Raw genomic sequence first — 142,293 nt, forward strand, 5'->3', positions numbered from 1 at the left:
TTCATCAGTCCACAGCACCTTATTCCAGAATGAAGCTGGCTTGTCCAAATGTGCTTTAGCATACCTCAAGTGGCTCTGTTTGTGCTGTGGGCAGAGAAAAAGCTTCCTCTGCATCACTCTCGCATACAGCATCTCCTTGTGTAAAGTGCGCCGAATGGTTGAACGATGCACAGTGACTCCATCTGCTGGAAGATGATGTTGTAGGTCTTTGGTGCTGGTCTGTGGGTTGACTCTGACTATTCTCACTATTTGTCGCTTCTGTCTGTCCGAGATTTTTCTTGGTCTGCCACTTCGAGCCTTAACTTGAACTGAGCCTGTGGTCTTCCATTTTCTCAATATGTTCCTAACTGTGGAAACAGACAGCTTAAATCTCTGAGACATCTTTCTGTATCCTTCCCCTAAACCATGATGGTGAACAATCTTTGTCTTCAGGTCATTTGAGAGTTGTTTTGAGACCCCCATGTTGCTACTCTTCAGAGAAAATAAAAAGAGGAGGGAAACTTACAATTGACCCCCTTAAATACTCTTTCTTATTATTGGATTCACCTGTGTATGTAGGTCAGGGGTCACTGAGTTTACCAAGCCAATTTGAGTTCCAATAATTAGTTCTAAAGGTTTTGGAATCAATAAAATGACAACAGTGCCCAAATCTATACACCTGCCTGATTTTGTTTAAACAATTATTGCACACTTTCTGTAAATCCAATAAACTTCATTTCACTTCTCAAATATCACTGTGTGTGTCTCCTATATGATATATTTAACTGACATTTTTTATTCTAACAACCAATGATTTATACAGGAAAATAATGACTATTAACAAGGTTGCCCAAACTTTTGCATCCCACTATATTAGACCATGCAACCATCCCAAGCACTGCAGCATGGTGGACTACTGGTGCCTGCACTGATTCATCTCCATGTTTGTTGTGGAAGTTGCACTGGTTTGGGAGTGGTTTTGTGTGTCACATTTGCTATGAGCCAACGGCTGTGATGGGGTTGGATTAATTGAAGGTGTGTGTATTTGATTGCACTGATAGCCAGCTCTAAGGTGACTTGATTTAAATTGGTATATGATGGATAGTTAGCTGCTCTGTGAGTTGTAAAATGAAGATGCGGTGAAACTTAGTCTCTCTGTGCAGGCCAGGGCCTACTATATGCCGCAGCCTAAAGACAGAGTTGGGTTTCTGAGCCTTGAGTTATTACCAGCCTTCTACTTACAGGGTGGTGGGTCTTGGAAGACAACTGCTGTAAAGTGTAACTGACTTTTGGAATATCTGGCTCTGGCCTCGGACCGTGTGTTTTATCCCTTCATTTTCTGATCATTGTAGTAATAAGTCATTACTTCAGGTTATGGCTCCCAATGGTGGTTCTACAAGCTACTGAATCATGGGATGTACTTTGGTTTTCACACTGCCTGAGCATTTTGGTTTAGTGTTTGTTTAATAAATAAAGAAAGTTAATTATGTAATGTGTTGTTTTTTACCTAAGGTTGTATTTTCTGAGTGAAAACGTCATCTGGTCCATCACAAAGATGTATGTGTTCATCCACCGTTTAACATTTAGAGAGTCAAATTTGTGTTGGTTCTTTTTATTAGTGTATTATTTATTTCTGGATTGTTTCGTTTAACCAGCAATGACTAAAAATTTACCCAAACATCATCTTTTATTATCCCAAGCTTTAGGAATTTCATATCCTAGGATTTTTATTCCTGAAATTTCCTAAAACTTGATGACTTTTTTCCCCACTTTGGATCGACCTTTCTCTTTCTGGAGACCCTGGTATGATTTAGAGGTACGTTGATCTGCTTGTGTGCTTCAATCAAGATATTTATTTCTGCCTTTTCCTCTTGAGATATTTCTAGTTTTTATCTAATTTGATCAAACCTGAAGTCTTTAAAAGTCTTTACTTTTTCATTTAAACTCCCTCTTGAGTTCATCAAAGCCTTTGTCAGTGTTTCCTGGGGTTAATCTGTACAATGCTGTAACACATTTATTCCACTGCTGTTTAAACTGGACATGACTAATTCTAAATTTGGGATCCAGTGTTTGTTTTTAAATCCATATTTGTCCGAAATCTGGGATCATTCATGTGTTTTGATCACATTACTTCAATAACTGTTCAACAACTGATCATTTTTCATTTCTCGCTCCATCTACCTACTTATTACACATTCAATCTGCATTTAAATTCTCTCAGTTCCCAAAGACAACCAGACGTGTAAGGGAACATTTGGCATGAAATGATGCTGTTGCACAAGTTTTAGAATGTGGCTTTTCAAATGCAGAACAGATAAGACACTGTATGAGCATGAATTCAACGTTGCTGTGCTCACCAATGGTTAAATGTCTCATCTAATTTGGAGCAGCAGGAACATGTGCTGCTAATTTCACTCTGAATGCAGGATTATGTGCCTTCAGTTACTGGTTGGGTGCAGCAGTCCTCTCAGAAATGTCTCTCCCATATCTTTTTGCATCGTTTAGCGCTGGCTGCATACTTTTGCAGCTCGCAGCAGATATGATACACTACAGATATACTACAACACTACACCAAGTTATTGGTGTAGCAGCAGAACTGCATGTACACAGGAATAAGACTACACTGATGGTAGTCAGAAAAAGGGTATAAAATTACTTGGGTTTGGGATGGGTCAGTGAGGATCACACCGAGAGTCCCAGGATCTCATGACTTATTAAGTAAAGGAGGCTGACAGTGAAGGTGTAGCTCTTTCAGCTCTGCCCTGAAACCTCTTCTCTCTGTGGTCACAGCCTGTCCCCCAAAACTGTAAGTACTCTGCTTTAACTCAATGATCAAGTTTAACACTGAATATCTTTTTGTTATTCAGACTTTTGTTTTTTTAATTTAGGACAGCTTTTCTTAAGTGTTTATGTTGAAATGCACATTTTTTAATGTGTGTACACAGGAAAAATGGCAAATGCGCAAGTTCCTGTTGGTGAGTTTGTGCCATACAATCTGTATTTATGTTGTTACTCTTAAAGCTGAGCTCTAATTTCGTGTGATTTTATTTAAAAACCTGATTTGTTTTTGCATTTGCTCTTTTGGTGCTCTCTATCTTTGTTTTTCTGCAGCTACGGTCGGTCCACTGGGAGACAGCCCAGTTCAGATCGCCTGCCCTAACTGCCATCAGATAGTCCTCTCCAAGGTGGACTACGCTGCTGGATTGCTCACTTACCTTTTCTGCGGAGGGCTCTTCTTCTGTGGGTAAGAAGAGTTCAAGCATCGTTTGCTTCACCATGCCAATAAAAGAATTTTACAGATTTCATACAGCTCCTCACAGTGTGGCTGGAAAACCACATGGAAACTGTTTGGAAGTGAAAACATGCAAAAGCTGGACTAAAGATTAATGTCACTGCAGTGAGTTTTTAGCAAGAGATGGTATTAATCTGTCAAGCTGTTGAGCTCTCACAGATACAGTGTTTTTAGATCAGTGTTGGTGCTAGAATCTGGTGTTAGTCTGATCCTATTCATAAAGGACTCTTTCCTGTATTTCCTCTAGTTGTTTAGTGTATGAATGCATAGGGAGAGCAAGCATTAGTGTTAGCTGTTTAAGCTAAGCTAACAGCCTCCAGCTCCAGAGATATGCAAGTTGGATCAATCCTTCAGTTTACTTTTACTTAAATAATTGAGTAATATAGAATTACTCTCCCACTATGTGCATATTGAAATTTATGCCAACATGCACAATACTGAAATAACATTAAGATTTAAAAACATTGCTAAAGCACTACAGTAACACAGCTGGTGGTGCAGTGATAGAAAGAAGGAGATGTTTGGTTTTAGTTGTTAAACTCCTGTTGGTGTGCCAATAATTTTTTAAAGTGATGACTACACACTCAAAACCCAAGCTTCCTCTTCTGTGCATGTTTACTGGTCTCCCTATCTTTTTCTAAAAAACTCATGTCACAGCTGTGGCTTCATGAAATCATGAGAATTATGAGAAACTGACTGAAAAATACACAAAGGCTGGATGCACATGTGGAGATACTTTCTTTTAAACTAAGGTCCAAGCTCTTGTTTGGGGTACATTTCTAATTGATCCTAGCTGTTTTGGATGGCCTGGCTTGTATTTGTATAGCGCTTTACTTAGTCCCTATGGACACCAAAGCGCTTCACACTACATTCAGTCATCCACCCATTCACACACTGGTGATGGCAAGCTGCATTGTAGCCACAGCTGCCCTGGGGCGCACTGACAGAGGCGAGGCTGCCGGACACTGGCGCCACCGGGCTGTCAGATCAATCTTTGAACAATTTCATTTTTTAAAAGTATGTCCAAAAATGGAAATATGATATCAACTGCCACATCATATCCCTTACATGAGATAGTCCTGAAAATGAATAAATGGATCTTTGAAGGTTAAAAAACATGAAAATAAAAAGGATATAAGTAAATAAATCTGATCATCACTGCTGTCATTTCCAGCTTTGTTTTAGGCTGCTGCCTCATCCCATTCTGTGTGGACCGTCTGAAGGATGCCAAGCACACCTGTCCTGTCTGCAAGACTGTACTTGGGGTGTATAAACGCTTATAACTCAAAGACCTGCATCAATTTATACATGGCATTTTGCAAACAAAAGACACTTACAAAAGGTCACACTCATAACGGAATAACTGATAATCTTTTGACTAATTTGCTGTTGGTGTACATATGAAACCTTTGAATATTAAAACACTGACACCAAGCAAATAACGAGCTCTGATGACTGTTTTAAGGCTGTTTAATATGTGTTTATTATTAATCTCTCAAATACATTTTCATAGTAAGACTGAATAAAGAAAGTACTATCATGAAAATCATTTACAATCTCTCTTACTGTACCTGAACTATTTTGTTCATAGCGAGCATTACAAGGAAGGAAGCAAATGCCCTTCTGTTTAACATTATTTCCTTCTATTAGTGATAAATTAAAACAAAAAGATTAATTCAAGCCTTTATCCAGTTATCTACAATTTTATACTTCATATTCCAATAATCTTCCATGAGACAAGTTGTCTTTACATTACAACATACTGAGAAGTGATGAGGAGCACAAGAAGAGCGAAGAAAGAGAAGCCAGCGCCTCGGACTGGAGGAGCATTGCCTGGAAAGAAACATAGAGTCACATTAGAGACCAATTATTTCTAGAACATTAGCATATCGACAGCCAGGGTGCCCATGTTTGACTTGGACCGCACACAAACCTCAACAAGTGGGCTTTTTAGAAAACTCTGAAACTGCTCGATTAGTCAGCCAGTTCTTTGTAAGCATCTTTTATCAACCTTTAATTATCAAATTCTGTCTGAAGGTAGAACACTAAAAGGTTAAATGTGTGGGTGTATGCAAAACAACTGTCCATCATAAAAAATATATAAAGAAAATTTTACTATAATACACTAAATCTCAGTCTGTCTGCAAACTCCTACATGATCGGGAGTTGAGCAACTGTAATGTCCACACAGGCACAGCTCAGACCCTTAAGGGTTCTTATCTACATCAGGTCTTTTGTTGTCATCATATTGCCTAGCAGCCACATACCGATGGTTCCAAAGTAACCAGTTTTTAGTGTTTATGCACCTCTAACATCATATAAAAACATTGTATCATTTTCATTTCACAACAAAAGGATCTAGTCAGCCACATACTTAAAATATTCATTTTTCATATCAAGTTGTGATGTTTACACGATCAATATGTCAAGTTTCCTGTATTCATGGTGTAGTGCGTGCATGTACTAGTTTTTCTGAATTGGGATTCTCTTGTAATATGAAAATATTGATATGAAAATAATAAGTATTTACTGTATTTCAGGCTGGCATCATTAATCACGCAGATTAATGATGCAAAACCGAGTTCCCTTTCACCACCAATGTGTTTTTTTTTCTTGTCGGTGCTTCTAATGTGCGGAGGTCTCTACATATTTGTAACAAAACAGCAGGATATGACACAAAAATGTTTAAAAATGAGAAACTGAAAGATTGAATCTGCAGCTTAACATTTCATGTTTTCCTGCTTTATTTTGGCCATCTTTGCTTTATGTGCTCCTGATCAACACTTGGGCCCGATTTCCTTCCTGCTACACCCTCTTCCTGCATAAGTCTGTTCTATGTGCAGACAGTGTGCCATATTAAGTTTGAAATGTGGTACTGCTGCTTTATCTGAGGTGTTGTTCTTTGAATATTTTACCCCATGCTACCTTTTGTAATACTTACCCGTGGTGGTGCTGGATCCAGTTGTTGATTTTGTTGTTGAAGTTGTCCCCGATGTTGTCGTTGAAGCTGTCCCCGATGTTGTCGTTGAAGCTGTCCCCGATGTCGTTGATGAAGTTGTTGATGATGAGCCCGATGTAGTGGTACTGGAGTTGGTGACCGTCGGGGTGATGGTGGTGTTGGTGGGACTAGCCTTGCCTCCTGTAAGCCCCACTCCCAGAGTATTAAGATCGGACTGCAACTGTGATCTGATCCAGGTTTGCACCACTGTCACATTTTCATACAACTTCAGAACTGGGAGGTTGGTGCCAAGAAGACCTTTAATGTCACTAACAGTCAGGTTCTATGGAGAACAGAGCAGACACATTTTGTTTTCATGAGCAAATAAACACACTTACTTTATTCTTCACCAGAACAAAAACAAAAACCCCACTTATTTTTACAACTTATCAGGCCTGTCCAATGGTTTGAGTGAAGTAAATAAATTGAGCTATAATGCAAGACCCCGTCCAAATAAATAAATAAATAAACTGACCTGTATAACACTCTGAAGCAGCCCAGTGAAGGTCGGGAGGTCCATGCTGATATTGGAAGACACTAAATTTTGGATAAACGCAAGATCTGCACCCGCTGCAAGATGGGAAAAAATGAAAAGTACATTAACTTTCAGCTGTTTAAATGTAGTTTTTCTTTTGTGAATGTGGGTCTGTTTGCTTACGTAGGTAAGATTGTAAGAGCTGGTAAGTGGAAGCGGAGATAGAGATTGAGCGGGTCACTGGGATAAATGCTTTATAGGCGAGGGCGAACAGTTCTTGCTTTTTCTCAGTGGTGCAGCTGGATATGTCCAGGGCATCGGCGTTTCTGCAGGAGATAAAAACACAGGGATGGTGTGTTGAGTTTATGGAAATCATATAATTAGGGATGGGTACCGGTATGGCACTGGTTCTGACATAAACGGTAGTTACCAGACCGAAAAGCAGTGCACATTTCGGTGCTTTTTTTCCTGAGATGTCATACACTTTGGATTCTAGCCAATCATTTTAACTTTGCAAGCGTAGTAGGCGGGCCCAGGTACGTACGTTCTTTTAGAGCAGAGCTACAGATTAAAAATGCCCAAGGCGAAGCGGTCAAAAGTCTGGCTGTACTTCACAGCAAAAGATGCAAACTCAGCAGCCTGCAACAAGTGCTTTAAGCTGATACTGTGCAAAACACCTCGAGTCTGATCAAACACCTGGCGACGCATAGCGTTTTTTTAAAAGCCGAGAAATGCACCGTATTTGATAGCTTGCTGCAAGACCTCACACCGTGCACATCTACTGCGGGTGTGGTGCCTGTTATCGGACCCGGAGTTAGCAACATCCCCCAAGCAAGTAGAGTCCTGACCCCTAGCCCTGCCAGTGTAGCAGAAATGATGAGGATGATGATGGCAGCAGCAGCCGTTCTTCTCTGCGTGAGTAGCTTAATGTTGTTCGTGTGTAATTTATGTTGAGTAGGCTAACCACGTTATTAAATTGATGCATGTAAGGTGAACTAACAAACACCGTCGTAGTTACATGCGGCTGTCTTCTTGTTTGATGGCAGATACTCCCTTCACCCTGGCCAAAAAGGTAGCCCAAAGAAAAAGTGGAAAACAGTTAAACATGAGAGGTTTTTGGACAAAGTTTGTGTTTTTTCCATTGTTTAAGCACTGCTTCCAGCCAAGAGTGATGCCATATATGCCCAATAGCTGCAGAAAAGGCTAACATTGTTATCTTTTTACAAAAACAAACAGCTGAACATGAGAGGTTTTTGGACAAAGTTTGTGTTTTTTCCATTGTTTAAGCACTGCTTCCAGCCAAGAGTGATACCATATATGCCCAATAGCTGCAGAAAAGGCTAACATTGTTATCTTTTTACAAAAAAACAGCTAAACATGAGGTTTTTGGACAAAGTTTGTGTTCTTCATTCTTTAAGCACCGGTTCGAGCACCGTTTAAGCACCGGCACCGTTTCAAAAGTACCGGTTTGGCACCGGTATCGGATGAAACCTAAACAATACCCATCCCTACATATAATGTTATTTACCATTAAATCAGACTTTTTTCTACTTATCTAAATAATTTAAAGATTTATGTGGGTTCACCTGCCTTTGTAAGTGCAGGATCCCTGACAACATGTTCTAGTACCTTTCAGATATTACCTGCTGCTAATGTCATGTAAAAATAACCTCCAAACACACACACACTCATGCACAGTCACAGCTCTGATGCCTTACTTGATGCTTCCAACCGAAATGTTCCTGATAACAACAACATCCAGGGCACACAGGTTTGGTCCTCCAATGGCGTTGAGCGCCACACTGCCGAGACTGTTCCCCTTTACACTCAGATACTTGGAGATGATGGCTTTGGCCTTGATGAGGAGAACCAAGCATTGGTGAGAAGACACAAGCATGTAAAGTAAGCTCACATTCAGATTTTTTCTTCTGTTTGCTCACCAGAACCGGGTCCCACGGTCCGTTTGAAGGATCCATCAAAGAAGAGAGTGTGTCGATCTGAATAATACTCCACATGTTGATGTCTGCCATAGTGGCACTACGGGACATTGCTCCTAAGATCTGAACCTGATCTTCTGGGATGATGCCGCTGGCATTGTAAGCCTATAAATTTGGGAAAGTCAGAAGATATTTAGACTCAAATTTAGATAGCAAACTGTTCAAAGAGAAAAACTGCTGAGAACAAACAAAACAATGCAAGAACACCTCAAAAACAAAAAACAAGGATTTAGGGTTTGAAAGAGAAGTATAGACCCACGCTTAACCGTCTATAAGATCATCAGCAAAAACTGTAAACTAATCATTTAACTTCCTCACGTGTTTCTGTGGAATTTTAAAAATAAATAGTCACAAAAATTAAGAGACCAAGAGAGAAGAAACCTCAGTCAGATGCTGATAATGTCACTTAACCTTGTAAAGCCTGAATCATGAGGTAAATGCCAGGAAATTATGTATATATATATATTTTTAAAGTGGAGTGTTTATTGAACCTTCCGTTTGGATCATCTTTGCTAATCTGACATTTCTCTACAATTTATTTAGGTTTATCAGCAGAAACAAAACTGACCTGGTGATGTTGAGGTCTTAAAGACTCACAAAAGCCATGTATTAAATATGACACATGGTGTCACAGAGTTAAAATCTTTAGGCTTAAAAAATGGAAGTGGTTAGCGCTGTGGACTTTGCATGCCCTCCCTGTGTCTGTGCTGGTTCTCTGGCTTCTTTCCACAGCCTAAAAACATGCATGGGGTTTGCTTGAATGGTGATTTTAAACTGACCATAGGTCTGAATATGTGTTATGTGTTTCTGAATGGTTCTCTGTGTTAATCCTGCCCTTCAGGAGGGGCCTAACCTGCCTCTCTATCTATGCCAGCTGGGATAGGCTCCAGGAGTTTTTTGCCACTTACCTGTCGCAACTTGCTGAGAACAATCGTTGTGTAGTTCTGTTCCTGCACCTGGCTAACAAGGGCATCCAAGTTGTCTTTCACAATGGTGGAATTGAGGCAGCTGGTGAACTGACTTATATCATAGTTTAAGGGGAATGTTAGATTAACGATAGTCACACGGGTTATGAAACCCAAAGTGCAGTCAGTGGCTGAAACACAGAAAGAGAAACAATTTTCGGTTAAACAGTGAATTCTCTCTAGATTCTAATACATGGACCAAGCAGTTGACAGAAGGAAACCAACCTGTAGATCGCTTTGACTCATCCGGAATGGACATCCTTATTGCACTCTTCAGCTCCCCGATCTTCTGGCTGTCCACGTTGTTTTCCTTGAGAACACCCAGGAAGTACCTCAAGTAGTTGTTCTTTGTTTTCTGCTCACAGGAACAAAGGGAAAGAAAGAAAGGCGCATAAAGAACAAGGTTAAGAGCAACAAACAGAAAACAAAATAAAAAAATATAAATGTTTGCGGTCATGTATTACTCACAGTGTTGAAGTAATCATAGAAGGTTGAAGACATATACAGAGACAGCATCCCGAGGTCTTTCAGAGTTTGCTCAGTCCACACTGAAGGAGCTCTGGTTATCACGAAAACAGGACGGTGGTTATTTGGGGGGACACAACGGGCCAAAAGTAAAAATGTAAATCTGCTGACAAGGAAACAAACGAACAGGAATGAAAATCTGCCACAGCGGTGAAGCGTTTTACGTACCCAGATCTTGTGTTGCCATTAGTCATTCGAGCCTGAACAGCAGCTGCTTGAGCAGAAGTGAGGCTGGGGCAGGCTTTGAGTTTTTCCAAGATGGATGAATCTGAGTTTAGGATGTAGGATGCATCCAGGATGCAGCACATGTTTCCCAATACTGATATTTCATCTTCAGTTAAGCTTGTGTTTGTTATGCCCTTTGAAAATAAAAGAAACAGAAATTCATTTCAGCTCAAAACATTAAAGAAAACCTTAGTGTGATGACAGTTATTTCCAGTGATTTTTGCTATATTTCATGCAATTATTAATAAATCTAATCTTTACAGCTCAAGAAGTGATGTGTGGTTCGAAGACTCACCAGGCAGCTCTTTGCATTTTCAAACAGGGCAGTGCGCTTGTAGCTGAGCGCTGCAGAGAAGACAGAGAAGTCTGCATTTCCCAGCTCTGTGAAATAGGCCCTGCAGCTGCCCTGCGGCACCAGTGAGTAACTGCAAGAGGAAACACAAGTGTGACAAGCTGTAGCATCCACCATTCAGCTTTAATTCAGAACAAACAAACAGGGTTCTTACTCATAATACAGCAGAACATCTGGAGGGTAGAGGTTGAAGCTGGCAGCATCGTCTTTAATGTAAGTGTACATGCAGGTCAGCTGTTGATAAAAAAAGGCGAAATAATTAGCACCTTGTATCGTCCTTGTTTATGACGGAGAACGTGTAAGAAAGCTCCATGATTTGTTGGATGGTGACGGATTATTGTAATTTTGCCTTCTTCACCAAAGATAGAAGTCTGCAGTTTAATCACATCTTGGTTGCTTGATGTAAAATCCACTGTGGTGGCGTGCAGAGGCAACGCTGCAAAAATTGCACCTTTGTCCAAAATTGTAGTACCCTGTTATATACGGTGTAATCTACATAACGCTGGGCATGTATATATTGTTTTAAGTGTGTTTTAAACAAATGTTAGTTACTCATTTGATGTCTGATATGTTCACTTTTTAACATTTGAGCAGATATGAAGGAATCTTGGGAGATTTTAAATATCCCATAAATGCCTTGAATACTGTACCTGAGACTCCACTAGATTAACCTTCCTGCTGCCTGACCTCCGACAGGCTTTGATCAGGTTCTTGACTTGCCCATTGCCAATCTTCCTCACTCCAGTGCATGTGAACCCTTGAAGCACAGAGGATGACAAACTACACACACACACACACACACACACACACACACACACACACACACACACACACACACACACACACATGCACACTGTTAGCTCTACTCAAACCCATTTGCAGGTTGTTTTGATTGATCTCCCAGACTGATTGGAACTCACTTGTTTGGACCTCCCAGCTGTGCGGAGGCGCTCTCTGTAGCTAACGACTCAAAGAACAATTCAGCCTAACAAAACAATTTAAAAAAAAGAGTCTGTAATAACAGGCATGTAGCACAACACGTCAATAAAAACTAAGCTGAGGGTTTCATCTTCTACCTGCTGCCGTTTCCATTTCTTTTTGTTGAGTTTGGTGATAACGTCGTTGCTACTGGAGAAGTCCACCAGCAGGGATCGAGGGATCTCAGTGGCCAGGTCATCGGGAACGTTCTGGATCACTTGCACGTTGCTGGTGTTCACTGATATGATCTGAGAGAAGATGGGAAGCGTTGTGAGTTAACTCTCTGTGGAGAGCTTTCTATCTTCACCCGAAGCAGCTGATGGAAGTGTGCAGTTCAAATCATGCTCAAGTTATAGATTTGCATGAAATCTGTCTGACTGACTGATAGAGTGAAAGGGTAAACAGGACAGTGAAACCAGCGTTTGTAATAGTGGGTTGTGGTTAGGTGTACAACTACCCAGAAAAACGGTAAACCTTTAGTTGTCTGAGCTGTCCCCTTCCCATGTGTTTTTTCTTTCTATTTTTGTGGCGTTTGTGGGCTACTTAAACCAAACCAGCTTCACTGATTCATCGTTGAATGAAGGCTGTAACAGAAAACCTGTCATACCTGACTGACAAAGACCTGCTGGATGATCTGAGGACCAGAAAGGAGGTTTGCCACCAGTGAAGGAGTTTGGGAGGCACTTATCAGCTGATTACCGGAGATGCTCGAGAACACTCTGGAAGGTACACCAATGATGAGAGTGCCCAGACTTATCAGCGATGATGAGCTGTTGATCTGGTGGAATGGAAAAGGATGGAAGCAGCACATGCATAAGAGAGCATGACCACAAAGATGACTTTGATTTTTCTAAAGTCAGGATTCAGTCTAAAATCTGCTACCTGTATCACGCCTGAAGACAGCAGAGACTGGATGATGGCCTTGGCCTGACCTTCGCTCCAGCCCGTCACAGTGGAGAGAGTGCTGATGGAGTTTATTAAGTCCTGGGGTTTGATTGAGTTGATCTGATTCAGCGACATGCCGGTGCTTTGGCTGCCGAGGGCAGAAATGACTGTGGAGTCAATGTTCTGACCAAAGGTACCTGCCAAAGCAGCAGTGACCTTCACACATGAGAGAAAAACTTTGTCAGTAGAGTCAAATTTATGTCTACAGTGTAAATATTCTGGGGAACAAAACTTTATTTTGTTAATAAAAGGAGAGCTTAGTGCTCTTTTATTCATCTTTCCATTTCACCCTTCTTAAAATCACATACCCCAGAACAAAGAGCTCTACACCACTCTAAATAATAAACACCAGATTCAAAACAGGAGCCTGCAAGTGAAACTAAACCCACTTTTATGTGGGTGACAAATTTAAGGAAATAATAAACAACTTTTTACCAGGATACCAGGCAACATGCTGAATCTCTAAAAGACTGAAATCTTATAACATTCATGTCTATTTGACCATACAAAGACACCTATACTGTATTCAGTGTAGGTATGTGCATTTCTTAAGTTAGGTTTTAGCAGCAGATTGCACACATAGCTGTTTTTCTTTTCTTTAAATGTTAGTGTCTTACTTGTGGGTCCAGGTTCGTACAGAGAACTGTGAGATTCTGCAGAACTATCAAACTGTCGCTTGGACTCAGTTGGGTAAATGCTGGACCAGGAGCGACACACCGAAACAAGATAGGAAGGCTGCAAAGAAGGTTAAACAACACTTACAGAAAAATGCAGGATTTGTGACTGGAGAACGCAACATATCGTATAGATTTAAACTCACAGTAAGGGGTTGAAGTTGCTGTCCTGTTGATATAGAAGGGTGGTGTAGTAGTTTGTGAGGTTTGCAGGTAAGACAGAGGTGTTGAAAAGAGCGATGTTCTGAAGGTTCACTGTGAAGACCTGAATGACCTGCAGGGAGGGGAGAAAAGCATGTCTGTAGGTCATGAAATTGTCAACTGTTTTTTTGCTGCATTTAAATCCAAGTAGAAAAAAAAATGAGCGTCAGTTCAAAATTTCCGCCAATGTTGATTCTTTACCGACTCAGATCCAAATGTTGAAAGATCGTCCCGAGTGAGGAAAGAGACAAAAGACCCGATGTACTGAGCAAACCAAGCTGTGGAATTCAGTTGTGGGTTGCTGGGGAAGTAACACTTTGGGTTTGAGGCTAGAAAAAAAAGATGTTAACAATAAACAATAATGATAAAGATCAGAATAAATAAAAATAAAATCTACAGTAATTTTACTCCAGCGTAGCCTTTTTTTAATTGCTGTGAATTCTTGAAGTCAAATCTAGAAATTAAGCAAAAAAAATGCTGCCCATAACAAACTGTTACTACAGTAGCTGGCAGAGTTTACTGGAATTAACATTGTTATCCAACAGTCTTGGTCTATGAAATACAAGCAAATATAAATTCCTTAAAGTTAAGGTTATCATTAACTGTCCTTTTTTTTAGTTATTTAAAATCCCAAAATATTAAAGCAAGACAAAGTTAAAAAACATAAAATCTTTGAACCTTATTAAGAACGATGACGGGGACAAACATCAGTGAAAGATTGCTGCTATCTTGCTTTGAATGTATTTATACTGTATGTGTACTATACTATGTGTATGTGAATAATATAATAAAATAATATAAAATCATATTTTTAAAGAAAATGACTGTAAAGTAAAAGTAAAAGGTAAGTAACTGCCAAAGAAAAAGGGTTTTATCTTCATAAAGATTACATTGTGCTTAAAATGTACATGTTTAGTAATAAATAATTATTTAATACATTTAATAGATGCTTGCTCAGCTTTTCCTTGGCAAGTGAACATCTACCAGTGACAGCAAAGGAGCTAATTACTTTATATGTGCATGGTTGTCTGAGCTCTATGTTATCATGTTAATGCTTCGCTTCTTTCTCGGGCATGAGCACGTTGGCTAATATCAGCAAACATATACTGTATCCTCATAATTCACATTACTGAGTGTACTGACTTTGTTCTACTGTTACACACAGTTAAGTATTAGGTATATACACATATATCCAAAGCACAGCAATCTGTGGTGCTGCAAAATGAAGGGAAACTGAAAAACTGCAATTCCCTGAATTTTGTATACAACTCAGTTTCCCTTTTAATTTAAATTGTACTCAGGCAGTTGTGTTTTTAGCTGACATGTGGTTGCTGTTCAGTTTCATGTAGAATATCTTTTGATCAATGTCTTTTTTTTTTCTACTTGAACTAGCATCCCACTTGATCCTTGACCTGGGCATGCTTGAAAGACTTACTTGAGCCGACGTAAAGGTAAGTCCTGATGGCGTTGTACACGTCTCCCCTCACAAAGTCAGCAGTAGTGTAGTTGTATACCCCAAGGACTGAGACACTGAAACACAACAAATCTAAATCAGAACCCAAAACAAAAAAACATATAAAGCAGGATTTAGTGCTGTAGTAAAACACACAGTTTTTGGAAGGCCAGGCAGGAGGTGCTGTTTATGACACTGGGACTGATCAGGCTCTTTGTGAGGAAGGGCAAGTAGTTCTTGAGGCGACGGTCAAACCAAGCGTCGACCTCCGACGTTTGGGTGCTGTTGAGGGCCACGGGCCAGACGCAGGGCAGGATGGAGCGCCTCACCGCATCCGGCAGAGACTCCTGGAGGCAATGCACAGATTAATGTGTTTAATCATTACATTGTGTTTGCATTTCTGCGTGTGCATGTGCCTTGGGCTACGTACAGTTTCTAGAAACTGTGGTGTCTGGCTGTAGCTGTTTAAGAGCATGCAGAGCTGTGCGTTGTTGTCGACAACATTAGGACGTCGCAGGTAATCCCCAAGCTCTGATGGAGGGATGGAATTTATGATCTAGAAGATTAGAAGACATAAATTAAGACATTCTCCTCTTGTTTCATCATATTTACTCCTGATATCTTTCAAGTCAACACACCAGATGCATTCTGTCAGGAGGCATGAGCGACAGGAAGGCGGTGAGGTTGGGAAACTGGAAACCCATGAAAGATTGCTCCAGGAAACCATAGAAACTGGTGTTGTAGCTGTCACCGTAGCAGCGGAGAGGTGTTGGACCTAGAGGAAAAGGTGGAGACACAAACTAGGTTATAATATTGGAACTTTGCCTCATGCTTTGTTAGGCCATGTGGAATAAAATAAATAAATAAAGCTTCACTTGTTGCTGTATTCACATAAAAAGTCACAAACATACATGTTTAATTAATAAATGACAAGAGCGAGCTTAGGAGGAAATACATTGCCTGACTCCTCCCTCTTTTTCACAAGGCTGGCAGCCATTATGTTAAGAAATGTGAATGGGCTAGTTGCTTACTGGAATCTTACAGCATTCCTTCATCCAACAAAAAAATTTAAAGCCGAGTTTACTGGTTTCCTGTGTTAGCTTTACCTCTGAGGGTCTGGAGGATTTGATCATAGACTTTCTGCTGTGTGTCTGTGCTGAGTGTTGAGATAGTCATGTTCAGGTTCAGTACACTGAAACATAAAAAAATGCAAAGGTTTTCGTCAAAAATTTATTTGATTTTCAGTCAAATTGCTTAAATCCGTCCATAGTTTGTTGCTTGAAGCTTTATGCTCACCCCTGCTTCTCAATATTGCAGCTCCTTCCCGCCAGTATTCCAAAGTAAGATGCAACTTGTCCTGGTGAAAGTTGTACCAGCAGAGGTGGCAGCCGGGAGGTAAGCCACACATATACCTCTGCATCACTCACCGAAGGAAGGGAGAGGTTTGCACGATCAAACACAACCTGCAACATGGCTGACCTCACGACTGAAGGGAACGCGTCTTCATGAGCCTGCAGAAAAAAAACAAAAGCAGCTCATGTTTGTTAGATGTAACAGGTGTAACAGGACCCTCTTCAGCCTCTGTGTGAGAAGACTAACCAGAAAAATGTTAGAGTTTACCATCATTGCTAACATAAACACAAAACGTATGAATGATTTACATTTGATGAACAGATAAACTTAGCTTGACTTTAATTCTAGTATCATCAAAACACACCAGGTGACTTTATAACATGATGTATGCTCACCAGGATAACAGGTGAGAAATTATCAAAGAAGGCAGCCAGAAACTGGTCAGGCACATATTTCATCACCATGTTGACTTGCTCAGAAGTTGTGAGCTGGCCAGGTGTTGCGGACACCTCGGCTAGCTGTCTGACCGTGAGCTGTGACAAGGCATCCAACTGCATATGCAAACACACATGTTGTCAGTGACAGTTGTTGTTATGACAGAGGAACCCCCACAAGAAAACAGATGTATAAAGACAGAAAATGCAGTGCATCATAACGCACCACAGAGAAGTTGGAGTAGATCGTCTGAATGTCCTGGACGTCGCGTCGCAAGATAGGCAAAACCTCCCAGGTTCACCTGCAGCCATTGTGCACTGGTGGCAATGCCTGAGCTGCAGGCGGGGTCTGAACCACAAACACACACAGAGGAAATTCAGCTTTACTGTGCTGAAGGAAAAGCATCTATCATACATTGTTATGATGTCACTTTGCAATACATGTGACCACCCTGGATTATTCCTGAATCCCATTAATTCTATCAACATGTGTGAATGTTGGATTAATTCAGATGTGACGTGAACAATACATAGACTGTAACTGTTAATAGTCTGCCATTGATTGTTACTGGGCTGTAATACAGCAGTGTACCTGTGCTGTTGTTCCTGGTCAGGAAAACCTTAATGAAGTGCGTGTAGACAGACACCTGCCTGGCAAATGTCAGTTGTGGTTGGAGTTGACTCAAAATCTGCAGACTGAGTTGAAATTGGGATTAGATTAATTAAAAAATGGCAGGATTTTGGTATACCAAGAAAGGCAGTCACATTTAATGTAATTTCAAGTGATAAATGTGGGAATTCTTACATGGCCTGGTAGGAGCTGCAGGTCAGGTTTGTGGTGATACATGAAAGGAAGTCAGGTGAAACAGCCGGCAGAAATGGACGAAGGCGGCCGCCAAACCACGTCTGGATGAAGGTTAGATTATTGAGGGTGGCCATGCTGACGGTATCTATTCGGAGTTCTTGTATGGTGTCCAGAATCACGGACACTGCTGGGCTGTTGGCGTCCAGAGTCTATAACAAAGATCAAAATGTGATGTAACTACTGACTTTCTGTATCTTTCAACAACAGACGTTTGCAGAAGGTTCTTCTCGACTTACAAAATATTGTGTAATGCTTTCCTACCGTGTTGACGAGCAGATCCAGAGCCTGGTCCAGGACCTGAGAGGTTTTGGAGAGGACAAGTTTCCAGATAGATCTGGACCCACTCGAGCTGGAGGAGCGGTTGCACTTCAGTATCGTTGCCAGCTGCTCTGCTGTTATTGTTGACAGCTGCGTGACGACAGAGAGCAGTTTAGACTCTACAGTGAAAGTGAAAACGAGCTGAATCACAGACGTCTGTTGATTTATGTGACGCTCTTACCGAAGCACAAGCCAGTTTCTCAACGGCCAAGTCACAGAGGTTTCCGCTCGTCTGTGCACTGGTGAGTTGGAGCTGAACTGCTGTTCTGTGGTTTCAAAATAAAACATGTGATTGGTACTTTGTTGACATCTGGGACAATGTTGCATAAAAAGTAAACTCTCCAGAAGGTTCATGTAAATCCTACCTGTTCAGTCCGATACAGATTTCTGTTGCTGTACCAAAAAAAGGAGAAAAAAGTTATAAATTGACAATAAAAATTTGCATTTTCATGCATAAAGCAGTGAAGAACTTACCATTTGCCACGCTGACATTACACTTGCAAGAGAAACAAAAACAGAGCGCGTTACAAATCTACTATATTAAGACTAATGTAAGACAAAACAAATAATCTAAAACATACAATTACCTGTCCACTGTAAATGATGCAGTCTGACAGAAAAACACAGGAAATGCAAATCAGTCAGATTTTAAAAAAATCAGTTCAGTGATAAGCTGCAGCTAGACTGGATGTTATTCCTGACGCTTGCTAAATATTGACAATTTACATTTAGTGTGTCTATAGAGTAGGTAGTGTGTGGAATAAGGTGAAACAGTGAAGAGACAAAGCTGGATATAAGACATTGAGTTATTGTTCTAACACTCACCAGGTGGTAGTTGGTGGGATAGAGCCTCTTTAGTCTGTGTGATAGTTGTAGCGATGCCAAGAGAAACCACAGGTAGGGCCAAGTCCAGTCTGGCAAACCTGTAACACGTAAACAAACAAATTTTAATCATAGTGCCAGATTATATAAAATTGTTTAACCCCTTCGAAATGCCGAGTATACGTAGATGTGAAACTCACAGCGTTTTGTATGAAGAGCAAGTGAAGTTTTCCTTGGAGGAGAAAGAAAGCAAACATTACTTTAACAAGCACAGGCAAGTGAACATGATGACTTAACAGGAAGGCAGTTGCTCTTTTTACCGGGTGAATGAACACGGTAAGGTTGGTCAGGAACTCTGTGAATTTATTCTGCTCAGGAGACACGGTCAGGTAATCAAAGAGCGCGTTGATAATGACGGCTTTGTCCGGCAGATTTGGAAGCGACAGCAGCTCTGCGCTCTGTTGTGCAGTCAGGAGTGTCAAGACTTCAATCTAATAGGAAATAAGGAACAATTGAGAGTTATTTCTATTAGTTCACAGCTTTGTTTGTTTGTATTTTTTAATCTCGTCATTAACCGAAGTCCCATCTCACAGGGTTGAATTGTGGGTTGAGATGGATCAGCTGAGTGAGGGACAAAAGTGCTGAAAATGGACCCAAATTCTGCTGTATCCACACTGCAGTGCTGTTGGAGGTAGACACACAGCTGGAATCTAGAGCAAGTTTTAAAAAAGGAGAAATATCTGTAAACGATTGAAATGTATTTATTAATTTTTTTAGCTGTTGAATGGTAATACGAAGCATGTGCGTACCTGAGCGTGGCTGCGTCAGGAACTGCAGTATGAAATCCTGCAAGACCAACTGCTGCTGGTTTGAGGTCATCTGGTTAAACTGGCCGATAAACGTCTGCAGTCTGAAAATGAAATCATGGGCAAAAAAAAAAAAAGAAAAAAAGAAGAGAACTAACTAACCAATAACAATTTGTAATTGAAAAAACAAATTTATATTTGTACTGCGTGGAAATAACAGAGAACCCTTTGGAGGATTTTTGACTTAACCAACAGTTACAGTGAGCTGAACACAGAGTAACCACGAGCGGCGCAGGCTGGGATTTTTTTTTTAACAGTTTCTAGAGATTATTTTTTGTGCTTAGACTTACTCAGCCTCTCAGCTTCAGGCCCTGATAGTTTCACTGTTGAATTCATTGTCCCATTCATGACTGGAGAGCCTGAGTGAGCCGTAATCCATGATGCTCCCTCCACCGTGCTTCATAGTCATGATGAGGTTTTGTTGTTTGTTTGTTTTTTGTTATTGCGTAAATTTGTGGGGTTTTTGCCAAAAAAGCTTAACTTTTATCTCATCTGTGGTCGTTGTCTGTGTGTGTGAGTGTTGTGTAAACTTGAGCTGCGCTCTATGTCTTTGCTCCTGTGTTTAGTGTTGCTTTTGATTCTTGGAAGTTATTCATTTACTTGTTCATTTTTTATGCTGTATTTTGATGCTGTTTGGATTTTGTTGCTGCTTTGGTGCTGTTGAAGTAATTTTTGTGCTTGAGTTTTTTGGCTTTCTGTTTAATATATTTCAGTTTTTACTATATTGTTGTATTTCGACTCTTGATTTTATTATTTCTCTGTTCGCCCGAGTGTCTCCTAGCCCGTGTCTCGTCTGTGTGCTTTCTACACTTCCTGTCCTACTTGTCTTCTGGTTCTTGTTGTTACTGCGAAGGTTGGTTTTCTTTCATGCCATGTGACAGCTTTACTGATTTGTTTGTGATTTTCTGGACTGTTTTCATCTCACTCCCATCAGCTTTCCTTCATGTCCATACCTGCATGGGTATTTTATTAACCACATCTTTTCTGATGGGTTTTGGCCACATCTAACTGGATTTTTAGGTCATTGAAATGTAGCTTTCCAAACACTCCTTGACTGTGCATCATATTTTTGTCTGGAATTTTAGATATTGTCTATATAGTAATTGTAATATATCCCATTTAGAGTCTTTTCAGCCTCGTCTTCAATCAATGATTCACATAATCTTCAAGGTCTCAACTGTGACATTATTCCATCATTGTGACTGCTTTTAATGGGACAAACGGTTGATCGTCGATCGGTCTGTTATGTGTCTAAAGCATGCCAGATGAATGTTATTTAAACAGTGATTGCTATAGTAATGTACAGTGAATGTTTTGGTGCGGTGAAATCTGTCCACAGAGTTAGAAAGATGGAGACCATACCACTATATAAATGTATTCTGATCTGATAATGAATCATTGTTGTCACTTCCGTACATTTCCCACTGGTTTCTTATGTAATTACTCATCTTAAATATGAAAAAATAGCAAACTAACACCTAACTGGGATTTCACAGTAAGTAAAACTGTGAACGTTCGCAGATTAATTCTCTCTGCCATGCCCTGTGATATAGCTTTTATGAATCAGGAAATGAAAATGAGTGTTGGGCTGGTTCAGCAGCAATTCTGACAAATACTCACATTTCCTGGTATGACTGACAGGTGAGGTTTCTGCTGCTCAGACAGCGCAGAAACATTCCTGATGCATATGGCAAGAAGCTCCTCAGGCGGTCTGAGAACCACAAGTTGATAACTTCGCTGTTCTGCAGCTGCTCATCTGTCAGCAGCAACACTCTGATCTCTCCGATCACATCCAAAACCTGTGACGCTGATGGAATCACGGGCATCGGCTAAACAAGAGATCATTCAGTTATTTTAAAGGCAGATTAACTTTTCCCATAGTCACAGTTCGTCTCGGTGTTTGAATGATTCTTATTTGTTTGTTAAAGCTTATTAAAGTCATTAACCATGTTAGCCAGGATGTCCAGGGCTGGGTTTAAAACGTCGGAGACTTTCGTGAGCAGGATTTTCCACAGAGTTTTGGAGTGGGCGCTGTTCCCAGGAAGATTACACATCAGAAGAGACGCCAGGTGATTGGCTGTGAAGTTGTCCAGCTGGATGTGTGAAAGAGACAGAGGAGATGTAGTTATTCTCTGCAATAAACAGTAATGAGTCCTCACCGGCTCTGTTAGAGTAAATCATTACCTGTGCACAGGCATATTCCTCCAAGGGGAAGTTGCAGGAAACTTGATTAAAGGTGTCCAAGTAAGACAGCAGATCAGAGCTGTGGGTCACACAAGACAGGAAATACATGTCAGAATAACAACAACTGCAATAGCATTACTTACTATGTAAATCCTATACGAAGGGTTACCTGTTGACTCCTGCACAGCTGTGAGTTTCTGTCAAAAAACAGAAAAGATTTTTTTTTCAGAAAGAAATCATACAAACAGAATGTATTAAGAAAAGTGTTTATGCTGGCAGCAGTCGAAAAACAGTCTTACCATTGAGCGGGATTACCAGGCACTGTAAATGACGGGATTAACAAATTAAAACAATGATTGAAATATTATTCACCACGTTGTGACAATCACAGCTTAAAAGCATTCAAATTAAGATATGAGATGAGCAGAAAAAGACAACCGTTGTTATGATTTGCTGGGATTTAAATTCAAATTAAATTGAATAGAAAAAAAAAATCTCACCCTGAGGTTCGCCGGCACGCACTCTGTCCAAATCCAAAAAATAAATAATATTCAATCAGCAAAAAGCAAAAGCACAGGTGTAGATCTAGTTATATGGACTAGCTTAAGCCATTACGTTGTGTACCCAGTTGTTTTGACTTTGTGTTTGTGAGGCAATGAAACGTACCGACAGGTGCAATGTTTATCAGGGCTTCTATAGTGGCCCAGGTGACTGGTTCCATTTCTGGAGGCAGAGATGGTATGGCTGTATAGAGCTGTGTGAAGCTGGAATACACAAGAACACAAAACAAAAAACATATGTAAATAAAGAGTATATAGAGAGCTACCAACAGAGCCAATCAGACCTTCAGCTGTCTGCCTACAACACCTTTTCACCTGTTTAAATTACAAACGTCTTATAAAGTTATGAGGTAAGTTGCAAGGTGCTAACTAATTGGGTCACCTTGTAAAGTTGGGTGCAGTTTTTTTTCCTCTGTTTTTGTGATGTTCACTATTGAAAGCTGAAATTAAATCTGCATTAAAAATGACTGCCTGTCATGTAATTAATTTTTCTACATTATCCTGTATTAATCCAGTTAATAAGCTATATTAATGCCGTGATTTATAGTGTAATCTAATTTCTTTCTCTTTCTGTTTTTCTCAGGGTGAATTTAGTAATAGCAATAGCAATGGTTCAGCTTTAGCCATTAATGCATTGCAGTGAAGCCTTAGCTTGAACATGGTCTGCTGTGAGAGAGTTTTCCTGATTCATACAAAGAACAAAACAGTTTGGAAAGAATCATGAGTCATATTGTGTCAGAAAACCATTTGAAGGTACTCACATTTGTTTGTAGATGTCGCAGGAAGGATTGATCTGAAAAATTGCATATTTTATGATTAATATTTGAGAAAGGCTAAAGCATGCTCAACACCTACACATCTCAGCCAAAGCTATTACCTTTCCAGCGAGCCTGACCAAAGCGCTGAGGACCTCTGGGTACTTCCTGGCTGCAGGTGACTCCGTCAGGAAGTTAAACACTTGACTGATGACAATGTCTTTCTCTGGTGGAGTTGGGAGAGTCAACAGCAGCAACTCTACCGTCTGATTTGGAGTCAGGAGGTCAAGAGCCTCCAGCTGAGCGGGACACAAAGCAGAAGAGGAGAGAACAATTACTATATAGTCAAATTTCTGCTTCTGTTAAGTCTGTTTGAGCACATCTGTGTTTTGCAAACTTACTCCAGAGAAATAAGGGTTGAGTGTGTAGAAGTCGATGATAGAGGCAAAGCTTGAGAAGAAACCAAAGTTGAGTTGCAGCCATTCTGCGCTGTTATTAGCTGCAGAGACACACTGGGGGTCTGAAGCATTTGTACAAACATTAACATAAATGCCATAAGAACTGGTTTTGTAGTATCTGTGCGTTAATATGTGTTGTCTGTGTCCTCTTTTTACCCGAGGTGTTGTGATTTAGCAGGAAGGGGTAGATGAAGTACTCGTAGATGTTGCTGCTGTACATCGGATCAGCATCCAAAAAGTTCATTCGTTCACTGAGCGCCGCCACACTGCACACAGCAGGGCAAAGACAAAATGAGAACGACTGCACCAAACCACGTTCCGGTTAAAAGAAAGGGAAATGAAGACGGTTGACTTACAGGGTTTGGTAAACGGGGCAGGAGAAGTTCTTGGTGCTGAGGCAGGAGAGGAGCTCTGGCTGTACGTTGGGCAGGAGGGGCAGCAGCTTGACCTTGAACCAGAGCTGGATGAAGGCTGGGTCTGTCAGGTGCTCCTGGGTCAGAGTTGCGGAGTTTGACTCGCTGAAGATCTGCTTAAACTCGGATTCCAACTGCGTGAAGTTCTACAGGGGATGAAGAACGAGGAAGCATTGATTTGCTGAAGCTGCAATGTGTGTGGTGAAAACACAAGCCTGGCTATGAAAGCAATGTTGTGAAGCTATAAGTCACCGTGGAGCTGTTAGACAGTACTCACTGCTGTGGAGAGCTCCTTGATCAGCAAGTTCAGACGTTGAGTCAGCTCTAGAACCAGCTTCAAGACGACGGCTTCTGTCATGGTCAGGTTGTTACGAGCAGCGCAATGCAAGACATGAGCCACGTTTGCCACCGCATCGGTCAGCTGACGGCACGGAAAGAAAATCATCGGCACAGAAGTTAGAAAAAGTTCTTCAACTCCCTAGCTAAGATGAATTTGGAGTCAACTTTTGACATGTCAGGAATTTAAGTTAAGAATTTACAACATTCGAGTGTTAATAATCAAAGATAAATAAAAGAAAATTGGACCTTACCCCGCAAGGGCTCTTATCAAGGGTGATGCTACAGACATCCTGGATTTCATTCACCGTCATGTTGTCCATACCGTTGTCCAGACGGCTGTGCAAAGGTAAAGAAAACGTTTAAACACAAAAGACATAGTAATGCATCATCTTACAGCACAGCAACGTTCACACTGACCATGCTGGCAGAACAGACACATTTAAAAAACTGTTCTAGAACATGTGAAATTAATAAAAGTTCCTCAAAGAGTGAAACCCAAATTCCACAAGCAACATACAACGGAAAATTGTGCAACCTGTAACACTGCCTTAGTGAATTTCTTCTGACCTTGAGTGACTATGAGATGCTCTTTTATATGCATGTAGATAGGTAGGTAGGTAGGTAGATAGATAGATAGATAGATAGATAGATAGATAGATAGATAGATAGATAGATAGATAGATAGATAGATAGATAGATAGATAGATACTAAGCAAGTAACCCTGGCAGAAGGGGTTACATGAATAGAATGAGGGAACTGTGGATTCTTCGATACCCAACATCCACAATGACGGCGAAACAACTAGTAGCTCAGTGTTCCAACATTCGAAAGAAGGGACTGCTATCACAACTAGAGATTGACGAGGTACAACATAAATGCTACGGCAAGGGGAGCCAGGACGCCAGGTCAGGGGGAAGATATCATCACCCCCACCCGAGATTGGGTACCAAGCCCCAAGTGCGATAGGAGAAGGATCATTGAGTGCGAGAGGAACTGACCTGAAAGATAGGATCATGGCCAAGCTTGAAACCTGGGCCCCCCGTAGCCGGTTACCAAGATTACATGAAGTACCCTCAGAAAGTCTGCTAGATGATGTTAATGCAGCACTACGGACGATACCTACAACCACGATTAGTGAGACTAACAAGCTGATCTACTCGAGTTGATCTACAATACGGCAGCAGTGATCAGTGAGATGCTTGGCTACAAGTTGAACAGCCACAAGGGGCAGTGCCCTCCATGGAGAAGGAGGCTAGAGGCTAAAATCAAGGTAGCACGGAGGGAGGTCAGCCAACTATCGGAGTTGCAGAAAGGCACAATGAAGAAGGTGCCTAAGAAGTACAGCAAGCTGTCCATACCTGAGGCCTTGGAAACTGCCAAGCAAAGACTCACAGCCTTGGCCAGCCGCTTGAGGAGGTACACCATTGAGACAGAAGGCAGGAGAATAAACCAGCTGTTCTCCACAAAACCAGCAAAGGTGTACTCTCAGTGGCAAGGGAACAATAAGAGAACAGCACCACCAAGGCTGGAGACGGAGCAATACTGGAAGAGCATATGGGAGAAGGACGCAACCCATAACGGCAATGCTCAGTGGCTAGTGGATCTGAGGCTGTACGCTAAGCGGAAGGAAGGGGGCCGGGGACTGGTGAGTGTCAGCACCACAGTCTAGGATGAGACAACGAACATCCAAGAATATATTGGGAAGATGGCCCCAACTGACCGAGTGCTCAGTGAATACCTCAGGCAGCAGAAACCCAAGAAAGAGGAGGGAGACGAGGAACCATCATGGAAGGACAGGCCCCTGCACGGTATGTACCACCGGCAGAAAGAGGAGGTGGCTGATATCCAGAAATCCTACCAGTGGCTGGACAAAGCTGGACTGAAAGACAGCACAGAGGCACTAATCATGGCAGCACAGGAACAAGCTCTGAGTACAAGATCCATAGAGGCTGGGGTCTATCACACCAGGCAAGACCCCAGGTGCAGGCTGCGTAAAGATGCCCCAGAGACAATCCAGCACATAACAGCAGGGTGCAAGATGCTAGCAGGCAAGGCATACATGGAGCGCCATAACCAAGTGGCCGGCATAGTATACAGAAACATCTGTGCCGAATATGGCCTGGAAGTTCCGAGGTCAAAATGGGAGACGCCCCCAAGGGTGGTAGAGAATGACTGAGCTAAGATCCTGTGGGACTTCCAGATACAGACGGACAAAATGGTGGTGGCTAACCAACCGGACATAGTGGTGGTAGACAAACAGAAGAATGTAGCGGTTCCGAATGACAGCAATATCAGAAAGAAGGAACGCGAGAAGCTGGAGAAATACCAAGGGCTCAGAGAAGAGCTCGAGAGGATGTGGAGGGTGAAGGTAACGGTGGTCCCCGTGGTAATCGGAGCACTAGGTGCGGTGACTCCTAAGCTAGGCGAGTGGCTCCAGCAGATCCTGGGAACAACATCGGAGATCTCTGTCCAGAAGAGCACAGTCCTGGGAACAGCTAAGATACTGCGCAGGACCCTCAAGCTCCCAGGCCTCTGGTAGAGGACCCGAGCTTGAAGGATAAACCGCCCGCAGGGGCAAGATGGGTGTTATACATATTCTCACATTTTGTAACAAGATAATTACTTAATTACTAAATGGTGTTAAAACCTCTGATTGCTAATTACTGTGGTATTTATTTAAGTTTTTTTGTGTCAGACTGGCTTTCCAATAGCATTTTCTCCACTTTTAGTTTAATTTCAGTCTGCACTAATGCGTAAGAAGAAATTGAGCTTTTAAAAACATAGCAAAGAGAATGGTGTCAATACACAGTGTAACAAAAACAAGCTAAAACAGGCTTAACAGAGCTTTGCTGGATATAATAGAGCTATAGAGCTGCTGATGCATTATTGATTTATTGCTTGTGCTATTTTTAAACCCTTGTCCTGTCTTCATTGGAAGCCATTAATGTAAATGAGGAATGCCTGACTTACAACACTTCGTGGAAAGCGAGCGTGATGTTTTCATGCATCAGGAGTTCTTCATCGGGCAAAAACCTCCGTAACAGCGGCTTCACAACATAATCATACCAGTCTGCCACATTTGTCACATCAAACTGAGGTCCCTCTGGGACCACAGATGCATTTGGCTGCCGGTATGTGCCAGCCAGCTCAGACAGAGTCCAGTTGAGCAGGAACTGGGTCAAAGTGGTGCTTTTTATATTTGACGCATCTCTCTGGAAAAACAGGTCAGAGGTCATTTTTTTTACTTGCTGTAGAGCTATTTAGACAGGTTAGAGAGAGGCAACACATGAGTGTGTGTGTTTGTGTACCTCACGTGTGAAAGACACAAAATTATGAACAAAGCTCCCGATGGGTTTGAAGGCTGACATGAATCCATTCACGACCTGAATGTGAAATGAAGCAGAGGTTGTTAGATTTTACACAATTGAACTTTTTTATTAATATTTTTTCTAGAGATGAAAACATATTTAATTATTTTTGCAGGTGGATGCACATCCTGTTACTGTACCTGTTGGAGGCCTGGCTGATGGTTATGTGACAGCTGTACTGGATAGGAGGGTGGGTACCCAGGGGTTGTCCAGTTGGGACCCCATCCCGGGCCATCAGTGGGTGATGGGCCAGATTCCCCTGTTAGCAGACTGTGGAAGACCAGAGCTAATGTGCCATTGTCTAAATTGGCAACCTCAGGGCTCATGAGCAGCTCGGCCTTTTGTGCTGGAGACAACAAGTTAAGAACCTCCAGCTGTAGTTGAAAGAAAAAAAAAGGAGTAAGAGAAGAAGAACAGGAAGTGGAGCAGTGATACTCAGTGTGGTGGAGTTCTCTGTAGTGTCTAGATCACCATAAAAACAGGAGTTTAAAATGTCTAAAATCTTAAATAAGGCTCAGTTTAACTCACTCCACTGAAGACCACGTTGAGCGCTGAAAAGTCCTTCATGCGGGCCATGACACTGAAGGCACCGAAGTTCTTCATCAGCCACTCCGCACTGCTCTCATCTGGCCTCACACAGCCTGCACAGAGATCACACGATGATAAGTTAGCTCCGATATTTGAACATTTGATCAAATTTAGACTTTAATTGTGCTTTAACAAATGTAGTTTGTCTAAAATAAAAACTGCAAATATATTTTAGTAAAATGTAGAGCAGGAACACTCGGATGGTTGTGATGTTTTATTCTCTAATATGAGCCTTTTTATAAAGTCAAACCTCTGCTGGGTTATGGACCACATCTTACATCCTACTAACTTTTTTTGCCTCTAAATGTGGTTTTATCCATTTTTTAAACCTCCAAATAACTTAATTATGGTACAAAACACATTAGTCCTGGCTGCACTTTGACCCTGTACTCTGTTGTTTAACTTCTGGACAATGATTCTCCTCTTTATCACAGAAGAATGCAATCCCCACCCCATTCTCCGCTTATGTGTTCCCTGCTGGGGGGGTCACTGTTCCAAATCTAGTGGTTTTGGTGCCTCCTCTTTTTGTAAAAGCCTTTGTTTCCTTAGGGAACACTTTAAACACTGTTTCTATTTGTTCGTTCTGTCTACAAATGTTGTATAATCACAATGTATTTGTTGTTTTGAACGCATCCACACCCACCTTAGCAAACCGCAGTAAATGGTTAGATGCTAAGCTAATAGACTTTCAGTGTGATGTGCTGTCTCCATGCCTGTACAAGCAATATGCAACTTTGTTGCTTGTGATAGTTGTTGAGGGTTACGTAACTTAAAGGAGACACTTTTAGAAAAAACCTGCATGGCTTTGAGTTGTAAATATGTAAATAGCAAGTAAATCTTAATAAAATGCTAAGGTCTATAGCAGCAGTTATGATAAATTAGGGCTTATATGAACATTAAACTGTTCCTAGTCTAATATTAGCCTCAGAGGACCGTGTGCCATAAGTGGAGATTCTCTACTGAAAGTAAAGTCTAGTTTAAAGAAAGTCACAGTATTAGACACTTTACCATCAACTGTTGCCGAAGACAGGAACGGGTACATAAAGAATGTGTAGATCCACTTTTGCCTGACTGGATCCATCTCAGAATAGTGTTGACTGAGCTCCTCCACTCTGCGAGGAGAGTTGGGATGTTGGGTTATTATATTAAAATCCAAAAATTACAGAAATAAAGACGAGGACAGTAAGAGACATACACAGTCTGGTAGGTGGAGCAGCTAAAGTTCCTGGTGCTGAGACAGGACAAGAACTGCTTGGTGATGGATTTCAGCAGCGGTTTCATGTTGACCTCCATCCACATCTTGACCAGATCTTGATTCTGTAGAGGGTCTGCTGCCAAGTCTAATTCCAGAGCGCCCTCCACGCTCAAAATTGGTCCGCTTGCCATGCTTGACTTCTGTGGCAACAGTGATGGAGAGGCTTTATACTCACGTTTCACCAATAAGCTAATCAGCATTCACCTGGTTACATATAACCTATTGTTAACAGGATTTATAAGTTAGTGCCCAACAAATAATGTCAGTGTTGTGACATGGCAAAATACAAAAAACAAACTTATTCCATCCCTGACTGGTCATAATGGAATGTGTAGCAACTGTTGAATGCTTGTTGACGTCATACCATAAACGTGTACACATCCATTGTGGCTTCAAGAATTCCTTTCAGCTTTCGCATTTCATCTGCCCCCGTGTCTGTTGGAGGCAGGCCCACACACTGTAAGAAGTTCGAGGTGGCATCTGGGCCCTTGAAATTTATGACAAGTGGAAAAATTAGTAAGACGGGAACAAAAACCTGATTTCAATAACTACAAAGCAAAAGCAATGAGATTAATTGTGCTTGTCTGATTGTCTGATTGTGATTAATTACATTGATAGCTTGGCTGGGTGATTAATAATGCCTCTCCAATATTTGTACATATCAATACTTTACTCAAGGGAAACTGCAAGGACAATTGCTGTATTATGGCTGCAGCATAAAGGATAATAATAATATCACAGCGCCACACTGAAGGCCTTATTATGTAAAGTAAGTTTTTTATACAGCACTGATAAAATAAGATAATGTTCAAAATTATTATAGCAAAATATATACAGACTTTGTTTTTAAATGTGGCTATGTCAGAAGTCCTGAAGTTACTGTTGTCTTTAAGTTTTAACAACAGCTTCCCACCATAGATGATGGCAAGGGTATCTGATTTAAGGGTACAGATAGCCTTTCGAGAAAATCTGGAGTATGCTGAATCTATGCTGAGCTGCTATTATATACATATACATATATAAAAATGCTTCATTTGATTAGCTTCCAGTTTACAGTTAGCTTCCAGTTAGCTAGGGCAGATTTTGGCCAAATACATATGTTAGCAAGGTTTGAGCTGAAATTGGCTGCAAATTGGCACAAATAGAATATTATGCTATGCTGTGAGATTTATGCCATCAAATATTTTCTAGCTGTAAACAGTCTCCTGTACTTATAATAGGGTAAGTGTAGTTAGCTTAGCTGCTAGCGAGCAAGGTTAATCTTTTTACAACATTTACTTAATGCTCTAAAAACAGGATATGTCAAAAAATAAAAGTAATTAAAGTAGAAGTTATTCATTTAGAAATAAAACTTATTCACAGATAACACAGAAAAAAAGAAAAACCTAGTTATTTAAAATATTTGTCATGAAACATCGTTTTGATATTACCAGATAAAAATCAGTCTGGTTTTGTTACAATACCTACTCAATGTTTCTACACTCCAGTATTCTCTTACAACCACATGTGTAAATAATCATATTAATTATGTATTTAGTTTTGCATTTTCTTTGTCATACTTTAAAGTGGGACAGAATAGATTCATATTTTTTGACAAATTTTGGGATTCACTTTGTAACTCTGGTTTTAAAAAGGTGCTATAGAAATAAAGTTTATAATGAATATTATTACAACAACAAAAGCGCAACAATCAGACAAGCCCTTATGAGCAAGCGCTTGGTGACAATGGGAAGGAAAAACTCCCTTTGCCACCTCCTGATAAAAAATACTATATTATGTTCTCTGTATGACGACATATGGAAAGAAATGAATAAAAACCTTTGACGAGTTTCTTAATATGACAAAGCATTTCGCCATACTCAGATCAAATATTGGGAAATCTATTGTTTGAGATGTTTAACCACACCAGTGCACTTCCTAATGTTTTCACAGTCACTCTTCAATTTTATTTTTTCAAGCTCAGTGAAAAATGTGCCTAATCACCGATGTGAACAGGTCATGAGCTGATCTTGATCTTTTTGGTATGTGATTTGGGCAGTTTGACAACTGTAGTCATAACAAGAATCTCGTGGCAGTACCCGGGAAGCTGCAGCCACACTAACAACATAATGTTCTAGCCACACTGACCATTTGCATATATTCAAAGTCAGCTTAACATCTGTTGCATGGAAAAATGTTTTAAAGGAATAGACAGCAATAACAATATGATGTCTGTACTTGTAGCTTTGTGTTGTGTTGTGCTACAGTTACACTAACCTGTGCGCAGGTATCTTTTGTGCATACTGCATTACTGCAAGATCCACCAATGCAACAAGACAAGCATTTAAAATAAAGAAAGATTATATAGGTTACTGCATTTAGAAGAGTGTGAAACTTACAAGTGTAAATATTATGTGTGTTTCTATTTCCTGATCTTACCTCTGTGCACTGGATCCTGCTGTTGGGATAAGACAGAGTTGAATGTTAGCATTGCAATTTTACCAAAACTTGTTTAAACAGCAGTGTTTGGAAATTATTTAAGACCTATTTTTAATACAAATTTAGTCAGGAAATAGCATCAAATGTTGAAACTGAGAAATGTTCCTGTTTTTTAAATCTCTGATTAAAAGGTTGTAGTGACATGATTAGGTATGAAGGATTTGGTTTGAATTTTTCAGAAGTACACATGGGAGGGGTTCACCACTCTGTGAGAACAAGTTAAGCATAATGCTCATCAGTGTAACTTCTTCATTTATGGTCCATGTTTAAAAGATTCAATCCAGATGAGTCTCTGTGCACAAGACACTGGGCTGAAAAATAAACGTGCTGCACTGGAATCATTAGTACACATGGCAGGTGGAACTTTCACATCTGCGAAGGCACCACTGACGCCACCATCCAAATGACATCGAAGGCTTATTTTAATAATAATAATAATGGATTGGATTTCATATAGCGCTTTTCAAGGCACCCAAAGCGCTTTACAATGCCACTATTCATTCACTCTCACATTCACACACTGGTGGAGGCAGCTACTGTTGTAGCCACAGCTGCCCTGGGGCAGACTGACAGAGGCGAGGCTGCCATATTGCGCAATCGGCCCCTCTGGCCGATGGCGTGATACCAACAAAGTATCAACCTAAATGCTGCACATATTATAGCAGAAGGGCTCGGCAGTAAACGAGTCCAGGTGCTAAAGGGGAAATACCTGAGCAAGAATGGAGAACCTTTGGCTTCTGTCGTCAGCTCCCAAATACTTACAAAGTCTTATTAAAGGAAGAGGCAGTCCAACAAAGTGGTAAACATGTCCCATAATGGTAAATTAATGATCCCAGGGTTTTCTGAGTTTTTCTGAATTTCTGAGAATTTTCATACTTAGATTTGAGTTTGGGTTTTAGTATTCCAGTGTTTGAAGTTTTGACTTCCTTTTAGCCTTGAGTGCTTAAAAGAAGGCAACTGAGGATTTATTCCAGTTGCCTTCTTTTCTCCGATGAGATTTCTTTAGTTTTCTTATAGTGAGTTTGATTTCTTGTAATCTTATTGAATCTTTTTCTTTCTGAAGCTTCTGCAATCTTGTGTTTCAGTTCATGATCTCATTGATATTCTCGTGTGGTGAGTTTTAATTTTATTGTACTGTTTGAGTTGTTTCTTGTCCAGAGTTGTGGATGCTTGTTCTAGTACTAGTTTTGAATTAGTTTCAGCTCATACCTTGAGTTTCTTATCTGTGTTTTGTTCTATCAGCGTTTCCTTCTTGGTTTTTTCTCTGGATTTTTCTGTTGGATGTTGTTGTATTGGACTTATTTTGGTTAGCCCACTTTGGGTTGAACATTCAGCCCCTTAAACTTTCATATTTGCCATGTAACTTTGCAATCCACAGCCCTCAATTACAATTTTACACAAAGTCCCAGGTTAATGAGGCTGTAGAAGTGCATCAAAAACCACCTAGAGTTGTATATGTTTGTTGATTAAAATAATATAATGTTTATTTTCTCGTAAGATTGTATATTATTAAAATGCTGATGTTAAAAAAAAAAAAGCTCCTATTCTGTTCTAAGAGACTGGCTACAGACAAATATTGAAACTGTTAACAATACGTCACAAAATCAGCAAGAAGGAGCATGTAGCTTTAAAATCATGCTGCTGAAATAATATTTGGGCAAACCGTCTTTGGTTTTGTAATAATAATAATAATAATAATAATGATGATAATGATAATAATAATAATAATAATACATTTGATTTGTGGGCACCTGTCTAAAACCCAAGGTCACCGTACAAAGCATAAAATATAAACAGTAAAACAATTAAAAAAAAAAACATTTTCAGTAAAGCTAATGGAAAGAATTGATTGCTCAATTCCGATTTTTTGATCAAATCCGTTTTTTTTGTCTGCTTGTTTACACTACAAATAAAATGCGACAGCAAACACGCTCTAGTGTGAACGCTCAAAGCAGCCCGCATGCGCAAAAGAAGACGTCACACACCACGCGCTCTGTTTAGACCCAGAGCAAACAACGTTGTTTGACTGATGGCCCTTAATATAAAGACTTCGGACTTTACGTTTCCCAGTTTTTGCTTTAAATTATTCTGTTATTTACATAATAATGTAAATAACCTAATAATGATCCTTATTGCTGTTTTAGAGAGGAGCGGTGCTTCAAAGGATAGTTGCAGATTTCTGTCAAAGGATAGTTGCAGATTTCTGTCAGAATTTGCAGATTATACAGTACAAATAAAATGTTCACGTTGTCTTCCCAACAGTTTCACTGACATCTACACTGGATGGCCAGGAAGCGTTCGCGATGTCTTCTCGGGCGCTTCTCCGGCGCTGATAATTGGCGTCTGTCTTGTGTCAGTGACGTAAAAGACGGATTTAATGCGCTTTCGCATGCAGTGTGAGCGTAGCCTAAGAAATAACCTATTGTTCGTCTTATTTCTCTGCTTATGCCTTTTATTGTTGTCCAGAAACTACCTAAACACACCCATGAACCGCACCGTTGTTGCATCATTTTGACTCATTCTCACATACGTCATTATTCATGGCTTAAATAAATACAGGTGTCATTAAAAAACAAATATGTATAAATCCACAGCTGAAAATAGTCCTCATCAAAAGCACTGTTACTTGTGTTTGAAGTTGACACTTGAAGAAGTTCATGAGCCACTTGAACATGAGTGGGATTTTTTTTTAAAGGAAAAAACTATATTATCTTATAAATATTAATACGTTAATTTTAGATTATAGTGTATAAAGTGTATAATGTGTAGGTTTCTTAATCCAGTGATAAAAAACCCTGTCTGAGGCAAAATGACCATCGGTCTTATGTAAATATTATGTAAAGGGTCAGCTTTGCACATCGGCTGAGTAACCTATAGTAACTTCCTCCCTCTGGCGAGATAGTTTTTAGCCAGCAAACTTGAGCAAATAAAGCTCGTGTGGATCAATGCACATTTATTGTTCTAGTAAATATTTACCACAGCAGGACGTACAGCATGTTTGTGGGTCCACAATAGTCATGTTCCTTATGATTCATAGGTCATGGTGAATAAAGGGACATGAAAATATCTCAGCAACAATTATAATGAGATCATTTATTGTCACTTTGGGAGATTTTTTTTTCCAGTCATGCCAACAGTCTTTCCCTTTAATGAGCTGGCGACTCTCATATATTAAAGACACAAAACTTGCTCTTACCAAAGGAGCTCCCCAGTAGGTAAATCAACAGGAACAGGTAATGTGCTCTCATAATGCAACCAGTCTCATGAGATGTGAGGGCTTTGTGTTGAAAATCACTGGGGAGAGAAGAAGAGAAAGCAAGTGACACAGTAGTCTAGACATTACAGGGATCACAGGGATCACATAACTAGCAGGTGGATTAATGATCGGGATGTTAAAACAACTGACACTCAGTGCCAAAGTGCTGTATATCACAAATGATCTTGGTAAGATCATTTGTAACTTGTGGCTCAAGCCATCTAAAGCTTTAAACGTTATATAACCAATCTTTTTAGGCAAACAATGAAAAGTCAGTCCATTACTGACCTTTCACTCTCATGTCTGTGTGTTTAGTGGCTGAAAGCAATCAGGGAGTGGCTGTTAGAAGTCTTACATGCAGCCACATAAAGTTACCTTTAACATGGCGACATTAAAGCATGATGAGAGAATTGACGTATCAGTGGAAGGAATGCTGAAACCCTACCTCACACAGCTTATAAGAATGAAAACAAAGACAACATTCACATGACCCTCCTCTTAAAACACATTGCAGATTGTCATAACTAGTAGAGTAATTCCTTTAAAAAAAACCTTCTAATTTTGACTTTTGTGGCGATTTCCTTCAGAGATGATGAAACTTTATCTAAATCTGCTGCTCGGTGCTGTTGCAAAAATAAAGAATCTCTTCACAGAACTGTACTTCTGTTTGGGTGCGGTGAAAACAGACAATGCACTGATGACTTCATTGTTACTCATGGTCATGAAAGCCATTGTCGCAATGTTAGGCACTTGCTTCTGTTCCTTGAGAAACACATAAAACAGTGTCAGATTATATCAGTGTTATTAATCTGACACCTGCATGCAATATTTAGAGTCATGCTGGTATCTGTAAATGCTGCTCCTTCACACATTAGCCATGAAGAGAGAAATGTGTTAGTCACTCAGACTAAACATGTGCCTTCATCTACATGTCAACTCTTCTGAAAGGGGTTTGATATAGTGACCAAAAGCTTTATCAACATACATGCGATAACTTTATAAGGAGCAGCTTTGATCTGCATGCGGGAGGTTTGTTTGTTTCCACAAAGTGGCCACACACTCACACAACATGACTTATTTAGCTTTTTAACTGTTATTTTTAATTTTACAAGACTTCTGTAAATTTGAAGTTCCTTGTTCACTTTATTCCACTTTTCCTGTGAGGTGATGATAAAACTTTTGGTTTGATTTGTACACCAGACATCCTTCATGAGACAACACTTCAGTTTTCTCAACTTTTTTCTGTTTTTAAAAAACACTATATTAACCCGGGCGGCACGCTGGCACGGTGGTTAGCACTGTTGCCGCACAGCAAGAAGGTCCTGAGTTCTATTCCACCATCAGGTCTTTCTGTGTGGAGTTTGCATGTTCTCCCCGTGTTTGCGTGGGTTCTCCCCGGGTACACCGGCTTCCTCCCACCATCCAAAGACATGCAGTTTGTGGGGTTAGGTTAATTGACTAATCTAAATTGCCCATAGGTGTGAATGCGGGAGTGAACGTGAGTGCGAATGGTTGTCTGTCTCTGTGTGTTAGCCCTGCGACAGACAGACTGGCGACCTGTCCAGGGTGTACCCCGCCTCTATGACAGCTGACATAGGCTCCAGCGCCCCCCGCGACCCTGAAAAGGATAAGCGGAAGCGAATGGATGGATGGACTATATTAACCCAGTTATGTCATCGTGATTACAGTACTAGAACACTTGTGTGGCTCTGATTCATTACCAGCACGCACAAATATGCTGGGCTGCCTGAAAAATGAATACTCGATTTATTTCATGTGTTTTTGGGGGATTGTTGTTGTTTTTTTGCCTTTATTTATGTATTTATTTTGATAGGAAAGGAAAGCTGGGAGAAAACCCCATGGGTTGATTTGATGCTGGCCTCTGAGTGATTATGTGGTAGAAATTAAATTTTAAAAAAGTAAAAGTAGATTTAGATTTTTACTCATGCCATACACAACGACCTCCTCTAATCCAGCAACAGTCAAAATGCAATTAGTTAATAAAAGAAGAGAAAAACCTATAATGTTATAGATAAATTGCAGTTTACATCCTATGAATTGGTTCCCCCGAAAACTCTCGCCCTGTTGATGCCTCATCATGTGTTGCAACACACATCAGTGTGCGAGAACAAATGATGATTTAAGGTTTAAATGTTTGCTCAGTATCAGTCCTCCTCCTCAGCCCTTTGTACGCCTGCCGACTGAAAGACCAACACCACTGAGACACTTTGTGAATAATTTGCTATTTTCAAAGACACAGATTAATAGAAGAGGTGTGAATGTGTTGGAAAACTTTAGAACTTTAATGCTGGTTACACAATGTTGGCCAAATTCACATATAATTAAAAGCAAACACATTTAATATAAAAAAAATAAATTTCAGAGTTGTTATTCTAAATGTTAGCTTAAGATATAAAAAGCAAATAGTATTGCATTGTTATTGGCACACATCTGAACCGTTAGAGAGAGTAAAACAGAGAATAAGAAAAGTGAAACAATAACACAACCCATCCTCGCTGAAGAATGCTTTTATGTTTGAGTGAAAATAAGTAAAAATAAGTAAGCAATTTGTTTTTTATGCTTTACTTATAGACGTGTAATAATTTGTACCATTTGTTGTATGCACGTTGAATTTAATATTTTCCTGCTTCTGTGTTTAAAGCTTTTTGAATGCAGTATATTTTCTTATGAACAAGAGTAAAATCTTTTGATCTCCTTTAGAAAGTCATATTTTTTTTATTGGTACCACTGTAAAGAGCACAGAGATGCCTCTTCTTCGAGGATAACCCACCGACCTGAAGACTCAGTTTAATAAGGTAGCTGTTATTCCCATGCATGAAATCCCCAAATAGCACATTTTCACTGGAGGTACAGACTCACAGGGCAAGAAGGACCAAATTATTATGAGCTGAAGGGATTTTCTGCTTTATCTGCATCTGTTTGCTACTGAATAACAAGCCTACATACAGCAGTGATTAAACATCTCTTGAATAGAAGTAGATCTATGAGTTAAGTCTGTGATAAGCTTTAAAATGAGCAATATGTCCTTTTGATGGAGTTTCAGGGCTGGCTAGGAACTTAAAATGATATAACAGCAAATCAAATTAAAGCCAGATTTCTTACCTGATCAGGTCTGTAGGTAGAGTTGTTCAGGTCTTGTAAATCACCTCTGTTAAACACTGTCTCCTGACACTTGAGGCACCGGTGCACGAGTGATGGGTGCGTTTCCTTGTGACTGTGACACCGGTGATGATGGCTGAATCCTACCTGTTGCTCAAGAGTCCTGCCCTTTTTCTTTTTCTTTTTTTGTAGGGCGTGTATTATACTGTAATCAGAGCTTTTATGAAGATGACGGCATGTGATCTGCTGCTTTGTGTATGAATGTCTGTATAAAGTGGAGGAAAAAGACAGGGAAAAAAAGGCAAACGGCATAAAGTTATTTCTGAATAGCAGGTTGCACTTTCGCTTTATTTGTTTTTGGATTTCTTGTCAACTTGGTGCAGACACCAAGACACATTTTTCCCAACAATGAAAAAGAGATTTTATCCGTCTTCAGGCTTTCCTCTGTACATTTAGTAACTTTTGCCGTTCACTCTGCCCAGGCACTGTAAAATTAAGATATGTAAAGTTAATGTTGCGTCCAACTATTTTGAAAACAAGTTATTTTGGGCTTTGAGAGGCTTTATTTGCCTGTTGTGATTTATCACAAACACGTACACAGCATAGCACGCACACGCAGATCTAGTTAAACTGGTTTGCTGCTCTTTGGCAGAAAAGAGAAAAGAAGACAGTTTTTACCAGAGAGGATTTATTCAGGAAACATCGTTTCGTCTGACTGGTACAGTGAGAACATTGTTATAGTCCCTTCTGTGGTGTCAGTACACTATTAGGGCTTATACAGAGTCAGACTGAGGCTGTGTCCCAATCCAGCGCAGTGTTGCCAACTCCTCAGTACGGAAAATCGCTATTGGTTGTCCTAAAAGTCGCTATAAGTCGCTAAATGACGTCATCGCCTAATTTGCATAATTGGTCATGCTAATGTAATTGTAACCTACCTACGTTGTTGGAGAGAGAAATAACATCGTGGAAGAGACATAAAGTGAGTAAAAAACGTCCTAAATGCATTTAGAGTTTATTTATAACTACAAATTACATTTCTTTTAGCAATTATCGTTTTTTTTTAATGTCACAATTCCAACCCTGCTCCTTTACCCGGGCTTGGACCGGCAAAAGTGACCCGAAATAGGCACTCTGGTGGAGTTACTTTGTGTGTGTGAGTGTGTGTTTATAAGTAGTTTTAAACCTTGTGATCCACAAAACAGCATAAGAGTAAAAGAAGAACTGACTGCGTTACAGTCAGTGCGGGAGCAGCGGCTTTGCTCATGCGCGATTCATTTGCAGTTTGGACGCATAGGTGTGAACATCTGCCCTGATAGCAGCTGGGGGAGGACTATCCTCTGCCCGCGAGCGCTTTGGAACGGGCGAGGTGCCCACGGCAGCACGCGCTGCTTGTTGAGAGTAAAGCGATACGCGCTTTCACGTCAAAAAGTCGTCATAAATAAGTCTCCAATAACACCAGAAAAAGTCGCCAGATTTGTCGCTAGTCGCTTTTTAGAAAAAAAAGTCGCTAAGGGGGTTTGAAAACTCGCTAAATATAGCGACAAAGTCACTAAGTTGGCAACACTGATCCAGCGACCGCACGCTTCGGAGTACGCGCAGTTCGCGTACTACTAGGAAGTACGAGAAGTGCGGAAGTGAGAGGCTTGTGAAATGGGACATCACTTTGATTAGTTGAGTATCTGAGGCTGAGACCACGGGACTGTAAAAACATGATTGTTGGGCTTCATTTCTATACTGAACAGTCATTTTAAGATTAGTTAGTAAATAACAATTAGCTAATGTTGTTCATGAGACTAAAATCATCTCACTTTGGTAATGTAAATATAATATGGCCAATATTATATTATATTTATTGTCAGATTATTATGATATATTACAGCAGTGAGCTTGAACTCTGTGTCAAAGATTCAAGTTGCAGTTATTTATATTTCCAATCACCTTAAATCTTCACTCAAAGACAAGTCTCTTTGACAGTGTATATATAGATGTATTATATATAAGAGACAAATATTCATTCAATATGTTGGCATTATTACATTTGGCTCAATGCTTACATATATGTGTAAAAAGAAAATGTATGAGCTGTGATAACTGTTTCTGATAGAATGAAGAGTAGACTGATATATTAAATATTCTTTTATTGGGTGAGAAAATCAGAGCATGTCATAACTGCTTTAAGTCATACAGAATAGATATCAGAGCCTTAAACAGGCTGACTTCTGCTAAATGGGTCAAACTGGGCAGAAAGTCTACAAACACATAACATCCTTATAGAATATGATGTAACACTATAGATCAACTTACCTCATAATATATAAAGCATATAAACAATTACAGCAATATGGTGCAACAAACACAGCAGTGCTACTAATCCAAAATACTCAAAGCTTTATAGAACTGAAAAAAAAAACATGAACATTTATTTTTAGCTCCATTCTGCTGTTGATACATACTTTAGGTTTCTGGACATTAAACTTGTTGCTGCCTTTCATAGTGTGTAACTTGAAGGCCCTGAGTACTTTCTCCCACACTGAAAACACTGGAATGATAAAATTATTTGAACATTACCTAATAAGACTGATTCAGGACAGACAGTTAGTTATGTTAAACTTTCCTAGTAGTCCTTCACAAACAGGGAACAGTCTGTCTATTCTCTCCATCTGTCAGCTGCTGCTGGCTCTTCCTCCTCCTCTTCCTCACACACTGCTGAGTTTGTCCTGGTGGATCATCAGGGGTGCAAAGCCTCACAGATGATGTGCAGCAGTGGCTCCCTCAGTCTGTCCTCACTCTGGACACTTGCAGTTGTCACACATGGAAATCAAATGTGTGATAAGCTGCAGGATTCAAACACAAGTGTAACTTATAAATACATGTTCATACTTTTATTCCACAATCAGAGAGAAAGAAACAGAGAGAGAGTGCAGGACAGACAGACAGGTGACAGTCTCAGGTGTATACACTGCTACAAAACAGCACAAGAGAAGGAGGATTTAGTGTTTGTGTTATTACGAGTGCTAAACAAGAAGAGTTCCCAGATGGTACAGTGGACACATGCGTGACTCCTGTGATTAAAGCATCTTTCTTTCAGCTTAACGAGTGAACCGTCAGCTCGTTCAAACACACGTTAAAGTCCGTTTGGCTCGACACCACCGAACAGAGGCAGCAATATAACATAGCTAACATTAACAGTGCAGTGAATCCTGCTTGTGCCGTCATATTCAGGACTGCAAACCGAGCAGCATCACTGACTTTCAGCTTGTTGTGTTTGTGGATATATGACTGACTTTAATTATCCATAAAATCATCACATTCTCTGTAAGACTAAGGTCAACTATATGGGTGACGTATATTTTAAGGCTTTAAAACCAAGTTAACGCTGAAAGTACAAACATCACTAATGTTACATAACTTTGCCGACATGTGGCCAACAGTAATGTTTTAATGTTCTTCATTATTAAACATTCGCACATAAATAAGTGACATAATATTCAGTACTTACTTTTGAGAGTTTACTCTTTGGCCGCTCCCTTCTGCCGTATTTTGCAGCGAAATTATCCACACCCACCGCCGCGCTATGAATTGTGGGATCTATGGGACCACGAAGCGTGCACCGGACCACGCTTGATATTTGGGGGGGCCGAATAAGCGGTTGTACAATCTGCGGGTCTGATTAGGAAACGTGATTTTGATGTCCTGAAAAGTACTTTACCGACAAACAGTTACTCCAAAAGTAAGTAGAAGGCAAGCGAAACCCCCTGGAAGTTACTTTGAAAGACCCTCAGACGGACACAAAGATAAACCTAGAGCGAAAAAAATGGCTAACCCCAAGCTAGCAGGTAGCCTTTCCGATCATGATTACAAACTTGCTGCTATGCAAGAAGCATGTGAGGAGGAAGATATAGAAGAGGTCGCCAGATGTGGGATAATCTGTGCACCCTGAGAGAGGTAATATACTCCAGAAGAGACTCTGAATTTTTTATTCTTGGTTTAGATCAAAAGAAGGCATTTGATTATCTCTCTCATTCGTATATATGGGCAGTTATGAAAGCCTATGGGATACCGGACAGTTTCATTGCAATGGTAAAATTGTTATACAAGAAATCCATCATACAAGTCAAGGTAAATGGAAGTTTGACTGAACAATTCCATGCTTCGTGTGGAGTGAAACAGGGATGCCCGCTAAGCGCTGCTTTGTATGTTTTAGCCATCAATCCTTTATTGAAACTAATTAATAATGACCCTAATATTAAAGGATACTGTTTTAATGACGGCTATAGAGTGACAGCGATGGCTTATGCCGATGATGTTACAGTTATCATTAGGAACCAGGACGAGTTAGACAGGTTACTTTCTCACCTCAAACAATATGAATTGGCATCAGGGGCAAAATTAAACCCAGAAAAAACAGAAGGCGTGTGGTTTGGTTCCTCATTACAAAAGCCAAAAATAAATATACAAGTAAATGACGAAATGAAAGTCTTGGGAATTTGGATCAACAAAGGGGACCCCTGTTTGTTAAATTGGTCTAAGAAGGAATGTGAAATTAAAGAAGAAGTAGCCAAATGGGAAAATAAAAATACTAATTATAAAGCGCGAGTTAATATAGTCAAAACCCATATAGTATCGAAACTTCTTTTTCTTGCCACGGTTTTTCCTCCTCCTCATAAAACACTTTTACTTTTAAACAAATTGTGTGTTAAATTAATATGGGGAACAAACTGAGAGGTAATGAAACGAACCTTGATGTATACAGGCAAAGAGTGTGGTGGATTGGGTGCACCAGATCTCCGCATCACTTTGAGAATTCCGTTTATTAAAAATGTTTTTAGCGCTCTTAATAGGGAAACTCCGTGGATTAGAGGTAATGTAGCACAATGGGAAAAATTAAAAGGTAGGGCTAGATCAAATATACCTTATTATAAGCTTATTTTCGGCGACACTGCAGAACAGTGGAAAGATCTTAACATTAACTGGACACAAGTATGCACTAAACAAGTATATAATATAATTAATAATAAAAATAATGAAGGACAGATAAAATATAAAGACGTGGGCGTAGAAGAATACCCGTTAATAGTTAAAAATATCTCTGACAAATTAATCTCTGAAAATATGAGAGATACGGTGTGGCTGATTTCTGTTGGACGTCTCCCTGTTAGAGCTGTGGTTCAGTGGAGCTGTTATGTTACCACCAAAGAATGCCCAATGTCACGATGTACCGAAGATGAACAGTAGAGATCAGACAGCAAATGATTAAAGTGGGGTTTGAAATTGATAACAACATACAAGCTATAAAATATGGTCTGTTTAAAGAAAAAATGTACGACAGTAAAAGACGCCTCTTTTGGCTTATCATGTGTGTCATTAACACTCACATAGTCTGTAGATAGTGTGGCTGTGTGCAAGAATATCCTTACAGACCTGAGAAGGAGGAAAACCTTAGAATAAAAAAAGAATAGCCCTTTACCTTGGGATCTTTTGAAGATATAATTAATGTTAAAATGTTTGAGTAATTTTTTTTTTCCTTTTTTTGGGGGGGTTAACTTAAATTTTATATTTATGTATCTATTGTAAACTATTATGTGTATTGCCATATAGTTTGATGTAAAGTTTTTTATGTGTTGTTTGCTTGTGAATTTGCCATGAATTTTGAAAATAAAGGCTTTAAAAAAAAAAAAAAGATATAGAAGAGATGGAACTTCAACAAGAAATCGCAAGACCCATGGGTGACCACACTCCGTTACCAAGTCCCAATCCCCCAAAAATGAAAAGCAAAACTACCGGGAAGCAGGTGAGCATTGAGAATATATATGAAGTTTTACTTGGCTTCACAAAAAGATGCGAGGAAAGGTTTGGTTCGCTTGACAAGAAGTTGGAAGCCTTTGAACAACGCATTGAAGTAAACACACAGGCAACCCCCCCAAAAAAACAGAGAGGAAACTGACAAGCTAAAGACAAAGATGGAGTCGCTGGTAAAGGAAAACAAAGAATTGAAGGAGAGCTGTCTGGAGAGTGCACGGTACTGCAGAAGATGAGACCTCAGAATACTCGGTCTGACAGAGAAAGAAAACGAGAATACACGCGAAACAATGATCGGCATTCTAACAAGAGTGGTTCCTGTGTCAGTGGAAAAACTGCAGCTCATGGTTGATACAGTACACCGACTGGGGAAGAAAGACAATGCTGTGAGCAACAAGGTGCCAAGACCAATCATTATACAGTTCAGCATGAGGACGGCTAGGGATGAAGTATGGAGGAAATCCAAAGAGGCCAGGGTCTGCAAAGAACTGAACATAAAATTTAAAGAGGACTTCTCCAAAGAAGACCGTGAAGCTCGGATCAAGCTGTGGCCCAAGGTGCAGTAAGTAAGCTTGAAACAAAGGCAGAAGAGCATTCCTGAAGGAGGGTTATGCAATAATAGACGGTAAAAGAATTGATCCGTGAGATGCACTTCAAAAAGTCACTACAAGTTAACTAAAATATATACATATATATATATGTACATATATATATATATATATATATATATATATATATATATATATATATATATATATATATATATATATATATATATATATATATATATATGTATATATGTATATATTAAAATAAATAAAAAAATATGAGAGGGTCATAAAGCAATGTCTTAGTTAAATGTGAGCTATAGAGAGCTAGAATTGCTTCTTATATAAAGGAGGTAGTACTGTTATGATGACATATGTAGGACACTAGGTTTATTCCTGCTTCAAGCACTCTTTTCTTCTAGTACGGTAAGTGCCAAAGAAGCCGATACTGTTCTTGTTTTGTATTTTGTTTTGGTTTTGGGTTTTTTTCTTCACCTTATATATGGCTGTTCTATTAAGTTCTTTAAATGTTCGAGGCTTAAAAAACAATGTCAAACGTAAGGCCATGTTTCTATTCTGCAAAGAAATTAAGGCAAACATTCTGTTTTTACAAGAAACACATTCTAGTAAGGAAGAGGAAACGTTTTGGAATCGTCAATGGGGAGAAAGTATTCTTTATTCACATGGTACTACTCACTCAGCAGGAGTGATGATTTTATTTAACAAATTTGCAGGGAGGGTTATTGATCATAAAATCGATGGAATGGGACATTGGATCATGGTGTTGGTAGAAGTCTGTGAACAGAAAATTATTCTTATCAACATGTATGGATACAATAACAGGTCTCTAAATAGAAACATGATGTCAAACTTAAGTAAATTAATTGCAAATTGGAGTAATACATATGGTTCTACCCAGGTAATAACTGGAGGCGATTTTAACCTGGCACCTAACTCATGGCTTGACAGGCAACCACAGAGAGGGAAACAACCAGAACACGATAGCATTATTTGTGACTTTTGTACAACATGGATTATTGGAGGATGACAAACCCAAATACGAAGAAATACACTTGGTTTAGTCCAACAAATAAGAACGTATGTTCAAGACTAGATTATTGGCTTGTCTCCCAAACAGTATCATCATATGTTACTAAATGTGAAACCCAATCAACCCCACTTACTGATCATTGTCTGATAAGTCTCTCATTATCTCTACGTAAACAACAAAGATCTGAGAACATATGGAAATTTAACAATAGTTTATTACAAAACAAAGACTTCTGTACACAAGTTAAAAAAATTCAATTAGAAATTAACAATATGAGGATGACTAATGTCAGTAAATGGGAATGGTTTAAATATAGTGTTAAACAACTAGCTATAGAAACGGGAAAGAAAGTGTCTGCCCTACGCATATGTAAACAGAAAAATCTAATTGAACAAATACATTTATTATGTGGTAAGCCTTGTATGACTGCAGAAGAGTCAGAATGCTTACATTCTTTACAAAATCAACTAGATGAGGTGTACTTGATTAAGGCTAAAGGAGCATAAGTAAGGTCTAAAGCCAAGTGGATTGAACAAAAAAATTCATCTTATTTCTATAGTCTAGAGAAGCGTAGACAAACAAAGAAAAAAATAACTAAATTGAGTAAGGATGGCACTATGATAGAAGAACCAAACCAAATTAGTGAGGAAATTAACATATTCTATAGTAATCTGTATAAACCAAGAACTGAAAAAGAGAATGCAGACATCTATTTTGATATGATTTAAGACCAGGTAAAAAAATTGGAAGAGGAAGATAAAATATGGTTAGAAGAAGATTTGAATATATCCGAATTAGAAACAGCTCTAAATGGGAAAATCGCCTGGAATTGACGGCCTAACGATTGAATTTTATAAAACCTTTTGGCAAGACATTAAAGATTTGTTATTTAATGCCTTTTTGGATTGTTTAAAAAATGAAGAACTATCCCCAACAATGAAAACAGGATTAATAACCTTATTGCCCAAACCAAACAAAAATTTACAAGTGCTAGACAATTGGAGACCCATAACACTTTTATGTAACGATTACAAATTATTAGCCTTAGCATATGCAAATAGGATTAAGAGCGTCTTAACCAAACTAATTGATGAGTGTCAATCAGCGTTTATTAAAGGAAGGCAGATTCATAATAACATAATATTAATATTAGATATGATTGACTACTGATCCTTTATTAATTCAGAAAGTTTAATATTATTTATTGACTTTTTTTAAAGCATTTGATTCAATAGACCGTAATTTTTTATTTAGATCTTTAGAACTTTTTGGATTTGGAAACAAATTTTGCAAAGTGATCAAACTGTTCTACAAGCAGATTTATAGTTATGTTTCGTTCAATCCAGGCATAACACCTAGGATAGACGTATTCCGTGGAATTCGACAGGGTTGCCCAATTTCTCCAAAATTATTTATTCTTTGCACTCAATTAATGGCCTACCTCATTGTGAACCATTCAGACATCAAAGGAATAAATATTTTTGATACTGAACTGAAAATAAGTCAGTTTGCAGATGACACACTAATATTTTTAAAGGATAAATTAATAATTGAGAAAGCATTGAATGTAATTTCAATTTTTTCTAAAGCTTCAGGCTTGTGTCTGAATCTAAAGAGGTGTGAACTTTTGCCACTTTATGATTGTTTGGAAAATAACATGAGGACGATTCCAGTGAAAAATGAAGTCAAATATCAAGGCATTTATTTAAATAAAGACATCAAAAATAGAGAGTCAAAAAACCTAAAAGACAAAATTGATGGTATGTCCAAAACACTAAATCATTGGTTAACGAGAGGACGCAATCTATTATCCAAATCAGAGGGGGCCTCAAAGATGGTTTATCCAGCTTACTCATTATACATTACCCCAAAAAGTATTAAAAAGATTAACTCCATAATCTATCAATTCATTTGGCGCAATATAACACATTACATTAAAAAATCACAACTTGTCAAAGATTACACCAAAGGTGGTATAAAGACAATTGATTTTCAATCAATGGTTGGAGTATTTAAAATAAACTGGATAAAAGCCTTCCTCTTGAAACCTGACTCCATATGGGTCCATATAGAGTCAGGTTTGTCTTTTAGGTTTTTTGACTCTCTATTTTTGATGTCTTTATTTAAATAAATGCCTAGATATTTGACTTCATTTTTCACTGGAATCGTCCTCTGACCACTGGTGGTGGTCAGAGGGCCCGGTGGCGCCAGTGTCCGGCAGCCTCGCCTCTGTCAGTGCGCCCCAGGGCAGCTGTGGCTACAATGTAGCTTGCCATCACCAGTGTGTGAATGTGTGTGTGAATGGGTGAATGACTGAATGTAGTGTAAAGCGCTTTGGGGTCCCTAGGGACTAAGTAAAGCGCTATACAAATGCAGCCCATTTACCATATCCCTAAAAATATTTTCAAAAAGGTGGGAGGGTTGGAATTTCTCCTGAAATGTGATTTTGATATATTGAAGTTGCCTGTGAAACTGTCAGAATATCATAAACAGGTCTTGTCTTATTGGAAGATGGTTTTTGCCCATAACTTTACGCCACATTGCTCCACCTTGTGGAATAACAGGACCATTACAATTACTAGGAAGTCATTGTTCATTAAAGAGTGGTATGAAAAAAACCATCATCTTTATAACAGATTTACTTGATGAAAAGGGGCAGTTTCTCCCAGTGGGTGTTTTCAATGCAAAGTTTAGCATTCAGTGTTCCCTTAGAGAATATGACAAGGTTTGTAAGGCGATCCCCTTACCTCTGTTAAATTTGATACAAGGCTATTTATATTACTCTAAGGGACAAATTAGTTTACCTTCTTTACAGCTAAATCAGATTCCTTTAACTAATAAAAAGTGTAATAATAAAATCATAAACAAAATATTTAAAAATGAATTATTTCACGATTTTAACAGTAACACAAAATTAAAAGGGAGTAACGTTAAAATAACGAACAAATATACACACTTTTTAAAATGGCCTATCCCCCCCAAAGTCAAAGAAATGCAATTTAAAATAATTAACGGATATTACCCAGCAGCTGAAATGCTTAAAAAAAGGTTTGGGTTTGAGGTGGAGCCATGTGGATTTTGTTTACAAAATGAAGAAAGTATTGATCATTTGTTTTTTTCCTGCTCAGTAACGACTGACTTTTGGCAGGATTTGGTAGACTGGTTGAGTGTAAGAATAGATGGGATGACCCCACTGACTCTAACACAGGTTTTATACAATAATGGTGATCCATCTAAGGAACTTTCCATGCTCCACAATATGGTAATAATTATGGGCAAATACCACATCCATAAGTGTAAATGGCAAAACAAAAGACCTTCCCTAAGTGCATTGAAGACTGAATTAAAGTCTTTTTTGTCATCTTTAGAATTACTGAAGGATTCATGTAAAGATGCTGCTTTGATATGTGAAAATGGGACCCAGTTTCTATCCTTTTAATGAATGTGTTTCGTTTGGTGTACCAAGTAAGCCGCATGTATGTTAAAGTGTTCACAGAAAGGAAATTGTTAAATGTCATAAGAATGGCCTTCACATATTTATATTGTTTTTTTGTTTTTCTGTTAGTCTTCTCCTATTTCGTTTGTTTTCTTACTCAACATTTCAAGATGTTGTTGCACCAATGTTGTCTCCCAATGAGAGATTGTAAATGTGTGCATTTCATGCATGTGTTATTTTCAGACATATGGGGGTTATGTCACCCCTCCCCCCTCCTCCTCATCATTAATGATCTAGTCCACTATTTACTTGGGCGTGACTTAACCAAATAACCAATACCTACCTATTATATGTCGGCTGACCTATCTATGAAGTTTTGGCTGGTTAATTTGAATTTTTTTCTGTTTCCTGTCTTGTATTTAAGCAATTTTCTACAATGTTTTACTATGACCCTGATGAAGGCCACAAGCCGAAACGCGTTGGTCAATTATTAAAGTTGTTCATCTTTCCTCAAGTGTTGCTGGAGTTCCTGCTTTGTGAAATCCATCACCAAGCACTTCTTGTCCTGTCTCAGCACCAGGAACTGCAGCTGCTCCACCTACCAGACTATATATCTCTTCTTGTCTGACACCTAAAAGTGGATGTACACATTGTTATGTACCCGTTCCTGTCTTCGACAAGAGTTGCTGGTAAAGTATCTAATACCAACAACTGTGACTTACTGTAAACTACAATTTACTTTCAATGTGAAACCTCCGGTTATGTTGCACAATCCTCTCAGGTTAACATTGAATCACTTTTTGCTAGTGTTGGTACAGACTGGGAGCAGTTTCATGTTCTAATTGAACCTAATTTAGTCCTAATTTTTGATGCTGTTGCTGCAGGACCAACCTCTGCATTTCAAAGTGCATACATCCATGAATCATGAAATGTGGTAGTGAGTACACAGGTTAACCATGAGATGTGGGATTGTGCGTCTCTTAGGTGTGACTAAGAGATCTGTTGTTGACCTTCATCACCTGAGCGCTCCCTCGGCATACGGCCTCATGATCACTCCCCAGCTATTTCTCATCTGACTTACAGTGGTGTCCCCCACTATCACTTTTCTTTGCTGGTGTTCCCCGGCTCTCTGTCTCCTTGAGGTTTTCAATTCATTTTTCATCTGCCAAGCTTCTCCTGTCGTCTCCAGTAAGGACTCAGAAACATTTTTATTTATCCCATGTTTCCATATTCAGACCCATTATCACTCTCGATGCTTGTTTTCTTTAAACATAATTTAAACTGGTGTTTAGATGTTTTAGAAATTAAGACATTCACCCTCAGAGAAGCAGAAGTGCCATTAAATAAACCATATCTCAAAATAATTATGATAATGGTATAGGCAGCAAATGACAGGGGACCATGCGATCCCTGTCACCTCACAAAGAGTCACTTCAGGCTAAATGATTTCACTGTGTGCTTAGTGTGGTCACCACGAGCTGGAAGGAGAGCAAATAAAATTGTGTTGTGAAAGTTTTGGCTCATGTAACAGTACATAAGTATTTGCTGAACGAAAGAGCAAAGAGTTTAATTTATTATTATTATTATTATTATTATTATTATTATTATTATTATGTTTCAATATTTGTTAATATAACGAACTGTATAAAGGAGATGAGAGCAGGGTTTATTATATCAGCCACCCTTGAATGTAATAGGATAGGGAGAACATGTGGCATATTTTTCTAATTAATATAATGTTGCATGGAGCCTGTAACTTTCCCTAAGTTTTTTTTTGTCTTTTTTAAAAATCTTTTGCAAAGAAAAAAGTGTCGGCACGAGACAGAGGTGTAAACATAAGGCTCTGGGGTGCAACTTAAGAAAATACCAGCAAAAATGTTCCAAAAACACACAAAACACAAGGGAAGCATTTTTGGGGAGACAATAATGTGGCATAACAGCTTTGAAGAACTGCCCTGAGGCACGCTTAAAAGAACTGAGCATTCATCTGTGTTTGGGGAAGAAAAAGATGCAGGTAACTTGTGTTTTAATTGCATGAGTCATTTAAAACTGTATATACATGTTTGGTATTAGCCTTTACTGTTAGTTCACTGTCCTGTCACTGCTCCCTCACATTGTTGTCTCCCCAAATCACGTCACAGTTATGTTTTGTGAGTTTTCTTGTTTTTTTTTGTATGTGTGCTTTTGTGGTGTTTTATTTTCTCTTTCTGATGTGTTTTATGTGCTTCTGCTGTATTATTTTTTCTATTTGCTTATTTAATTATACTGCGTTTGACCTTTCAGTGCCACCGTACAGGAGGTCAGTACAACCTGCCCCGCACGACGGCTTTGGAAAATGTGAAGTAGGGCATCAATTTTAGACATTTACATATATTTTCATAAACTTTACAGCTTGTCCTGATAAAAGACATCCGCATTACATGATTATTTAATATAGATAGATTTTTTTTGTTTTTTAACATTTTTATTTTTTATTTTTGCATCCAAATGAAGCGATACTGAATTATACCCAGAGTCTGCTGTAGAGGGCAGTAGTGCCACCAGGAACGCTTGATAGAAACCTAAAGGGAGAGTCGAGCGCTCCTCCGACAGGGGGCGGTAAGGAGGTTAACGTCTGAATGACTCGTTTCCGGTTTAGTTTCGACGAAGAAGAACGTAACTCACGTAATAAACACGGTTGAGCATTTGCACATGTGAGGACAAACTTAGTGTTTTTGCTACTGTTGTTAGTTTGTTGCTGTTTTTCTGCTTACTGCGGTTTTAGCAACGCTCGTGGCTAACTGTGGCTAACCGCGGCTACGTCAGCGCGCGAGGGAGAGCGTGAAAGACCCCGGAGGATGCTGCTCGTGTCCTCGTGACCTGTCATCATGTCGCGGTGGTTTAAACCCTGTACGCGGTCTTTTTTGCACAGTTTGGAGGTCCGCAGGGGGTTTCGCTGCCTCACGCCGGACGGAAACAGACGGACGGAGCTCCAGCTGCGTGCAGCAGGCGACAGGTGCTGCTCCACGGTGCAGGGAGAGGTGAGGGTCAGGTTTGCCCCCAGTCCCACAGGTAAGGTCGTAGTCCTCCGGTGTCCTGCACGACCTTGCTGTAAACACAAACTTTACTCTTGTGTGTTGCACTCATTTGTCACAGTAAATTTAGTTTAAAGAATTATGGAGAAAAGAAAACTGTCAGCAGCACCCAAAATGCTTTTAGATGCATATTTTATGCTTCTGTTTTGTTCATCTAACTTGTGGTGTGATTCCATCCTTGAGCTGCCCATGGCTGTTTTCAGTTTTAGTATGTTAGTATTTTTCACACCTTTGATTTAGGGAAGTCTTTGTGTCGGTACGGACAACATGTTGGCAATCTTTATTAGATGATTTATCTTCTTGAGGCTCATTTAAACTGTGGTCAGGATTCAGTGTTTTTAAAATCTATCTTCCTTAATTAAAACCTAACACTCAGTACCTTAGAGGACCAGTACCTACTGGGATTTCCCCACATAACCATTTGTAGAGTTTACAGAAAAAGTGAAAATGTCCAGTGAGTGGCAGTTCTCTGGGAGAAAACGCCTTGTTGTTGTCAGAAGTCAGAGGAGAATGGCGAGACTGGTTTGAGCTGATAGGAAGGCAACCATAACCACTCGTTACAGTCAAGGTATGCAGAAGAGCATATCTGAACCTTGAAACAGACTGGCTACAGCAGCAGAAGACCACACTTTTCAATAAAAACATAATTTTCTATTTGCTAAATGCATATCAGTGATTAATGACATAAATAAAGGCATATTCACCAGCACGGTGGCACGGTGGTTAGCACTGTTGCCGCACAGCAAGAAGGTCCTGAGTTCAATTCCACCATCAGGCTGGGGTCTTTCTGTGTGGAGTTTGCATGTTCTCCCCGTGTTTGCGTGGGTTCCCTCCGGGTACTCCGGCTTCCTCCCACCGTCCAAAGACATGCAGCTTGTGGGGTTAGGTTAATTGACTAGTCTAAATTGCCCATAGGTGTGAATGCGGGAGTGAATGTGAATGGTTGTCTGTCCCTGTGTGTTGGCCCTGCGACAGACTGGCGACCTGTCCAGGGTGTACCCCGCCTCTCGCCCTATAACAGCTGGGATAGGCTCCAGCACCCCCCGTGACCCTGAAAAGGATAAGCGGAAACGAATGGATGGATGCTTTATATTATATGCAGTCTGAGTATTTTTCCATGTGTATACAGTGCTTGTTTCTGTAGAGGACAAAAATATCCTATATGAGTGTAATTTTCCACTTAAACGCACTTGAGTATTTTTTTTTTTTTTTTTCCCCGTGTGTTTAAAAAATGTGGGTTCAGAGTGACTCTGGCAAAAATGACTCGTGTGTGTGTGTGTGTGTGTGTGTGTAGGAGGTGGTTGCATTGCAAACCTAGACAGGGCAATAATACATGTTCCACGGTGATGTTTGCTGTCATTCGTGCTAAGAAGCATGAATATGGTGCAGTGTACGCCTTTGCATGTTTTTTGCATGCTTCAGCTTATGTTAGATAGTTTTGTTCAGCAGAAAGTGTGAGCGCAGCTGCAAGTTTTATCTGATGTAACGTGCAAGATTGATAACAATTAGGATTTTTCTTGTGAAAGAGAGCAGTTTCACATGTAACATTCATGATTCATTTATCTGCTTCATTTTTAGTGTTCTGGTGCTGTGTGCACTGGCTCTCTCTCACACAAACAACCTCCTAAACCGCAGATGCTGTAATGATTCAATGCTTTGTTCTTCAGGCTTCTTACACCTCGGGGGACTTCGAACTGCTCTCTACAATTACATATTTGCAAAGAAGTATGGAGGCATATTCATCCTGCGGCTGGAGGACACGGATCAGAGCAGACTGGTACCAGGAGCAGCAGAGTCCATAGAGGACATGCTAGAGTGGGCTGGTAAGAGACACTGGTCCAGAAGGATTGACTCTGCAACATCTAGCTCTTTGTACACAATCATGACCACTTCATTTGTTTTTTTGTTTTTTTCATCTAATTTGGGTCCCAAGTGAAGAATCTACTTACATCAGTACATAGAAAATGAACCTAAGATAACAACATGAGAAATAAGTAAACATTTCCTTTAATTTATCAGTCTGTACATATATCTGATATGTATATAATATAATCTCTAATATGGAAAAACCAAATAAAACACAGTCTCACACAAATATAGGCCATGGTTCTCCATTTCTTCGTTTTTCAAAGTGACGACAGTTTGTTAAAAGCTGTCTTTAGATTTGCTCTCTTAGAGAACAGCTTTTCACTGCTTTCTACTTAAAAATGTGTTGAAAATTGATCTTGTTTGATCACATTTTTAGACACACTAAATTGTCTTTCCTCAGGGGTTGATCTACTGAATAACACTGGTTAAATGGATCAATGCAATCATTGCATTAAATCCTAATAGAGTCGACCCCCGTCTATTCGCAGTTCAGTATTCATGGATTTTACTCCCAATTATTCGCAGAAAATTCACCTATTCGCTGATATACTGCGTGATGCACAAATTCCAAACACAAAGATCCCGGGAAAATTAAAATAGGCAGTTTTAAGCATTTTTAGAGGGGGTCTGAAGTGTTGAAGGGCAGGTGTGGTCCCTCACCCCCACGAATACCAGGGATCAACTTTAAAAACGTTTGTCTAAGTCCTCATTGCTACAATCTAAGCTGAATTTTTCACACAGGTATACCTCCAGATGAAAGTCCACGTCGAGGTGGCTCGACAGGTCCATACATGCAGTCTCAGAGACTCGACCTCTACAATCAGACAGCCCAGCAGCTTGTTGACAGTGGTCACGCTTATTATTGTTTCTGCAGCTCTCAGAGATTGGAGCTGCTCAAAAAAGAGGCATTAAGGTCGGGGCAGACTCCAAGGTAATTCAGAAACCACACACTTATTCCGCTGAATGGAGGGAGTACGGATTCGGTTCTGTTTGTTTGTCGTCTGTGATTGTTAGCAGTGTAGCATCCACAGTTTTCATGCTATCCTGATTAGATTTTGTGTGATGTTATGTGACAACAACAAGTTGAGCTGATTGGTGAAAATCGAGTCAAGCTCACACCAAATTTGAGAATCAGTAAAAAATAACTTTATATTACTCACCTTTTTTTTTTTTTTTTTTTTTTAAAATAAATGTATCATCTTCAGACTTCAGACAATATACTAGGCCATGGGGGACCTGAGTACCATGTTGGCTAAAGATTTCGCCTTGACCTTTATTGTTAATGCCAAGGTCAAAGTTGACCTTGAAAACATTCAAGAAACCATATTGAGAAATATATGATATCAAAGGGCGTGGAGAAAGCTGACAGCAAACTTTTTATTTTTTCAGTACGACGTCACAATGACACCATAAAGTTTTGCACAATCACACACTGCACGAATATATCTTAAACTCGAGTTGTGTTTTTTTTTTTTTTACAGCTTGTAGAAGCGAAAGATTTCAGACAATTCTGCTCCAATCATATGGGTAAAAATAATAAAATAATGAAAAGGATGATAATAATAAAAACATTTTCTTTTGTTATGCTTCAAGGTCATAGGTCAAAGGTCAGACATGACTGTGTTGTTTTAAAGCAGGCTGACATCAGCATGTTGTATTAAAAATATCATAAGACATTAAGGTTTAAGTAAAGCCTTTGGCCTTCGGGGGGAGTTGCGCTCTCTGAGTGCTTTTGTTTTTCAAGGTTCTGACAGTGTTTGCACCTCTTCAGGTATGACAACAGGTGTCGTCACCTGCGGGCGGACCAGGTCCAGGAGAAGCTGGCTCAGGGAGCCTCATATGTGATCAGGTTTTGTCTGGAAGAGGGCGTTGAGCCTTTTCAGGATCTGATCTTTGGATGGAATCGGCATGAAGTTGCACAGGTTGGGATATTCAGTGGGTTTTATTAATAAAGCTAACTTTTTGGGGTTTTTTTAAATGTTTGACTATAAATATTCTTGCTTGATTGAAATAAATGTTACATTTCTTGAGGTTCAGATTGTTACTGTGCTTTAAAAACAAGTGTAGTCCATATAATGAGCTGTTAACGGTGGCACTTGAATACAAAAGGGTGCCTTTAGTTTTCAGTCTGCCATATTTCTTCTGGCTCCTTTCCAGCTCTCATTTTCAAACACATCCTCTGTCCTTTTGTTTTAGGTGGAGGGCGACCCTGTGGTGATAAAAGCAGACGGTTTTCCCACCTATCACCTCGCCAACATTGTAGATGATCATTACATGAAGGTCAGCCACGTCCTGCGGGGTTCAGAGTGGCTGATCTCCACCTCCAAACATCTCCTCATGTACCGGGCTCTTGGATGGCAGCCGCCCACGTTCGGACATCTGCCGCTGCTGATGAACAAAGATGGCAGTAAACTGTCAAAGAGGCAGGGGGACATATTCATCGAAACATTCAAGAGAGACGGAGTCCTGCCAGAGGCTCTGTTGGATATAACAACCAACTGTGGATCTGGATTCAACAGTGAGTGATGGGGGTCTCTGCAAAACTGCGATTAAAAATAGTGATCAATATATCAAAGTCCAACGTCTTGTGTTTCCATACAGCTAATCGAATGGGGAGGAGGATAGATGAACTGATTTCTGAGTTTAATCCTTCAAAGATCACAACTCACTCTGCTTTGTTAGACCTGGAGAAGCTGCCAGAGTTCAACAGGTGAGTCAGAACTTCACTTTAAGTTTATCCATCCAGCCTGGGTTCTGTTTATTTAGGCCTTATTTCATTTTTAAAGCAAGAGACGAAAAGATACATGATGCATAGTGATGCATACATTTTTCCAACTGCAATTTTAACGCAATGTAGATTTCTTTCTACTGGAATTTATTCCTGCTGATTGCTTTAGTTTAAGCTGTCCAGAGTTTGAAATGTTTGAATTGAGTGCATCACAGCGAAGTTCAATGGCTCTTTGCTTAACTCAAGAACAGCAAAACATTAAGTTTAAGTAATCATTCCCCAAAATGTCTCCTTGTTGTTAAGAGTAATTCAAAGTGTCTGTTTTTTTGTGGAACATGAGGAAGTCTTATTAAAAAGAAGAGATGAAAAGGAAATGTATAAATACGTATCCTTTTTAAGAGGTAAATGAAACTCTGTGTTTATGACAGACTTCACCTGCAGCAGCGAATTGAAGATGAGCAGCAGTGTGATTTGCTGATACAAGATCTACAGGATCAAATCTATCAGGCCTACGCAGAACAGATCCAAGATAAGGATGTGCTGCACGAGGATTACATCAGGCGGGTGCTGCGTCTCCGTAAGGTAACCATGACTTTACTCTGGTTTAACTCTGTATTCCTTTGCTAATTAAAAGGTTTTTGGCCTTTTTAGTGAAGGTTTACATTGTATAGACCTTATAGTGACTGTAGTGCGTTTGTGTCAATTCCTATCATATGGAAATGAAACCAGCTGTTGTCAGTTGTTGATCTGTAGTTAAATACTGTCCTGCACTGGTGTGGCTTCTAGTGTGATGTCCAAACAGTGTGCATTATTATGGAAACAATCCTCTTCTCTCTTTAACAGGGTCACATATCCTTCCTGAAGGAGCTTGTAAGCCCCACTTACTCTTACTTGTGGGTGCGTCCTTCCTTTTCCAGCCAGGAGGTGACATCACTCACTGGAGAGGCCCAGCACATTGCTTCATTACTGTTGAAGTGTGTACAGCATGTTTCATTCATCTTTCATCTTACAGTTTCAGTCTCTCAATGTGATTTTAAACAGTTGAATATGTGCTTTTAGGCTGATAGAAGAGCGAGGCGAGGAGCTTTCAGTGGATCGACTTGGTAAAGACTTGAAAGCTGTGGCTAAGCAGGCTAAAGCCACCAAGTACAGGGAGGTGATGAAGCTGTTACGTCTGGTTCTCAGCGGTCAGCAGGTATCCAGCCTCGTCCTGTAGAGTGTTTTCATGACAGATAGTGCCAACTCTGTTTTTCATCTTACACACCATCTGCATAGATGGTTGCAAAGCAAAAACAAATATATACACTGCTTAAAAATATAAAGGAACACTTTTTAATCAGAGTACAAGATCAAGTCCGTTCTTCTGGGATATTGATCTGGTCAGTTAAGCAGCAGTGGGGGTTGTTAACATTAACATTAACAACAGGTGCACTAGAGGGGCAACAATGAGACAAGCCTCAAAACGGGAATGGTTTTACAGGTGGAGGACACTGACATTTTTCCTTCATCTTTTTGACTAGTTTTTCATTTGACCAGGGTCAGTGTCACTTCTAATACCACTGTCTGAGCTATAAAATGACCTCCAGCAGGCCACTGGTGTGAATGTCTCGAACCAAACAATCACAAACAGACTTCTTGAGGGTGGCTGAAGGCCCAACATCTTCTAGTGGGCCCTGTGCTCACTGCCGAGCACTGCAAGCATGTTTGGCATTTACCAAAGAATACTAGAACTGGTGGGTTCACCACTGGCGCCCTGTGCTTTTCACAGATGAGAGCAGGTTCAGCCTGAGCATGTGACAGATGTGAAACGGTCTGGGGATGCCGTGGATAAAATAATGCTGCATGTCAGTGATGGTTTGGGGAGGCATATCCATGGAGGGACACACACACCTCTATAGGCTAAGCATCAGCACCCCTGCTATTAAGTATCGGGATGAAATCCTTGGACCCACTCAGACCCTACGGTGGTGCAGTGGGTCCTGACTCCAACAATGCCTGGCCTCATGTAGTGAAAGTATGTAGGCAGTTCCTGCAGGATAAAGGAATGGATACCATTGATCTCCACATTCAGCGGAAATAAATCCAACAGAGCACCTCTGGGACATCATGTTTGGGCCCAGTCTGAGCTACCAGACTGTCCAGGAGCTCAGATGTGAACCAGGTCCAGATCTGGGAGGAGATCGCCATGAGGATATCAACTTCGATCTTTAGGAGCGTCCACAGACATTGTCAGCCATGCATACGAGCACGTGGGGGGTAATACAAACTACTGAGTATCATTCTGGGTTGCTGCAATTCAGTTTCAGCAGAATGGAGTAGCCTGCTGCATTATTTTTTACACTTTGATTTCTTGTGTGTATTTGAATTCAATGATCTGTAAGGTGATAATTTTCAATTCCAACAAACGATGTGCCAGCTTTCATTCCTAAAACGTTACCCAGTCTATAGTCATTATGTGCTTTCAAAGTGTTCCTTTTAAATTTTTTAAAGCAGTGTATAAATAAGGTCCTGTGTCTTCTAAATGAGCTGCAGAAGTTTTATCAAATATCACTTGTTGCCATTTGAGTTGAAGTCTGTCAGAACTGGAAACCACAAGTTTAAAGATGAGTCAGGTGTAAGGGCAATGTGCACTGCAGCTTGTCTTAAAAAGAACACATGGAAATGTGCTAAATCTGTGAAGTAAAGCTGGTTCTGAATTACTATAGTGCTTGTCTTTTCACAAACTCTAAAAATTCTAAAAAGTCAATAAGTGTTAGTAGTAGTTAAAAAAGAAGTCCACAAGTGTGGTTTCACTGCTGCTAGTTTTCACTCAAAAGTTATTAGTGGCTAAAGTCATACTTGAAGCAGAGGTGGTCATTAATTCAGTGGCGACAGTTCAACTCTGACCCTAACTATATTTAATTGATGTTTTGACCTTTTCTTGCAAAGTCATCCAGTTCCCATACTGATCACAAGACTTTGTTAATGGAAGTTCCTGCAATGATGTAATACAGTTTTTTTTTTTTGTTTTTTTTTCCAGCGTCAGATAAACAGACTGCAGTCTTTAATGAAAAGTTGGAGATACAAGATTTCTGTTAAAATTCTGTTCTATATGTTCTATTTTAAAAAAAAAATAATAATTTTTTTTTTATTTAAATATTAAAAATATTAAAAATAATAATTTCATAATAAATATAGCAATTATATGTTCTTACTGCCAAGGGCTTTTATTCTGCACAGGTCTTATTGTAGCTGCCGGCCTGATTCTTCCTATCTAAAAGGTTTCATATAGACGCCCATATTTGGCAGAAGTAGATGTTAAATTAAAACACACATCTGCATGTTAATAAGGTTGTGAGGTCTGTGGTTAAATTAATCAAGCAAAGATCAGCGTTTGTCATTTTGATCTTTACTTTAGAGTCACGTTTGCTCATCCTTAAGAACACCGTGTGCTTTAGAGTAGTTACAGATAAGTAGCATAATACAAGGAACTTAAAATGATGTCCATTGGTCATTTTTAAAGATCACTTTCGTTTCTGTAGTCTCATTTCTAAAGTTGTGTTTGTCAAACTGCAGATCAGCAGATTCAATCATGTCTAGCTGCTGAAATCAGAAAAATACTCTTAGCACGTGCCATATGTTCATTTCCTTATGTGAAATGACTCAGCTGAACTCCACAATACCATTTTTGAAAGGTGGCGGTAATGAAAAACAGTCGTCTACTTAGTCAGTTGCCACGTTACCCCTGCTTACTTGATGAGGGCAGGCATGAAGAAAGAGGAAACTGTTTCTTGGTTGTGCTTCACACAGGATGCTGGCTGGTTTGATTGTGTCAACTTTTCTGACCCCTGATCCTCTCTTCCCCTCTGACCTGCAGCAAGGTCCCAGTGTCGCTGAGATGATGGTGTCTCTGGGCTCTGCAGAGATCAGCCATCGATTCCAGAAACTTCTGCTGCTTTCAAATGAAACAGATTAACGACCAAACTGCCCGTCACTACATCGCCTCACAGTCACCGCGCTAACTGTTGGAAGCCTGAAGAAAACGGCTGCTGTTGGACTGGTTGGCCTGAATGTTGACAGTTGATCTCACACATGGTGATTCTGCCACCTTTAAAATGAACTGAATGCCAATTAATACTTGAAATATTAGAAAATGTTTTATAAAGGTGCTGAGAACTAATTTTATGCACTCAGACTTTGTTATGCAGTAATGTGAGACCTTACACCTGTTGCTGTGCTCACACATGGATGGGAAGTACCTTGATATTTCCATGCAAATATCAAGGTACTTTACTGAAGAAATTTCAATGAAGCGATTTACAGATGTACAGTCGCAAGTGTTGATGAAGACGTCAGTAAATAAATTCCCCAAAGATAGATATATGGCCTACATTTACATTTAATACAGACTTTCTGCTGGCAATTAACAGCTTTTTGTTTTGAATGTGACATAATATATTATTTTCTTTTTTTTATAAATGATGCCAAACAATTTAATGACCTTATAAAATAAGGTATTTATTGTAAGACCTGTGTAATTAAACCATTGAACTACTTTTTAAAATGTTTTTGTTTATGAAAAACGGCTTACAAAAATTCTAGGGTAAACATTTTGAAATCACGTTCTGAGGTACTTCTACTTCCCTTTATTGTTATATTATTGAGTATTTATTTACTCCATTACACCAGTGTGATAGCTGACGTTTATAATGCTGGTATATAGAATAACAGGCAGTGAAATAATGCTTCTATATATTTCAGAGTTAATGTTTCTGTAATGTTGTGACATCACAGGGTTGACTGATGTGAGGTATTGTCAGCTTAAACATTTTAAAGTGAAGTCTTGTTGCAGAATGACCTTTTGTTATCATGCACCCTCTTTCACTTCTGAGCTTTTATAAAAAAAAAAATTCTGGTTGTAACCAGGTTTTAAAATGTTAAAAATATAGGTGAATATAACCTGACATAAACAAAAAATGTAAATATTACACTGTCATTATTTACTAAAAAAGAAAGCCAAAATGCAGAAGCAGCATGTGAAAAACTGAGTACATCCCATCATTGGGTAGTTCTCGTAGAACCACCTATAGCAGCAATAATTTGAAGTCATTGTTCATTTTATGACTATTTTCCACATTGCTGTGAATTATTTACTTTTGTTTTTTGTTTTTAATCAGCATTGCTTCATTTCATTGAGGTTTTTGGGGCATTTCTTATGTTATGCATTGCTGTCTGAAGTTCCCACCACAGCATTTCAATACAGCTGAGGTTTGGACTTTGGGCCATTGCAATAGCTTCAGTCTTTTCTTTTCAGATCCAAATTTGCATCTTAAAAAACCACTAAACACTTCTGGAACAGTGTCCTTTGAACGGATTAGCCGCATATCTCCACTCTGATCTAAAATGCACAGCACTAAGCTTTGAGAAAACCAAACACGTTGCACCAACTATCAAGCACAGTGGTGGAAGTGTGATGATTTGGGCTTGTTTTGCAGTCACTGAGTCAACCATAAACTCCTCTGCATACCAAAGTATTCTACAGTATGGGGCAGTCTGTAAAATGGCTAAAGCTTGACCCAAACAGGGTCATGCAACAGGACAATGATCACAGACACAGCAACAAATCTACATCTGAGAAAGTCTGTACTGTCATGACTGAACTTTAACATTAAACATGCTAAATGAGGCCCATAGAGTCTGAAACAAAAGACTCTCTTAAACGTTCCTTTTGTGAATAATCTTTCTCAGTGTAGATGCACCCCCGAATACTTTTACAGAGGTCCTCACATTTGCTAACGATCAATTAATCTTTGACTTTTTTGGTATAGGGAGGGTTAAATAGTGAGTTAAATGGTGTTTAATCTGAGTTTGTATTAAAATAATTTTAAGAACATGAACAGTAGACTCCATGAGGGTATCATGAGGGCCTTGAGTCCCTTAGTGGGACCTGTGCTTGCAGTTACTGTCAGCTGAACTGAGAGAGTGATGATCTGTGGCCATCACCTCCAAAACCATTTCCTTGTTGGTGGTTATGTTCTTGTTGCCTCTCAAGAGCTCTTGGTGACACTTACATTTGCATCAAAGCAGGTGAAATGCATTCACAATGGTTAATGGTTTATGGTTCCTAACTGGGCAGACTGATGGAGAGTTCCCTTAATTCTGAGAACTGTATCGCAGATAATGGACTCTTAGTTGAATTATCAAAGCATGGTATTTTTTTAAATTTTGAGTCAAATTATATTTAGAAGAAATATTCTTACACGAAGAGATGAAGGACGTTTGAACTTAATACATTATGAATTAAGCATCATAACAAATGCGATATGAAAGTATTAAAAGTACTCCAAATAATATAAAAATAACGATTCCCAATGAATTCTTCTGTAAGTGGAAAGACGTTTGGGTGATCTAACGAAGTAAAAACTTTCCGTGTGAAATGTGGTGGAGAAGTAAGAAGGTGGCAGTGTGCATGAGCCTGAAGTGTGTTTTTGAGTTCCTTCTTTCACCACTGCACTGACAAATACGATAGAGTTGAAGATAAGCAGTTGAGTGAGCGCAGTGCTGATGCAGGCAGTGAGGGGGGTGTAACGTGGTTGGTGTGTCAGGGGCGTGAGTGTCACATGTCAGCGTACACAGACGGCAGTTTGACACCTCCGCTTCTCCACCAGAGAGGAACACTCGGCAGCTAAGCGGGTCTGGACCGGCAGGAGACGGACGGCGATGGCGAGCGGTGACAGCCAGGAGACTTTCGAGTCTTGGCTCAGTAAGTGAACACGGAACAGAAAAAAGTTTGTGTTGTTGTTGGCGTTCAGCTGCGAGTCTGCAGAGCTAGCCTACTTCTCATTGGCGAGACGGTCCGTGCTAATGTCCCGTGGACGGTCGGCTCGTGACTTCAGTTTGACTCCATCACCGCACAGACTTTTCATGCGCGAAACAACGCCCTGTTTTATTTATTTAACTTAAACTACGTTTTGGTATTCTCTAGAAACTCTCAGCTGGAACAGGAAGTTGTTCGCTCGTGCGTGTGCGTGAAAGAGAGAGAGAGAAGCGCTCGAGCGGTGTTCGCGTGTCACCTGCAGACGTGCGCGCGCTGTCACAGGTTTTTTATTTAATAAAAGCAGGCGTGTAACCAAACAAGTAGCTGGCATTGACTTTAGACCTGTGATGAAATACAGAGCAGGTTTTTATAGGTTTTACTGCAATAATTCATCCCATAATGTCATAATCTCATACTGTATTCATAGTTAAAAAATAAAATAAAAAGGCACCCACACAGGAGAGAGGTAGTGCTGAAGCAGTCAGTTCATAGCATGGTTATTGTCGTATTGTACTGTATAGTTGTATAGTTTACAGGCTTGTAGACATCCAGAATCTCAATTAAAATGTGCATTAAAGCCTCATCATCTTATTGGATAAGCTCCTCTGTATTTTTTTTTTTGTATTTTAATTTATTTACTGTACTGTGCAAAAGCCTTGAGCTAACCCCAATTTCTTTATATTTTGCTTCCAAGTAGCCCTTCTTGCTTGTAACTTTTTAAAAGTGGTCCTAAGCGATAGTCCTCCAGGCTTACAGAAAAATTTCTATGGACACTGACTTTAGCTGAATCTATGAATGCAATCTATAAGAAAGGTGCCTTTTAAGCATGAATGATTCATAGGTTAGTGTTAAGTGGTTTCACACATACGCAAAGGTCAGGTATAGGAACTGGACTGAAAATTAGTAAAAAAGTAGGCAGTGTCTAAAGAAAAACTTTGAAAGACCTTAAGAAAGCCTGGATAACTATTGCTCAACACCACTTTAAAAATAATACGTCTGGCTCCATGACAGCAAAATATAAAGAAGTGATTTTTTTTGAATGTGGTTTCAGGCTTTTCTTCTTCTACCTCTGGTTATGTATTTCATCAAAAAAAAAAAAATGGATCTAGAAAATTATCGAATACAATACTTAAAAAAAGGAAAATAAAACAACTTGTCATCTTATATGGTGGGGATGGTGCACAAATATGTGTGCTAGCTAGCCTCCACACATTAGAAGCACACTTGGTGCAACATAGGCTTTGTTTCCCCTTTTTGTGCAGATCTTTAATTTTCACTTCCACAGCAAATCATTTTTTCTTCTTCTTCTTCTGTATTTCACTCTTTCTGTGGTCTGATTTTTTTCAGATCAGGCCACGGACCCAAATAATCAGGAGGACAGATGGGACTGTATTCAGGGTTTCTACGAGCTTGTCAATCAGGAGACTAACGGGTGAGCAGAGTGTTGCTTTCTTCAGTCTTACCTATAATTTAAGCACCTGTAAAACTTGTATACTTCCCCTCTTTATTGTAGTTAGTATGAACTAAAGTTTTGTAAGCAAAGCCACTTTCTTCTAAAAATGACTTTAACACAACTCAGACATTTGGGAAATAGTTGCTTCACATCCATGTTGCCATCACAGTTTGTCAGTTACACCATCGCGCAAAATCAAGAGGGAAGTCTGTGACACCTTTTCCCCTTTCCCTCTTCTCGATATGATGCAGCATAAAGTGTAAAGGTACTTTCATGTAAAAGCAGAGTCCTGTTTTATTTTAAGCATTTCAGTGCATTTCTGCTGAGGCAGGCAGAGCACTGTGTGGAAGCTATGCAAACACTACGTCTTCAGCTGTTTGCGCGACATGTTTGCTCACAGTTCACTCAGATGATTTGAGATTTGTCTGCCTTTCAGGCCGCAGGTAGCCATTCGTCTTCTCGCACATAAAATCCAGGCTCCACAGGAGAAAGTGGCTCTGCAGGCTCTCACAGTGAGTAACCAGACTAATGTCATGGCATGTCACGCCGTGTATTTATCTCTCTTGTTTTGTGGTGCTTTTATCTGCAGACGTTTGAACTTAAACCAGATTTTTTAGCATGGACAAGTGCTATAATTCTGTATTGATTTATTTCTCCTTCTCAAAGGTCATACTCGGCATTTGTCACAGTATTTTTGTCGACAGACACCACAGAAAAACAAACGTCTTTCTTGTAACTCTGTGTGTGGGGGTGGGGTGGGGTGAATAATATCCGTGACTAATATTTATCACATGGACGAAGCGAGATGAGGCATTTAATCCAAGTTTGAAGCTGCTGTGAAGGCACGCACAGCTTGTAGCAAGTGTTTCGCTATGAGATGCGACTTGGAGAAGCTTCTTGAGGACCATGTGCCTCAGAACATGTGACATTTTTTAAATGTGGTTAACCACAAATATCAAAGAAGAAAATCTCTTCTCTCTGTTGCGTGCTGCGTACGAAAAAATGTTCTTCAGTTTCTAGTGGTTAGGATTGAGTTTTTTTTGTTGTTGTTTTTTTGGTGTTTTCCAGATTCTCGAGGCATGTATGAACAACTGCGGCAAGCGGTTCCACAGCGAGGCTGCCAAGTTTCGCTTTCTCAATGAACTCATCAAAGTGTTAACACCAAAGGTACTGCTTATCAGACACAAAAATGTCAGTGGTAGTTTTTAAGCAGAGAGAACAGTCTGAAAACCTCTACGTTTGGCAGTCAGACTTCCACGAAGTAAATTATTTAAGAGTTCAAATGAACTGCAGTGAACTTTTGTGAACGTGGAAAAAAAAATAGCCTCCATATATCACATGGCTCAGTCAAAAGTTCAATAAAAAAAAGCATCAGATGTTGAATTATAGAGATTCATATTATAAGAATGAAAAAATGTACTTCAATTAATATGTTTAGACAGTTACTGCAGTCAGAAAAGTCTCCGTGTTCCCAACTGTGCAGCACGTTAGTAAATCTGCTCCAATCTAATCTAAGAATCTGACAGCATATAGATTTAAAATTAGTCCAACATCCAAAGATCCACGTTCTAGACTGTGGGACCAGGATATTCTGGAAATTTCTAATGAGCAGCTTTTTCTGCAGTAAGTCTGACATGTGATCCATCTTTCCGAGCAGTATTTCGGCTCGTGGACTCCGCAGACAGTCAAAGACAGGGTGACGGAGGTCCTCTACGGCTGGACGCTCTGGCTTAAAGATGAACCTAAGATTCAGGAAGCTTACAGCATGCTCAAGAAACAAGGTGAGGAACAATGCAGACACACGACATGAAACGTCTGCGCTCAGAAGCTCTACCTGAGAATCACTTCATCTAACACTGAGCACGTGATGTGTAACAGTTTAATAATTTCTTAGTTGTTCTGTTGTGTTCAACTCTTGATGAACATGGGACGTTTTTTGATTTTTTTTGAGTGGGTGTCTTTTTCTGATGTTAGGTATTGTGAAGAAAGATCCCAAACTGCCGGAGACAGTTATAATGGCTCCTCCACCACAGAGAACCACAGAGTCTGTTTTTGACCAGGAGGACAAGGCAAAGGTGAGCGTGTGTGTTGCTGTATACTGAGGTGTGTGACAGGTTTCATCCTGCTTACATTTTTTCTGTGCTTAAAGCTGTTGGCCAGATTATTGAAAAGTGGCCGTCCTGAAGACCTGGAAACTGCCAACAGGCTCATTAAAAGCACCATCAAAGAGGTGAGGAGTGCGGCGGTGATCGTGCAAAGATGATGATCGTGCTTTTATATCAATTTAATATTGACTTTTTTTTTTCCTGTGTATGTGCTACATTAAGGAGCAAGAGAAGGCTGAGAAAGTGTCAAAGCGTGAGTCTACTCTGCAGGATGTGGAGAGCAACACTAAGCAGCTCAGAGAGCTACTGGAACAGCACGCTATAACTGGAACTTCATTACAGCCCAGTGACGACATGAAGGTATGTTACTACATGAAATACACACTCAGCTTTGGAAGTCCTGTGACTGTTGTGTCTTTATCTGCTTTGCAACTGCAGAACTGTTTTCTTTCTTTTTTTTGTGCAGCCTTGGGTACGTTTGAGCACAACATTTGATTGCAAGGACTAGAATTCACTGTTGGTATTAAATGAAATGCACTGTGGTGGTTTGAATCGTGTCTATCCAATAGATTCCAGTTTGTTCATGTAAACATTGAGTCTTCCTCACATGCCAAAGTCATTCATGGAGTTCCACAGGGTTCTGTGCTGGGACTACGTTACACATGCTTCCATAGACAATATCATTAGAAAACACTATCCAGTTTTAAAATGGAGACAGTGATCAGTTCGATCTTTCACACTGAGCCTTTTTTTTTCTTTAGCATAACGAATACCACACTTTATCCTAAGTTTATTTGTAACGATTCCATAACACTATAATACATAAAATAAATTATTTAGATGTGTAAAATTATCTAAATAATTTGTAAAATGAAGAAAACTTATAAACATAACCTTGAATATTTATTTTAAATCAAAATTTAACTTATAATTGGCAATTTCTGAAAATATATTGAAAATGAGTTAATCGGGTTTTCGTTAATTGATGATTTTAAACTGCCCGTAGGTGTGAACGTGAGTGCGAATGATTGTCTGCCTCTCTCTGTTAGCCCTGCAACACACTGCCTTGCCCTAAGGCGGGGGTGTCAAACATGAGGCCTGAGTGCCAGAATCGGCCCAGTAAAGATTAGAATCCAGACCCAATCGACGGGTTAGGAAAACGTGAAGGGGGTCAAAAAGTTTGGACCTTTTAACCGTATTGTCACGAGTGTTAGAGACATTAGACATTTTTGCTTTTTGCCTTTTTACAGTGCATGCACAGGATACACTGCATACCCATTGCACACATGGATACACTGTTTCTGCAGTTTTACACATTTAACCTTTTTTAATCAGCTCGATGGAGCTGGGATACATTGATGTGTCTTTGAGCTTCATTTATCATTACAGATCTTTCTATCCCTGTTTTGGTCATTAGTGTTTTGAGTAACCTGAAGCACTGGAAGCTGAACACATGCTTTAATGACCCTCAGCAGCCATATTTGTTCGTAGCTGCTGCGTAACTGCATGTTGATTTTTAGTCCTCGTGGACAGGATGTTTGCTGATTGAAGTCTTGTGATCTTTATTTAGTAAATTCTGTGTCTGTGATGAAGTCGCTTATTTCCACCCTTAGTTTATCTCCTTGGATACAACCGATCGGTTTAAAAAACTTCACTCAAGCTGTGATGTCGTGCTGATAGAGCCAATTTTTCCACTGTCACAATGCTGGGAAACGATGTTCTGCTGGTGGAAACTTGAGGCACAATGTCTGACAGTTGATTTACTTGAAGAAGTAATTTAAAAAATGTAAAAAAACATTTAATTTTTTTAAACCTTTGCAGGCGCTGTATGAGCGCTGCGACCGGCTGAGGCCCAGCCTCTTTCGACTGGCCAGCGACACGATGGATGACGACGCTGCTCTGGCACAGATCCTGGCAGCTAACGATGACTTGACTCTCGTAGTGAACGCTTACAAATTCCGGGTGGTGGGAGCAGAGTGTAACGGAGAAAGAGCACGAAGTAAAAGTGAAGAAGTGACGAGTAAAACTGGTAGGCTTCATTTTGTTCACCTTTTAGTCCTCATGGAAAAATCTTGTTTGCGAACCTCTTTTCTCTCATTGGTCCAGCTCCTACGAGTCACAGGGAGGTTAAGAGCTACCACCTCATCGATCTGTCAGCGTTGGACTCTCCGCAAACTCACAGTAAAGCCGATTCCCTGCCTGTATTCGAATCTTCGTCACCCGTCTTCACCTCTTATCTGGACAAAGCTTTCAGCTCAGAAGCCGACCAGGACTTAAACGAATTAGGTGGGCCTGCATTTGTTCCTATTTCGGCTTTATTGTCTGTAACACTGACAAATACGCTTCATAATGTAATGACGTCCTGTTGTGTGATTAGATCTGGTCTCAAAGCAAAGGACTCAGGAGAATTCTAAGTCCTATTCTGAGGAACTGATGCAGGTGAGGCTTGAATGGAAGATTTAAACATGCATTTTGTTTGGAAGATGCGATTTGACATATACTTTTACTTTTAGTTAAATGGAGACATTTTTAATGCTGAGCAGAACAGACGAGGGATTTTGCTGAGAGCCCGTGGATGTGGGGGCAGCAGTGCTACAACTAATGGGACAGACATTTGGTAAGTTAGCAAAGAAATTTCTAGATTCATAGGCGCTTGGTCAGAGTAGTAAACAAGTTAACAACCTTTTGTTTTTAAAAATCTGCCTTTTCTCCCGTTAGGTCTCACCCTCAAAGTCAGCAGTTCAAATGGTCGGACAAACCATCAAATGAAGTTTCAGGTTCTCCAGTGAAACTAGAGGACTCATGCCCCCCACACTTACTGAAGAACATCTTTGTTCCAATGGAAAGCATCAAATCCAGTAAGTCGTCTAAAGCGGGATCGTCCAGTGTTTGCCGCGAGTTTTGCAGCTACGAGGACGTCGTTCCTCAGTATCAGCAGATACTTTAATTGTTATTTTCACGTGTATGTTAGGTCAGCTGGAGCCGATCACGTTATACAACCGGGCCGGTTTCCACGTATCTCTTCATTTCGCTAGAGACCCTCCGCCAGGTCATCCAGGTGTCGCCGTGGTCGTCATGTCTGCAGTGAACACATCTGCGCTCGATGTGAGAGACTTCCTGTTTCAAGCTGCTGTTCCAAAGGTAACAAACTCAGACTGCAGGGGGATGTTTTTAAAATGTGGACGGATGCACTTTTGAATCAGGAAAACTGTTGCAGATTTCTCTAGGACATGTCTACTTTGAACCTCTTAACCTCCAGCTCTTGAAGGAAGACATTCTCATGCTGTGCTGTCTGATCTGTGGCAACACAATATCTAATGCTGGCTAGATTTTTGTTTCTTAAACATGAGTGATTGTTCTAAACAGAACAAGTATTAGCTAAAATTGTTAATTGGAACAAAAAAGATACAACAAAGAAAGCAGGCTGGTCCAAATTAAGTACTTTTTTCACAGTTTTGCTTAAAAAATGAAATATGATGTTCAAATTAGTGCTATAATTTCAGAATTTTAAATGGTGACTGCTCAATAAGTCTAGGAAAGTGCTGTATAAATGCCAGTACACATTTTTCTCAGTTGCAGATGTTTTTTCATAAGAAGTAGGTAGACACGGGTGTTACTGATGGAATGAATTATGTTACGCACTTAGCCTTCACCTCACACACAGATGGGATTGGTAACACCTCTGTGTGCGTCTATTTGATGTCACGAAGGCTCTCTCTGTGTAAAAGGGAATATTAAACTGTAGCTTCATTGTGCGTCTAAAAATATTACAGCTTTGTATATGTTTAGATGGAGAGGAAGCTAGGTCATTGGCCTGTGACAGCTGTTACACAAAGCTCTGTGCAGTTAGTTGTAACGGCTCAGACTATCAGATCACAACAAAATGTATCTGGCGCCCCCTGCTGGAGTCAGGTTGACAGTTCAAATTTGTTGGACACTCCCTGTCAGTGTTTTTCTGTTTGAAACCACTTCATGTGTCTGCCTGCTTCCTATCTGAGTTGGGCACACGGCTCTTTCTTACTTTAATTACTGTCACACAGACGATGTTAGTGAAACTTCAGCCTGCCTCAGGGACACACCTACCTCCGTACAACCCTGTCCTGCCTCCACCTGCTGTCTCCCAGGTCCTCCTGTTAGCTAATCCTCAGAGGGTGAGTTATATGCATGTCACTGTTACTGCCTGTCTACCTTGATTAAAGTTTTCAGCATGTTTATATGTCAGTTTGTTTAAGTTTATACTTGTTTTTGTTCCACAGAGCAGGGTTGTTTTGCTCTTACTATAAATTGTCTGATCCTCAGTAAGATGCTTCACACATTTCCTGTACATGGCAGGAAATGGTTAAGAGAGTAAAGCTGTAGATAAACACCATACTCTGCTTTATATTACAACACAACACAACAGATAATGCTGATAACATTTTAAATATGTGTTCTTTATTTCTTTTTTTGGAGAAATTCAGCCATTTTCCTAAGATGTTCCTTATTTCCCTCAGCGTAAAGTCCGCCTGCGCTACAAGCTCACACTGATGCACGGAGACCAACATCTGAGCGAGACGGGAGAGATCGACAACTTTCCTGACTGGATGTCTTTGACCGGCCACTGAAAACTTCACAAACTCAGATTTGTACTCTGTGCTGGGTGTGAAAGTAACATTTGAAGGAAGAGAGAGTGAAAGTGAAACCAGGGAGGAAGAAAAACTCAACCAGAAGATGGAGATGCTTTCAGGTTTGGACACTTCATGAAGTAACACCAAGCAAGTTTATATTTTTGAAAATCCTATTACTTTTGTGTGTGTGGTTTTTGTTTGTTTGTTTTAAACAATTTGCTGTGATTTAAAAAAAAAAGTAGCAACTGTGATTCAGGCAAAGAAAAATGGCTGGCATTATTTTAAAAAAGAGTTGAAAGTCTTACATTGCACATGAAATCCGTTACTTCCAGTTCCTTTATACCTGGTTGGTATTCCAAAGAAACACCAAGCACTGACTCTGGAGTCACACTTTGGTAAACAGTGGCTGGAGACAGAAGTGCAACTAAAAGTATTGTGACCTTGAGATCTTGTTGCCTTTTGAAGATATAGACCTGGAGTGTAACTGCTCGTCAGTGAGTTGTTGTGATCTGTATTCCAAGCTTGATGCATCAAAACACGATAAAACTGCAATAACAGGCGTCAGTCTGCAACTCGATGGGGTACATACAATCTGTTTGTGATCATTTGTGATAATGCAGAGATTAGCTATGAGGAATCACAAATCTGTTGCTGTCAGAAATTCACAGAAAGTGCTTAAAGTCAGAGTCTCACAAATAGGAAACAGAAAGTTCCCCCACAAATACTGACGTATGGCTGCGATTTAACTACAGAATGACATTTACTCTGCTACCTTGCTGTTATATAGGTACATAACAAGAATACAACCAGTTGGCAACCAGCTCACTTGAGCCCCCTTATTGCAAAGAGATATGACGTGGACGTGTTGTGCTCGTCAGACTGAGTCTGATTGACTATGTTTTTAAATTAGACTGTCATTATTCGTGAACTGTCATCTGTCTGAGAGCGACTGCTTTAGACACAGTTCGTCTCCCACCCGGGGACCTGTGCAACCACTTTCAATCAGTCACTGAAAATACTCAGTGCAGTGCGTGGGTTGCATGCACACACACACAAATAATGAGCAGCAAAGGGAGGAGCTGTTGCTCTGATTATTGTAAAACCCAAACAGTCCAAGGCTTTAGTAGTTATTGTTGCTTTTGCCATTAAGAAACTCAAGTACAACAAAATCTGTGGCAAAAAGTTTCAAATAAAATAATCTATTATTCATTCAGAAAAGAATGAATAATGGTGTAAAGGAACTGTAACATTAGTTACTGTAACATTAGTTACAGGAATGTTACAAGCACTATAACATTAGTTACAGTTCCTTTACACTTTTGTGTGCATCAGAATATTGTATTTCAAATCTGATTCAGGTGTCAGATGCTCTGCTGTCATCTTATTTTGCTGCCTCATGCTGTTGTTAAGCCACTGAGGTGCAGTCTGACGTATTGCTGGTTTCAAGCATTTGAAAAACTTTATTTCCTCTTCTGCTTTTCTGACATCAGAACTTTAGAAGCACCTCGAGATGTTTTTAATATGTATTTATCTTCCAACTAAGATTTTCTTTCCTTACACTTAAAGTGTGTGTGTATAATTATATAATTGTATTACTGCATTTCGGATCTGCTTGTTTGTGCATCAATTAAAAGATTCAAGAAAAAACACAAAGAAATGTAGCAAAGCTGATAAAAACTGTTTACATCTGTAAACACTTTTCCCCCCACTCTGGCAGAAAGCAGGACAAAATAGCTGGTGAATGTGTTGAATATACTTTAAAATAAATCAGTTACTACTCTTTGCTGTAGCGTTTGACTCTTAGTAGCATGCTTTTTTTTTTTTTTTTCTTTGGTCCTCGTTTCTTTGTGTGAAGTTGTTTCCAGTTTGCTTGTTTCATTTTATTTTATTTAGTTTTCTTTAATTACAGACTGTGTGTTGTTTCCTCAGCTTTAACCACTTTATGATCCCCAAAGAAGACATTCAGGCTCAGTTTTACCTGCTTCCTCCTGTGTGATTGTGAAACAGGAAATGCATGTCTGTCATGTGTCAGTATTGAGTTCTTCAGTAAATATGGATTGTGTTACAGTTTTGTTCTGGGTCCAGGGATTTCAGATCTGCGGCTCTTTTACACATGTGCAGGGACTCAATGTGGTATCGCCAAAAGACGATAATATAAACACAAAATGAACAATGGATATTTTGCAGTGTTTTTTAAAAGTTTGTCTCGACGTCCTCCAGCTGTGAAAGTATGTAGCCTTTACACTGAATTAAAAAACGTTTCACATCTGCCTCATCTCCTTCGTTTAACACGTGTTGCTTCATTCTCTTGTATTTGCCGACCTCTACAGCGGTGATTAGCACGGCTGAATACACATAAATGTTTATGTGTATTGACCCTGCGTTGCTATGGATTCCACATGCAGCTGGGTTTTAGTCAAATTGAACTGAAAATTAAATTTTTTATATAACTTTTAAAGCTCTTGCACTGCTACATTTTTCTTATTTTATAAGTTACGTTCTTTGAATTGATACATTTCTACAAACAAATAAATCGAAGCTCTGCAGACCACTTTATTGTTACTGTTTAACAGTAGGCCTAAAAATGCTAATTTTTTTCTCTCCACTTTACAGTTGTTACTGAAGTAAAACAATAAAATTATATAAAAAAAACTTTTTATTTAATTTAGTTCTGTAATAATAAAAAATGCACTAGAAGGAGAATAACTATAATGAAAAGGCAAATTTAAATGACCAGGTAATGATAAATAACCCACTGCAGAGTAGTTGTGATAAAAGATGTTAATTATTTACACCTGTTCATTTGGATAGGCTAATTTATAATTAATAGAGTGTGTCATCTTTATTGTGAGGCTTCAAAGTTTGACAGTTGTGTTTCATAGTAAAGGTTGCCGAGCCCAGGTTTGGTTCATCTTCATGCTACTCTGTGCTGCAGAGAGTCCTGAGATCTGTGCAAGTAGCAGAGTGGGAGATCCACTGCTGGATAAACTGTGAGGACACTGTTTCCAAACAACTTTCATCTGTAAAAATGGCTTCATAGTGTAGTGATTTAGCCTGACAAGCAAAAGGTCTCCAGTTTTGTCCCACAAGGAGACACAATTCCCTGTGGAGTTGCATTAAGAAGAGCGTTAAAAAACATTTGGCAACATACACGCCAATACCGACACATGTCTGTCAGGCAATAATATTGGTAATTGATATATATATTAAAAAAAAACAAGAATAATTTTTTTTCCATAAACAGCTTCTTGTTTCAGCTCTTCTTGTGCAAGCAGAAACTCCAGCCCATCAGCTGCATTGATCGTATTTATTTTATGACATCAGCAGATTAAAATACATGTTTACTATGTACAGATATGTAACAGGGGTGTTAGATAAAGTGCCAAATACATTTTTTTTTTACAAAACCAAACAATCAAAACAAATCAAACAAAATAAAACAATGGGATTTGTGGAAGACCATCACACCTGGTGGCCGGGTCCCACAGTTTCATTGCTTCGTGACGAGTAGCCGCCTCATTCGGAGGCTGAATTGCTCAGTGCTGGTCGTGGGACGGTTTGGCACGATTCAGGTGAACCTGTCATGATAGGATGAATACTGGGTGTTCTTTAATTATTATTATTATTATTATTTTAAAACATTAACCAACATCGACATGTACAACAGATCAGGCTTCTGAGCTGTAACGGTCCACATATTACTCAGAGACAGTGTCAGAAATCCAGCATTGTTGCATTAAGGTTAGTATGTGACGAGGTTAAACTGTTCCTCGACCACATCCCTGGAGGTGTACTCGGCATTCCTGTTCACAAGTGGAACGTTTTTTCTAGTAAATATGAGACGACAGACTACACTTTCCAGACTTTTTTTTTTTTTTTTTTGCATAATTTTTTTTCTCTTTTCTGACAAATGGAGGAAGTTGACATTCTTTTAGCAGTTGCTCTCGAGTTGATGCTCACTGCGTGTGTGGGATGCTATCTTCCTCATCAACGGGACGGAGACAGTGACCGAGAGACGACGGACGGTAGTCTATAAGAACAGGAGAACAGGCACGCACTTGTTTGCATGTGCGTATTTCAGGCTTTGTTAGATTTCCAGGAGCTACAAAAAGGTCGACAGAACGAAACCCTTCCCTTTCATTATTATTATTGTTATTATTATTATTATTATTATTATTATCATTGTCATCCCCCCAGTTCATCCTCCATGGCAGTGATGGATGTACAGACACCAGGTGAAGAAGACTTCAGTCTGTCTGTCACTACCGGCCCCTCAGGTCGCTGTTTGGGAAGATCCAGAGAGGTTTTGTTTTCGGTGAACGGTTGGTCTTTCAGTGTTTCTCTGAGTGTTTTGAGGATGTCAAGAGCAGACAACAAACTGCTCCTCAGCTGCGATGCTCACAGGACAAAGTGGTCAGAGCGCGTTATTTGGAAGGAAGGGCGTCATCAGCTCTTTATCATCCTCTACAGCCAGTCGCTGCCGTCGTGGCCTCTCTCTGGCCCTCTTCATCTCTCCTCAGTCTTTCCTCACTGACCCTGTGAATTCACCTTTTTACACCTGACTAGCTCTCCTCTTCCTCTTGTACTTCATCTTCCTCAACCTCCTCTGGTGCCTTCTCCTCCTCTCCCTGCTCTGCTGCTACCTCTTCCTCTTCCACATTTTCCTTTATTTCCTCCTCATCATCAGCTTTATCCTCCACTTCTTCCTCCTCTTTTCCCTCTTCCTCTTCAACATCCCCCTCATCCTGTTCTGAAGCCTCCTCTTTTTCCTCTTCTGCCTCCTCTTTTGCTTCCTGCTCTTCTGCTTCCTCATTTTCAATGTCCTCTTCTCTCTCATCTTCTATTTCTTCTCCATCTATTTCCTCTTCTACTTCTGCATTTTCTCCATCTTCCTTGTAGTCTCCCTTCTCCTCTCCCCCTTCCTCGCCTTCTTCTTCACCTTCCTCCTCCCCTTTTGTCTCCTCCTCTTTTGCTACATCATCGTCTTCTTCTTCTTCTTTTTCTGTCCGTGCTTCTTCTTCTTCTTCTTCTAATTGCCCTTCTTCCTGCACCTCTTCTGCCTCTTTCTCTTCCTGCTCCTCCTCTTCCTCCTCCTCCTCCTCCTCCTCCTCTTCCTCCTGGACTCCATTCTGTTCACTGTTGTGATTTTCCTGCTCATCTTTGTCATCTTCTGCGTGGTTCTGCTCCTCTCCGTTTGCCTCCACCTGGCTGTCCCGCATTAAGTCCTCGTCGTTGTTATCACAGATGGCTTTCCGGCCGCTCCTCTCGCTGCTGTTCCTCATGTGTATGTGGTTGTGGTTGTTTTGCTCCAGGTCCTCAATAGTGATCTCAAACTGGAAGCGATCGTGCTGGAGGTGTCTGTCTGGAGGAGGCGAGGGAGACTGGGGCATGGTGTTCAGGTACCACTCCCTATTCTCTTCCAGCGTGTCCAGCAGCTCCTGAGCATCTGGATGAACCAGGTCGGCCCACGTCTCCCACAGCGGGTGGACGATGTAGTCGATGAAGCCCACCTGGGAAAGAAAAAGAAGATGAAAATACTTCAAATACCAGACGAAGGCACTTTAATGTGTGGTGCTAAAGGAACATGTCAACACTTTGGAGAATATGTTGATTCACTTATGGTTGACTTAGCTGAGCATAAAAACTGACCTGATTCTGTCCTTTCATCACAAACACTGTACCATAACCATTAAAGATGACTAAATCACACATTATCTGTTCAATGCCTCAGCTTGTACAAACTTACAACCGCAGTCATCTCAAAGTATATTGTAAGACATGCTTATAAGCACGTCTCCTGTATGTTTGACTTGTACAAAAACCTAAGTGATACTTGTGCTTTTAGTTTAACTCCGTATACTGTCAATTGCTGTTAAATTGTAACTGCAGCTACTTTATTAGGCCACAAGGTGGTGCCAACTTACTTGCTGCTGTGTTGCGCTTAAGTTGATAGTTATACAAAGAAACAGTCAGACTGCTCTGACACCAGTGTGAGTCTCCACTGCCATATCTGACAAATATCTGAGACAAGTCAGAGCAAACCCAGGACAACACTTGAATGCCAAAAACTGCAGTCCCCTCTAAAGACCACTTGAGGCTGATTGAAACCCATTTAATTCCCATGACAACATCACCAACTTCACAGCAGAAGATTTATAGCCTAGAAAATGGTTTTGGTCTATACATCTATTTGTAAAACCTGCACCGGTAAACTTTTATTAAGCAGAAACCTCCATAGCTGAAAAAGAGAGTGCTGGTCCAAAGACTCCATATTACTCAACTATGATGCCTTTAATTCAGCTCATTTAATAAAGGAGTGATGAGCTCATGCCGTGGCGAGGCATCTGTCGTCTGTCAGTTTACAAGTCACAAGAATCGCTCCTCTGTGAGAGTATTGGTAATACTTTAGTGAAAGTTGCACTCAATCATCAGCAGATCATCTTCACCCAAACTGTGCTCAAGGTCAAGGTCACATTAGTCGTTTTAAGGGGCACATTTCCCCACATTTTCACAGCACAACCTTCATGCACATTTCTCACAAATTCACTAATTGAACAATATTGAGACCAAAGCAATTTAACAAAGTAGTTCACATCAGATTCTCAGCTTTGAGAAAGAAAGAACTTCATGAAACACCAAATGATGAGACAGCTTGAAATACGGTTTTAGGGTCGGGGTTTTCTGATCTACATTATAGTAAATAATAAAGTGAGTGAAATGACACACTGATGCATTATTGCATATTTCCATGTTTTCATGGTCATGATTGATACTGATGATTGTCCATGTAATACGTAATTCTTTCAAATAAGTCCTGGCAAAGAAAGCAAATAACATACAGTATGTCCCTTAAGTAGTATTTTCCCTTTGCTAGAGCTAAATCCAACTGGCTGTACATTAACAAACAGAAAAACATTTTACAAAGTGCAGAATCTGTGACCACAAACTTGACACAGAATGATGTTACTGTTTCTCATCATGAAAATCAGAAGAGGCATATCTCTGTAGCTGCTTCCAGCTGGATGTTGACACAGGAATACATTTCTCACACACGTATCCAAAACAGATTTACTGACTGAGAGTTTAACATAAGTTATTCCAGTATTAATTGTCCTGACAAATTTTGGGGGACAAATAAAAGTTCTGCACAATCAACAGTTTGTCATTCTGCCACAACACAAAATAAAACGCAATTATCAGTTTTAATTCTGGGCCCGAGGTTTGTTTGTCTCTCCACGTCACTCAGCAGCCAGCAGTTGGACTGCTTTAAAATTTCATGTCTCCAGAGGATGGACCATACTGACTTTTGTGTCTCTGAGTTTTTTCTTTCCTTCCTGTTGCTCTGAGAGAAAGCAGACACACCGACTAAAATGTGGTTTTAAAAAAGTAATCTGGTCCCACACAGTATATGAATTGGAACGATCTTAGCTGGGCTTCTGTCCTAATTTCCACCATCCAAACAAACATGATTAAATAGCCCAATCCCCCACTGTGTGTAAATCACAGCCTCACACACACACACACACACACACACACACACACACACACACTTTCTCTAGACCTAGTCTTGTGCAAATGGCTAAGATGCCAATATTTAAAGATTTATAAGTTCTCAGTTTGTACATTTGATACACATTTGTGACATATTTTACTTTTTTTTACTGGTGTGCTTACAAATGTTAAGAAACTGAGACTTCAAAACCCAGTATACTGACACCTGAAGTTTTATTGTCACATAACCGCTGACCAATCTGCCAATTTGGATGTGTGATCTTGTGGGAAGGAAAAAAGGGAGTTTTTCCTTCCCACGGTTGCCAAAGTGCTTGCTCATAGGGGGCCATATGATTGTTGTTTTATTATTGTAGGGTCTACCTTATATTTTAAAGCGGCTTGAGGCGACTGTTGTTGTGATTTGGCAAAATAAAACTGAATTTGTGCATATATTTACCACCGCTTGTCGTTTTGTGTTCATTTTATCATTATCAGATCGGATACTTTCCCCACACACTACCAACTCCCACATCTGCGGTGTTTGTGAATGACCTGCCACAGACAGAAAAATGCTCATTAACACTTTCTCAGAGTCTCAGCATAAACTGAAGATTTAACAGAGTCTATTTCAGGGTTGTTATTTCACACTGCTCTGTGTTTCTGTTGTTCGATCCAGCCTTGCTATCATAGACACTTTTAAAGTTGCTTGTTTGTGGCTCATTATCCTTTCTGTGTGCACATTTAACATCTTCACTATATTAATGACACTGTGAGTCAGAGAGAGCATTACCTGACTTTTCTCCACAGACGCAGTGTGTTTGTCACACATGGCGCTGATCTCCATCCCCCTCTCGCGTTCTTTGTCGCCCTGCCGAAAGAACTCCTCCATGATCCTCTCTGTCCACTGTCTGTATAAAGGTAAGGGCTTGGTGGGGTTGCTCAGGTCTGCACAGTGCACCATGTTCCTCAGTACCTATGATCATACAAGAATATTTACTGTTATGTATGTCATTCTCTCTCTGTGGGGTCAAACGTTACTGATCATGTTACCTGTATTCGTTCTGTATAGTGGTCCAGAAGTAGCACGCCAGAACTTGTCACCTTCTTGGTCTCCACCATCGTCTTTAAATCAGCCAGCAGTGTCATGTGTTTGGACATGTCTGTGGCCAACACCTGCAGAAAAAGATAGAAAGAAGTGCAAACTACTCTCTGTCCAAAACTTTTATTTTGCATCCTTGAACCTATAATATGCTCTACGCAGTGATCCAAAGCTCTGTTAGGAATCAAAGCCCCCTCTACTCCTGTGTGATTATAAATTACTCTGAAAATATATAATGTAAGAATCAGGGATGAAGTCAGTCCACTTTTTCTCTAAAGGGAACCTATTATGCTTTTCCTTTATTTATCACAATGTTGTGGGCTCAAATCTTTAAATAATGACCTCATTATTTAAAGATTTGAGCTTACAGTTGTGGTCAGAAGTTTGCACACATTCATCATGGACATGAATGTTCTCCTTGAACTGTCTCTAATATACACAGACTCATATATATATAGATATATGTGAGCATATACAAACTCTCTTAAATCCTTCGGTAAGAGGAGCTGAAGGGTCTACAACATCTTTTAACTTGACAAGGCCAGAGTTAAATAACTTCTTGTTAGTGATCATGATTGACTATAGCTGATAGTCAATGCAAACATTAAAAATAATTTGTTTGACAGGCCTCATTCAATATTCAGAACAATGGGTCCAAGTCGAAGAATTGCAGTACAAAGCTCAGAGTACAAAGTTACAAACGTTTCTGGCATTCTAAACTGCAAATTCCACGATCATCAGTTCAAACACTTGTCACCATCAGGAGAAAGGAAAGTAGTAAGATTTTCAGGAACCAATCAGGCCTGGCATGAACTGGAAACCGCTGGAACATCTGGATCACTGTCCACAGTGACTCGAGTTCTACCATCAGAATTTCACCATGGGCCGAGAGGAAGAAGACCAGGAAAGCAGCCCCTACTCATTGGTGCAGGAAGAATTGACACCTTCAGACTCAACTGAAGTGTGACGCAGTCTACATGGACAAGCCATTCTCCATGTACACATCTTTACATTTTATGATCAGATGACACAAAGATTGAAGTATTTGGCCACAGTGACAAGAGGTATGTTTCAAGGAGTAAAGGTGAGGTTTTGTACCAACTGTCAAGCATGGTGGTAGCATCATGTTCTGGAACTGCCAGTGGTACTGGTGCATTGTACAAAGTGGATGCAATAATGAAAGGAAACACCTCCACAAAGATAATGATCCCAAACACACATCAAAACTGGTTTCAAAATGGAGCAAGCAGGCTTCCCAAAGATCCAACCTCAAGGTCAGTGCCAGGAAACCAACTAATTTAAATGAACTCTACCAATTCCACCAAGAATAGTAGTCAAATATTTAGCCACAATTATGCCTGGAACTTGTTGATGGCTAAAAAAAAGGTCTGGTTGAAGCGGAACACATTTACCCAAATATTAGTGGGTATACTTTTGACCCTGTGTTGATTAACCCCCCCCCCCCAAAGGCTGTCAACCATCCCACCCTGGAAAAAGAACATTCAGAAATTACAATGACATTTATCTCCACTACAGCGGATATGATTCTGACCACAAGTGTACAAGTAGTCCCTGTAAATCCAAAGCTGTATTTAAAGCACTTCATCTGGATCTTTAAGGCATCATATATAAGGGATAACCCAAATCTGTGAGCACAGAAAACCCACCCACTGTTCTAACCTTGTGTTTGCAAAGTGCAGCCAGTCAGAATAAAGGTGGCTTAAATGAGGGGAACTAAAACAGATAGTTTCAGTTTCCTGTTCAAGGTGTTTAAATATAAACTTAAGAGAATCTCAAGAGAATAGAAATCTTTAAAACTAAATAAAATATAACAAAAACTAAAAATGATAAATTAGATTCATACATCATTTGTATGATAATGTATGATAGAAAAAATGAAATTCTGTTAGGTTACTGTTACATTATTTTAAAACTAGTTCCCTACCATATCGATGACAAGCTTGCGAAGGCTCTGGCGCTGCCGCTTGGTAAGGTTCTGGAAAATGTCACAGTTTTCTTGGTGCAAAAGCTTGAAGCCCACGGCGAGATGGTGGTTCTCCAATACTGACTCGTCGTTATACATTAGGGCCAGCTCTGAGTCTGAGCGTAGAGGAGGTGGTGTGAACACAGAGTGTGCAAATATCAAAGCATGTGTTTGAGTGTGTGAGCGTGTGTGAACTCACTGGTGTTGATGAGGAACTGATTGGAAACTCCGGGATGGTCTACATCGTGGATGGCTGCAGCAAATAGAGCGGCGAGGATTTCCAGGTCAGTGAAGACAGCCTGAAATGACAAGACGGGCAGGAGACGAAAGTCAACACCTCTGACAGTTTCAAAACCAGTTTCTGTGCTAATAAAGTGCAAGACTTTGTGTCTTATTGCAAAGAACATACGGCAGTTGAAGAATATGGATAAACGTTTTTACTGTCTTTGCAGACGTGACCATACTGCAGCTAAATGTGAGACAGTATGGGACATGCTGCTACTAAGACACAAAATTATATCTAACTTAAAAAACAAATACACACAAACTCTGCAGACTATGCAGACTTGGTATTTAGCATGTAACGTTTAAATAAAATTTGTTCTCATTGCCTTTCGCAGAGTTTTCTTGGACTCATATTTTCCCTTTTTTGCCTTAGTAACTTTAAAAACTGTATAAAATGTTTTAACGCCTTTTCTTGGGATTCATTCTGTAGACTTCAATTCACATAATATTCTCCCCTCTCTGTAAAACTTAATAAAAACTAGAAAAAAAGGGGGTCTTCCAGTGGTTTCACCCAGTTGTAATCCTGTTTCCAGTCATTTTTATAACTGCATTTCCATATTCTGCCAAAAAACTGTGCAGCTTGTAACTTTGTTGTTCCCTAATTTTGTGTATTGTGTAAGCAGCAAAAGCTCGTGACGGTTAACCTGCACTTGACCCACAAGAACAGACTTCCCTGCTTTCTTTGCAAGCCAGACAGAAAAGTGGCTTTCCTGCTGTGCTGAAAACTAGAGCCAATCAAAATATGGAACACTGTCTCAGTGTGTGGGAGACAAATGCATTCCCAGATAAAGTCTTTTTCTTTTTCTTCCAGTAGAAAAAAAAAGCTGCCGTTGTTTTTGTGTTTTAATCTGTGATCAGTATCAGCCCTTATACTAATACTCAAGTCATAATGAGGTGGAAATCTTAAAATGTTTAAACTTAAGATTTCTTTGCTGTTACATCACAGCATAAGCCAGGGGGACATAACATGGTGTAATAGAGGTCACATGGTCAGTCTGCTTTGGGTGCAATATCACAGATAAATGACCCACGTAAAAGGGCTCCAGCTTTTTATGCAACATATTAACACACGTGTGACAAAGCAAAAACATTCTCTCCAACTTTTTATCTTTTTTAAAATGTTACTAATTTTCCGGGATGTTTCTCAGGTGCAGCTTCTCCATAAAACCGATTGTTAAATCAGGTACACAGTTATTTTCTGTTGATAATCTAACACCTGGATCCACAGTTGAATCCCCTCACCCACAACAAGTTGCGGCAGATGTCTGTGTTTCCCTGAGGCTGGTTCTGCAGGAGGTTTCTTCCTGTTAAAGGGAGTTTTTCCTTCCCACTGTCACCAAGTACTTGCTCAAAACAGGATCCTCTGATTGCTGGAGTTTTATTGATTTATTGAGTCTTTACCTCACAGTATAAAGCACCTTAAGGCAACTCTTGTTGTGAATTGGTGGTATATAAATACAACTGAATTTATTTGAATTAAACAGCTGTTACTCTATTAACCCTGGTACTTGTATAGCACCTTTCTACTCAGCCCTCAAGTGTGTCATACAGCACTTTCATCTATGCCCAAGGGATTTTCTAACATAGACACACACACAGACTCAGAGTTCGATGGATGCATCGGGGGCAACTCACTGTTCAGTATCTTGCCTAAGGATCCTTCAGTATGTGGACTGGAGGAGTCAGAGCAGCCACAGGTGCAATTTAAAAAATCCATGGTGAACAGGTCAGTTTGAGGCTAAAAGTCTGAGGAAACTTGAAGCTCAAACATATTTTTTTGTCTAGACACTTGAATAATATACATTTTAATATATAATGTATTACAGTATGACACACTTATTTAAATAGGTCAATTTGTTTGAGAAAAAGGGTTAAATCATGTTCAGCTTTCATGAAAGTACCCAGATGTTTCAGTTAGAAGATGTTTGTCTTTCTTTGCTTTGATTCTTTATTCTCTCCACCTTTTGTTCACGCCTCTCTCCTTATGTGTGAACAAAGATCAAAGTGTGTGTGTGTTTGTGTGCGTGTTGACCTACATCAAGAGCAGGTGTGGAGAGAAGAACATGTGTGGACTGGGTGACATCTGCAGCATGGAGGCTGTTGTGGTACGCTACGTTTCCATGGTAATGGTCCTCCAGGGTCATCACGTAAGTGACAAAGGTGTCGACTGGGATACGAAATGTCTTCAACAGCTCTCGCTCCTGAGGAGGAGCGAGACAGAAGAAAGGGAGTACACCGTGTACATGAGCACAGACACGAACAGTCCACATTTATATGATTATTTTATTTTACCTGGAAGATGGCGTACATGATGCAGCTGAGAGGTCTGTTGTTGGAAAACTCTGCTACTCTGAATATGTTAAAACTCCACTTGTCCAGATCCTCCAGCTCCTGTTTCAACACACAAAGTAACGTTGAGAACTAGCAATAGTTTGAAAATCACACTGCTTCAAAAATGCTTCATCAAAACTTTAAGAGGGTAGTATTAAAGTCCCTCTTACAGTGCAGTGCGCTGTATACTCTGCTTTCAAGGGGCCAGACGTTCTTGTAACTTTTAAAAGTGGTATTGAGCAACAATTCTCCGGTTTTCTGAAGGTCTTTCAAAGATTTTCTTTGGACATTCCCTCATTTTCAGGCCAATTCTTGCACCTGACCATTTTTAGAAGATGTTTATTAAGTCATTTTAAAACTGACCGACGAATCACTCAAACATAAAAAAGAACCTAACTCAAGGTATGAACCAGTGTTGTGTCTACACATAACAGACAACAAAGAACCTGTTCCAAATTGTGTCTTTAGTCACTCTGCTACTAACAGCATATTGCCAAAACACATAACTTGTTCTTAAATGAATCTAAAAAAGTGCCAAAGATAACACACAACTGTCATTAATATGTACAGAGGAGGTCAGGAGAGAGGAACAACAGAGAGCCTTCAGCCAGTGGTGTTGGGGCTCGTAAAAATTATGGAATATTGAACCCAGAAATGTTCATTCTGACTGGCAGTGGCTTCATTTTCAGCATGAAAATAATCTTTAGCCCGCTGCTAATGCAGTAAAAGCATACATGGATAGAAGAACACACAGTAGAACCCTATCAGTCATGGATCGGCCTCCACAGAACTCGGACCTACACATTACTGAAGCAGTGTGGGGTCATTTTGACAGTGAACAGAACAAAAGGCGGCCAACATCCAAAGAACTCTTCCTGAAGACTATTTAAAGGAAAAGAGTTTCCCTGCAAAACAGATAAATAAATGGAGGGTAGTTTAAGACTTTAGCCCAAAGGTCAAACACATGACTCTAAATCAATTCTAAGGTCACTCTGTACTAACCTACATAATATTTCCTGACAAGACTCCACTGAGCAAACAGCTGAAAGTTGAAATCATCTTCCATCCCAAACATGAGCAGACTTCCAGTGCTTCCATCCCTGAGCTCTGGCACCATTTCAGCACTAATCACACAGCAGACATTGCTTTGATGTCTCTCAGCATAACCTTGACAGTTGAGCCTCGGTGGTAGGTGGTCCACAGATGTATAGAGAATATCTGTCACCTGGTCCAGTTCTTAATTACAATGGCAGAGGAACAAAGCTTTATGTTTGTATCTAGCATACTTTAATGTGATTTATGTGCTGCAGCATGACCAAGCAGTCAGAGACAGTCTCCACCCCGCTGTGGACCTTCCAAAAAATTTGGTGCTAAAGACTGGATGGAATTAAACAAGCAGGCGTCAGGCACTAGAAAGCAGACAAAAGGATTAATAAAAGACTCCTGCTGGTATGTGAACAGACATAAACCTAATAAATATATGAGCACTTTTTTCTTACAACAAGTCAGTACTTGCAGTTATTTTCTGAAAAGCCAGGCCAAACTTTCTTGATTGCATAAAATATACAGTAACGTGGGATATAATCATGTTTGCTTATGTTTCTATCAGATACAGGGCACGTGCGTACATCTGTTTCTTGCTGCTAGAAGGGAAAAACAATGCCAAAGTCATGAAAAATCATACCATTTTTCAGAGATCTGAGCTCAAGTCTGAACAAAGTTTGATGGCGAGTGCGAATAACGCAGATAGAAAACAGCACCTTGGCAAGCTCATCCTCGTGGTCCGTGTTGACGCCGAAGCGAGGCATGGAAGCGCTGGAGAGGCTGGAGCTGTGAGACAGTTTCCTCACTCCGCTGATGTGACTCATGGGTTTATCTTTCAGAGTCGGAGACGGGATTTCCACCTCATTCTGCTTGTCTGCAGACACACACATACACACATGCACGCACAGTGGATTTATAGTTTTTAATTTGGATAAGGTCATAAATGCAATGTGGACAGAAATCACATTCTGGTCCCACTCACCCATGAAGGTGCTGGAGATGTATTCAGACACCTGGTTCCCGGAGCGACTCATCTCTGACAGGTGAGAGAGCTCTCTGTTCAGCATCCTCTTAAACTGTGGCAGAATGAGAACAAAACACAAAGATGGTGTGAGTCAACCTGAGGCTTCCCTCAGGAAACTCAGCGTTATTATTCAAAACAGAAGGCCTGTTTGGATTCTGGGCTTTGAGTGAGTCCAGAGGTTTAAGGCAACAGTAAAACGACTGCTAGAAAAGAAAAAAAGGAACTATTGAGATTCATGTTGGAGATAGATTTTTATATTTTCTGTTTAGTGTCCTATAATTATTACTTACAGCACAGATCAGCACAGAGGCACCAAGTAATGTATTAACTGATAGCAAAAATCAAAATGTAATGCTTTGAGCTAAATATTGAAAACATACATAAAGGTTCATCTGCACGGTGATGAGCTGATCTACGGCTGGTGACATGTTAGTAGGTTTGTACGGTGTTAGTTACAAACCTTGTTGGAGGCCATCTCACTGACAGAGCGGTGTGTCTGGATGGTCTCCAGCTGGTCTAAGCACCAATCCAGCTCCTCCAGTGTGTCCAGGGCGAGCTGCTGGTACTGCTGGTCTGATAGTGTCGCCCTAGGACTGACGCACACTCCACCCAAAGGAGACCTCCTAAAAAAAACAAAAAACAGGTTGGTAAAATAATTTGTAACTTTTAATAACCCCAGTACAATGCACATCTTCTTGATAATCTATTAATCTTAACATTAATTTGTTACTTTTTTAACTTTTGTGCTTAAATGTGTTTTCTGTTTGAATCTCCCATTCAATGTGTTGCTATATGTTAATCTTGGTGGTAAATATATGAGATAAATTAAACTCAGCTGAATCAAATTCATTAAATAGCTAATATTTGATATTTTAGAGCTTCAACCAACATGGATGAACGTAAGAAGTGGAAAATAATAAGGTGCTGTAGTAGTATAGTAGATTTGTTTTGAGTATTCTGGGCTAAGAAAAATACAATAAAATCAATACAATTGAAATGATGTGATGTACAGAAAGGTACAAGTATCTGTAATCATAAATGTGTGCATGGGTGTTAAACTGCATGCTTTTTAAGCATGGATACTACTAAACTGTAAATAAAAACAGATTGCTACAATTTGGAAGTTATTTTGAGCAGAAATTTGGTTGGAAATAGCACAAAGCCAACATCTGAACTGTTGAGACTGAGAAAGTTTTGCTGTTGTTTTTTTAACTTGCAAAAATTTCAATTTGGTAGAAGCAACATGTTTTTAATAAAGCTGTAATAGTGTGTTACATCCCATGTTTTTAACAATGTTCTGTAACTTGTTGGTTACTGTAGTTCAGCTGTTTGATGCTGACAGAAACAGTGGTTGGAGACTACAGCAGGACCAAAATCATCAAAACACAATAAACCTGAAGCTTTCTCGCCTCGCTGTTTTAAAGAAAGGAACAGGTCTGCGACCATGAGCAGTCAGTTACTATCTTCAAAACAATGTTTGTGCATCAAAGTGGCAATAAAATGACAATAAAATGGAATCAGGCTGCAACTGAATAGGGTCAAGTTGGGTTCTGTTTGTAGCACATCAATTAAATGTGAAATCTGTTAAAATAAATCTTTTGCTGTCTACCTACACAAAAATTCCCATTAAACCGAAGTTTACATTCACTACTTACATTTAGAGTCCTGACAGAACCTCGTACCTACAATCACTGACGTAGCTGCTTCAGGGCAGCGATTTAACTACAAAATGACAGGTTATCTGCAACCTTGCATTTATACAGGTTTTTACTGATTTTTCCAAGGTGCAAGGAGCTTGCTGTCCTACTTTGTTTGTTTGTTTGTTCGTTAATATATCTGATCATGTAAACAATATACATGAGTTCATTTGGCAAAGAAAAGAAGAAAAAAACGCTATAAAAAATAAATCTAAACGTGTGTGACTGAGCTGTAACTGTCTGAGGAGTTTTTCATACTTTTGTTTCATAATGTGTGTTATAAGGCACTGCTGGCCAAATCAGGCACCTCGGCTACTTTCCTATAGCAATGTTGAGCTACTGTATGTTTGGATTACATGCAGAATGTGGTTTGGCAAAATAAGTAAAACCTTCTTGCACCCAACTACTTTTGCATTCTGTCTTTACTTACATTTTACCTAACATCCATTTTTTTTGGTAACAGGTCTTATAAACTTCTGTAACATACAAATGGTCCTTTAACTTATGAAACATAAACTCTGTGGACACAACAGGTGGCGATACTGACTTGACGGTCGGTGCGGAGATGTTGGCGAGGATGGTGAAGTTGCTCCGTACCGATCGCAGACTAGCCAATACCTACAATGATCGCACAGCATCACAGGAAAACAGCAAAAATACAAAACAAGCTCACACAGATGTATACATGTTACTGAGAGGTGAACGCTTAATAACGTGATCAATCATTTTTGCTGTTTCAATAAAAACTTCACCTCCAAATCCTAGAATTATATTGAGTGTCTGGACACACTGGAAACAGTATGAACCAGTTTTTATGACCACTCATGAAGATAAATGAATCTATAAAGTCAAACTCACTTGGGCAAAAGGTGTGACAATAAAATCTTCTGCAGTATGCCTAAGACAGGAAGAGTTGGAAAATAGAGAGAAAGCTGAGTGCAACATTTCATACAGCCATGGATAAACTCATCACTAATCTCATCACTCTCCAACTCTCACCCTTCGCTGGCGAGGGAGGAGTTCCGTGAGACCGTCTTGGGTGACATGTCGTAGTCCGAGTCGGAGCGGTACAGGAAGGATTCTCTTCTCTGGCCCTGGGGGAAGGTCGTGTGGAGCGTGAGGCTCGGACTCTGGGAGCCCAAAGGGGTGTGACCCGGGGACACGCCATTTTCTGCTTCGTAGCTGGAACATGATAGCAGTGATTAGAGAACGACAGGAAAGCTTTCTGCAAAATGAAATCGGTGATTTGACGAGGGCTTAAATGTGTGTGAACCTGTCAGAGTCTGCTTGTGTGATGGAGATGCGAGGCGGGATACGAAGGGGAAGAGTTGTGGGACGTGACGCGTTGCCCAGGACTTCTGGTGACCGGGTGCGATCTCGAGGACGCAGCCAGCAAGGTACCTGATGAGGTAAAACGTAGGTTCAGTCCGGTGTCACTCAATCAATTACATCAGTCAACGATCTGTGATTCAAGGCACAATTATGGGCAAAGCTTGGAGATATATCTTGCCAAACCAAATGTAGTTGTATTACCTTACCTTTAATATGCAACCCTATTTTATTTTATTCAATGAGTTCAGTAGAATGGCTTATTTATCTTGTACCGGGCTTTGGGGCAGCCCCCTCATTCACCTTCTGTCTGAAATAATTCATTCTTCCCCTTCAGCCAACTTTCTTCTGAAAAACTTCAGTGAAATAGGAGGTTTTAACAATAGGTGGGTGGAGCTTATGTGCTTAAAGCTAGTACACCTAGCTCAGGGGTCAGCAACCTTTAACACTCAAAGAGCCAATTGGACCCGGTTTCCACGCAAAAGAAAACACTGGGAGCCGCAAATACTTTTTGAAATCTAAAATGAAGATAAGACTGTATATATTGTTTTTTACCTTTGTGCATTGTGTGAACAACTAAAGTAAGTAAGTAAAGTTTATTTATTAAGCGCTTTTCACAGACAGGCAGTCACAAAGCGCTGTACACAAATATTAAAATAAACAATACAATCAATAGACATTATACACAATGTAAAAGATCAAATGTAAATAGTGTAAAGAATATAAAATACGTAGATCAACAAAAGGCTTGTTTGAACAGAAAAGTTTTTAACTGCTTTTTAAAAGAATCCACAGAGCAACTAAGGTGTGTTCCTTATGAAATCCATGAAGTGCTACGGAGAAAATTACATTTTATTTATGCAATTAACGCATTTTGAACTCTTAAAGAAATATAACAAAAGGAAAGACACCCAGCTGAACTAAAATGATCCATAGCAAACAAAAACTGTTGTCAGCCGCCACCCTTATATCGCCTTTGGGCTTTTGGAGCCTTGACCTGACTTTTAAAAAATAATTGGAAAAAAGCACTATGCTGCTAAAAGATGAAAAATAGATATTTGCAAAATTCTGCCTAAATATGTATTTTACCACGTTAATGTGTGTGGCGGGGCGTGGTCTGCAGTGCCGCTGCAGGGGAGGCGGACGCACCTGAGCGGCACCTGCAATCACGCCTCGCCGCCTTAAAGTCTGTGCTCTCTCTGCTGTTGTGTTGTCGGGCTGTGAGCTGAAAAGCTACAGCCAGCTGTATGCGTACAGCAACCGTGTGTGAAAAGCGGTCAATAAAGAGATGCTGAAATGCCGTGATAGGTTTACAATAAGACTTATGGTCCCGAACTTTTGCGCACAGCGTCTGCAAATCGGGGCATTCATCTTCATGCAGGACTGTAAGCTGTCATCTGTGAGGCGTGAGCGGTGTTTGTCTTTAACATAGTTCACGGTGGAGAACAGCTGCCGACATAATGTGGATCCAAAGATCCATAATTGGCCTACCTGGGGTTGAAAGTCTCGATAAATGCACCGCATTTCAGCGGGTACACCGGCTTAAGCGAGTGTGACTCTTATTTTGAGCGATGAAAAAAAATAATAGAATATAATTTTATTTTTATATTTCAAAATCACAATAATCTTCCAATTTAGAACTACAAGTTAAAAAAAGAACTAAACACAAATAAAATACACTTCAGCTAAATACTTCTAATTTATTTTCCCAAACCACCCGGAGCCGCAAAATAAGGACTAAAGAGCCGCATGCGGCTCCGGAGCCGCGGGTTGCCGACCCCTGACCTAGCTGATGAGATGACCATATTAAGACTATCTAGTGTCATTGACATCATACAGAGCCAAGAGTAGATTTAGAGCAGCGGGAAGGCTGAGCTTTTTTATTCTGCACATACCTCACTGTCAGATCCACACGAGGGTGTCATTAAAATTTTAGGATTAGGGTGAAATGAATGAATGAGTGTTTGCTGTAAATAGTTTTGGTGATTTGCAGTGTGAAAGGTCAAAATTTGCCCATCTAGTTCACATTTCTATTAGAGATGGCACGATACCACTTTTTTATGTCCGATACCGATACCGATATCATAAATTTGGATATCTGCCGATACCGATATGAATCCGATATAGTGTGTTTTTAATCAATAAAACTGTTTTTTAATATCTTGCTGCATTTTGTATAAGTTCATACTCAAGTTTAAATAAACAATAACACTAAAGCTATTCTGTTATACCTGTATGTAAAAATACACTGCACCCAAAATATTTTATAGTTCAGCAACACTGATCAATCTAATAAACTTAAACCTACTCCAGCCTCCCTATTCTGGTATTTTAAAGAGTACTTAGCAGAAATATTAAGCAACCTAACTAATAGGGTTGCAAACTCCCAGCAAAAAAAAAAATAGGGAACCACCCCCACCCTCCACGTCATGATGCTTAATCGATGTAATCAACTTTAATTTGATGCAGGGTGAAAAAAATGCACAGAATTAAATTATTTTTCAAGAATAATTAAATAGATTCAACATCTTTCTTCAACAGAATTGCAGACTGCACAGATGGTATCTTCCCAAAGGAAAAAGTACTATAGCTTACTAGGGTATATTAGACTTAACAGTTACTATATACAGTAATGGACTTCTATACATTTTACATCAGATTAAAACTTTAGGTGTAAGATTCAGATAATTATTTATTAAAAGCTAGACATTTTAAATGAGAATAAGAAAGAAAAGTATGTCTTTGTGCCCCCTTTTCCCTGTTAATGCCCTATCGGCCCCCCTGGCTAAACTTTGCTAGATCCGCCCCTGCACAGTTACCAGCAGTCAGCTACGTAGAAAAGGATCCTGGTGTAGAAAGTAATATTAAATAAATTCTAACAACAGCTTATCAAGGTTAAAGGTGCTGCTGTTGTTCCGCCGCTGGTTTCCTCTTTCTGGTGCAAAGTGGGCCAAAAAAAGAAGAGAGACGGACTCCCGACAGAAAAGCCGATCAGCTGATCGTTAAGCAGTTTCACGATTGAAGTAGCTGCAGGAAGGTGAGGGAGAGAGAGAGAGAGAGGCAGTCGCTCCATATATCGGTTGTTAAGCTTAACATGGGAACGCTTTACAAACACTCAGAGATGAACTTACACACTTGCTTTACTTCTCTCTGGGATAACTTCCTCGGAGATGAAATGCTGGTTTGGTAGCAAGGCTCTATCACGTGAGCACACTGCTCCGACGTGCTACGGTTATGAGCCGAGTTACACCGTGTCGCAAGTTTTGTGAGGTGTTTTTTTTAATATTTAATGTATCGGATTACATTTTTAATTTCTCACCGATATCCGATCCAGTAATTTACGTCAGTATCGGACCGATACCGATACGTAATATCGGATCGGTCCATCTCTAATTTCTATTTGACAATCTATTTGTCAGCAGGTAAAAATATTTCACCATGAAATGCTATCAAAAAAACTTTGTTTTGAGTTTTTCCTGTTGTTCCCTTGGCAGCAGGAGAAAGCTGTAAATACACTAACATTTTAACTTCTCGCTAAGTGATAAAACTATAAACAATTTCCTATAGAAAACACGGAGCAGACAAAGAGCAGCATATGTATTTGTTTTGCATGATATTTATTGCTGAACTGAACCCTTTGACCATGTTTGTGCACTTGGTGCCTTTAGGAACATTTTAATGCAATTATGTGTCAAATTATACGAACTGCTGTGTGGTTAATAATCTGCACAGCAGCCCATTTAATCACAGTCCAGCAATCTTTTATTTTATTTGTATGTTACTTAGCACTAATTAGCAGGTGTCTCTCATCAGTATTGTGATCAGTGGGACATGAGAACTGCACGTACAGGAATACCGGTCACGTCTGATTAAAAGATACTTAAACGGTTTGGAGAATTTGCTCCAAACTAGCGTTTTAAAAAGTTTTTTCTCCCTGGAAATTATAGTTTGACCACCATCTTTGCTGTTATAGAATTCTCGCACAGATTTAAATTCAGCGAAGCTTGCAATCATTACCTCTGTCCTCTGATACAATATGGCTTCATAAAACGAGGATTGCTATAGCCTCCTAGGCTTCAAAACAGGTGCCCACAAATGGTGGATGAACACATGGTGGCTGCTTTTATCTATTATTTACTGTCTATATGTCTTAAAAAAAGGGCATTTTGAACTATTGCTTGAAGTAACAGAAGAAGAAGGGACAGATCTTGGTGGCTCACCAAGGTGGTCCTTATAAATCAGTGACCTGTTGTGTTAAACTGTTTGTTGCTATCAACAGTGACTTCATGTGTTACCAAATCAACGGGACTGGAACCTTTCAGATTGCCACTTTAACATACTCATACCATCTTCCCATACCTGGAGACTTGGCGAGAGTCTTCTGCTCCTCCCTCTGCGTAACTCAGCCCCCAGCGTGGACCCGGACGTATACGATCGGCTGTAGCGAGATGACTCCGCCTTCTCCCCAGCACCTGTTATATCTGTGTCATTTCCCTGAGAGACAGAAGGGAGGCAGGTAAGGGAAATGGGGATATGGAACAAGAAGGTGCATCTTCAGAGGATTAAAAGAGAACATATTGTGTCTTTCACAAAAACACTGTGTTGCGTGTGTAATGATTAAAAAAACCCAACACATTCAGTAGCAAAAATGGAAGAACGCAGTTGCCGTTTTGGCTCATGTCCCAGGCTGTGTTGTTTTGCCATATTCAAACAATGACGAGCAAAGAAACTTGTTCAGAAACACAGACTATAAATTATTGATGTAAGTGTGTGTGACTGTGCATGTGTGTCTGGGATAGGGCCTCTACAGACTGAGCTCTTAGAGGCTGATCTGCACTGCAGTACCGTAGCAACAAAACACTGGGGGAATGGTAGCAGTTGCTAGGCAACAGTGCCGTGTTGCTTCCATGCTGTGTTTGATGTCATCCAGACCCAGATGTGGGGAGATGCTCGCATCCACACACGCATGCACGGACACACAAAAATGTATAATCGATAAAAGAGCTCCCGATTAATGCATGCTGTTATGTCCTTTAGCCAGGACTTCACCTTTAAACGGAATCACTCATTTACATAGAGCACTCATTTAGCTGCGGCTCATTTACATAGAGGACTGGGACTGAGTGGCTGCTGCTGGGTGAGTGTAGACTGGAGGATGCAAACTGTCCACTCGGACTTCTGAGTGTGTGCGGGGACAAAGAGAGCTTGGATGTGTGAAAGTCATGGGGCGTTTATGTGATGGTAGGCATTCAAGTTACACACACACACACACACACACACACACACACACACACACACACACACACATACACACACACACACACAGTTCAGTGAGCCTGGGATCTACGCTCTCTGTGTTTGTGACAAGGTTAGCTGATTGTTCAGATCTTCCTCCTCACCTCTTCTCCAGTCACCGACAGCACGCTGCGGCTCTTCTTCATTCTGATTGGCTCGTTCTGGGCCCCAGGGCGGAGCGTTCCGGAACCCAGGCAGCAGAGCAGGTGGAGAGCCAGGACCGGAGAGGTCAGAGGTCACTGCAAGGTCAAACCGGGGTCAGACCGGGTCACAACCGGCCCCCATTGGAGCGGATTCGGCCAGCCAACCGCCTCACTCGCGCTCCCTCTGCACCTCAGTCTTCAGGTGGTTGAAGTAAAGAGTGGAGGAAAACAGTAAAGGAGCATTTATGCAGCCCTCGAAGGCTGCAGGTTCAGACTGAGGCCACTGACCTTTGTTTTGATCTGTCTCTTTTCCAAAGACAAAGGCAGAAGAAAGAAAAAAAAGTCACTCCATGTCGTCTTGCTTAGGCCAGATGAGCCAATGAACATCCCGGTCAGGGTTCATTATGCCGTTGCCAAAGGAAACCCCTTTCTCTAAAACGTCTATCCAGCTCTGAGAGTTGTCTGCATGATGTTACCCAGTTGTTAACCTGATTCCACATGAAGGCAATTTCCAAAATTAAGAATCCAAAATCCAAAGAGATTACAGAGTCATTTGGTCCTCTCCTTTCTCAGGTCAATCATCCACAATATGACTGATCATAGTCTGGATCCAAATCCTGCTTAGGAAGACGTGTCGAGCATGACCTCATCTGAGAGGTCCGAACATTCTGGTTTGATCTGCCAGAGTCAATCCTGGAAACAGTCTTCCTGTGAGAAAACAGAAGTTAAGAGTTAGTATGTACAGACTTTAAAAAACAAGAACAAAACAAAATACTCTTTCCTGTCTTGTTTCAACGAATTCATTTGATGTATCATAAAACTGGAAAAACTTGTCCTCATGTATACAATACTACAGTAGATGTGAGTAGTTTTCCATGATACAAATTTCATAAATGAAAAAGAAGCCTCCAAACAAAACTCTCAAGACATGGCTGGTTGACTAGTAAATAACTCAGAGCGAGGACAATGTGTTTTGACTGGCCTTGCTGGAGTCGTACCTACAGTGTGGCTAATTCTGAGCAGACACTGCAACACCAAAAAGCTCTCTGATGTTATATAATTACTCTGAGCAGTCCAAGCTGACCTAATTCTATTGGATGGGACAGATTCAGCATATCAGAGTGTTTCTGATGGAGCTGGTACACACATAGAGAGCTGCTGGAGAAGACTTTCATCAAGGGTCACCATGAACACACCCTCTCAGCGACGGGTCTTCCACACAACAGCGTCCGCACAGATTCACACGGGTAAAAAAAACACAAAACGAAAGAAAAACAAACCCAAAACAAAAGAAGAGAAATCATCAAATGCATAGTGACACAGTGACATATATATGCACAGACAATCAAGGCATTTGAGCACTTACACACACACGCAATAGCTGCAAACCAATACCACCTCCACTACAGATAAAGCAGCTTATAAAACCAAGCAGCAATGCATCAATATGCAGCTCAACCACCAGCCTGCTGTTCTCTTACAAAACACCCAAATACATATATAAAGCGAGCGCGCACATGCTGAAAACATGCACATATGAGGAATGCCCCTGCTGTCATGACTGTTTGCACACACTGCATGAGGTATGTGTCACACACACAGACACACACACATGTCCACATACACTGGCACACACAGACTGGAGGATGTAGGAATAAAAAACACACTCACCTTGATCGCCTGAAGATCAACAGCAAGATGGGCTGCGCCGCCTCTTGCTTTCACTTGTCGCCTTCGCCTTTTCTTCTCTGCTCCCTCTGTTTTTCTGTAGACATAGCGGTGTATCGCCACGGCTAGAGGGGGAAAGAAAAAAAACCACACACACACACACTTGCCGTTTTCATGAATACCCGCGGCTTTACCAGCTTCCCTCCCTCCCTGTCTCTCCTCTCCCTCTCCCCTGCCTCAGTGGTCTCCCCCAGCCACCCCCCCTCCCACCACCGCCACAGCCTCCACGGAGAAGCCCATCTTCCCTCCTCTCCCTCCTCCTGCACAGACGCACAGTATGTCCATTAATCCCATACAACACTCTCCGCTCCTCTCCTCTCTCCATCGGTACTCCTGTCTATTTCTATTTTTTTCCATCTTATTAGCAGCCACACACTGATCCTCTGTTTCAATAGTCAGTTTCATCGCTCTCCATCATACACACCCACGACACAGGGCACATTTTTATTGAAACACACCACTCATATTAAAAAAAAAAAAAAAAAACAGATCACAATAAGCATTCATCTCTCCTTTTTTCCTCCCACGCCTCTTTGCTATTTTTACAGCCATTCAAGGGCATGCAGCACAGTTCTCAATTCAAAAACCTGAAACATAAAACACTGTTTCTGATTTCTTGTATTTATTTAATTTTCAACCAAGGTTTATTTATAAAGCACCAGCCAACAAACAGGCCCTTTATATTGTAAGGTACAATATTATATCATAAGATTGTAATAGTATGCATAAGCAATCACACTTTATAGTCTGAGTACACTCTACCTTTCTGCACATAGTACTTGCTTTGTTTATTTAATTTTTTTGTGCTTATTATTTTTATATTTTTGTTTATTTAAGTTATGTATTGGTGTGAAAGGATCCCACATAACCACTGTGTTTTCCAGCGTATATGGCAATAAACGTCTTGGTGATAGATAGATAGATAGATAGATAGATAGATAGATAGATAGATAGATAGATAGATAGATAGATAGATAGATAGATAGATAGATAGATAGGTTTTCAGGTGTCACCACAATGCATGGTATTCACTGAGCCAGTTTTTATTTTTTGCAGACAGACACTGATACTCACAGAAAATGTGAGTAGAATAGCTTGAACAGATACTAAACCTGTGCTGCCTTTTGTCATTGAGAGAGGATCTGATTTGTTAGCATTACAGCCAAATAATAATAGAAATTGTCCACGCACATGCACGCACACACACACACATTTTTTTTTCCATGACGCTGCCTTGCTCCCATCAGCTTTTATAGGCATTATCTAGATTTGATTCCTCCCCAGGACCTGCACTGATCGTTCCCTATTTACAAAAGTGACGGCGCAAAGACGCTTTGCCTCGAAAAAATCCCGCACAGAACACTAAATCAAACCCACCAATTAATTATGAAGGAGAGAGAGAGGGCGGCCCAGCAATTAATTATGCAAGTGACAGGGAGCGAGGGAGAGAGAGAGAGAGCATTTAGAGAAAAATAAATGGACAATAGTTAAGCTCACTTTACTGTAAGAGAGACTTCCAGGGACAAATACAGCATAAGAAACTCCAGAGTAGACACAAGCAGCAAAACCTGAGCTGAAATGTCAGTTTGTCAATAAAGAGAAAATGATCTGAATGGTCTGGAGACTTTATTCAACATTTTACTGGCTAAAACATCATTGATCAAGCAAACTGTTTAGTTAATACATGTCCAAAGCGGCAATGTGTCCAGCTTTGTGATCATAAATAAAAAACAGTTGCCAGTTTTAGTCTGAAATGTCTGCACCTAAACACTAAAGCCCACAAAAAGCAGCAATAAACTGATAATGTTTCCACATATTTTCAGGCGCTCAATCTGAATTGTTTCAAACATAGCTGAATAAGAGCCGGCATATTTGGCTCCACTTACTCATAATATGGTGTATTATGGTATAAGGTGCATCATACCAATCATACACTGTCATAAAAACAAGCATATATGCGTAAAATATTGTGTCTTGTGTCCGACACTGTAAACTGGAAAACTCAAAGTAGTTAACAAGATAAACTTACACCAGCTTAAACAAGTTATGAAGGGTATTACACATGCTGCGATAGACTGTGTGAAGTAAAGACGGGAGAAAGAGAATTAAAAACAAAGTTGTTGGATTCATGTCACCGAGTTAGCACAGATGGCTGCTGATGTTCTGAGAAACTATAAAGACCTAAACTTTAATTTATCTGTATTAGAATTTCATATGACGGCATCAGCCATCATATGAAAGCCTGTTCACTGTAAAACTTTTTTATGACTTAAACTCCATACTTGTTGAGCTTAAGTAACATATAGTGTGACTGTTGCTGCATTAATTTATAACTTCCTTTTCAGTCACTGGAATAAATCTAAAAAATTTGAGCTTTTTTAGGCATCTTTCCTTTTGTTTTGTTTATTTAACTGGTGCTTTTAGCTTGATATTTAAATTCAAATTTAATCCAGTCCAAAGGTGCTTTACTAGCACGACAGTTTATCACAGCTAAGTTGCCAAAACATAAAAAGACAATTTAATGAAGTTTCGCAAGAATACTAAAAAAAGAATATTAAAATAATGCAACAATTGACACATCAATTAATGAATTGACTTTATTTCAATTTAACTAAATAATATAGATTTTATGCATGCGTCCAGCTCATTCTCTATTGATATATTATTTATCAGTTACATCTTTAATGAACTTAAGATTCAACAATCACAAAAAAGCTGTCTACCACACCGGCTCAGTCATCTTTACCCAAATACGACTTTAGGTGGCGCTGTTGACCACAGTGGGACAACAGAGACAACCAAGCAGAAAGAACTGCTCTTTACGCCTGACATAGGCTGTGACACCTTTTCAGAATACAAAATGATGTTTGGATGAAGTGATCATACTGAGAGAGAAGAGTGTTTTTTTAAGCTGCGGTCTGCAGAGAAACGTGACCCAGCTACAGCTGTGAAACTGAAAGTACATCCTGAGTAACTATAGAATTTCAAAACGCAGATTGTATTAACATGTTTGAAAGAACTGGCTTTTTAAAGATGATTAACAGCAGGGATAAATCTGTCTGCCCTTACTGTCAGTAACAAAAATAAGAACAGATTCATAAAAATACTTCTTTAAAACTAATCTTCAAATACTCTTTTATCAAAAAATACACAATACACATTTCACGGTATATGCACATGCATTTAATTGACTAGATTTAGTTTAACATGGAGACATTTAAAAACAAAGCAGCTAGAAACAACACCTATATAACAACACACAGTAGGTACATTGACTAGGTTTATAATAAAGTATTATTAATCCTCTTCCTTGTCCCCATCTTCATCTTCATCCCCATCCTCATCCCCTCTGGAATCAGGGACCCACAATCCAGAGTCAATACACCTCTGCAGGTGGTATTTTCCTTCCTATGGACAGAGAAACATGGTGACACCAGTTTGAGACAACAACAACAACACAGAAACTTTGTGGTCAAGCTGCTTTTAATGACTATAAATTATTTTAGGCAGAGACACACACACACCTCAGGGTCCAGCATGCTCATAGCTTCCTGCAGCATCTGAATGTTCTTCTCATCAAAGCTCCTCTTTAGCTCCTATGAGACAATAAATTCATCACTCTTCTCCTTTTATATTAATATGAACTTGCTTGCTTGAACTGAAGAAAACGTTAGCACAACCTCTTTGAAGCACATATGTAAACCTGGTAGTGTTTACCTTGCACTGTGCTCACATCTGACAGGTAGAGTCCACTCTGCTGACCTTTATTCTACCGACTCCTCTGATTATTCAAATGGCAACACGATCACTTGCACAAACTACACGATTATCAAAGTAACAAGGCTTTTCTTTTTTATGGCATGAAATGAGAGGGACTTTTAATGACCTTTCAGTCTTTGAAAAGAAACCTTAGCTGTGAGACACAACTTCAGTGAAGCTAAAGTAAAGGTGCATAAACAATCCATCCAATGAGGACGCCGGAACAATACATACAAGTAAAGATTACCAACCAAGTCTGTGAGCTTAAGTAAGTAGAATTACTTATCAAGGTTAGGTTTAATGCTGAAGTCAGTTTGGTTTAACCCTAGAACACTATCGCTATAAATAGTAACATGATCACTAGTGCCGGGTGATTTTTACCCGATATAATATAACCAATGAAAAGTAATCAAATATATCAAAATATGACAACACATGACAAATTAGAGTGGTCTTCTTTTACTTTCAACTGTGCCATGTCTAACAAAATGAAAAATAAACCTCCTAAAACAAAATAATGACTCTGGAAAGCTGGTCTTTGGTCCACCCATTCCTGGGACATTTGAGACTTCCGTGGTGAAGGCACAGGCTCCTCGACACGCAAACAGCTGCAGGAGAGAGAAATCATGTAAATGTATTTTCTCGGGTGTAAATCACCCGGCGATAGTGTTCTAGGGTTAAAAAGAACAAAAAACAAAACAAGTAAGAGAGAATATTCCAACAACAGGACTGTAATTATCTAAAAAAAACATAAACTGCATGGATAATTAGGCCTTTACTTTACAACTACAACAGGATTAGTATGTGTCAAGTGTAGCATGAAGTAGGAGGAGCTTGTCTTAGTTGTGTGAATGTGTTGAGTTTAAATAGTTAAGGAGAAGCTATATTCTCTAAATATATCTACGTTTAAGAAGACTGGATCGTCCATCCTTCAAAAGCCTGTTATTTCTTCCTCCACTTCCTAGCCACTCCTCACTGGATAATTACAGCTTCTATGGGCTAATTTGCAGTTTTGACTTTTCTGGGCTTTTAGCTTCATCTGATATACCAAAACAAAGCGTCTGAGCTGCTGTGTACAGTTAGGACACTTTAACAATGTTTAAAAGCTGAGGCAATTTAACCACGAGACGGTGAGGTGTTTAGCTGCAGTGTGCGACTGCATGAAATGCTGCAGAAGCTTACAGTGTGTGTAGGAACCTTTGACTTTCTAAACACACCCCATGAATTATTCTGAAAAACAAAGAGAGTGTGCTACAAACTCTGGGATACTGAAACAGAGAAGGAAACAGTCGCAACAAGTTGGTTTGTGAAACTTCTTATCTCCTAAATCTTCCACCATTCAGACGTAACTGTGTTGGACAGTGAAAGTGTTTAGGAATCAGAGCAGCTCAGCCACAAAGGGGTCAGCCATGCTGATCGGGTAAAGTTAGAGAGCGGGACCGCCGAGCGCTGAGGCACGCAGTGGGTAAAAGTCTGGCATTGGTTTCCATGGCCGAGCAGCTCCTGTTGGTGTAATGTGCAGCTGCTCCAGTACTTTTATCCATATCATGTATATCAACTTTCATCTTCAGTTTGGTTGAGAGGTTTTTTTCTTAATAAAATGTTTAATAATCACTATCAATCAACACTTCACCCTCTGATCCAGCGTGTTATCTTCTCTTTTTAAGTCATTTACTGAAATGAGTAAGAGTATTCATCATACTTGTTAATGCATGAAAAATTGCTGCTCCAAAATTCTCTCCAGAGTCTGTCTGCATATATGGCCTACCTTTGGTAGCGATTCATAGACCTCTACAGGGTCCAAACCACCTGGGCCCAGTCTCTTCTGTATCTCCTCCTCCTCCAGCTCTTTCACAGTTTTCTCCATACGAGTCTGTGCAGAGCTGCGGACCCGCTCCTTTAGCATCTCCAGCTCATGCTCAAATGCATCTTGGTACGGCTTATCTAGAGTCTGACATGGACACGCACGCATATGACAATGACTGAATTCTCTTGAGCATAGCGACTGCACAGTAAAGCACGTTTAAGTAGCATACCTTGATCTTTGAGAAGAACTGTCTGAAGCAGCCTCTCGGGTCAACTTTCAGCGTCCGAGCCAAATCCAAGATGAACTGCATGACAATGGCTTGGTGGGCCACCTGCTCCATCAGGGCGTGTTTCTGCAAGCATATGGAGAGTTTTGAAGGCTCTACCTACCTGAATTTCAACCTCAACATGCACTAACACGCTCCCCACTGCACTCACCTCATCTATCTCGTACTCGATACAGATGACAACAAGGTAATTAGCAGTCTCTTCGCACACCAGGTGCGGGTGGTCTGACTGATACTGCTGACTATCATCCCAGTGCCGCAGCATCCCTGGAAAACGCCATGGTATTGAGCATTATGCTAAGCACAAGCACATCTCCAGAGGTTATATGATTGAAAAAAGAATGGAAATAGAGATCAGCTTCAATATTTTTAGATCTTACAAAATGAGATTTAATACATTTAAATTATTGACCTACTGTGCTTATTTTTTCATCACTGCATTCTTGGACTTCGTTTCTTTGCTTTGTCAGTTCTAAGGAAAATTCTTCTCACCCACTATCACACAAACTGCTCTTTCCCCTTCATTTTAGCCAGCTTCCTTTTGAATAGTTGCTCTCGTAAAGATAGCAGCTAGTTATTTCTTCCGCTCACAGCCACTAGTGTGTTCTTAATAAACAGTATTCGGATATTCCCTGCCACTGACATCAGGAGCAAGAGTATGAAAAATGTTCAGAGCAGCGTAAAGCCTGAGCTTTTTTCCTATGCTAACTTCATTGTTTGAAACTTTTCCATGCTTATCATGAATACCCACTACAGTAAGTCCTTTGCTTTTAGTTACTGAAATACTGCCTTCACTTGCGAAATCACTGCTGTTCTTGGTACTCAAGTCATCCCTTTTTTTAAATATATGTGACTGCTTACACAACCCATTTTAAGGGGAACTCCATTAAGTCTGTGACAACAATAATGACATTAATATGGGCTTCTGAGTGTAGACTTTTCAAAAAGAAGTCTTAAAAATGAGAGCTTCTAAGATAAGAAAAGGGGAATTTTTTAAGAAAGTGTGTGGACACACTGAATTTTGCTCTTTATCCGTTTCTATGTGAAGCAATTAAAGACATACTCCCTCCTTCCCCATGACCCCTCCCCACTTCGTTTCATTTCAGAGGAGAACTCTGGCGCACAAAAGCTGAAAGCATTTAATTACCAGGCAATATGAGCGAGTGGAAGTCCCTCCAGGATATATTTTACTGGGTGTTGTCCTGTTTACTCCAAGCATAATTCTACAAACAGGAAATCCACACTTAAAAAAATGTAATCGGTCATATTCTGGGAAATGACGTCTCTAAGAGTTTACTGCAACAAAAAGCTAGTGGATCGTTTCTTTTCTGTGTCTGTTTAAAGCGGGTCACATACGGCTCTCTGTGATCTCTAGTGGGCTAGACCAGTAAACCATCCCCTTTCTGTCACTGTAAAGAAGGTGGTCAGTGTTTCTGGCCCCTGCACCTTATGAACATGGAGCTGTCAATCAGTGGAAACTGTATTTTACAACACATTTAACAACTTGTAGCTACAGGACTGTCCAGAGCCTATGATAAATTTAGTGTCTTTGAAACGTCTGGGACAATGAGTAAACATTTATTTGTAGACTCTGAATGACACATATTTTCCACCTGGTGGAGGAGGAGAGCAGTGGAAGAGAGCGGGATAAGGGAAGTAGTGAGGCAGGACAATGTGTGGGAGTATAGGGGGAAACACAAAAAACACAACCAGCTCACTTACCAAAGTGTTTGATTTTTTCCCCATACTTCCCCAGAAAGTTCTTGTGGTTCTCCACCTTTTCCTCCCCAGTTTCCTCCTTTGATAAAGGCTTAATGTTGAGCACACTCTGCAAAGCAAGATAAGACAACAGTTAAATCAGTAAACTGACAAGTTGACAAATCCCGTGGTCCCGATGGCCTGCGTTACCTTGCTGAAACCATCCTTGCTGATAGTGTCTACATTCCAGGGCAGCTTCTTCTCTTCTTTTCGGTGTTCTTCTAGCAATTTCTCAAAGGACTCCTCATCCTGTTTCAGTTTCTTTATTTCTGCCTGGACTTTTTTCAGCTCAGCTTCGCTCTCCTTATCCTCACCTCCCTCCCTCATTCTTTCTTCTAGGTATGCAAGTCGTCCCTGGGCTTCCTCTAATAGCCTCCTGCATTCTGCAAAGCTGGTTTCCAGGTCCTCCCCTCTCTGCTGAAACTCTACCATTTTCTCCAGCCGGCTCTGTTGTGGAGGTCCCGAGTGGATGGGAGCAAAGAGACAAACGTAAAATAAACATGAGGCAGAGACAGAGCTGAAAGCACAAGTGATTTAAAAGTGAAATGGGGACACCAAGATAAGAGCTATATGGACACTGGGTAGGGAGAAAACATACAAGAAGTATATTTAAATAAGAAGTATCCTGTTTAAATGTGTCAAATTTAATGTGGGCCCACTGTGAGTGTATGTATCCCAGAGAGCCGACATGCCTTTAAACGCTCAATTTCTGGCAGTTTTTTTTATACTTCAGACTCTGTTTGTTATCAAAGACAAATGATATCCTAATATGGTTATCTCAGGCATGTAGGTTTGGCAGTGACACCATAAGCCCCACCCACCTGCTATTTAAACCTTCTGCTTTTAATAGGGCAGCCAATCAGATGAAATCTAACTTTAAGTCAAGCTAGTCCTCCAAAGTCTTAGAATAAAAAACTGAAGCTGAAAAAGAGCTTTACAGGCCCACTTTAAAGATGGCATAATAGTAAAAAAGCACAAATGCAGTTCCCTGCATCAGGCACTGCTTTTCTGTAGTTTTAAAGAATTTTAATAAATTTAACAACTACAGAAAAAATCAATACCTGATGTAGGAGAAAGATCTCAAATAGCGACAGATACCAAAGGTCAATAACTTTAAGTTGCCTTACAATATTTCCTCTGAGCCACAAAAAAGAAAGACTGAGCTGTGTTATAATAGATTATAGATTATATTATTCTTGACCACTTCTGGTAGTGAAGTGGTCAAGAATAATATCTGGTACTTCTGATAGCGCACGACTGCATTTAAAAAGAAGCGCAAACGAGCATGTTTGTATGCTCTTTGACTGACCGCTGCCAAAAAGAATATCATTGAGATGACACGGCCGTGCTTTGGTTGTTACAGTTTTGGCTTTGACACGTTTCTTTTTAGTATATCTAACGTGATATCTGTAGTGGTTGTGTGTATGCACTGATGATTTGTTGGTTGACCGTTATATTAAAGGTACTGTGTGCTGATAACAGGCTCAAAAGAACAGTGCAAAACATGTTGGGCCACTACTCTTTTCTTTGTGTTTTGCTTCCAGGGGCCAGAGTTTCTTGTCATTTTTAAAAGTGGTCTTGAGCAATAGCTCTTCAGGATTTCTTAAGGTTTAAAGGATTTTCTTAGGACACTAACTGCTTTTTCACTCATTTGCAGTTCAGTCCTTCTACTTGCCTATATTCATTTCGTTACCAGCAGCCTGTCACATAGTCACATAATTTGCTATTGGTTGAATCTACAAATTATACTAAAGGAATTATGGACACAGAAAAGTACTGTGAAATGTTGATCCATCATGCAATACCATCTGATTGGTATCGGCTTCATTTTTCACCACAACACTGATCTCAAAAACACTGCCAGTGCAGTAAAAGCATATCTGAATAAAACAAAAGCACAGCTTCAGACTTTTGCTCAACACTGCACACAGAAACAGCTGGATATATTTATAGCATCACATTATTTTGTTTTATTTCTCCCTGTGTTAAGTTTAAATTGAGTACTGTTCTACAAAAACAAGATTAACGGGCTAGTGAGTTATGCTGAACCTACATTTAAGAGTTGTCATTATGTCGAAGGTGGTGCTCTTCAACCAAGCTTTATCACAAGGGTAACTCGTGTCCAACAGAACATAATATCTATGGAAACCTGTTGAGTGATACTTTAGTACAAGGTTGTACTGCAGCCCAAACTTTACAGATGAACTGCATGTGTTTGTTTTTTTTGGCAGCGCAAGCAGTCACATTAAAAATAAACAGCAGCACAGAGTGCACTGACTGCTAAAATGTTCCATTTACAGAACCCGTGTTGCAATTTTTTTTCACATATCTCATGTTTCTCCATGACAAGTTCCTTCCTGACTGAAAAAGGCAGCACATGATTGGTTCAGCTTACGCAGAAGAATGACATCTACAGTGTGACCAACAAGGTCACAAATAACCACCATCATGAGACCTCAGAGCTTGCTCCACAGCCCTTTGGCCTTTTTTAGTTTTACATATGTTTGCAGTGCAGACGGGAAAACAGGGTCATTGAACTCCAACTGGAGTCAAGAGTTCAACCGGGGTTTTGTGCCAGCTGTTGAAATACAATCAAAACAGTCTCTTAATAAATTCTTGCCTTGACTTTTGGGAGCTTTATTGACACCATGTAAGTACATGAGTGAGTTTACATGTGGTCACATTTATACAATCGCACAGTTCAAATAATCTAACTGGAATGTTCTTCTCCACATTTAACAACATTTCAAACACAGTGGTGTTCACTGGACTTTCCTGTTATCCTGGAAAGTTTTTACGTTTCAAACTGTAAAGTGTTAAAAAAAAAAACAGGTGACACAATAGGCAAAGGAAGCCAGGGAAATACTGAACACAACACGTTTCTCTAGAACCTTTCACTTCCTATGAGGCATAGGTAACAATGAGATAAGCTTATTAGAGCCAGTGTCCACAGACAGACACAGTCTGACCAACAGCGTTACTGTAGCAACCGCACTTTAATCTTACTTACACAAACTCCTTTTTTAAAAAAGTGATTTACCTTCTAACTAATGTCATTTAGATTAATTTTCTTCTCAAAATCCTGGCATGCTGTTGAACATATTAAACGTGTGACATCTCTTCACTGTACAATACACATTTTAGATTATGTGTGTACCATTAAAGAGATGAAGACTTTGAGATTGCATTAGAAAGCTCTGGAAAAGCTGATCAAGCAGAGTGTAGGAGGGGACTGAAAGCACTAGGAAAGCCTATTATTATTTTGGAGATCAGGAGCAGATCTTTACATGCTACCTCAGTCACGTCTACTCTGCACCTGCTTATTTGTTGCGGGCTGACATTTAACACTAGAACAGTCTTATCAGAGGTGATCTAAAATGAAAGCCATGTTAACATAACCTTTCCTAGAAATTAAAAAAAAAGGCAAAGGAAGCAAAAATATCTATATGTTGCATTTCCTGTTACATGACACTGCACGTTTCAGTTGTATGTTTTGATAATTTAAAATAAACCTTTTAATTTCTTCTAGTGGTTTTTTTCTGGCTTTGGAAACTTTTTTTTTTTTTGTTAATGTGGCAGTGGACTTCTCTTTAACAGCTGTATTCCTCTTTTTGTACTTTCTTTGCCCTCCTCCTTCAAATTTCTTATTGTTTACCATGTTTCAGATGCTGAAAGATTTCAAGTAATTTCCCCTTTTAAAATAAGCTCATGTTACCCAACAGCAAAGTATATGGAAACCCCCCAAAACTTTACAGAATTATCTCACTATCTCACACACAGCGTTGCTTTTTCTTTCTCTATCGGTGACTCATCACCAGACCGGTGGCCACCTTTAGGAAACTAAAAACAATAAACCCCAGCCTGCAGCCGAATTGTGTATATCCGTTGTGTATTTACACATAAGTAACACCGGCTGCTCAAACTGTCTACTCCTCTCGGTTTCGGTTTGCTACTACAGGTTTACTAATGGGAAGACTAACCAGGTGTAGCACTCCAAACTTCACGGCTAGCACTACTGTCACTGCTGACCCGGTGTCTCATTCTGAACAAGCTCGGAGTGTCCACGAACGGGCACGTGGCATCTTCATCGTCTGACACGTAGATGTGGTCCCACACGCTGTAGTCGACGCCGCTCATGCTGTCCGACTCCTATCAGTTATACTAAGAGGCAGCTTCTGTGAGCCTAAACCGACAAAACATGAGGCAAGCGAGCAAAGACGACAAAACTGGACAGAGTCCAATCTTCTTAGCGAAACAAGCTAAGAGGAGAAATCCCGTATCCAAGGACAACGCCAGGCGCCATGCAGCCACTCAAATCACGTCATCAAGAAGCGCGGAAAGTGTAGCGTTTGCTTATGGTTGGATTAAAAGAGTGTGCGCTTACACTGGCTGCGCAAGAGACTTGAACTACACATATTTATATTCTATATATTAATGATAAATAGATGCAATGATTTATTGAAACGTGTGCAAACATACATGGGCATACACCATATACTGTAGGGAAAAAACTGAGTTTGCAGAATTCCAGTGAGCTTGAAAGTCGACATTTATTCCTCAACACAGCCTGAGCTCCAGGCAAGCTTTCTTGTCATTTCTATAAGTAGATTTTAGGAACAGTCTTCTTGAAGCTCTTCTTTGGATGTTAGCTGCTTTCCGGTTTTCTGTCAAGTCGAGGTGAGGCGTATGATAGGATTATTATTTTGTTTCTATCCTCCAAGTTCAGTATGTAGCCCACTGACTTCTGTTAAATTATTATTATTATTATTGTTAATGGGGTGGGGTGTTATAACCTGCACCCTTCGGTCAAAAGTATTGGGCCACACCTCTTAATCTTTGCCACCGATTCAGCACATCAGTTTGTCTTCCTTCCAATTCCACCATCAGCTCTACCAAAGTGGAAGTGATTTTAGGAACCCTAGTAATTTAGCCATAAAGTGGTAGACCACATAAAGTTACAGAGTAGGGTCACTGAATGCTGAGGCCCATAATAAGTGAAAGTCACCAACACTCTGCTGACACATAACTGTGGAGTTCAGACCTCTGGTATTAACATCAGCATAAAAACTGCACCAGGAGCTTTGTGGCCTGTACTTGCAGGTGTGTCTTGGTTAAACATTTTTACCTTATTGGAAAATTATTTGAAATGAAAACAGCCTTCAAATGTTCTTTGAATATTTGTTTACAATGTTTTCTTGAAAAGCGTTAGATCCTGTAGTCTTGTAGTTTTGAACTTATTCAAGCAGTTTTGCTGAGTTTACGAAATAAAAGGATATAAAGAAAATGAAACACCAATTTGAACTTGTTTTGATAGTTTTGCAGTTCATCATGAACTCTTGTGACCATAAAAACACAGGAGGGCAGATGTTTCCTCTGGAAGTGTTTTTATATGCACAGATTTTCCCCATGGCAACTTGGAAAAAAAGCACGCTGTCAGGCTTGTTCATCAGAAGTTCTTGTTGTGCATATGACTGTGAGGGATTACGCCATAAAGGAAACGCCTGCTTTAAGCGCAGCCTCACAGGAAAGCAGTGCATTCCTTCCAGTAAGAAAAGGGGTTTAATTTCTGATTTTCAGAATGTCCAAGATTTCCAAATCACATTTTTTGATGAGTCAAGCTACTTTAATGATTTATTAATTTGTTACATCGTAGCTATTTATAAACATCAGGGAAGAATATTGTTTTGCTGAGAAAAAATGGTTACATGTGTTACTTTTTATCCATTCATCCAGTAGCTCAAGATAATGGAGATCCTATCAGGCTTGCGGGTGGCTGCTGGAGCCTATCTTAGCTATCATGGGATGAGAAGCGGGGTACACCCTGAACACACTGCCAGTCTATCGCAGGGCTAAAAGTGTACAATATGAAAGGTCTTTAAAGAACAGCTAAACAGCCAGGCCTCACACACTGAAGTGATTCCAACAATAACAAACACAAGGGAGGGCATTAGACCAGCCTTAATTATGTTTAGCATGAGATATATTTTAAGTGGTTTACAAGCGTTACTTATTTCATCAGCGGGGGAGAAATACTTTCTACTGGGGCTTACACAGGACTGAGACAAGGCTAACGTAAGAAGACAAGTTGGATGTTAAAGGAGGTTTGGGTGTGCTTTTTATCAGTTATGATGTTCTTTCAGTGAATAAGCCTGACATGATAAGAAAAACCAGGCTTCGTGCCCTCTTTTTTTTTTCCTTACTCCATTCACTGGAAATTTCTTCCTGTGAGGGAAGCAGGGGGAGGAAGCACATTTACTCACTCATCCTATGTACTAATTCTGCAGCGGAGTTTCCCCTGAAATCCAAAGACATCCAGAAGAGTGCAGGAGTTAATCTGGTGTTGAAGAATCTTATAAACAGGAAATTCGTAATTACCAGTTCCAGTTCTGTCATTACTTATGCGTTTGTGTTTATTGTTGTCACAGTGAAAGAACATGTCAGGCAGACTTTGATATACATACAGATATATTTCACATACAAGCCCTTGAACAATCAGGACCCATCATTATACTATATCACTCCATTAGTGCTTTTCACTCTCAGACTGCTCAAAGCTTACTTCAGCTTTCAGGGCCTTCTGTGGAATCAGCTCCTAAAAGACAAGCACCCTCTCTAATTTCAGTTTATAGTTAGGTCTAGATCAGGTAAGCCTGAACTGCCCATTAGTACGCCTAGGATCCTGGAAGGCTTCCCGTGATGCACTGAGTGTTTCTTCCACACTCACCTTTTTTCACTCTTCACTTAAAATGTTGTTAGTAGTTGAATTATTTGAATTGTTTAGTTATTATTAGTCTCTGGCTGTCTTTTGTCCTGTCTCCCTCCCCTCTGCTCCAAACATTTGCAGCAGATGGCTGCCCCTCCCTGAGTCTGCTTCTGTCAGAGATTTCCTCCTGTTAAAATTGAGGTCCCACCCCCGTTGCCAAAGTGTTTGCTAATAAGGGGTCACCTAATTGTTTTGGTTTTCTCTGTAGTGTCTTCACCTTACAATATAAAGCACCTTGCGTTATTATGATTTGGAACTATATAAATAAAAATGAATTGGACTGAATATAGACAAACAGACAAGGTGAGATTTTTCCACAGGATAAATAGAATCAGAAAAAATCAGGATATACGTTTCTTTCTTTTTTTTTTCAAAAAAGGTTCTGTAATTTATTTACATTTTCAAAATAAACACAAGCTCCAGTGTGCAGTGTATTATTACAACTTTGCTTTTTCACTAATACCCACAATATAACATAAACATTCACACATACTATATATACAAACATACATGGACGTGGCAACCGTTGGTAGGTCAGTAGCTGTTTGTTTGAATTGTAGATAATATATGAAAGATGGGGGTTGCTAACAGGTCAGAAACATGACGCCCTAACACGTCTTAGATGGTGTCAAACCTGAGGCTTCAAAACCTCAGCCCACAAGCCAGTGGGTGGTGTCACAGAGACCACTTATCTTTTACACTTTACTTTAGACTTTCTCAAGGTTTCAGGGCTTCGGTGGAAATTTCATATCCGATGTGAACAACAAAACACTTCAGCCTTGTCTATTTCCCACAAGCAGGTGAAAGTTAGCATGGCTCTAAGTTGGCACGCTCCTCTTCCAGATTCCTGGAAATGATGGGAGCTGCAAGTCTGAGGCAGCGTGCTGGCAGAGCCAATAACCTGCATGTTTCACATTTCTCCTCTGATTCTCTACAGTGGAGGTCAGGAGTGGAAAGAACGCCTGACACAATTAGAGCCACCACACTCGTTGAAGGAAGCAACTTAAATTCTCCTTTAGATTTTAGTACACAAAAGCACATGTCTAAATAAACAAACAAAATAAAACAGTTAAACAGCATGTTCATCCACACAGCAGTAATAGTGGATGTTCAGCCCTCTGCTTGCATACGGATTTGATGACATTAATTTACTTTCACATTTTCCAAAGCAAATTGAAAAAAAAGTGTGCAGAATCTTTAAGTTAGTGTCCTGCTAGTCTTGAGTTTGTACTTTTACAGTCATCAAATACTGAAAAAATAACAACTTAAAATAAAATAATATCAAATATTTCTCATAGAACTCGAGTTTCTCAGCAGTCAACAGTCAAAATCGAGACTAGAAGCAAGATGTAAAACAAAGTAGTGGCAGAAATACAGACAAAGGCCAGTAAGCTGCTGCCATGACAACAATACTAAATTCCAGGCTGTGTAACAAGGAAAAAGCTGGTGACATCCTGTGTTTTCAGTCTGTATCGACACAGGGCCTTTTAATTCCACACTCACTACAATGAAATATAGAGATCACTTCTTAAAAGCTACAACCCAAGACCTGCGATTTAAGGCAGCATATTTACAGGAAATGAGTGCAAAACTTTGCTGACTGCATTACAGTACCTTGAAAGCAGAAGGTTGATAAAAGAGGAAGGAGCTTTTTTTCCACTCAGTATTTAGGTCACTGGTCACGTCACTTAAAGTCTTCATTTCATGCTGTCATTTTTGTTGTTTTGTGTCATCAGATGTCATCAGTAGAGGAAGGTAACAACTACCTCAATCAAACCGGGATGATGTCAAACTTGGCAAATTGACTTAAAGAATCAGACAGCACCTAATGTCGAAGAAACAGCTTCAGACTTTTTGTCCACAGTTCAGACATTCTCGCAGTTTTGCAGAGGCAAGGCAGTGTGCTTAGGGAATCGTAAAACATCCTTTAGGTTGTAGCTTCCCTTTCGGTTTTGTTTATAGAAACGACAACACAGCACACAAAGTATGATGACAAACAGAACAGCTGCAGATACCCCAGCTATTATCCATATCAAGGGGGAAGCTGCAGAGTTGGGAAAGGGGGTTTGGTAAAGAAAACAGAAAAAGAGAATATTTTAAATTAGTCAAACAGAAAATAACCAAACACTGGAATTGAAACTGTGAAAAACAAACCAAAATCTCACCTTGTACATCAATGTTAAACTCCTTGGTGACAGTCCCTACTGTGTTGCTCACAGTGCAGATATACTGTCCTTCATGCTCAAAGCCTATAGATTTGATAGTGAGAATCCCGCCATTGTCGGAAAGTGAGCTATTTACTGGGACTGTCCAGGTGTATGAGGGGCTGGGGTTTCCCACAAACGAGCAGTTCAGGTGTAGAGTGTCTCCTTCTGTGACTGTGATATCATCTGGATTTGGTGGCCCTATTAGCTCAGGCCCATCTGTGTGATTATTGAAGGAAAAAAAAACAAAACATTTAGCAAAACAAACAATTTTGGAAGAGAAATTTCATATGGGGAAACATGGGCCTGTTTTCACAGTCGCGCAATTTTGTTAATCTCTGTAACTTTTCATCTGTGATAACTGACAGAGAAAAATGTTAACACTTTGGAAAAGTTAAACAAATTACTCACTAACATAATATACAGCAGAAAGTGGAAAGCACTGTCCACAGTTCAGCCCACTTTGCTTCATTTCTACTCTGTTAGATTTCAAAGGATCATATTTTACCAGTTTGTCCAGTTCATGATGTTTAACTGCTCTACTTACTTTGCAGGTTAATGCTCGCCACACTAAACATCTGACATAAAGTTTATATTACATGCAGTGTGACATTAAGGGGTCAGTCTGATAGTTTAGAGAGTTATTCTAGCCATATGACACTCTGAAAGAAGACTGACAGACTTTTCTTTCTTGAAGATTTGTTGCAATCAATTGCTTCCAGATTTAAATTGATATATACTAAAAAAAATTTCATTTAGGGTTTAAACACAATTACTATTATTTTTTTAAGGTTCACAAACAAAGTGGAGTTCTATTCTTGGTCTCTACAAACACACTGAGTATTTTAGTTTTTAGCAGCTAAATCCTCCACTATGTTCATCAGCTCATGTCAGTCAACGGTTTGTTGATGATGCTTTTTAGAGCCTGTTCATTAACAGTGATGAGAGCTATGAGGAAGAATTAAAACAGTAAAGTAATGGGACATAAAACTAAACCAGTGACATGAAACATGCTCAAAATGTCAAACTCTGAGGAACAGAACAAAGAACGTCTTTATTTCTCTCAGACTCACAGTGAACTATAGCAGGGAGTTTTTCTGATGTCACCACTGGAGGGCGCTGTGGTCCAGCTGGTCCCAGCTCCAGCTTGGCTTCACACCAGTACTGGGCTCCATTATCTTCTCTACTGGAAGTGATGTTCAGAGTGAAGGTCTCATTCATTGGTTTCTTCTCTTCACTGTGGTTGGACTGTAGGTGACGCAGTGCTGTGTTTCCTCTGTGGAAGGTCACAGTGAGGTTTTGAACAGGAGCTACGTTCTGTACGCTACACTGCAGGGTGTACTGCTGATTCTCAAACATCGGCCCGGTGTGGTTTACAAAGCTGATGGAGACACTTTCTGGAGGCTCTGAGGAGACAGGGAAAGAAACAAAAATGTAAAGAACACAGAATGTAAGCTAGAGGTTTGTCTGCAGCAGCTGAGAGTATGAATCCATGCAACTGTATGTTTCCACAGATAAAGAAGTTGAATTAATCTATGAATTAATAAATATAATAATAAGGTTATAAACGAATTATCGCTTTAGAATTATAACTAATTATAAATGATGTAAAATTCACTAACAAGTCTCCTGTTATAAAGTAAGCATACTTACGATAAAGAGTTGGATTCAGAATGGTAGTACACTGATCACCAGCATCATTGTTATAATAGCACTGTAGAGATATGTCCCATTCAGTCAGTCTGTCAACCGTCCACAAGATTGTGGTTCCATTTCTTGTAAATTTTCCCACAGCGTGCTCCAAATTTGAAGAATCTCCACTGCAGTCCTTCTGACATACATCACATGTAAAATTGGCTGGGTCACCGTACTTCACTATCAGTGCAGGTGGAGTGAACACAGGATACTCTGTGCAGCTAGAACCTGTAAGAAACACAGTACATGTTGTTATATGGTAGATTAGCAGATACACTTCATACACAGTGTGCACAGTTTTAATCAGACATTACTGTATATTTTGTATCCTGTAAAAAGTCTTGTTGCAACCCAATAAAATCTTTGTACATTATATGGCTCTGCTGTTCTCTCTGTGTGTGTATATGTTTATTTAAAATCAAACACAAAATTAATCAGCAAGATTATACAAGTAGATTCAACTTTTCAATTGGTATCAGAGCACTTTGTACAAGGTTTTTATATATATAATATTTTAGCATTAAGAAAGGAGAGAGATGTTGTTTACATAGTTACACACTCTGGTGACAAATTAAAGGAAAAATCTGAACAGTTGAACCCTGCAATAAGGGGAAGTTTTGGCCCTTATGTGCGTCTTCGGGGTACTTTCCTTGAGGCACAGTCAGAGCAAATCAATCATAAAGTTGTTCTGAATGATCACTTGGATCCTGTTCTATCCTAATTGGTCTCTTCTAGGATGTCACCATTTTCATATAGACGAGTCAGGGTCTCTGATTGGTTTAATGACTATAAAAAATCATGTAAATTATATGCTACAGACCTCACAGTCACTACACTCTCACTCTTCACTCTCAAATCCAGAGATGGGCAGTAACGCGTTACTTGTAACGCGTTACTGTAATCCGATTACTTTTTTCAAGTAACGAGTAATGTAAGGGATTACTATTGCAAAAACGGTAATTAGATTACCGTTACTTTCACGTAGGAACGCTGCGTTACTGCGTTACTAAAACCGTGATTTTTTGCGAGAACGTCTCATGACAGTGACGTAAGCGAGTGCGACGTTTGTGACAACAGCTGTCTGCAGATCATAATAATATATCGAAAAGGGACAGAGTGTAGCATGCAACGTTTAAAGCGTGGAAGTACTGACCTTATTTTGAGTTTGATTCCATAAAAGTGACAAAAACATTAGTGTCCGTTATGCGTGGAAGAAAACTTCTTTTACAGCGAAAAAACCCTAAACTTCCAAGCAAGCACCGAGTGTACTACGACGTAATGTGAAATTCACAGAGAAACTCGCGGATTCTTCCTCTGACCGCTGCAGCACACCTGCACCAGGGTAAACCTCCGCCTACCCCAGTCCTGCTTTACAGGTGAAAATAGAGCAACAGGACCGCTAGTCTTTGATTTTATTTATTTTCTGCTGTGTTTTACTTGCATCTATTTGAAAGAGTGAGTGTAAACACAAAAAAAATATTTTATTTTATGTGCTGGAATGTGCAGAAAATAGGTTTAAATGTTAAACAAATTTCTTCCAGTCAGAGAATGTTGCATATAATTTAATTTTTGCTTGATGCATAAAGTTAAAAGATTAAAACTAATAAAACAAGTTTTAAAAAGAGACTTTTCCATTTGATTACATTTTGTATGATGAATTATGCAGAAAAAGTAGAATTGGGCCGAAAGATCTATCGCTTTATCACCTATTCAGGTTGTAAATCGTGTTTTTAAAAAGTAACTAAGTAACTAAGTAACTAAGTAATTAATTACTTTTGAAAATAAGTAATCAGTAAAGTAACGGGATTACTTTTTGGGGGAAGTAATCAGTAATTAGTAACTGATTACTTTTTTCAAGTAACTTGACCAACACTGCTCAAATCAGTTTAACCAGTGTGGGTTAGCGTGACCAGATCCAGATGTTTGAAAAAGAGTAACTGTAACTGCAGGTTACAGGCTACTGTAGTTTATTTGAATGAAGTTTTCCTAACTCTCCTGCTAAGCAAATACATTCATCACAAATGGAAACTGTCTGAAAGTCTTTATAGGAAAGCTACTTTCGGCTGCTCCCTTATAAACAACAGATCACCACAGCGGGAAGCTTGAGGAAGTTTGATGTGGCAGATTTTTAGGTCGGATACCATCCGGACACAGTCCCAAATGGATCAAAGCGGAGAACTCGTAAATCACTGCGCCATGGAGCCACTTTGTAATACGTTTTTATCGCTCTAGTTTATACACTGTCTGGTTTCTCAGCCACCACTTCAACACCAAATGAAGGAACAGCTTTAGGAAGAATGCTTTTCCATCCGTAGAGGGGTCTTTGGAGGTCGATTCTGAGAAGCACTTAAGCTTTGCTAGTAAAACTTTATGTTGATTTCTTTTATTCCCCCCCCCCCCATTTATTTAATAACATGAGACATAATGAAATAATTAAATGTCTAAGTCTCATAATAAAAACACGAAACGTCAAGCTGTTGTAATACTTTGAAGCAGCAACACTCTACCCAAAACACCCCCCCAAAACTACGGGAAAAATCTGTGAGCAAACAGATAACGGGAAACTTACCAGAGCCGGACACACGGACGTCTCGGAAGGAGATCATCAAAGAAATAATGAGGAAAAGGTAACAGGAAAGCATCGTGTCCGGATAGTTTCGTTGGGAAAACGAAAAAAAAAAAAGTTTGTTAATAAAAAATCTCCGAGCCCAAAGTTTGTTCGCCAGCTGGCGTCTCGAATGAACTGAGAGCAGAAAAGATAGCAACATGGAGGCCCAGTCTCTTTTATAAGCTGTGGGCGGGGATCAGCGGGCTGGTCTTCTCTTTGGGAAAGTGAAATCGAAAACATCCATCCGGGAAATCTGAGTTTTCGGGGAAATCCAATTAAGAAAAAATAAGCGATGAACTCATGTCAGCCTCATAGCAGGCAGGTCCTCTGAACCCCCCCCCCAAACACACACACACACACACACACACACACACACACTGGTAAATGAAAACGTGTATGTAGTGTGACTAATCTGAGTGATAGACAATAACAGTCTGCAGTGTTTTGCTTTTAAATGTGTAAATTAGAAATATTTCAATAAACTCAAAAACTTCAGCAAACTGAAAAACTTCTGTACTTTATGTCCCTTCCTGCTGGTCTGCACACACAAATGCTGAGGCCTAGTTTTTTCAGTGAAGCAGATTTCCCTTATCTCTTTCCTGTGAAGCCTTCCTCCAGGACAAAGTCGTGTTCAGGACCAGCTCTCAACTGCTAAGACTGAAGCATTAAGACCCCTTTAGCCTGTCTTCCTATCTGTTTCATTCCTTCACACTTCAGAAATGATCTACAACCTTGTTTAGTCACTCTTCCTTAGTTATTTTTAGTCTGTTTATTCTCGCCCCCCCTTACTCCAGCTTGAAGGCATAAGAGGCACGACTACATATCAGAAGAATCTGGAAGCGCAGCAGCAGAGCCACACAAGTGAAACAGAAAGACCAAGCCATCTGAAGAAAACTTGTCATTCATTCATGTCATTCATTTGAGTCAGGGACGAAAGTTTCATAATCATAAAAACAGTGTTGTGAAGTTTAAATCTCCCCAAACAAACTGATTTGCCACACAGAATAGGTCAAACAAATGCATTTATCCATTCTCCAATTTAAAAAAATCACAATGTCAGTGACATTGTCTAAAGTATACTTCTCTTTACGGCCCCTATAATATTTTTATATGTAACAGTAAAATGGAACAAGTGTTAGTGAAAATGCTTTTCACTCGGGGGTCACTGGTAATCCTGCTGAGCCTTAAGGAGTATAAAGACAGTTTACATTCCCAACATGCTTCTGTGTTTACTAAAATCTTGCCTCCCTTTGCTTTTTGGACTCATTTTAATGCTTTGGTTTTCATTTTTTGAGGCAGATACAAAAATGTTGGTTGTGAGCCAACCACTGAAACCATGGCAACATTAAATAAGGAAATTCTGAACGTGTTAGTCATTTAGAAAATGTTTTCAAGTCATACTGTTGGTATAGTATGAGCTACAATATGTTATTCACACCAAACATCGTTTTTATTATTAATCTAAGTAAAAGCACTGATATGAATCTGTAAAAGGTTTGTGCTACAGAAACTAAGGCATGTAATATGTTACTCAAGTAAAAGAAAATTAAGTAGAAGTAGACAAATGAACTTAAAGTAGTAACACAGAAGCTCTCAATGCAAAAAAATAGTGGCTAATGATGGAGTTTGCTGTTGTAAGGCTGTCATCCCAGATTCCAGTTGCTTAGCTTCATTTTAGAGTTATCTTCATGATGTTTGCTATTGAATGTAAAATGTGCTATTTAAATAGAATGGAAGTGAACTGAACACTGGTTGGTTGGTTGGTTGTGAAACACGTGGGTTTTATTTGATCATCAAAAAAGAATCAAAATAGTTTTAGAAAAAGAAAATCATAGTTTTGAGCCATTAATGGAAGTAAACTCAGGCTGAATCACATAGTAACAAAAAAAGCAACAAAGCATAACAAACCAACAGCTTCCACAAAACCTACAAATTAAGTTTGGACAAAACTGAAGTGGCAAAGAGTGACCTAACAAACAGAGGTCAAAAGGAAAACAAGCAAACACTAAGAAATGATCTGAATACAAAGAAACTAAACCACTTTTACTTTTACTTTGCATTAATCACTTCCAACATAACTAAATACTGGATTTAAATGTCAAATGAGATCAACTATATGCTTAAAAGAGACCACTGCTGTCATCACCTCATGGTCTGAGGACACTTGGCCCATTCCAGTCTGAACTTCCTGTGATTGTGAGTGCAGCTTTCCAGCCGCCCTTACAAAAAAAATCTTTTTAAAAAAAAATCCAAGCGACAATGGTGATTCAAAATGGATGGTTAATGGTTTGACTGGACCAGGATGGTGTCTCAGATTAGTTACAGTGATGTCATGGATTTTGATGGCTGGACTCCAGTTTCTAGCAGGAGAAAGAAAGTAAGCGGGAGAATCAAGCACGATGATGCAAGTTTGTTAGTGAGTCAGGAAGTAAAAGGTTTTTCGGGACTAAAGTGACAGGGGAGGTGCTTCTGGGCATGAAGACTTGGAAAGCCTTAAAGGGACCAATCAGGGCAGTGAAGGGAAGAGAGAACGAGGACTGTTAAACATCTAATGGTGAAGGAGTTTATATTATGTTTAACTGGAGCTTCAGACAAAACCTCCAGATAAAGTTAAACTGGACTGTGTGAGCTTTCCGGTTTGACCTTATCTCTCTGCTTCTCTGTGCTGCTGAAAGTGCCAGACATGCTGGTGCCATTTGTAGTGTAAAGGCATGCGGTGGTATTCTCAGTGTGGTCAGAGATTTTAGGGATGTAGAGATGTAAATTCAACAGCTAAATAGTTGCAGTTCACAATCCACATATCAGAGACACTGGATTATTATTAGATTTTTAGAATCAGAATTACAACAACAGAATCAGCAATCGATCTCACACTAGGTTAAGATTCAGCTAACTACAGGAAATATTAACCGTCTCATAATGGCTGACTGAACGATTTAACCACTGAGGCCCCCAAAATGTACATCATGCCATGATTCTGTCTCATATAAACTACCGGACAAGTTGGATCACATCTACATCAGTAGAAAGAATCTATAAGCAGGATCTGAAAACATGAGATAAAAACTCAAATTCACGTCATTATTGTGCGAAATAAGGCTAATTAAACTGGGAAAAAATGATTAAATGGGCTGTAAAATACATTTCTCTTACTTCTCTTATGCTCAAAGTTAAGTTTATTCTTTATTTTAGTTAGTTGTTTATTTAGTTGAGTGAAGGGAACTCGCAAAGTGAGAATTTCATTGCTTTGCATGACCACTTGTGTTTTGTGGTGTATATGACAATAAACTTCTATAATCTTGAATCTTACTGAGCACATTCCTAGAATACTATACCCACAGAATTAAGGAGTGTAACATCTGCTCAACATCTCCTTTCTCCAGATGTATTAAACATTGGTTATCAGATAACCACAGTCTGAAGTAGAGTCACTGTAAGTCTGTATGTTACTAGCGGGGCTCTTTCAGTAAATACAAGGAAGTTATGTTTTTGGTAGCGTTTGGATGTCATTCTGTTGGTAAACAGGACATTTCAAAAAAAAAAAATATGAAATTTTGTAGAGTGGAGTCATGGAAATTTGTCTAGAGTCCACTGAGGTCCTGCTCCTACACAGTGTTTGTGAAACATGATGAAACGTGGACATGACAACACAAGCTTGAGAACACAGGGAGAGACACACGGGAACAGATAAGGGAGACGAAAGCATAACTAAGACCGACTTACATCGAAGACAGGAAAAGGCTCAGAAATACGGAGACATGGATGAAACATAAACTAGAATAAATCACACAAGAACTTAACATTGATGCAATCTAACATAAGAAAAACAAAAATACAAAATAAACTTAAAACACTGGGTCACAGATCCAGGCCCTGACGATTCCTTTGGACCTCTGACGGCTTCTTTGAGGTCAAATAAGGTTAAATTTTCATAAAATGTCTTTTATCTTTAAAACTGTGGTTAAAATTTAGAGCCTTTGTTTATATTAGCAACATTTATAAAATGATACTGGAGATCTTAAATAGGACATTATAGTTTACAGTCAAATATCATCTCACAGTTAATATCTGACCTGATTTTATATTTTACATCTGCCTTTCTTCCAAGTTGAATCCAAAGTTTGTTACATCTTTAAAAATGAGAACGACAATGACTTGTTAGTTAGTTAGAAATATACTGTAGTATAATATTATATAATAAGCTCAAGTTATTCACATCCAGTTATTTACAAATCAATACCTTGTCCATTACCTGCTCCTACATCGTGTATGTGTATAAAAGACAATACTATTCCCTAAAAGTAAACACTGCTCAGAGACTGAGCTGCATTAGTGGAGGTTTGTGCTTCATCTTGATTTTGTGTGTGTGTGTTTGTGAGTTTTTATAACTGGTTTTAAAGTTTGATTTGCCATATGGATGTGTGGTTGTTTTTTTTTTTAAACATATACGTGTTTCTGTTTAAATTCATAACACATGAACAGTATAATGAATCAAATCAGAGTAGCATTCATTGTTTCAGAGTTTCCCATTGTTAAAGAAGAAATGAAAGTAAAGGTGGCAGCACGGTGACATGGTGGTTAGCACTGTTGCCGCACAGCAAGAAGGTCCTGGGGTCAGGCCGGGGTCTTTCTGTGTGGAGTTTGCATGTTCTCCCCGTGTTTGCGTGGGTTCCCTCCGGGTACTCCGGCTTCCTCCCACCGTCCAAAGACATGCAGCTTGAGGGGATAGGTTAATTGGATAATCCAAATTGTCACTAGGTGTGAATGTGTGAGTGAATGTAAGCGTGAATGGTTGTCTGTCCCTGTGTGTTGGCCCTGCGACAGACTGGCGACCTGTCCAGGGTGTACCCCGCCTCTCGCCCTATGACAGCTGGGATAGGCTCCAGCGCCCCCCGCGACCCTGGAAAGGATAAGCGGAAGCGAATGGATGGATGGATGGAAAGTAAAGGTGGCAAAAACCGTGGGAATGGTGGGAGTGAAACTTTAGTTACTTTAGTTTCACTAGTTCGTTTGTCAGCCTCCAGTGAACAGAAGAAGAAGAAAAATGCCTAGTTTTTATTTTTAGCTTTTCCACTGATTTTTATTCAGGCTAAGTGAAAGGTTGTCCTTATAACTCGAGCTAATCTCTGATGTTCATTCATGAGGTTACAAAATACCAACAGAAAACAAACCATCCCAAAATGAGAGCACTCTTATACAAATATCCTCAAAATAGACACCTGGCAAAAAAAGTGTTCCCAAGAAATGCAACAAACAAACAAACAACAAACAAACAAACAACAAACAAACAAACAAACAAACACAAACAAACAAACAAACAGAAACAAACACACACACACACACACACACACAAACAAACAAACACAGTTGTGTTTTCATATCTTTGTGGGGACATCTAATTGACATAATACTTTCTCTGACCTCTTACTCTAACCCCAACCATCAAAATGCCTTCAACTCATAGAGATAAGGATTTTGTCCCCATAAGGGCTGTTGGTCCCCACAAGTATAGTAAACTACCAATTTTTGGTCCCCACAAAGATGATACACACACATACACATACGTACAGAGATTCCTCAGTTATGGAGATTAAATGAGAATGTTACAATGCTTCAAAGTAGCTTAAGAACCTTAAAAGTTGTCTAGTTTGGGACAGAGGTAAGTCATTTCTGGACTTCGCCCTCTGCCTGTTCCTCTTCTGGTTTGTTTTGATTATCTGACTGCTTCCACATATCTGAGTCAAGCTCTGACATAAAGATTTGCATTTTGCAGTTTTACCCGTCTGCCTCCGCTTAACCTGTCCTCCTGACACTTTTAAACATGAAACATGCACACAAACACACAGAGGGGAGAAAACACACACGCTGGAGGCAAAACTGAGCAGCCTTTAAATTTCACCAGGACTTGCACATAAATGCATATTTCTACATTCAGATTCCACTTAACAGTACATCTATATACTTCAGCTTTAACCTGTAACTGGCCTGCGTCAGATTAGCTAAAACTGAGTTTTCAGTTCTGCAAAGTTGACAGAAGTGGAAAAAATGAAGCAACAGTGGAACAATGAGTTTCACCGAGGAGTGGATTACGTTTGCATCCTGATGGGACTTTTTTTTCTCAATAAGACTAATTTTAACACTATGACTTTGATACAAATGAACTGGCAGCTACTCATACTGCCAGTACTCCTATGAGAATATGAAGAAGTCACAGCTCTCTGAGTGATGACTGATACCTCTTACAGAGACTGAAAGCTTTTACAAACAAAAAAAAAAACAGGAATGACAGCTTGACATGATCGACTCTAGTTTGATTTATTCTAAAGTTTAACTTACTGGTAGGCCTGGTCATCAAATTAAACTCTGCTGTCAGGGTTTTCATGCTTTTACGCCTTTGTTTGACCTCATTAGCTTATTTGTTTTCATGTGTACACTCATACTAGTGTTTTTTTATATTTTTTTATTGTTATAGTTAATCTACTGAATTTAATTATATTAAGTGTTTCCCATTTTTCTGTTTTGTTTCTTTTTCCCGCTCCTCGCCTGTAGCACACTGTCCTCTTAAGACAGCTGGTCAGGTGAGAAGTGTGTGAGGCTTGTGCTGGTTACAGCCTGTCCAAACACATTAGGCTCATCTAATATTAAAACATACTGATGCTGCATGGTTTCAGTTCCTGTTTGTTTCAGCAATAACTCATGTTCATATTTTCTCACTGAAGAGTCAGAGTCAGTCAGACTTTATTTATCCCCAAGGGGCAATTAACAATAGATTCCCCACTAATAACCCTCCATTCACAGTTATTTATATTCAGAGTCAAAGTGAGATACGTATAAACTACATAACTTTGTGAAAATGTCCTAATCAGGTAATATTCATATAAATAATCCAGGTTTGATGTGTGTGTGTGGTGTTATTATGTGAGAAAAGAAAGGTCATTGTTATTTTATTACATGTTATGATTGTCTGACATGGGAATAGCTCAACCTTTAAATAACAGGAAATAGGCTGGAGAATTATGTCACTACCATAGTAGCTCTGACTGTGATCCTGACTGAAAAGTTCAGATTCATGCAGATCATCAGCTTTTTCATATGAACTGTTGTACATGAAGATAATGTGAGCAGTAAATAAACTCAGCTTTGACACATTCACGTATGATGAATGAACAGGAAAAGCAGTCCCACTTACAGTCTTTATTTATTTTTCATTTTTCACATGAATCGATTCTCCTCTCATTCATTGGAAGTATTGGAAAGTACCAGCTCAGCGTGTTTCTACAACTGCCTCCAGTATCTAAGATTAATGTCTAGCGTCTTCTAGTGGTAAAACACAAGTATTACATTGTTAAAGGTTCTCAGGAGGAGCTCACGAGAGAGTCAAACTTTTGGGGCCCAGCGACCCCCTCACAGGGGAGAATATTTATCTATTATAATCTTGACACCATTTGTGCTCTTAGATGCAATTATTTGTTTAAAAAAACATTAAATAAAGTTTTAGGATCTTGAACCCCACTTTGAAATCCGCTGCTCATCAACAGCTGGCAGAGCACAAATGTAACATTAAATCAGAGATGAAACTGATGATGAGTATAAACAATGAACCTTCCCAGATGTGCTTTGCTTTACAGCAAGTTCACTTACAGAAGTCAGACAGACAGACAGAGACTATGACAGGGAGGGATTTGAGTGATTTGTTCACATAACTGCACTTGGATGAGCTGAGGATGAAATGGGACAAACAAAGACTTTAACAAATACAAACACAGATCCTTAAACGTACTCGTTCAAGACCCAAACATTATTCACTTCTCTCACTGAACTAAAAAATTTAAAAAAAAAAAAAGAAATAAAAACTGTGGGTGATTAAACTGCAAGCATAATAGTGACAGCACTTTGTATGAAGTTAAAAGTCTGTAAGTTTGTATCTGTTTTCAGTGATATTAACTCACCTATATTTGACAACAGGATAATAAAAATGGAAATATGGCCACACCAATGAAAAAATTCTGGAGGCGCCGCTGATCTGAAGACCCTGTTGCAGCAAATTTGAAAGACAATAATGTTTGTTTCTTAAAAGATGTGACCACCAGGGGGCATCAGTTAGAGCTTATTAACATGATATTCCGTTAATCTTTGTGTCTGTGGTTCTGTAACAAATAAATAAATGTCATTATAAATGCAGGTTGTTAGATAATTACACAGTGGCAGCTGTTGCTTAAACATAAGAAAACAAGGATCTAACATGAAATAATAATTCAACCATAACTCTGAAATCTGTACTTAAGCTGAACAACAAAAACAAACTAAAAGCAACAATGAAACATCGCTAACATCATATAAGACTTTCAATCAAGGAAAATAAGACAATTAAGATGTTGCCCGAAGTATGCAAAGAATAATAACATTGCAATAAATATCCAGTAAATATCCACACATACTGGTCACCTGCACACACTCAGTGATCTTTGACAGGGACCTTTGCCCCACTGATATCATGAGGGAGTGAAGAGGACACCATGTGTTTGTTTTGTAGACAAAATGACACCCAGATGTTTTTGTGATATAACAAAGAAATTTGTTTAACTGATAGTAAATTATTTTGCAGACCCTATGGCCCTGCTTTGAGACTAATAATAATAATGATAATAATAATAATAAAATTGATAATAATAATAATAATAATAATACATTTTATTTTAAAAAGCGCCTTTCAAAACACTCAGGGACACTGTACACAGCAGAATAGAGACAAGCAATGACAACAACAAGTATAACAATTTACAAAGTTATAAAGATAAAATGTAGAGTAAATGGAAAATAGCAGAATGGAAAAGCTTATGTGGAATAGGCTATTGTGAACAGGTGAGTTTTGAGTCTAGACTTAAAAAGAGAGAAGGAAGTGATATTTCTTATATCAGGAGGAAGGGAGTCCCAAAGTCGAGGAGCAGAGAAAGCCCTGCGCTCTGTGGTGGCTAACCGAGGGGAAGGGACAGAGAGAGAAAGAGAGGAAGAGGATCTGAGACCCCGAGAAGGAGTGGTGATCTGAACCAGATCAGAGAGGTATGAAGGGGAGAGATGATGAATAGCCTTAAATGTATACAAAAGTATCTTGAAATTGATGCGGTATTTGACTGGAAGCCAATGAAGCTGCTGCAGAGCAGGGGTGATGTGGTGCATAGAAGGGGTCCTGGTGATAATACGAGCAGCAGAGTTCTGGACACATTGAAACTTATGGAGAGATTTTTGACTAAGACCAAAAAGAAGAGAGTTGCAGTGATCGATCCGGGAAGTGACCAGGCTATGAACAAGAACAGCAGCGGCATGTGGGGAGAGAAAAGGACGGACACGATTAATGTTACACAAATGGAAATATGCAGACCGAGTAACTTTATTGATGTGTGAGTTAAAAGAGTACTATCGAGGATGACACCCAAACTTTTCACACATGGAGAAACAGAGACTGGTGAGTTACTGATTGTAATAGAAAAGCTATTAGTTCTGGATAGTGTTGGTTTAGTGCCTACCAGGAGAAGCTCTGATTTGTTACTATTGAGTTTAAGAAAATTGGAAGAGAACCACTGCGACAGACTGGCGACCTGTCCAGGGTGTACCCCGCCTCTCGCCCTATGACAGCTGGGATAGGCTCCAGCGCCCCCCGCGACCCTGGAAAGGATAAGCGGAAGCGAATGGATGGATGGATGGAAGAGAACCATAAATTTAGTTTGGCTAAACAGAGGGTGAGGGACTACTGCTCATCAACAGCTGTATAAACATCTGTAACATTTAAACAAAGAAATCAACTGTTGATCATAAATGATCAGAAATGTGAAAGTGTTAAGACAAAAGCTGATGGACCCAAGAAGCAGAACGCACGGAGGCAGAGTTGCAGTGAAGGCAGTTTATTTACAGTGAGGGGAGGAGATATTTACAAGGACAACATATGTACAACGTGTATGAATGAGGACGCGGAGCCAGGACGTGCTAGTGACGAAAATACACATAAGCAGTGCACTCGATCTAGAAAAAAGGAGAGGGAGGAAAATTAGGAGGGTCTCGCCCGTTAACCGAAAAAAGCTGAAAACTTTACAGAGAATTGGAGAGCTTACTTGGCACAGTTTGGAGCCCAAAACCTCCAGGCTAGGCAAAACAGTCGAGGCCAAAATCCTAGGGAGGAAACAAAAACTCCTTACAGACACCAAAGTAATCCGAGGGCTCCAACAGGCAGGGGCAGAATTTCCACACTCCAAAAACGCCAATACTCCGACACTAATCTTCTGTCAGGTAGCTCCTAAAAACACTTCTGAAGAGAGCATCTGATGAGTAACAGGTGCGCCAGGTTCAGTGACTCACTGCCCCGCCTACCTATACAAAAAGGGAGGCACCAAAAACACATACAAACAAAAACACCACATCACTAAAACCCAACACCTAACAGAAAGCTTGCCTTGCATTTGTGCTAAACAGGAAGTTTGTTCATAGAGGATAGACAGTTACAAGCTGCTCATCAGAATCAGTATCAAAAGCAGGTGTTAACCATTCAGTCATTTCTTCAGCTGTCAGTAACAATAATTTTACTGAGTTTGTAGTTTCCCCTTTGGTTGCGTTTACAGTAGGATCCCAGTGACAGACCGACAAGGACCAGAGCTCCCAGTAAGGTTCCACATATTATGTATGTGTATGGGATGGAGCTGACTGTAAAAAAGAAAAGTAGAATAATATACACAAGGCAAATTAAAAACACCAAAACAATCACAATAAATTAAATTCTTGGATTAAAGATTGGATTATTCTCAACTGCTGTGTCATTTCTACAAGAAATGTCATGATTGATCTTCAGTGACTCGTTTTCCAGGAAGTATCTGACAACACTCACCTTGTACATCAATGTTAAACTCCTTGGTGACAGTCCCTACTGTGTTGCTCACAGTGCAGATATACTGTCCTTCATGCTCAAAGCCGACAGATTTAATAGTGAGAACGCTGCCACTGTAGGAAGGACTATTTGTTGGAAGTGTCCAGGTGTATGAGGGGCTGGGGTTTCCCACAGAGGAGCAGTTCAGGTGTAGAGTGTCTCCTTCTGTGATTGTGATCACATCTGGATTTGGTGGCTCCTTTAGCTCAGGCCCATCTGTGTGATTATTGAAGAAGAAACAGAACACAATATATTAGCAAAATCAACCATTTGTAATTTAAAAGAGAATATTCACTGATGCACACATGAATTGTTTTGACAGTCAGACAATTCCTTTAATCTCTGCTGAACTGTGTACAGTCAGCCTCTGAGGGATTCTGGAGTTTTTACTAAATTTTCTCATTTAATGTTATCCCCTCTAGGTCATATGATGCACATATAAGTATGGTGGTTTCTGGATCCAGATGTGAGTCAGAGTAGCGAGTTAACAGTTGTGTCTGACATCAGGCTCCTCCTTTGTTTGCAGAAGTTACCTGATTAAATGTGCTCATGTCACCTGCTCACATCAGTGATCAAACTGTGATGATTTAAGAATCATGTTCATCTTAAATATGTTACTGAGGGGGACTAAAATTAATAAATAATACATAATAAAGGTCAAAGGCAATATGACTATCACATAAAGACTGAGCATGCCCCTTGTGTCCACACTGAAGTACACCTATGGAAGCACATATTCATGGAGAGTGGAAAGTATCAAATTACTGTCTCTAGTACACTATACTACACTTCACTTTCACCATATGCTAATATACTTATACTATTTATTCCACTTCATTATATTTAACTGCTGCAGTTGCTCTTTATACAAAACATAATGTACAGTATACACCAAAAAACTACTAAAAGTTTGTACACACCTTCTCGTTTAATGTTTTCTCTTTATTTTTACTATTTTCTACATTGTAGATACTTACTGAAAACATCAAATATATGAAGCAAGATATATGGAATTATGCAGCAAAGAAAAAATGATAAATAACTCTAAAAATAATGTCTTATATTTTAGATTCCTCAAAGTAGCCTCCCTTTGCTTTGTTGACAGCGTTACAAACCCTTGGTCTTCTCTCAATGAACTTCATGATGTAGTCACCTGAAATGGTTTTCACCTCACAGGTGTGACTTGTCAGGGTTCATTTGTGGAATTTCCTGTCTTCTTAATTATCGTTGGGACCATCAGTTGTGTTTTGCAGAAGGCTGGTACCCAGCTGACAGCCCTATTTGACAACTGTTAGAATTGATATTATGGCAAGAACCAATGAGCTAAGTAAAGAGACAGTCTATCATTGCTTTAATAACTGAAGGTCAGTCAGTCAGAATATTGCTAAAACTTTGAATGTGTCACAAAAATCATCAAGCACTACGACGAAGCTGGCTCACATGAGGACCGCCCCAGGAAAGGAAGACCAAGAGTCACCTCTGCTGATGAGGATAAATTCATCCGAGTCACCAGCCTCAGAAATCGCAAGTTAACAGCACCTCTGATCAGAGCCCAGATAAATGCCACACAGAGTTCCAGTAGCAGACACATCTCTACATCAACTGTTCAGAGGAGACTGTGTGAATCAGGCCTTTATGGTCAAATAGCTGCTAAAAAACCACCACTAAGGAAAAGCAACAATCAGAAGAGATTTGTTTGGGCCAAGAAACACAAGGAGTGGACATTAGACCAGTGGAAATCTGTGCTTTGGTCTGATGAGTCCAAATCTGAGATCTTTGTTTGCACCCGCTGCGTCTTTGTGCAAGGCAGAAAAGGTGAACGGATGGTCTCTACATGTATAGTTCCCACTGTGAATCATGGAGGAGGAGGTGTGATGGTGTGGGGGTGCTCTCCTGGTGACACTGTTGGGGATTTATTCAAAATTGAAGGCAAACTAAATGAGCATGCCATCCTATCCAGTTGGTATTTAGTTGGACCATCATTTATTTTTCAACAGGACAATGACCCCAAACACACCTCCAGGCTGTGTGAGGCCTATTTGACCAAGAAGTAGAGTGATTGAGTGCACAGTCGTCTGACCGAAACCCAGTCGAGATGGTTTGGGATGAGATGGACCACAGAGCGAAGACAAAAAGGCCAACAAGTGCTGAGCATCTCTGGGAACTCCTTCAAGACTGCTGGAAAACCATTTCAGGTGACGACCTCATGAAGCTGATTGAGAGAATGCCAAAAGTGTGCAAAGTAGTAATGAAAGGAAAAGGTGGCTATTTTGAAGAATCTATAATATAAAACATGTTTTGAGTTATTTCACACTTTTTTTGTTTACTACATAATTCCATATGTGTTCATAGTTTTGATGCCTTCAGAAGAATCTACAATTTTCATGAAAATAAAGAAACGCTATTAAATAATAAGGTAGTGTACAGTGGGTATGGAAAGTATTCAGACCCACTTAAATTTTTCACTCTTTGCCTCTCCTCAGTGCAAGACACATGAAAGCCCTCATGGAGTTTGCTAAAAAAAAAACACCTGAAGGACTCCAAGATGGTGAGAAATAAGATTCTCTGGTCTGATGAGACCAAGATGACTTTTTGGCCTTAATTCTAAGTCGTATGTGTGGAGAATACCAGGCACTACTCATCACCTGCCCAATACAGTCCCAACAGTGAAGCATGGTGGTGGCAGCATCATGCTGTGGGGGTGTTTTTCAGCTGCAGGGACAGGACGACTGGTTGCAATTGAGGAAAAGATGAATGTGGCCAAGTACAGGGATATCCTGGACGAAAACCTTCTCCCAAGTGCTCAGGACATCAGACTGGGCCGAAGGTTTAACTTCCAACAAGACAATGACCCTAAGAACAATATGTATGTATGTTCCCAATTGAGCATCTCTGGAGAGACTTAAAAATGGCTGTCACCCAATGTTTATTATCCAACCTGACAGAACTGGAGAGCATCTGCAAGGAGGAATAGCAGAGGATCCCCAAATCCAGGTGTGAAAAACTTGTTGCATCTTTCCCAAAGAGACTCATGGCTGTATTAGATCAAAAGGGTGCTTCTACTAAATACTGAGTAAAAGGTCTGAATATTTAGGACCATGTGATATTTCAGTTTTTCTTTTTTTAATAAATCTGCAAAAATGTCAACAATTCTGTGTTTTTCTGTCAGTCTGGAGTGCTGTGTGTACATTAATGAGGAAACAATGAACTTAAATGATTTTAGCAAATGGCTGCAATATAACAATGAGTGAAAATTTTAAGGGGGCCTGAATACTTTCCTTACCCACTGTATATTAGATATATATTGATATTAAAAGATCTCACTGGTCAGAGATGTGTCTTCAGTCTGAGACTTTAAGGATAGAAATTGTATTCTCGTCATAATCCAATGGAAAATTGAACAAATGGGGAAAATGATTTGAGGCACGGAAACCTCTTACATTACATAGACAGCCATGAAAATTACACATGTAAATGTAAATCTGTTTTTTTTTTTCTCTCAGACTCACAGTGAACTATAGCAGGGAGTTTTTCTGATGTCACCACCGGAGGGCGCTGTGGTCCAGCTGGTCCCAGCTCCAGCTTGGCTTCACACCAGTACTGGGCTCCATCATCTTCTCTACTGGGAGTGATGTTCAGAGTAAAGGTCTCATTCACTGGTTTCTTCTCTTCACTGTTGGACTGTAGGTGACCCAGTGCTGTGTTTCTTCTGTAGAAGGTCACAGTGAGGTTTTGAACAGGAGCTACGTTCTGTACGCTACACTGCAGGGTGTACTGCTGATTCTCAAACATCATCCCAGTGTGGTTTACAAAGCTGATGGAGACACTTTCTGGAGGCTCTGAGGAGACAGGGAAAGAAAGAAAAATATAAAGAACACAGAATGTAAGCTAGAGGTTTGTCTAGCTGAGAGTATGAATCCATGCAACTGTATGTTTCCACAAATAAAGAAGTTGAATTAATCTATGAATTAATAAATATAATAATAAGGTTATAAACTAATTACCACTTTAGAATTATAACTAATTATAAGTGATGTAAAATTCACTAACGAGTCTCCTGTTATAAAGTAAGCATACTTACGATAAAGAGTTAGATCCAGACTGCTACTACACTGATCACCAGCATCAGTGTTATAATAGCACATGACAAATATGTCCCATTCAGTCAGTCTGTCAACCGTCCAGAACATCGTGGTTCCATTTTGTGTAACTTTTCCCATAGCGTGCTCCAAACCTGAAGCATTTTCACTGCAGTCCTTCTGACATACAACACATGTAGCATTGGCTGGGTCACCGTACTTCACTACCAGTGCAGATGGAGTGAACACAGGAAACTCTGTGCAGCTCGGATCTGTAAGAAAAAAACATTACATGCAATTATTTGCAAGGAAAATATTTTCCATCCATCCTGGTCACCTCAGCTGCTTTCAATGTATAAGTGTCGCAGGTCCAATCTGAGCCCATCACAAATCACTGAAGCCTGCATCCTGTCTGAGGATGAGCTTTTTCATGTACAGGAGATAATGATGGTGTCCATGAAGCAGGTGGGAGAAAATCCCATGAAAGTGAAAAGTTAAGAATATGATTAAAATCATCGATCAGCTGACTGTGACAAATATAAGGATGTAGAAAATATGCGATCTCTTCAACTGTGATAACGTTTGACTATATTCGAAACTGTCGATCTCCTGGGATTCACATTTCAGTAACTCTGAAAGATGTGATAAACAAAAAACATGTTGTGAGCAGCACTTCTGCAGAGAGACACCGTCTTGTTGAGGCCAGAGGAGAAAGGGCAGACTATGATCATTTAGATTTCACCTGCAACTGTGCTGGACAGAAAAGCATCTGTCCTCGAGGCTATGGCTGCACAAATGCATGTTGGGTTTCAACAAGCCAAAAACAGAAATCAGAGGCTGCAGAGAGACACGCAAACCAAACCTGGACAGCTGAAGGTTTCCAACATCTTTTGGACTCAAGAGCAAGAAGAGCCGAGGCTGTTTTAGAGCAAATTCAGGCCCTGCTAAGCATTTAAATGATAACTGAGTTTGCGTGAGCAGTTAATAATGATAATTAATCATTGATTGTCTTAAAGTAACTTTTAGATTTGACTTGAATCTTCCAGCTTTGTGTGTCATAAAGACATAGTCACCCTGTCCTACACAGTAACCACAGATACAGAGAGAGATGAGAAATTCTGATGTCGGACTGTGTGGAGAGATTATGAGGACCCAAATGCAGACACTTGAAAAAGGGAGTGAGTTTAAACAAAAGGCGAGCCGTTTATTTGGGCTGAATGAAAATATAAATAAGAGGCAAATGAGAACAGAGACTTAACTAACAAACTAAACTGCATGAACTAAAGCTAAACACTAAACGCAGAACACGGAACACGAGACCTGGATGTGGGAACATGGAGCGAGAAGGCGGGAGGAAGGAACGCACATGGACACAAGACAGACTGGGGAGACAAAGGAAGGACACACAAAGAGGGAAACATGGAAACAGTTACAGGAGACGAGACACGGAGGGAGCGAGACCAAACACAGACACGACTGGGGAAACACAGAGGACATGACAGACTCTCACAGGAGGCACAGGAAAGAGACAGAGACCAAAAAAACAGATAGAAATAAACTCAACAGCATAAAAAAACTGAACTCAAGACTAAACTGAATGAAATTGAACTTAAAACATCTTCATGATGTAACTGAAGGAAACATGAACACAAAATAAGACAAAACATTAGGGGAGCAAAACTCAGACCTAAACATCCTGATAAAGCAAAGCATCATAAATCAATAGGAAAACTCAAAACGCTCAAAACACTCAAACTATGACATGTGAACGTTAAATAAATCAACAAATTGATACATGATACAGAGCCTGCCTGATGTAGCTCTCAGGCTTTGCTCCATTAGCTAAGAAAGTGGTTAATACTGTACTACACATATAGTTACAGTATATCACTTCATATGTTATGCACTGTCTGACACTTAAAAGGATATGGATGATAACTATTACACAGAAAATAAGTAAGGCACAATACTGAGACAAGTAAATTAAGAAAAAATACAATAAGTTAAAAAATATATGATGTGATACAATACATGTAAAAATCACATAATTGAATCAATTAATATAATGTACTGTATATAAGACCATTACAAAAAATAGAACTGCCATTTATAAACACAGTAACAAAACTCCACATGTGTGAGAACTTACCGTAGCCTGACACATGGAAGTGACACAGAGAATGCAACAAAGAAACAGACAAAAATATGCAACAGCAAAACATGATGTTCAGCTGGTGTCGTCTAAAAGTGAAGCTGATCAGCTCAGGTCTGAAATTTAAAGGAACTGTTACTGTGTGTGTGTGTGTGTGTGTGTGTGTGTGTGTGTGTGTGTGTGTGTGTGTGTGTGTGTAGGGGGGATGTGAGACTGGGTGGGAACATCATAAACAATTGAGGCAATATTGAAGTGCTTTTACAAATACCAGATACAAAATGCAAATTAAACTATTCCATTCATTCATTCGCTTCCGCTTATCCTTTCCAGGGTCGCGGGGGGCACTGGAGCCTATCCCAGCTGTCATAGGGCGAGAGGCAGGGTACACCCTGGACAGGTCGCCAGTCTGTCGCAGGGCCAACACACAGGGACAGACAACCATTCACGCTCACATTCACTCACACATTCACACCTAGGCCGTTTATCAATGCCTGGGCACGCGAGATGCGCACTGCGTTCTCGGTGAGTACGCACTCGCCGAGAACGCACGGAGTACGCACCGCCGAGAACGCAAGCACGGACTCGTGGGCCGTCTCTCAATTCTCGGCACGCGAGCACGGACTCGTGATTTGTACCAGCGTATGTGATGATGTCACAGGTCCGAGTTTTTACTGCCGCCCCTCCTAATTTAACTGTGAGTAACATGTTATGAAGCTTAACTTTAATCACAGCCAAACCGGTTTACTCAGGAACAAATAAAACACTGAAATAAACCAAACATTAACATTTAGAAGTGATCTAAGTGACTTATATATCATTTTTAACCTCAGTAGTGAAACCTCTATTAATACAAATAGTGTACATGTACATACGTGTACATACCTTAATAAAAACAAGCAGGTGAGATGTTAGAACGCTTTTATTTCTATTCTAGTGGACACTCAATACTATAGACAGCTGCTGGAGTTTCTTTAACCTGAGTAGTGAGAAGACCGCGGCGGGGAGGGGAGGGGGGGGAACGATGTGCCGGGTGTTGAGTTTTGGACGAAATGCATTCTGGGATATATAGCTGTCCCAAGTCTACACCGATGCATGCTCGATAAAATGGGCGGATCGAGAACACATCCGGGACTTTTTCGCGTTCTCGGCGTGATGCGTGCCAATTGGAACAGTACTTGGTCTCCGACTGATGACGTATCACGAGTACACGAGAACGCAAGTACGCACAAGTACGCATATTGATAAACGCCCCTAGTGACAATTTGGATTATCCAATTAACCTATCCCCTCAAACTGCATGTCTTTGGACGGCGGGAGGAAGCCGGAGTACCCGGAGGGAACCCACGCAAACACGGGGAGAACATGCAAACTCCACACAGAAAGACCCCGGCCTGATGGCGGAATTGAACTCAGGACCTTCTTGCTGTGCGGCAACAGTGCTAACCACCGTGCCACCGTGCTGCCCAAAACTACTTTATCAAAATAATTTACATGATAAGTTTACACACACTCATCATGGAGGTCGAACTTGTGGTAATTTGTGGGTTTTTAAAGATTTCTTTGAACTGTTCTTTTTCCTGGGTGCAATGATTGTACAGCTCACGCCACTAAACAAAAACAATCAGACAAGAATTGGGTCACAAGTTTGAATTTATTTTAGACTTTATTCAGTCCGCACAGGACCAGAGTTTACATACAAACTGAAATATACATGTGTACATATCTCTACACAGCAAAAACTCCAGTGTTAATTTAACACTGGAGAGTGTTTATATGAGTCCACACCTCTGAGTGTTAAATATAACACTGTTGAGTGTTAAATGAACACTTTTGACAGTGTTATATTTTTAAAAGTAACCTCGTCAGTTTTGAAGATTAACAATGACTAACACAGAGCAGTGCTGATTTTCTAACACTGGAATATTTCTAACATTTTGAGTTATTTTCCAGTGTTAGAAAATCAGCACTGCTCAGTGTTAGTCATTGTTAATCTTCAAAACTGACGAGGTTACTTTTAAAAATATAACACTGTCAAAAGTGTTCATTTAACACTCAACAGTGTTATATTTAACACTCAGAGGTGTGGACTCATATAAACACTCTCCAGTGTTAATTTAACACTGGAGTTTTTGCTGTGTACACATCATTGCACAAGCACTTAATAACAACAACAACAATAATGTACTTCAGTAATATACCTCATAACTGTTTTTGACTGTTCACTGTCAGTCTGCACACTGCTGATTTGCACATCTTTTTATTTTTTATTTTTAACTTTTATGCTTGACTTTTAAATGTAGTTTTATTCTTTTTTGTTGGCAGTTGGGTTAGCGTTCTACGAGCTGTCAAGTACTTTTCACACATGAAGCTGATAAGGCAAAACCACAGGAAGGGTGTTTGTATTCATGTACCAGTATTGACAGCATTTGAATTTATGAAGTTCAAAAATATTTTAGGGAGGGCCAACATCAAACAGCTAAGCAAACAAAACCAACCTTAAGACTTATCAGCTGAAAATGTGCCAGAGCTCAGAGCAGAGGCCTGTACCATGAATCAGGATTTGGAGATTAGGGTAACATCAGGTTTAAGTCTGGGTAACTTATGCTGCAGACAGGCTGTACAAGTATTTCTAAGTGTAACATGAAATATGCACACAAACACAGAGGGGACAAAACGCACACTCTGGAGGCAAAACTGAACAGCCTTTAAATTTCACCAGGACTTTGTGGATTATTTGGAAATGAAAATAGAAAGTTGTGTAAAACAAAATGTCACGCAAGCACATGTATGCATATTTCTACATTCAAATTTCACTTAAAAGTACATCTATATACTTCAGATTTACAGCTTTAACCTCTAACAGGCCTGAGTCACACTACAGCTAAAACATATTTTTCAGTTCACTTTATTTATTTTTTATTTTTACATGAATCGATTCTCCTCTCACTCCGTGGAAGTATCGGAAGTACCAGCTCAGTGTGTTTGCACAACTGCCTTCAGTGTCCAAGATTAATGTCTAGCAGCGTCTAGTGGTGTTGGGTTTATCTAGGCACAAACCCCGCTGGAACACGAGACCAACTAACTGCACGACAAAACAAGACGAGACAGAGCTCTTTGTCTTTGTGGCGTGCGAGGGAAGTCAGTCAAAGTTGAGGAAAAGATTCCTTCACCTGAACTCAACCAACTTCGACTGATTCCTTCGCTACAGCCTTTTTATTGTCAGCAAGCAGTCATTCATGAATATGCAATTACAAATACACATGACATTCTTAAGCAGGCATATCTGAACAACATCAGTGTCTGTATTCTGTGTGTGTGTGTTCAGCCATACTATACATAGACATGCCACCTTTCAATGAACTTAAACTGTATGCAGAAAAGCAGAAGTAAACATCTTGCTAAAATATAAAAACATGAACTTGCAATAGGTCATGTCTCAAATACATATTTAAAGGTGTGACCTCTCGAACATTTAAGAAAACGGAACATTCTGGTTTCAAAAGCTATAACAGAATTATAACGTCGAAACTGCTTCCTCTCATCTCATGGTACACAAGTGCACACAGAATCTTATCAGACCTAATAAGGATATTATTTTTATCAGCATACAAATGAACATATATTTCTAAGCATACATGATTATATGTTTCTAAGCACAAATGACAATATAAAAACATTAATTCCAACAAGTGGTAAAACACAAGTATTACATTATTAAAGGTCCTCAGGAGGAGCTCACGAGAGAGTCAAACTTTTTGGGCCCAGCGACCCCCTCACAGGGGAGAATATTTATCTATTATTATAATCTTGACACCATTTGTGCTCTTAGATGCAATTATTTGTTTAAAAAAACATTAAATAAAGACTAATTTGTCAGTGACATTAGTGACATTCTTAGTAAATTAATGTTAGTAAATTATTTTGCAGACCACTGGGTTTTAGGATCTTGAACCCCACTTTGAAACCCGCTGCTCATCAACAGCTGGCAGAGCACAAATGTAACATTAAATCAGAGATGAAACTAATGATGAGTATAAACAATGAACCTTCCCAGATGTGCTTTGCTTTACAGCAAATTCACTTACAGAAGTCAGACAGACAGACAGAGACTATGACAGGGAGGGATTTGAGTGATTTGTTCACATAACTGCACTTGGATGAGCTGAGGATGAAATGGGACAAACAAAGACTTTAACAAATACAAACACAGATCCTTAAACGCACTTGTTCAAGACCCAAACATTATTCACTTCTCTCACTGAACTAAAATTTTTTTTAAAAAGGAAATAAAAACTGTGGGTGATTAAACTGCAAGCATAATAGTGACAGCACTTTGTATGAAGTTAAAAGTCTGTATGTTTGTATCTGTTTTCAGTGATATTAACTCACCTATATTTGACAACAGCATAATAAAAATGGAAATATGGCCACACCAATGAAAAAATTCTGGAGGCGCCGCTGATCTGAAGACCCTGTTGCAGCAAATTTGAAGGACAATAATGTTTGTTTCTTAAAAGATGTGACCACCAGGGGGCATCAGTTACAGCTTATTAATATGATATTCCGTTAATCTTTGTGTCTGTGGTTCTGTAACAAATAAATAAATGTCATTATAAATGCAGGTTGTTAGATAATTACACAGTGGCAGCTGTTGCTTAAACATAAGAAAACAAGGATCTAACATGAAATAATAATTCAACCATAACTCTGAAATCTGTACTTAAGCTGAACAACAAAAACAAACTAAAAGCAACAATGAAACATCGCTAACATCATATAAGACTTTCAATCAAGGAAAATAAGACAATTAAGATGTTGCCCGAAGTATGCAAAGAATAATAACATTGCAATAAATATCCAGTAAATATCCACACATACTGGTCACCTGCACACACTCAGTGATCTTTGACAGGGACCTTTGTCCCACCGATATCATGAGGGAGTGAAGAGGACACCATGTGTTTGTTTTGTAGACAAAATGACACCCAGATGTTTTTGTGATATAACAAAGAAATTTGTTCAATTGATAGTAAATTATTTTGCAGACCCTATGGCCCTGCTTTGAGACTAATAATAAAAATAATAATAATAATGATAATAATACATTTTATTTTAAAAAGCGCCTTTCAAAACACTCAGGGACACTGTACACAGCAGAATAGAGACAAGCAATGACAACAACAAGCATAACAATTTACAAAGTTATAAAGATAAAATGTAGAGTAAATGTAAAATAGCAGAATGGAAAAGCTTATGTGGAATCATGGAGGAGGAGGTGTGATGGTGTGAGGGTGCTCTCCTGGTGACACTGTTGGGGATTTATTCAAAACTGAAGGCAAACTAAACCAGCATGGTAACCACAGCATCCTGCAGCGACATGCCATCCCATTTGGTTTGCATTTAGTTGAACCATCATTTACTTTTCAACAGGCCGATGACCCCAAACACACCTCCAGGCTGTGTGAGGCCTATTTGACCAAGAAGGAAAGTGATGGAGTGCACAGTCGTCTGACCTAAACTCAGTCGAGATGGTTTGGGATGAGATGGACCACAGAGTGAAGACAAAAAGGGCCAACAAGTGCTGAGCATCTCTGGGAACTCCTTCAAGACTGTTGGAAAACCATTTCAGGTGACGACCTCATGAAGCTCATTGAGATTCTCATTGAATGCCAAGAGTGTGCAAAGCAGTAATGAAAGGAAAAGGTGGCTATTTTGAAGAATCTGTAATATAAAACATGTTTTGAGTTATTTCACACTTTTTGTTTACTACATAATTCCTTATGTGTTTATAGTTTTGATGCCTTCAGAAGAATCTACAATGTTCATGAATATAAAGAAAAACCATTAAATGAGAAGGTGTGATCAAACTTTTAACTGGTAGTGTATATTAGATATAGAGTGATATTAAAAGGTCAGAGTCTCACTTGTCAGAGATGTGTCTTCAGCAATGATGGGAATAACGCCGTTACCAACGGCGTTACTTTTTTCAGTAACGAGTAAACTAACTAATTACTATTTCTATCGTTACAACGCCGTTACCGTTACTAACAAATAAATCCGGTGTGGTCGCTTTATTACTTTTCAAAAGACAGACGGTTGAAGCTGTGTTCAGCTTACCGCATCTTATATCAGTTGCACTGTAGCTGTCTATGTAAGTAATCTGGACGCTACAGCTCTAAGCAGCTGCGCGCTCCCGCGGACGGCAATCACTTTCTAGCAGGGATCACTTTTTGGCACAACACCTGGAGCTAGGGGGCAAAACAATCGCATGAATGCTGCTGTTTGACTGAGGAAGAATAAAGTAGTCGTGGTAAGTTAATCACATGACCACTTCAAGATGAAGCAACACGGTGATATATACCAGTTTTTAAATTGTGTTGATAGGCCACGTAAAACCAGAGTCACAATAAACAATATATACGCGGCGTTTTTTCCTGTTTTTTCGTTTTACTGTCTAAGGACAGCGCTAGCAAGCACTCTCTGCTTATGTCCAAAAAATAAAACAAAACAAAAAACCCCCCTTTCGGGTTGATGGGAAAATGCATCATGTTGACCAATCAAAAGATGATATGGCAACATGACATTTGGTTGTTTAGGAAGAGGGGGAAGTTTTAGGAGTGACGGCGAGAGAGAGAGAAAGAGCGAGTTTTGAGAGAGATTTGTGACGCCTAGCGTGGTTGAAGTGTGTAGTTTGTAGTTAGTGTGTTGTCTTGTGTAGTTAGTGTGTAGTGGATAGTTTTGTGTTGTGTGTCAGAACAATGAGGCGACTGCTGAATGTTAGAGGTGCTGCCAAAAAGCCAAGAAAGGCAGATTACCGTGTAAAAGGTTTTCCAGGTAGAAAACAGGAGGAGTGATACATCTT

At 39.7% G+C, this 142,293-nt stretch overlaps 8 protein-coding genes across 11 annotated transcripts; 3 read left to right on the plus strand and 5 right to left on the minus strand.

Annotated features, from left to right (window-relative positions):
• Positions 1 to 2,380: 2,380 nt before the first annotated feature.
• Positions 2,381 to 4,817, plus strand: LOC120440791 (lipopolysaccharide-induced tumor necrosis factor-alpha factor homolog). Its single transcript, XM_039614044.1, has 4 exons — positions 2,381 to 2,785; positions 2,925 to 2,954; positions 3,091 to 3,223; positions 4,446 to 4,817. The coding sequence occupies exons 2-4, from the start codon at positions 2,930 to 2,932 to the stop codon at positions 4,552 to 4,554; spliced, it is 267 nt and encodes an 88-aa protein (XP_039469978.1). The 5' UTR covers positions 2,381 to 2,785; positions 2,925 to 2,929; the 3' UTR covers positions 4,555 to 4,817.
• Positions 4,818 to 6,208: 1,391 nt separating this feature from the next.
• Positions 6,209 to 38,608, minus strand: LOC116314637. Its single transcript, XM_039613223.1, has 63 exons — positions 38,496 to 38,608; positions 35,313 to 35,410; positions 32,057 to 32,075; positions 31,895 to 31,928; positions 30,003 to 30,125; positions 29,579 to 29,778; positions 29,392 to 29,495; positions 28,324 to 28,436; positions 27,936 to 28,169; positions 27,736 to 27,810; positions 27,398 to 27,639; positions 24,678 to 24,762; positions 24,365 to 24,508; positions 24,031 to 24,233; positions 23,831 to 23,940; positions 23,618 to 23,736; positions 23,339 to 23,515; positions 23,223 to 23,254; positions 22,568 to 22,665; positions 22,402 to 22,424; positions 22,201 to 22,222; positions 22,071 to 22,098; positions 21,902 to 21,980; positions 21,664 to 21,810; positions 21,338 to 21,546; positions 19,661 to 19,761; positions 19,443 to 19,561; positions 19,172 to 19,342; positions 19,052 to 19,083; positions 18,855 to 18,952; positions 18,617 to 18,639; positions 18,504 to 18,525; positions 18,395 to 18,422; positions 18,211 to 18,295; positions 17,973 to 18,119; positions 17,652 to 17,860; positions 17,439 to 17,542; positions 17,122 to 17,195; positions 16,808 to 16,963; positions 16,356 to 16,570; positions 16,166 to 16,251; positions 15,698 to 15,834; positions 15,490 to 15,615; positions 15,216 to 15,406; positions 15,042 to 15,136; positions 13,808 to 13,935; positions 13,552 to 13,679; positions 13,349 to 13,466; positions 12,669 to 12,887; positions 12,394 to 12,564; positions 11,885 to 12,034; positions 10,963 to 11,042; positions 10,752 to 10,881; positions 10,400 to 10,590; positions 10,175 to 10,265; positions 9,932 to 10,061; positions 9,650 to 9,837; positions 8,685 to 8,846; positions 8,463 to 8,599; positions 6,928 to 7,070; positions 6,745 to 6,839; positions 6,475 to 6,552; positions 6,209 to 6,355 (listed from the first exon to the last, which is right to left on the minus strand). Exons 2-63 carry the CDS (start codon positions 35,362 to 35,364, stop codon positions 6,209 to 6,211), a joined length of 7,377 nt encoding a protein of 2,458 aa, XP_039469157.1. The 5' UTR covers positions 35,365 to 35,410; positions 38,496 to 38,608.
• A 3,722-nt stretch (positions 38,609 to 42,330) lies between these two features.
• On the plus strand, positions 42,331 to 62,074 carry ears2 (glutamyl-tRNA synthetase 2, mitochondrial). 2 transcript variants are annotated; one of them, XM_039613949.1, is made up of 11 exons: positions 42,331 to 42,437; positions 52,238 to 52,346; positions 54,068 to 54,223; positions 55,011 to 55,200; positions 56,041 to 56,191; positions 56,466 to 56,787; positions 56,871 to 56,979; positions 57,426 to 57,579; positions 57,841 to 57,971; positions 58,057 to 58,192; positions 60,854 to 62,074. In XM_039613949.1, exons 1-11 carry the CDS (start codon positions 42,408 to 42,410, stop codon positions 60,950 to 60,952), a joined length of 1,587 nt encoding a protein of 528 aa, XP_039469883.1. In that variant the 5' UTR covers positions 42,331 to 42,407; the 3' UTR covers positions 60,953 to 62,074. The 2 variants fall into 2 exon arrangements, with proteins under 2 accessions (XP_039469883.1, XP_031607995.1); XM_031752135.2 differs by lacking the exon at positions 42,331 to 42,437 and having other exon boundaries at positions 51,905 to 52,377; positions 60,854 to 62,070.
• Positions 62,075 to 63,549: 1,475 nt separating this feature from the next.
• LOC116329982 (ADP-ribosylation factor-binding protein GGA3-like) lies at positions 63,550 to 74,234 on the plus strand. The gene is made up of 16 exons (XM_031752127.2): positions 63,550 to 63,739; positions 65,141 to 65,225; positions 65,683 to 65,758; positions 66,315 to 66,413; positions 66,904 to 67,027; positions 67,221 to 67,321; positions 67,396 to 67,476; positions 67,574 to 67,711; positions 69,173 to 69,380; positions 69,458 to 69,637; positions 69,729 to 69,790; positions 69,865 to 69,968; positions 70,070 to 70,209; positions 70,323 to 70,492; positions 71,392 to 71,502; positions 71,845 to 74,234. The coding sequence occupies exons 1-16, from the start codon at positions 63,697 to 63,699 to the stop codon at positions 71,953 to 71,955; spliced, it is 1,833 nt and encodes a 610-aa protein (XP_031607987.2). The 5' UTR covers positions 63,550 to 63,696; the 3' UTR covers positions 71,956 to 74,234.
• A 1,017-nt stretch (positions 74,235 to 75,251) lies between these two features.
• Positions 75,252 to 97,525, minus strand: LOC116329979 (cAMP-specific 3',5'-cyclic phosphodiesterase 4C-like). Of its 2 annotated transcripts, XM_039613072.1 has the most exons (18): positions 97,352 to 97,525; positions 96,828 to 96,892; positions 95,642 to 96,388; positions 94,602 to 94,736; positions 90,187 to 90,314; positions 89,913 to 90,095; positions 89,772 to 89,811; positions 89,461 to 89,531; positions 87,677 to 87,839; positions 87,175 to 87,268; positions 86,909 to 87,066; positions 85,110 to 85,208; positions 84,854 to 85,018; positions 82,732 to 82,831; positions 82,494 to 82,648; positions 80,500 to 80,622; positions 80,240 to 80,422; positions 75,252 to 77,468 (listed from the first exon to the last, which is right to left on the minus strand). In XM_039613072.1, exons 3-18 carry the CDS (start codon positions 95,681 to 95,683, stop codon positions 76,521 to 76,523), a joined length of 2,787 nt encoding a protein of 928 aa, XP_039469006.1. In that variant the 5' UTR covers positions 95,684 to 96,388; positions 96,828 to 96,892; positions 97,352 to 97,525; the 3' UTR covers positions 75,252 to 76,520. The 2 variants fall into 2 exon arrangements, with proteins under 2 accessions (XP_039469006.1, XP_039469007.1); XM_039613073.1 differs by lacking the exon at positions 96,828 to 96,892.
• A 3,043-nt stretch (positions 97,526 to 100,568) lies between these two features.
• On the minus strand, positions 100,569 to 109,333 carry LOC116329988 (hsp90 co-chaperone Cdc37-like). 2 transcript variants are annotated; one of them, XM_031752134.2, is made up of 8 exons: positions 109,048 to 109,333; positions 105,169 to 105,465; positions 104,983 to 105,088; positions 103,412 to 103,527; positions 103,204 to 103,326; positions 102,936 to 103,118; positions 100,933 to 101,004; positions 100,569 to 100,816 (listed from the first exon to the last, which is right to left on the minus strand). In XM_031752134.2, exons 1-8 carry the CDS (start codon positions 109,153 to 109,155, stop codon positions 100,706 to 100,708), a joined length of 1,116 nt encoding a protein of 371 aa, XP_031607994.2. In that variant the 5' UTR covers positions 109,156 to 109,333; the 3' UTR covers positions 100,569 to 100,705. The 2 variants fall into 2 exon arrangements, with proteins under 2 accessions (XP_031607994.2, XP_031607992.2); XM_031752132.2 differs by having other exon boundaries at positions 108,999 to 109,333.
• A 2,069-nt stretch (positions 109,334 to 111,402) lies between these two features.
• On the minus strand, positions 111,403 to 118,458 carry LOC116329983 (cell adhesion molecule 4-like). Its single transcript, XM_031752129.2, has 5 exons — positions 118,250 to 118,458; positions 115,639 to 115,908; positions 115,059 to 115,391; positions 113,947 to 114,204; positions 111,403 to 113,825 (listed from the first exon to the last, which is right to left on the minus strand). Exons 1-5 carry the CDS (start codon positions 118,446 to 118,448, stop codon positions 113,647 to 113,649), a joined length of 1,239 nt encoding a protein of 412 aa, XP_031607989.2. The 5' UTR covers positions 118,449 to 118,458; the 3' UTR covers positions 111,403 to 113,646.
• Positions 118,459 to 128,155: 9,697 nt separating this feature from the next.
• Positions 128,156 to 135,574, minus strand: LOC116329978 (vascular cell adhesion protein 1-like). Its single transcript, XM_039613813.1, has 6 exons — positions 135,429 to 135,574; positions 133,282 to 133,551; positions 132,710 to 133,039; positions 129,162 to 129,416; positions 128,395 to 128,980; positions 128,156 to 128,305 (listed from the first exon to the last, which is right to left on the minus strand). Exons 1-5 carry the CDS (start codon positions 135,499 to 135,501, stop codon positions 128,838 to 128,840), a joined length of 1,071 nt encoding a protein of 356 aa, XP_039469747.1. The 5' UTR covers positions 135,502 to 135,574; the 3' UTR covers positions 128,156 to 128,305; positions 128,395 to 128,837.
• Between the last annotated feature and the right edge of the window lie 6,719 nt (positions 135,575 to 142,293).

Source organism: Oreochromis aureus, linkage group 6 (assembly GCF_013358895.1).
Source record: "Oreochromis aureus strain Israel breed Guangdong linkage group 6, ZZ_aureus, whole genome shotgun sequence".
Classification (NCBI taxonomy): Eukaryota; Metazoa; Chordata; class Actinopteri; order Cichliformes; family Cichlidae; genus Oreochromis; species Oreochromis aureus.

Excerpts from the sequence above, each read along its gene's own strand:
- LOC120440791 (XM_039614044.1), top strand. The coding sequence starts at position 2,930 with ATGGCAAATGCGCAAGTTCCTGTTG. Across the intron at positions 2,955-3,090 it reads AAATGCGCAAGTTCCTGTTG|CTACGGTCGGTCCACTGGGA; the intron begins GTGAGTTTGTGC and ends GTTTTTCTGCAG. Across the intron at positions 3,224-4,445 it reads GGAGGGCTCTTCTTCTGTGG|CTTTGTTTTAGGCTGCTGCC; the intron begins GTAAGAAGAGTT and ends TGTCATTTCCAG.
- ears2 (XM_031752135.2), top strand. The coding sequence starts at position 52,194 with ATGTCGCGGTGGTTTAAACCCTGTACGCGGTCTTTTTTGCACAGTTTG. Across the intron at positions 57,972-58,056 it reads ATTGCTTCATTACTGTTGAA|GCTGATAGAAGAGCGAGGCG; the intron begins GTGTGTACAGCA and ends ATGTGCTTTTAG. Across the intron at positions 58,193-60,853 it reads TGGTTCTCAGCGGTCAGCAG|CAAGGTCCCAGTGTCGCTGA; the intron begins GTATCCAGCCTC and ends TCTGACCTGCAG.
- LOC116329983 (XM_031752129.2), bottom strand. The coding sequence starts at position 118,448 with ATGTTGCTATCTTTTCTGCTCTCAGTTCATTCGAGACGCCAGCTGGCG. Across the intron at positions 115,909-118,249 it reads CGTCCGTGTGTCCGGCTCTG|GTTCTAGCTGCACAGAGTAT; the intron begins GTAAGTTTCCCG and ends TGTTTCTTACAG. Across the intron at positions 115,392-115,638 it reads TCTGAATCCAACTCTTTATC|AGCCTCCAGAAAGTGTCTCC; the intron begins GTAAGTATGCTT and ends CTGTCTCCTCAG.
- LOC116329982 (XM_031752127.2), top strand. The coding sequence starts at position 63,697 with ATGGCGAGCGGTGACAGCCAGGAGACTTTCGAGTCTTGGCTCA. Across the intron at positions 66,414-66,903 it reads TCAAAGTGTTAACACCAAAG|TATTTCGGCTCGTGGACTCC; the intron begins GTACTGCTTATC and ends CTTTCCGAGCAG. Across the intron at positions 67,477-67,573 it reads TTAAAAGCACCATCAAAGAG|GAGCAAGAGAAGGCTGAGAA; the intron begins GTGAGGAGTGCG and ends TGCTACATTAAG.
- LOC116314637 (XM_039613223.1), bottom strand. The coding sequence starts at position 35,364 with ATGAGAGCACATTACCTGTTCCTGTTGATTTACCTACTGGGGAGCTCC. Across the intron at positions 27,640-27,735 it reads TTGTGTCTTTCACACGTGAG|AGAGATGCGTCAAATATAAA; the intron begins GTACACAAACAC and ends CTGTTTTTCCAG. Across the intron at positions 10,062-10,174 it reads TCTATGATTACTTCAACACT|AAAACAAAGAACAACTACTT; the intron begins GTGAGTAATACA and ends TCCTGTGAGCAG.
- LOC116329988 (XM_031752134.2), bottom strand. The coding sequence starts at position 109,155 with ATGAGCGGCGTCGACTACAGCGTGTGGGACCACATCTACGTGTCAGAC. Across the intron at positions 103,327-103,411 it reads TCGAGTACGAGATAGATGAG|AAACACGCCCTGATGGAGCA; the intron begins GTGAGTGCAGTG and ends ATATGCTTGCAG. Across the intron at positions 101,005-102,935 it reads TCTATGAATCGCTACCAAAG|GAGCTAAAGAGGAGCTTTGA; the intron begins GTAGGCCATATA and ends ATTGTCTCATAG.
- LOC116329978 (XM_039613813.1), bottom strand. The coding sequence starts at position 135,501 with ATGTTTTGCTGTTGCATATTTTTGTCTGTTTCTTTGTTGCATTCTCTG. Across the intron at positions 129,417-132,709 it reads ACTCCCTGCTATAGTTCACT|ATGGGCCTGAGCTAAAGGAG; the intron begins GTGAGTCTGAGA and ends ATAATCACACAG. Across the intron at positions 128,981-129,161 it reads GTTTAACATTGATGTACAAG|TCAGCTCCATCCCATACACA; the intron begins GTGAGTGTTGTC and ends TCTTTTTTACAG.
- LOC116329979 (XM_039613073.1), bottom strand. The coding sequence starts at position 95,683 with ATGAAGAAGAGCCGCAGCGTGCTGTCGGTGACTGGAGAAGAG. Across the intron at positions 94,737-95,641 it reads TGTCGGTGACTGGAGAAGAG|GGAAATGACACAGATATAAC; the intron begins GTGAGGAGGAAG and ends TCTGTCTCTCAG. Across the intron at positions 85,209-86,908 it reads ACGAGGATGAGCTTGCCAAG|GAGCTGGAGGATCTGGACAA; the intron begins GTGCTGTTTTCT and ends GTGTTGAAACAG.